Consider the following 144,179-nt stretch of genomic DNA (forward strand, 5'->3'; position numbering starts at 1 on the left):
AGTTACAGCCTGGGCTTCACAGGCAGATGAACCTTGGTTTGATTCAAGGATCTGCCACTTACTACTACAGCAGTCATCTTTGTATCTCCAGGGCCTAGCACAGTTCCTGACACATGGTAAATCTCCAATAAATGTATATTGAACAAAAAAAATTATTTTGCGTCATCAAACCTCAGTTTTCTTCTCTTAAAAATGGTAATAATAAATTCCTGCATAATGTTTAGCAAGAAGTATGTCTTCAATAAATATTAATTCTCTTTCTTATTTTTCCCTTTGTGTGCTTTCAAGCATTATGTTACTTAAGTAGCTAATTATATGAATAGTCAAGGAAACTTGTGCTAACTTGGTGTTATTACTTCAATGCTCCAAATAGAAGAGGGAGGATGATTTTCTCTAGCTGTTATACTCATATAATAATTTCCTGAAGAGTGAATTATGAATGAACCCAAATTACAAAATGCAGCTCAGAGTCTGCATCAGGTTAGAAAATACATTAAAGCTAATGAAATACCTAATTTGAAAGCAGATTTTGGAATTTGCAAAGCTAAAGAATTGGCATGATCTGAAACATAATTCAAAATTTATTTCATTCAATAATTTCAAAATGTTGCCTTTAGAAGGGACACTGATAAAAAATATCAGATGGAAGCTGGGCATGGTGGCTCACACCAGTAATCCCACCATTTTGAGAGGCTGAGGTGGGTGGATCACCTGAGGTCAGGAGTTCGAGACCAGGCTGGCCAACATAGTGAAACCCCATCTCTACTAAAAATACAAAATTAGCTGGGAGTGGTGGCAGGCACCTGTAGTTTCAGCTACTTAGGAGGCTGAGGCAGGAGAATTACTTGAACATGGGAGGTAGAGGTTGCAGTGAGCCAAGATCTAGCCACTGCACTCCAGCCTAGGCAACAGAGTAAGACTCCGTCTCAAAAAAAAAAAAAAAAAAAAAAAGTTGAAATCTGACCCAGTATTATTGTTTGGTTAACTGATTTATTTTGTTTACTTTTTACATCAGTATTGGCTTGGATACTGAGACTTTCCATTCAGGGTACAGCATACAAGAAGGCAAATACTAGAAAAGCTTAAGTTTTGACTTCTTCAAGAGACGTGGTAGTTATTTGAGAGATTTCATTATAATATTCCTTTTTCCTCCCACATGTGCTTTTAAAACAATACAAAGAAAATATAAGATCAAAGCCAGAGTTAAGAGAAGTCCTCCACATCCCTGGTCCAGTTAGACCTTGATTTTCACATTATTGCTTCCAGCTAATTGTAGTGTTTTCAGAAAGACAGTGTAGCAACGTACTTGGTTGCAAGCAAAAGGAATAGATTCTGGTTAACTTACATAAAATGGGAATTTACAAAGGATGCTGAGAAGTATGACTTAGGAGGACTCACAGAATTAAAGGGAAAACTGAGAAATCAGACTGACTGAAGAAAATAGAGGAACCAAATCATTTTAGAATTCTAGTTTCAAGATTTACCTAACTATCTCACCAGGCTCTGCTGCCAGGATGGGCAAGTGCTACTCTCAAGATGTATAGGATGGAGGCTCTTTTGACATAGAGAAGTTTATGAAACTGCCTTTGCAAAAATTACAGCTGAGACAATTAAGACAGTGAAAGACATCTGACCTAACTGACTGCACCTTGCTTCTAACCTCCAAGTTGTCCTTGTTCACTCCTGGGCATAGGCTGAACTAACTTTGGGAGGAACTTAGTTTACATTTTAACTTTGAAACAAAGACATTAACAGCCCTTTCCCAAGACAAATCCACTTCCTACCTGGGGACTGGACTGCCACTAAAGGACTAACAAGTTAGCCACAATATTAAAAAATATGGTTTAGGAGTCATGGAGGTGGAGACAAGAAGATTCTGAACCTCCCCAAAGTGCTCCTCGGGATAAATTACTATTATAACACCTAAAATCAGTGCTTAAGATATTTTGCAGATCCTGTACTCGATGGTTCAGCTGGCACCATCCAGATCAATAAACCAGCTCTTCTGGTTTTGTGACCCCTACCCAGGTAGGAACTGACTCAGTGCAAAAACAGCTTCTACTCCCTATAATTTCATCTCTTACCTGATCAATCAGCATTCCCCATTTTCCAACCCCTTATGCAACAAATTATCCTTAAAAACCCCGATTCCTGAATTTTGGGGGAGATTGATTTGAGCAATAATAAAACTCTGGTCTCCCATACAACCGACTCTGCATGAATTATAATTCTCTATTGAAATTCCCCTGTCTTGATAAATTGGCTCTGCCTAGGCAGGGGGCAAGGAGAACTTGTTGGGTGGTTACATTTCCACCACTTATCAAGGGGATGGGGAGGAGCCTTCATTTATAGTCCTACTCAGACTACACACCTTGTGGGAGATGTATGTCCCCTGAAGGGAATTGGCTTTCTGTTACTGAAAGAAGGGAGGATCATTCTGAATAATCATAAAAAAAAAAGAATAATTATCCACTATACATCATTCCCAAATGCATTTTAAAGCTGGGTATTTTGTCTATCTATCTATCTATCTATCTATCTATCTATCTATCTATCATCTGTTTATTTTTGAGACAGAGTCTCACTCTTTTGCCCAGGCTGGTGGGCAGTGGCACTATCTCAGCTCACTGCAACCTCTACCTCCCCAGTTCAAGCAATTCTTTTGCCTCAGCCTCCATAGTAGCTGGGATTACAGGTGTGGGCCATGATGCTCAGCTAATTTTTGTATTTTTAGTAGAGACAGGGTTCCATTGTATTGGCTAGGCTGGTCTCAAACACCTGACCTCAAGTGACCCACTAGCCTTGGCCTCCCCCAAAGTTCTGGAGTTACAGACATCAGCCACTGTACCTGGCCAAAGCAGGGGTATTTTAAATCAAAAAGCCTCTTACTGAGCCCATGACTAAGTTTAAAAGTCAAATGTTGGCAAATCATGACTTAAAATTTTGTATTTGAATTATTGGGACTAATTTGAGGAAATGCCACCGTTTTTGTAGATTAGATTAAAAATAGGAGTGATTTCCCTGAAGAAAAATATCAGGTAGAGAGAAAGGATAATAGTCGTAATGGTGAACAAGTTGACCTTCTGGGCTTCCATACTAACCTACTTTATAGTCAACACTGAGTAATTAAATTTACCCAGGCTTGCAAATCATTAAAAAATAAATAAATAAAGGGGCTTGCAAAAAATCTGCCTGGCCGGCAAAATGTGTTTGGCTGTCATCCACATTTGTCAATACTACTCTTGATCCTGATGGCTTCATGGACAATGTAAGAACATACAAGTTTTGAGGTATGCAGCAAGCATATGAAAACATCTCTCCAACATGTTTTCCTGAGACCCTACCAACACACACAGAAAACAAGCAGAAAATTCCAGGTGTAGGGAGAAGGAGGTGATTGTTTTCTCATGAGGCTTGACATATTTTTGTTCCACCCACAGCAGGTGGCAGGAGGTGATTTTTGCAAATAAATTAACCTTTGTGCTCTTCAGGGTCAATAACACTTTCTCATTTTACTGGGGAATTTGAATTATTGACTAGCTTGTGACTTTACTCCCTAGAAGGTGAATTAGAGGAATTAATGTTTTTGGAAAAAAACATTTTGGAAAAAAAAAAAACACGAAAACCCACATACATCTTTATACCAAATAGTATTTTGGTATAGTATTATTTTATTAATGCTGGCATCTACTTGCAGAATGAGATAGTGACCAAAATTTCTACTAATCTCATTATTTAGTGAGGCATAGGGAAGGTAAGTGACTTTCAATGTCACAGAGCAAACTGGTTTCAGCTCATTCATAGAATCTTCTAGCACAAGCTGGCCCAGGATAGGACGCATCAAGTGTCCTCTAGTTCAGCATCTATTTTCTCATGATTGCTAATTGCTAAGACTGTGGATGCCAATCTTAGCTTCCAAACTGAGCACATGCCAACTTTTTAGGCCTGTTTTAACTAATTGTGCCTTTAAAATCAAACTTAAATATTTAGAGAACTCTGAAAAGGAGAGAATAAATGATTAGATATTTCAGTACTTTTTGAGAGCTTTTTGAGTTAAATAACTCAAGAAAAATATTTTGGAAGGCCATATTTGAATTCTTCATTAAAACAAACAGCAGCAACAACAAAATACCTCTGCAAGTTGAAAAAAGCCTGGTGACGCAGAATGAAAAGTGGGAGGCTTGGAATTCTCGATGAAAAATTCCAGCTCTGTCTCTTGCTAGCTGTGGACAAATTACATATTTTCTCTTAAAGCTTCACTTTACGCATCTATAAAATGAGGAAAATATATATTGAAGGTTTTGTAGTGAAAATTAAATAATGTTAATGTATGCAAAGGACTTGAGAACTTCCCTGCATATACTATGAATTCAACAAATGTTAGCTATTAGAAAAGAGAATACAAATCTTGCTTACAGACTAAAATGACCTGGGACTTAATATCTGTTTGGTTTTTTACAGGAAGTAGATCTCCAAGTTCTTTTTCTTTTTGTGTGAAAAGGAAATTGGTTCAAAATAAATCTCTGGTTCCTCGTACACTCTAAGACAACCCTGTAGGGAAGAGGTTTTTTCCCTCCTTTCTAAGGTCAGATTATTTTCCTTTTTCCCCCCAAACTCCTCCCCCGATACATACTTCTCTTTCATATATAAAAAATTTTGTTACTTTATAACTTTTCTCTATAGTATGTGTTTTATGCCTTCTTTCCTCCCATGTAAGAAGGATGGTTTATTTGATGATACTTTTCATTCAAAGAAAATGCTAAGTCAAACAGCTAGAGGGTCTGAAGAGGTGACACTCCTCCTATCAGAATAGCCAATGGCTAATAACCATCACTCTAAGTTTAAGTATAGATTATTATTATTATTGAGCGTATTGTACCTTGGCTGTTTGCCCAGCATGTCCTTGCTAACTCAGGGTCACAAAAAAGAGTAATTCTCTGCCACAACTCAATAAGACATGAGATCTGCATGATTAAAATGACCTTAGCATTTGGAATCCTGAAATAATGGCACTCCAAATTAAATTAAAAATGGGTTAGATTGCTTTCAGTGAATAATTGCCATTACCACACACCATTCTTCTTGCTCCCATCCAAAGTCTTTATTGATTTCATTGTTGCTTAGGTGCTGAAGATATCTGTCCTATTGTTTGGAGGAATTTAAGATCCTTAGGAGGACTTACCAAATTAATGGAGAGAGGCTGAAGGAACAAAGAAAATGAGGTGTTTTACACACACACACACACACACACACACACGAGAGGTTGTAGTGATAGACATTTTCTCTGATAAAGCCAGAGCAGAATTCTTTGTTCAACCGCCCCTTTCTGGGTGAATGTGCTTAGTCAAGACATCAGGCCATTGGCCCTTGGACAACTCCCAGTCATTTGCCCAGCAGTGACTGCAGTGCCCACACAGACCACTTTGATAATTAAATTCCAGAAACTCCTGTTCTGAATCACCCAATAATTGACTACATTTGTATTTGGAAGTCGTTGCTGATGAGAATAAAGCAGCATGCAATAATGCTTTCAGTTTCACCATGGTTTTATTACCCTATTGGACCACAAGGGACCTGGTACATCCCCGGAGTGGGTGGGGGGCGGGGGGATGCTTTTCTATTTAATTAACCTGCAGACATTTAGCCTAAACAGCAATAAATAATAGACAAATACTCCCTTTCTCCCTATTTGTCTCTTATGGAGAATTACTACTAATAATAACAAAATAATTGAAATCCAAAATAAAACCACACAGCCAGGGAGGTGGGTAGTTGATGGAGAGGGAAGAGAAGCTTTAGATGTCTAGTTGGGGACAAGTAAATACTAGATATGGTGAAATAGTGTTTTCCTTTCCTTTAAGCTACTAACCTGGAGGCACAGAAGAGAGGGTATTGGATACTTTTGTAGGGAGGATTTCAGGAGTTCCAGGAAGGGACTCTGCCAGGCACAGCCTCCTAACCGGCACACTGAGCCTTTAACCAGAAACAAAGCCATTCTTTCTATTGTTGCATAGAAGGCCTGGAATGTGAAGTCCCCCCAGGCACAAGAAGGAGGGGATGATGTAAACTTAACAATGAGAGGCAAAGGACTGATGTCACATCCTCTCCTGAGAGCCAATTTTGATGATGAAAAGAGGAAAGAAAGTCTTGGGCTTTGAAGAGTCACGGGAAGAAAAACTGTCTGGCATTTTTTCATACTTTCAATTTTACCTAATACTGTTTTGCTTGTAAAACATCAACCCTTCATCCTTTGAAAGGAAGGCTACAAATACATGGATATGTATTAAGCATTTTTTGTATGCTAAATTCTTTCCCACACAGTATCTCAGAACACTACTGCAAGATAGGATTCCTAATCCCTTTTTGCTGAAGAAGAAATTGAGACTAGGATACATAAATTAACTTATCCAAAAGATCAGTTGGCTTCTAGGTGGCAGAACAAGGACTGGAATAAAGGTCAGCCTGATTACAAAACTCAGATGCTTTTTACTCCTACCATGATAGTTCATAGTAGAGCCTGATCTAAAATTTGAGGATGATTATTTTCAAAATGCAAACCAAGTCAAAAATGTGTCATTAGGGCCAGACGTGGTGGCTCATGCCTGTAATTTCAGCACTTTGGGAGGCCAAGGTGGGTGGATCATTTGAGGTCACGAGTTCGAGACCAGCTTAGCCAACATGGTAAAACCCTATCTCTTAAAAAAAAGTGTCATTAACCTTGGAATATTTTGGTGAAAGGAGTCAGAAGGATTAAATTCGTTTTTATAGATGAGACTGGAAAAGGATATGTAGGGACCAACCCAAGTTTCTACTGCAAAGCGGAAAGTATTACTTTCAATGGCAAAAACCTCCATTACTTTTGCAACAACCTAATAAGGATTTAGTGGATCTAAATGTTATGACCAGCTGCCTATTTGACCTCTCCTTTTGGGTTTCTCTTAGGCATTTAAACTCAATCCATGCACAACTGAACTCATTGTCTTTTATCAGCACATTTCCTGTGTGCCTTTCCTGTTCTAATTTATTGCTTGTTGTATTTTTTTTCTTATGTAATAGGCACTGTAATTCATCCTTAGTCACTCAAGATAGGAACCTAGAAACACTTCTACATTTCTCCCTCTACTATACTGCCTGACTCTGCCCACCATGGCTAATCAGTCCTGTTGTATATACCATCAAACTTTCTCACATTTTTCCTCTTCTCCATTACCAATGTCAACTCCTTGGTTGACGTCCTGGTCATTTCTGTCCTGTACTAGTGCTATAATAAACTAAACTGAACTGGCCACTGCATTCCACCCTCCCATGCTTCCCTATTCATTTCAAATTAGTGACAGGTTGGTTTCTCTAAAACCTAAAAAGGATGAATATATGAATGACAAAACAAAAATGAACGATGTAGAAAGAAATCTACTCTCAAACACAAATAGTACAATAGCAACAAGTCAGCTAGAAAGAAATACAAGCCATGTGTACTCCTTTAAACTGAAGTAAAACATATATACAGATATAAATCTTAACTATAAATTTCAGTGAGTTTTGTGAAAATGTACACCAATGTAAATAACACTCTAATCAAGATATAGAACATTTCCATTATACTGGAAATTTCCTTATGCCTTTCCCTAATGACTAATGATTTTGAGCACTTTTCCCCTTGCTTATTGGCTGTTTATATATCTGCTTTTGTGAATTATCTCTTTATGTTTTTCACCTATTTTTAAATTTGGTTAGCTTTTATTTGTGGATTTATAGGGGTTTTTTGTTGTTGTTTATAAATTATGGGTGATAATTTTTCAGATACAATTAATATGGTTATATTTTCCCAGACTTGCCTTTTCACTTCCTTAATTGTGTTTTTTGAGGAGGAGAAAAATTTGAATTTTCTTGGCTACCATTATTGCCAGTTATTTTCTTTTATTATCAGTGCTTTTGAGTCTTGTCTAAATTTTTGCTGACACCTGGATTCAGTGTTTCTCTTCTATTTTCTTCTAGAATATTATGTAATTAAGCCCTTTTGTTTAGTTCTAGAGGCTATTTTAACTGAATTTTGTGGAGTGTGATAGGTAAGGGACACAGTTTATTTTTCTTTCCTATAAATAGCCACCACCATTTGTTGAAATGATTTTCTTTCTCTATTGAATTGCCTTGGTGCCTTTGTTGAAAATCAGTTGACTTTATGTGTGTCTGTTTCTAAATTCTGCTCTGCTCTAGTGATCTATTTGTCTATCCTGATACCAGTTCCACACTATTGATTATTATACCTTCATAGTGAGTTTTGAAAACAGTACAGCTGTTCCAACTTTTCCAAAAGCATTTTGGCTATTTTAAGTTAAAAAAAATTCAAGTAATGAAAAAAAGAAAAATCAGTTGAGATTTTGATTGAGTAGAATCTTTAAATTTGTTTGGGCAGAATTGACATCTTAACAATAGAGATTTTTCCAATCCATGAACATGGTATATTGCTCCATTTTCAAAAGGTTTTATTAATTTTCTTATAGGTAGAAGTCTTGCAGATCTTTAATTAGACTTATTATTACATTTTAAAATGCAATTTTAAATAAATTTTAAAATAAATTTTTTACTTTTAATTGTTGCTAGTATATGGAAATACATCTAGAATATTGTACATAGTCATGTGAATATGTGAATATGTATATTTTCTTTCTAGTCACTGTGCCCTTTATTTCTTTTTCTTGCCTCAAGACTTCTAGTTCATATGAATAGAAGTGGTGAGAATTTACATTGCTTCCAATATTAGGGAAAGGTCCAGCGATTCACCTTTGAGTGTGATAGTAGCTTTAGGCCTTCTGTAGATGCCATTTATCAGGTTGAACAAATTTCCCTCATGTTTTTAGTTTACAGAAAGCTTTTATCATGAATGAGTGTTGAATTCTGTCAAATATGTTACTGCCTCTTTTAAGATGAGCATATAGTTATTCTCTATTATCCTGTTAATGTGATGAATTATGTTGATTGATTCTTAAAATATTAAACCAGCCTTATATACCTGCACAAAATCTTACTTGACCATGATGTATTATTTGTTTTAGGTTCCACAGAATTTAATTTGCTCATATTTTACGAAGATGTTTTATTACTATATTCATTAGAGATATTAGTCTAAAATACTCTGTAGTTGATTTAATGTTATTTGACGAGTTTTGTGTCAGGGATATGTTGGCATTGTAAAATGAGCTGAGAAGTATTTACTCCTATAGACATCTTTATTACTCATTACTCTCTATTGCCTTAGAAAGATATATTTTATACATTTATCTGTTTTTTTTTGTTTGTTTTTTTTTGTTTTTTGAGTGTGTGTGTGTGTGTGTGTGTGTGTGTGTGTGACTCTAAGGCCTAGTGTTTTCCTAACCATCTGGGAAGCTTATTAAAACAAAAATTGGTGGGACCCTTACCCAGAGTTCCTAATTCAGTAAGTCCAAGTAGAGGCCAATAATTTTCATTTTGAACAAGTTCTCAGGTGTTGCTGGCACTTGGTCTGTGAGCCAAACTTTGAGAACCACTTTTCTGGGCATTAAAATATGCATTTTTAATTTATCAATGAGCATGGAAATAGTAGTCTGAAGCAGAATAGCAGTTCCCTTCTTTAGACAGGTTGTGTATTTTCTGATCTTCCCACAGTCTCATGCGAGTTCATTTTACTCAATTATGTTGCATGTCTGATCCCTGTAGCTATTTGTATGTGTGACTCCAGCATGTGGGCAGAAAATTTTACACATACATGATGACGTCGTACATTTTGTGTTGCCATAAAGGAAAACTTAGGCTGTGTAATTTTAAAAGAAAGATTATTTGGCTCACAGTTCTGCAGACTGTAGAAGCATCGCACTGGCATCTGCATCTCGTGAGGACCTCAGCCTACTTCCACTCATGCTGGAAGGTGAGCGGAACCTCTGTGTGCAGAAATCACATTGTGGGAGAGGAAAGAAACAGAGAGAGAGAGAGAGAGAAGTGCCAGGCTCTTCTTTAACAACCAGCTCTCAGAGGACCACATATTCTGGAGGAATCCACCCCCAGGATTCAAACACCTTCCATTAGGCCCCACCTCCACCTCCAACACTGGGGATCAAATTTCAACATGAATCTTAGAGGAGACAAACATTCAAACAATAGCTGGAAGAATGCTCACAATGTCCAAAATGATACACTCCATCGCTACCACATTCCCCATGATAACTTTATTGCATGAAAGCACTCAGTTTTCCTAAACTCCTTCTGGGGATGTAATATCTCAGTTAGGAAATGAAATAAAGGAACATGGAGCAGAGATATAGAATGGAGTTAAATCTGACCAGTGTACCCTGGTCTTCATGCAGGTGGAAGTTCATTAGTAAGTCGTCAGAGGCCTACCATGCTGTCTGCTTCCATTCTGATTCTGAGGTTGAGATGTGCTTATACCTTTCAGCCAACAAATCTTGCTCTTCTTTAAAACTTTCTCAGATACCGCTTTCCTGGAAATCCACTTTGGCCCAGCTCTGAATTTTATACCAGTAGTTTTGCTTGAAAACTCAAAGAAATGAAAAACCACACTTGTTTTGCTTATTACTTACACAATAAGGAAATTGGTCTTTGTGTCTTATACTCAAAACTTTGCTTTTAAAAAATTTATTTAGTATGTGTGTGCATGTGTATTTGAAGGGACAATGATATTAATTAACATGTTTTATTACTAGGCACTCTGCTAAGCATTTGATATGAAAGATATTTTTATCTTCAACAACAGTCCTTGTTGTTATGGACGTTATTCTCTTTTTACAAAAGAATGAACATCATTCTCTTTTTACAGATCAGAAAGGGAAGTGCAGAGAGGTTAAATATCTTGCCCGAGATCAAATGGCAAATAAGTAGTAAAGTTGGAATTTCAATTATCTGCATTAAAAATACCTGAACCAAGTACTAACCAGGTTGTGCCCTCTGACACTCCAACAGTCCTGAGTGGCAGTGTCAAAATCTGCTACAGACTGTGCACCACACCATCCTCCCTGCCCCCCACCATATAGTAGGCCCTCTGGTTGCACAATCCAGAGGTGTCTTTTACACCTGGAGTTGTGCAGCCTGGAGGCCCTGCTCACTCAAGTATTCTCTGTGAAAAGGAATCTCTTAAAGTACATGCCTTTTTAGAGTAGATGTCAGCAAAACATGCGGAATGAACCACAAAATGTCACAATGAAATGTGCAAATCACATGGAAAGTGAATATCATCCGCTGTGCTCTTCTCTGTGTATTGACTTCACATCTGTTAGGCTTAGAAAGCAGGAAGAACCAGGGTTTGAAAGAAAACCCCATTAGTTTTCTCAGGGCCAAAAATCCCTGGAAAGGATTAGCTACAGAGACCAGGTAAACCTTGATGAATGTTGTCTCTTCTCAAGGAAGTTGATAAAACATTCAAGGTGGAAGGGGCCTAGGAAGTATTTTTCTCTATCTCTCTCATTTTACAGATAGGGAGACTGAAAGCCAAAGATAGGATCTGATTCCCAGCCACTAGGTTGGTGATGGCAGAGTCGAGACTTCTAGTCCAGCCCAGGTCTTGCAACTCTCCAATATAGTGTTTTGTGCATAGCACTAGGGTGATTTGGCTGGGAAGAACTGGAAGGTCTGCTTGGAAGGTGACCCCACTCCACCTTCTGGCTGCAGAAAAAGGGAAGAGCAATGCGTACAGAAAGGAGGAACTGGCAGTGGGAGAACAGTGATGATTCAATCACGAGCCAAAATACCAAGTTATTAAAAATAGAGCTAACTTTTTCCCTTCTATTACCACCCAAACTTTCGTAGACATCTCCAAGCTGTCTTTAGGAATTGAAAGTCAAGGGAAACAGAGGATGCTATTTTATTTTATTAGTTACCTCTCATACTAATCTGATGATTAGTGATAGGAAGCAGAGAGATGAACATTGTAGGGATCCTGAGGAGGACCCACTATCTGGTTTGTGTAACACTTCATTGTTTTGGTACTTTGACATTGCACCTGTCACCGGAAGCTCTTTTATGTGTAGCTCCCATTAGTGAAGAAAATGGGTTTGCAAAGGTGAACTGATTTTCCTAAGGTTGTAGAGTTACTGATTTCAGAGGTAAGACCTAGAACTTCTGTGCATTTTATTATTCTTTCTGTGGATATGCAAATCATATATATATATATATATATATATATATATACACACACACACGCACAAATACATACACACACACACACACACACACATTTAAGGGAGACATCAGTGTGGGGAGGCAAATTTTGAGTGGTGGACAGAACTGGGTTATTGCACCCATCGACAGATATAGGCTTACTAGCTGTGTGACTATGACCAGTCATTCAGCTTTCCTGGGCTTTAGTTTTCTCATCTGCAAAATAATAACATAAATATCTGCCTCATGGTACTAATATAAGAGTTAAGTGGTCATCCTTACATTAAATAAAATGATTTACATGTAGCAAATGTTCAAGAAATATTATGATTTGTTCTCTGCATGGATAATCAAAATATTGAAAACTAACAAAAATAAAAGATCTATAATTGGTTAAGTATAATCAAGATATCAACAGAAATACCTAACCATGACTGCAGTATGACCTCTGATCAGACTTCTCTTTGGAATAATTATTTGTTTGCCTCCTTTTATAATTTTTTAGATATTCCTGTTGGCACACAATAGATAGAATATGGCTCTTTATTTTTCCCCAACCTCCTTGTTTATCTAGAATTAGAAATCCTTTGGGTAAAACTTTGCCTATACTAATTTTGATATGCTAAGTGAGTATGCATATGGTTCTAAAGAGAATGGTTGAAAAGAATAAAGATTATAGATAGGACTTTAAGGGTACAGACTTTGGGAAACACTTATGTCAACCATGGTCTTAAGTTTTAGATATGGGACATAGAGATCAAACATAAATTATACTTAAGAATAAGGATATCTCTTATGGCTTGCAACCACAGAAATGATCATAAGTGGAAGAATTTAATGCATTGCCAAGAATGAATGTAATGAATTGGAACAAAGTTAGTAGCAGAAGACCTTTTGGTATGTCTTCCCAGCCCCTTTTCTGGGAACTGTTCACTTACCAAAATGGGTGGACTCTTGTAGCCATTTTTGTACTGACCAGTAGTTACTTCACTGGTCATAGCTGATTGGAGCAGAGATGGACACTTGACCCAATCTGGGCCAATGAGATTCTCTGCTAGGAGTCTGGACCTAGTATGGTCATCAGTTACTTGGGGGTCTTGATGCCAGGAAGCAGTGTGATCCTAGGGCTATGCCAGAGATGTCTCACCATGTGCAAAAGGTATGAAAAGAGAGAAAAATAAAGTAGGCACATGGAGGGAAGTAGAGGCAAGGAGCCCTAGTGCCATAGAAAGATTTGCAAAGCTCCCTTTGTTCTTACTGATTCTCCAGGCTCTGATTTCCTCTTTCCTAGAGACGAAGGGTTGTTGGTTTTCGAGTTCTCTGTGGTACACATGGGTCCTTCCAACAAATTCTCACTTTCACACATCAGAGTCCATTACTTGTATCAAAGATCTCTTTAATGAGATAGGGTTTATGATGATTTAGTGGTCACAGTTATTATTCACCCACTCTGTATTAGAAACGTCTTATTGGGAAGGATGAATTTCTCATGCAGCCATCTGAGGAAGCAGGGCCTCAGCCAGAACAGAGCTATAACAATCTCTTTATTCACCCACTGTGTATTTCTGTTTTTCCCTCCATGTATAATACACATACATTCTCTCCAACTAAACTAGAACCTTCTTCTGGAAGATGACTCTCCCCACTCATCTTGTCATTCCTGTAGCACCTGCACTGTGATTTTATTGAATTTGATGATGGTGTTTATGTAAAAAGAAATTTAAAAAAAAACAACTTTCTACTTCAATAATTTTCCATTTGGACAAAACTTCTTTTGCTTCAATTTAGGAAATAATCACATTTCTTTCTCTTGTTGTTGTAACCAATCTCTCTTCGCAGCTTTGTGTCAATGAGGAGATAGGTTTATTTAGCCAGTAATTTCCACTGCAGAAAATCTTGGGCCCAGATTGCCCTGCAAAAGCAATATGTTCTGTTTTATTTTTATATTACATTATATTTATTTTAATTGCATTCTCCATCTGGTCAAAGATGGCATTAGGCACCGTAAATGGAGAAAAGAAACAAAGAGATATCTAACTATGATAATAACTGGTACTATTATTTTAAAAAATCATCTAGGCGCACTAGAACCTCCAGGCATGAGGCAAATTCCACAGCCCTCATAGGAGAGAGCTCTAGAAGCGTTGTGGAGAGGAAGAAAGATGAAGAGAAATGGACCAGATCAGGACTTGCCATGTCCCTCTGCAGCCCTCAGTGGACTCTTGTACCCAGCCCAGGCCTGGAATCAGTTCTAGGACAGCATAGGGCACAGAATGAAATGATACATGTAACTCCTAAGCTGTCTTGAGCGCTTTCACGATTTCCAAAGTAGTTGCAGAAGGACATTAATGCACAGTTTCAATCAAATGTTTTATTAATAAACTTTCAAAGAGACCCCCACGGGAGAGGTCATTTTCTTCTCATTTCTGGGAGATGTTTCTGCAAAGCTCCGCTAACAATTGGAGGTCTTCCAAATGAAGCTGATGTTATTTCAATGGCTTAGTATACCAGAAACCAGATCCTAAAATCAGATGCCTGCAGTGGAAGGCTAGGCACTCAGCATTCAGGCCAGGATGCTTTATGAAGGGTTATCAGGGATGCTGAATCGTCTGTTCCAGCTTTTAAATCTGAACAAATTATGAGACTTAAGAGGAGAGTTTACACGTGAAAGTTTGCCAAAAACAAGTGGGTGGTGACATTCCCCGACTGTAATCTATTCCTCCTCCCACTTGCTGCAGTCTGTCACTTAGGATAGTTTATGTTTCAAAAAACAAAAACCCATTTAAAACTAGCTTAAGCAAATAATGGAATTTGTTGATTCACATACTGATGGCTTCAAGGTATTTGGCTTCAGGTATGGTTTGAGGTAGAGATTCACCATATTCTCAGGGGCCCCATGGATTTGAGAGGCTTTCATCCACTTTGAGTGTCAGATCTTTTCTTCAGGCTTGTCCCAGGCTGAGGTTCCAGAAATGGTTGTGTGGCTCCAAACATCACACCCTTTCCCATGCTGATCAGAAGACGAGAAAGCATTTTTCCTTAGTCTTTACTAAGAGCTAGGAAGCATTTTCCTCCTGAAACTTCAATGTCTTCCTGCCTTTTATTGGTTCAAATTAGATTATGTGCTCATTGTGAGGCCCGGGAAGGGGTAGATGGACTTTGCAGATCAGCTTTTGTCAATCAGAGCTCACCCCCGGTACAAAGTCAGATCACTCCTATTGGGAGTGGGGCTTTTCCCCACAGGGAATCTGGGGTGCTGTCATGATGAAAGAGGGAGAAATGAACATAGGCAATAAAATCCCAGGTATCCATCACAATATGCAGAACCATGATGGGCACCACCACCCACCCCTGCCCTATTGGGACCCTTTTCATGTAACGGCTTCTACTCTTGATGCTAATTTCTACATATTTTACAGGATAATAGAAAGATAAATATAACAGGAAAGGGTAGAAAAGGACCACTGGGATCCATCAAGTGCATTTTCTCCTGAGTGGTCTGAGAGGACCCCAGTCTTTGCAGTGGCATGCTGGAAGAAGGAAGATAGTTAGAATGAAGAAAGCTGTGGTAGGCCTGACCAGCACCCCACCCTCATTCTTTTCTTCAGGCTACAGGGCCCTTCCCCAGCCGCTGGAAGGCTGCTGGGGAGTTGCTAGTAACTGACCGCACTGCCTTGCCCACCTCCCTCCCTGTCCCCTAGTCAGTTGCTGACTGACAAGACACAAAAATCCAGCCCCCTTTCCTCGAGCTGAGGCTGACCTGTGGTGCATTTGTCCTCCCTCCTGGGCCTCGAGCCAAGTCTAGACTTCACCTGAAACCACCTCCTGTCTCAACCCTTTCCCTTCCTTTTGGTCCCCTCACTTCTGTTCAGCCATTTCCTGAAAAGCACCCCCTCAATAAATTAGATTACCTGAATCTCTGCCTCAGGCTCTGGTTCTAGATAATCCAACGTTAAACACAGGCTCCTTGGTATAAAAAAGGAAAAACAAAACATAAGCTAACAAATAAATGGAATAGATGTCAGAGCCTTCGTTCAAGGTGGGTCTGATGAGTAGCGGATTATAAGCATTGGAAGGACCTTCAATTAATTAGGACTCTGTGGTTTCCCAGTAACAGACAGCCCTCTGAAGTGACTGAATGCAAAAAGATGATGTGTTTCAAAGAATTAGGGTGCAGGCTGTGTGTGGTAGCTCACACCTATAATCCCAGCACTCTGGTAGGCCAAGGCAGGCAGATTGCCTGAGGTTGGGAGTTCAAGACCAGCCTGGCCAACATGGTGAAACCCCATCTCTACTAAAAATACAAAAATTAGCTGGATGTGTTTGTGTATGCCTGTAATCCCAGTTACTCGGGAGGCTGAGGCACAAGAATCGCTTGAACCCAGGAGGTGAAGTTTGCAGTGAGCCTAGATCATGCCACTGCACTCCAGCCTAGACAACAGAATAAGGCTGTCTCAAAAAAAAAAAGAGGTTGCCACAGAGGACCTATGGGCTGTAGGCCAGGCCAGCCACAGTAGAAGGTCATCCACATTCTCCTCCTCTCTGTTACCTCTGCACCTGCTTCACTGTTTTCTTCTCTACCTGCCAGGTCCCATGGAGGAAAAACACAGTCATGATAAAGCTCTGAATATTTCACTCTCTTCTGCTTGGGAGATTGAACTGGACTCCATTGTCCCACTTTTCGGTTCCAGTAGAAGGAATTTTTATTGGTCCCCTGTGTCAAATAAGCCCTGGACCAATCTATTTTAGCTAGTGTAGGGTAAATGCACCTGAGAACAGTGAGTTAATCATGGCCTTAGAATGACCCTGGATAGCAGGCGCATCTGAAAGTGTGCTCCAACCTAGGGATTAGAGACTGGCCAACCTGGAGATCGTTCCCTGTCTGTAAGAAACATCTGAGCCCCAGAACCATACTGGGAACACAGGCTTTATGGGGATTGTGGCCCTGAGTTTTGGGTTAAATGAAGGTTGCCAGTGGAGGTCATTTAGGGGAGGGTGTTAAGTGAAAATGCTACATAAACTGCATGCTGTTTGCAAACGGTTGCCCACTGGGCCATACGGATGTCTTGTCCAGCACCACTGGCTGTAGGTAAGGCAGATATCCTGTCCAGCTCAACCACTGCCACTGGATTCTCTCTGCTGTATGTAAGCCTCTAATAGAAACCTATGTCTTGTTTGCTGGTTCTGAGTCTCTTCTTTATCATCTTGAACCTGGCGCCTTCCTCACTGAGCTAAATAGAGGAGTTTGGCACAGCAGCCAGGAGCAAAGGTTTGGGGCAGATGCAGCATTGCACAAACACACCCCAGAAGCCTACTCTTATGGCCATATGAAAGAGAAAAGACAGTTCTCCAAGAAAGGCTATTGGCAGATAACACTGCGGGTGCCCACTATACTAGTGAAAGTAACATGCCCAGGGGAATGTCAGTTTATGAATTCTACCACCCTGAAAGTGATCTCTATCTTTGCCCTAGTCAAAACAGTTATTGATGAGGGCAGCATACTGATTAGATTCAGGGGACATTTCAAACTGGGAGGAATAGCTAATATGTTAGGTGACAGAAAAAAAACACTGAAAATATGGTAGGCTTTCCTAGTGCCCCAAAACAATAATATTATATACAATGAGATAAAGACTCTTTAATTAGGTTATCAATTGGCTTGGCAATAACAGCAGAGAAGAGCCCTGATTTGACAGTGATTAGTTTTTAAAAATCTAAGAATTTTAGTTTACCATGAACTGGTTGTGGCATGACTTGGCTTTAAATAAAAGATTTGCTATCTCAAGCTGCATTTACAAGTACAGTATCCAGACCGGATCAGAGTAGGAAGCAGGGAGTGTGGGAGAAGGTGGCTCCCTCTGTGCTCTGCGCTTATTAGACCAACGGTGTATTCAGCTCTAGGCTCCATATTAAAGGCCTCAGACATCTGAACTCAGGGGTAAAGGAATGCATATTTGTTTAGCACCTACTAATGACTAGATACTACAGAGAGATTTTAAAACACAACCCCCAGGTTAGATGAGTTGTCTAGAAATTCAATTTTATGAAAAATGAAACTGAAACTATTGTTTTTTTGAGAGGAGAGAAGACCTGTAGAAGGAACAGGATAGCTGTATTCAGATATATGAAAAGTTGTCATGTGGAGGAAAGAGTAAGACTGGTCCATGCTGTTCAAGAATGTAAAAGAAGCACACCAAATGTCTAATAGAGAGAAGCTAAGGCAGATTTATGCTGAATAAGAAAGAGTTTGCTAGCAATTAGAGATGTTCTGTGTGGTGAAACTGGTTTGTTACCAAGTGATGAGTCTATGCTGCCTCTGGAAGTGTCCAAGAAAAGACAGAAGGTTAACAACTATCATACTAGCTTGCTATATGCCATGGTCCGTAATACATCCTTTATATACACTATCTCAAATCCTCACAATAATCTGGCAAGGCAGAAAAAAATACTGGCAGTATTTTACAAATGAGGGACCTGAGGTCTAGAGGGGTTACATCACTTGCTTAAGAGCTCATTACTTGTGAGTGGCACAGCCTGAATTCAAACCCATGTCTGTCTAGTTTCAGAGTAGTGATATAGCCAAGTGAATTCCTGCCTTAGCAGGTGTATTAGTCTGTTCTCATGCTGGTAATAAAGACATACCTGAGACTGGGTAATTTATAAAGGAAAGATGATTAATTGACTCACAGTTCCACGTGGCTGGGAAGGCTTCACAATTGAGGTGGAAGGTGAGGAGGAGCAAAGTTACATCTTACATGGCTGCAGGAAAGAGCATGTGCAGGGGAACTGCCCTTTATAAAACCATCAGATCTCATGAAACTTATTCACTATCATGAGAACAGCACAGGAAAGACCTGCCCCCATGATTCAATTACCTCTCACACGGTCTCTCCCACCACACATAGGAATTATGGGAGCTACAATTCAAGATGAGATTTGGGTGGGGACCCACAGCCAAACCACATAAGAAGGAGGCTGGAGAAGACAAATATTAAGGATTAGTATACTAATTTTACTGGTTTACTGAGCCTCAATTTCTGCCCAGTAAAATCTCTGTGTGGGTATAGTGTACCTATAATTGTATATTTTTGGAAGAACAAACAAGATATTCTCCCTCTATGAGGTCAGAGTAAAGGAAAATAGATACATCAGTAAGGATCTGCTAAATTGCAGAAATAAACAATCCTTAACTCTCAATGGCTTAACTCAATACTTCCTGCAGGGGTTGGCAAGAGAGTCTTCCCATCATAGTCAGGGAGCCTGGCTGGTAGAGGCTTTATCTCACCAAGTACTTACCTGATCATAGCAGCTGCAGACAGAAAGCATCTCAAACTACGTATTGGCTCTTAACACTTCTGCCTGTAGTGATGCACAACCCTTCCACTCACATTTGTTTGGACAACACCTGGTCACACCTAACTTCAAAGAAACTGAAGAAGTACAATCAAATCATGAGGGCAGAAATGGAAAGCCATACAGATTTGAGGCAACTTTAGTGATTTCCACAATCAAATTTTGATAACAGTCAATGTTGAGTTGATATTTAAATTATAACTGTGATCATTAAGAATTTTTGAAGGAACTGTTGGCGGAAAGATAGTGTGGAATGCATGCCCTGAAAATGTGGGGAATAATAAATTAAGTCTCATGATACCAAATATTCTGAAGAGAAGTCAGGTTAGTGGTTTCCATTCTATGTCGTGAAATGTCCCAGACGCTTTTATAACAGGTAAGGGGTGAGGCTTCAGGCTCCTCTTCTTTTATCTCCTCAACTTTGTTCATCTGTTTTATTTGCTGTGTGGGGTGCATGTTAGTATGTGTGGGTGTCTTTGATGACTTTTGATTTCTCAGCACCCATTTCTCTCCTCTAGCAGCTCCCAAATTTCCATTTGAAGAATTACACCCTTCATATTGTATAAAGCTTCAGGATATCCTGACTACCAGCCACACAGGCTACTGGCTTCTATGAGAAGCCATCCAGGTACAGCCAAACATGTGACCCCAGCTTAATCAGACTCTCTCCCCTTAGATTTTTACCCTCAGACCAGCGACTACAATGGCAAAAGAAATGGTGAAAGTTCATTCATTCCCCCTTTGTAGCTCAGTATTAAATTATTTTCCAAGATGTGGCTCATGTTTGAGCCCCAATCTAAGGAATCAAGCATTTGCCTGATGCTCAATTATCTGAATCCACATAGTTCCTATTGACTATCTGGCAGGAATGTTATATCATTAGCTGTGTTTAAACTCATAAATATCAGCAATAAAGATTGAGGAGGTGGTGCCAGGGTGATACAAATTGTTCGTGGAAAATGGTGTCACTGCTGTGCAGAAAGGGCACAACCCTAAAAAGTACCTTATTCAAAGTCAGTGTGTGAGACAATGTTCTTTCTTTATCACAGAGTGAATTACCTGTATATTGAAATTCTCATGCTTACATCCTCCCTTTAAACATGTGCAAGCATTAGTATCTTCCAAGTGAATTTCCTTATGCTTTAGTTAGCTCATTAATTTCTCTTGCGTACAACCAAATAACCCTAAGTGTAGAAAGTTTTATCAAGGTATGTTTTTGTTTTCTTGTTTGTTTTTTTGCAAAGAGTTCCATGCTAAAATATTAAAGTTTGGGCCAAATGATTTTAGATGTTGCTCCTAGTCTTATGCTTTTAAGCTTAAAAAACAACAGAAGAAAATGCTTTTTGCATATCTGGCAGCTGACTCAATGCAAATGCTAACACCAGCAGGAACCACAAAGAAACCTAGGTCAGTAATATGATCATGCAAAAGATGTCTCAATATCTTTCTCACCAATCATCTTGCAGTGGCTTGTGAAGTTTAACTCTTTCTTAATATCTAAACATTTAAGTGCTGCAGGCTTGCTGCACGTTCTGGAGCTGTGTGATATGGGTTTCCCTGGTAAACCTCACTGTGTACTTTTCTTTCTTTTTTTTTATGGTGAAAAGATATACATATGTTTAGAATTAGCCAGCTGGACTCCGTTTAGATGATCCCAATTTTGTTGGCAACATCCAAAGCATCGTAATCAGGAGCCAGTCGAACATATGCCTTCTTCTGTCCATCAGGCCGAATCAGGGTGCTGACCTTGGCCACATCAGTGTCATAGAGCTTCTTCACAGCCTGTTTGATCTGGTGCTTGTTGGCTTTAACATCCACAATGAACACAAGTGTGTTGTCTTCTATCTTCTTCATGGCAGACTCAGTGGTCAGCGGAAACTTGATGATAGCATAGTGATCTAGTTTGTTTCTCCTGGGGGCGCTCTTACGAGGATATTTGGGCTGCCTCCAGAGTCGCAGTGTCTTGGGCTGCTGGAAGGTGGGTGACATGCGGATCTTCTTTTTTTTTGTGGCTGTGGACACCTTTCAACACTGCCTTATTGGCCTTTAAAGCCTTCGCTTTGGCTTTGGCTTTAGGCGGGGCAGGAGCTTCCTTCTTCGCTTTCGGCGCCATCTTGTGAAAAGGGTCCCACTGTGTACTTTTCTCTGTGATGAAGAATAGAAGCATTATGTCCTGTACTTACTGACTTTGAATGAGGTGGTTTTTACTGTTGTGCCCTTTCTGCACAACAATGACACCATTTTCGATCAACAATTTGTTATCATCCTGGTACCACCTCTACAGTCTTTCTAGCTGATATTCTTGAGTTTAAATATGGCTAATGATATAACATTCCTGCCAGATGGTCAATAGGAAATACCTGGATTTAAATATTTGGTCATCAGGCAAACACTTGATTCCTTAGATTGGGACTCAAACAAAAAGCTATCTTTGGAAAACAATTTAATACAGGAATCATAAACATCATAATGAGCTGAGAATAGACCATGCATTCTTCTCACTAGAATGGGTAGTTTGTATCTCATTAGGACTGTTGCATATCTTAGAGTTCTAGCTGTGTGTTCTGTTTGGGATTCCTGTTATTATGTAGGTTGCAGAGAGTTAACATGCATTTTCTCTGTGGTCTATCCAATATCTGCTTATTTTGTTTACATCACCGTAATGTTTACAGGTAATCTTGAAGATTTCATTGCCTCTAGGGAAGGTACTGCATCTCACCTCTTGCACATTACTCTTCTGTGGGAATCTGAACATTCTGTGTCTTGCACTGCCCAGAGGGGTCTACATTCCACTCCTGCCTTCTGCTGAGTCCCCATGCTGAAAGCCCACCTGCTTCAGTAATTCTCCAGTATCCCCCTTCCTGTCCCCCTCCCTTGATTATTGATGAGCTTTCTTGAGCTGCCATCACCCCATTAAATAACGTAGTTCTGCACTTAGCGAATGGTTTCCCACCCTCTGCAAAATAGGCACTTCTCCCTGCTTACCCAGAAAGCAGTCTGGTCTCTGCTAGGAAGGCCTGGCCTCTTGGCAGAGGGCCATTGAAAGAACATCAACCCAGCAGTGAAAACCAGTGTTTTTGTGTGTAAATGTTTTGTTTGTCTGCTTTGTTTTCTAGCTTTAAAAACATCATTTGGCCATTAAAAAAGCAGGCATATTTTGAGTGCTATCAGCAAGGCATAGAAACACTACTTCTGTGCATTCTCAACATGGATCACTCTTAGAATTAGGTAAGAGAGTTGAAAAAAGAGAGTTTTGCAGAAGAAAGGGTTTTCAGAGAATATAGAACAAAGTTCCAGTGGAAGAGGGTAGAGGAAATCAGAAAGCAACTAGTTTTCTAAATTAAAGGGAAACCACATACAGACTCTGGATGAGTTCAAAGGCATTTAAAGGCTGGGCTTTTGTTCTTTAAGTATCATTTTCATTTGCACGGATTTCCCAAGCAATCCACCTGGCTGATTTCACTCTTCTGTTATCCATATGGAGATCTCTGGCTAAGACCAAGGAGCTATAAACAAACAAACAAACAAAAAAATACAAATAAGAACGGTGTAAACAGAAATCAGGCTTCCAAGCCAGGAATGTGTCTAGTAAAAGATGTGACAATACTAAGGGGTCGTTGTAGCGCTTCTTGGTCTGATCTTATTGGGCTCTTTCATTTCTGTAAATGTGCCTATGTAAACCAGCACCCCAGCCAACAGCCTCTTGCAGGGAAACAACACCTGCCTAGCCTCCCTCTTATTCCTGCATTGCTTAGTCTGTCCCGAGATGTCACTGTCAGGTATTGGGAATTACAGAGTTCATCTGCCCTGCCTGTGAATGGACTCCATGTGAATGCATCTCTTACGTGTGTTTCACATGCATGCTCTGGTCAACAGCCAGTGTTCTTTTTTTCTCCCTGCTCCTCCCATCACCATCATCCACACATGGCCATTCCCTCACTACCTGGTATCTGGGGCCAGCCTTACCTCTCAGGGGAGAGACTGATTTGCTTTGCTCTTCACCCTGAACAAGGAGACGTTTCATTTAAAAAGGGAAGATGCTTTAGCTCCCTGTGAATTAGAATGATGAAATATTTCTTGTAAACCTGGGAATTAAAATGCAGACAATACGAGTCCTTCAGTTTCTTTTATTGGTCTTCAGAGGTGAACCTGGGAGCAGTTGTAAATATGCATCAGGGTAGCTCCTGGTCTGATGGTATTGAAACTCCACTCACAGCAATGCTGTGTCGTTGCCTGATTCGTCTCAAAGAGCTCCCTCTCACTTCTCCCCACCCTCTACCTCACTTCCAGCTCCCTACCCTGGTTACAGTGACTTTGAAACTAGTAAGAAGCATTTTGAGGTGACACTTGAGTAGCCGTGTGGTCTGGAATGCGTTATAATGTTATGTCTCAATTACAATATTCTTTGGTTGATACAGAAGGCAGGCACAGCCAGGATCCAGCCTTAGGGCGCACTGCCACCTCCTGGAAAACCCTCTGTGTGCGGCGCCTGCTATCATCCTTCCTCCAATGCCACCAACCAGAAAAAAAGCACTTGCTCATGACCTTCTATCTTTAGAACCCAAGATCTGGGCACACCTAGCCATCTTCTGCCCCTTCAAAGTGTAATGCAGCAATTCCTGAAGGGAACGAAAAGGTATTGCATTGTCTTTTTTTTTTTTTTTTTTGATTTGGAATCTCGCTCTGTAGCCCAGACTGGAGTGCAGTGGCATGATCTCGGCTTATTGCATGTCAGGTGAGATGTTGTCTCACTCTATCGCGAGGCTGCCATCTCAGCTCACTGCAACCTCTGCCTCCCTGGTTCAAGCAATTCTACTGCCTGAGCCTCCTGAGTAGCTGGGATTACAGGCACACACCACTATACCTGGTTAATTTTTTAAATATTTTTGGTAGAGATGGGGTTTCACCATGTTGGCCAGGCTGTTCTCCAATTCCTGACCTCAGGTGATCTGCCCACCTCAGCCTCCCAAAGTGCTGGGAGTACAGGCATGAGCCACCGTGCCTGGTTGCATTGTCATCTTAATTAAAAACAAGTAACTAGGTTGGGGAGGCCACTGGTGCAGAGATCTGTGATCATTACTCTCACCTTCTGCTCCTGAGGCTGGTAACAGATGCTGCTTACTGTAAATGAGTGCCTGGCACCAGTAGGATCCTGCCCTCGGGATCTCTGGAAGAAATGCCAACATTATTTACACCATTATGCCTATTGTTCGATTATTGGAACACTAAGCATATGGAAGTTATTTATATTGCACTGCTCAAGGTCATCACCAAGGTCTGATTGCAAAAATTTAAAAAAAAACAAAACTGCAATCCGAGGCATAATTGGGCTAAGGACTTGGCCAAGGACTTGGGGCAGAGGTCACATGTATGGTCAGAGTGGAGGAATCCTTGAGTTCTTCGGCCCTATTGCTATGTGGTGATTGAGATCCCAACTTACCAGCATGTTGTGATCACTAATGAGATTTTCAGAAAATACGAAAGACGTAGAAAAGCACCTATAGGTTTCCATTTAGACTCTCCGCCTCCCGAAGTGTTGGGATTACAGATGTGAGCCACCACGCCCGCCCCCCTCCCATTTTTCATTTTGTTTCCCAGTGCATTTCCTCCAAATGCATTGTGTAGATTATGTTTTTTGTCTCCATCTCCAATTCAGGTCCCATAAAAAAAAAAAAAATGAAGCAAATGAAGACCAGCGCACACAACTGTATCTTCGAGGCATACCCTACCCTGCTGACTAGAGGAGGTTAGCTGTGAGGTTTTGGCTAGAAAAGCAAAAATACATTTGGGGAGATATCAGGCTCATCATCATGAAAAAGAATGGGATAATAGATTTCTCTATCAACAGCTTTCCTTTAAAATAACAAAAATATGATTATCAGGCAAATAAGAACATAGTCTCACTAACTGAATTGATTGATTTCAATTAATTACCTGAATTGCTTAAGTTCAACTAGTATCCCTCTGAGTCAGTAGTGCTTACCTTTTGAAAAGAGGGGTTACAGACTCTTGAAAAATACTTGAGTCTGTATGCTTCTTCCAGAAAAATGTATACACATTTTTTTTCTATTATCTAATAATGTCTGTGAAACCTCATCACTATTGCCAAAGTAATCTTAACAGCACTTAATTAAAAATGACTTTGTAGCTAGCTTTCTTTGCAAGCCTGGGTTAAAGTTTTGGGCATCCTGGTTAATTGCGGGGAAAGGAGGGGCCACAGGAATATTTGCAATAAACCGATCCCTGGGTTGGGCACAAACAAGAAATGGCCAAGGATATTTCCACTTCTCTTCTGTTCCCTGGCCTTATACTGAAAGTAGATTTAAATGTTCATCCTTTGAAAATCCTGGACCTTCAGAGGCACACATCCGAAAAGCTCAGACAACACTTTGCTTCAGCCCAGGCCCCAGGAAAACAAAGCTGAGTCAGGGTTCTGCTGCAACCGTTTGGACATGCTCTTTGTCTTTACCCCTAGAGAGAAACCCTAATGAAAGTGATTTGGGAACTTAGCCTTCTTTGTGGCAGGAGCACCAGACACCACATTTTCTGATAGTATCATGGTTGTAGCCCCACAGCACTCCCAGGGGAATCTAGATTTAAAAAAATAAAAATATGAGATGGCACAAAGTGAGATGAATTGCAGTAACTGCATTAAAATAGTGGTAAAATACTGACATTCAGCATTGATTCCAGGGTTAAAGATCCTTTACCTTTGGATCCAGATTTTTAACCAAAGGCTCTTGTCTTCAGCTCCTTGTTTCCATCTTAATCAGCAGCTCCTGGAAGGAAGGCTTTTGTCTTCCCTTTCTAATCTGTTGGCAAAGGCCATGAAGTCACATGGATGTTTTCTGATTTGAGTTTCCAAAAAAGTGGTCACTAATCAGCTTCTCTTCTTGTCTGTCTGGGCCACTTCAACAGGGCATTGGGAATTGTTTTTTTTTCCTATCTGAAAATGATGGAAATGACAGTTTCATATGTATATGGTACCTTTTTTCTTTTGAAGTTTCGCTGAAGCATGTGTAGATTAAGAGAATGAGCATAAACTCCTGGCACACAGTGATAGTAATAACAAGTAAGTACAAATTGGTTCTTGTCCAAGCATTTTGCTTTGCACTTCATATGCATTGTCTCACTTGCTCTCCCCCCAAACCCTGTTACATTATGATCCTTTCTTTCAAAGTTAGGAAATTGAAAGAAGATTCAGTTAGCTATTGATGCAATAATGCTGTGTAACAAGCAACTGCAAATTCGCAGTGGCGTACAACTAATTATAAGTGTTTATTTAGGTCACACATCTGTGAATTTATAGGAAGTTGGCCACACTAAGCTGGAGTCAGAGCTGGGGTGGCTCCATTACATTGTTCTTTTATTGTTCTTGGACCAGTGGGCTAGATGGGGCACGTTCTTCCCATGGTGACAGTAGAGATGAAAGCAGCAAAGTAGAACACATGAGACCCACTTAAGTCTTAGGCTCAGAACTAGCACAGGGACACTTCCACCCATACAAAATGAGTCAAACAAGCCACATGGGTGAGCCCAAAGTCAAGGAATGGGGAAATACACCCTGCTTAAGATGCAGCAGTGCCAAAAGTGGATGTAAGGAAGGGAAAAGAACTAGAACCCAGAATAGCTAAAGGGCAGGGTTGGAATTGAAGCAATGCTGCTTGTCTTCAAGATCCAAGTTCTTAACTGCTATGTTATGTCACAGGGATTTAACAAAGGGCCACTATTGTTATCTGAAAAATTCAGCTGGAATAATATAGTCAAAGGAGAGTAGCAGAAGAAAGCTGTAAGAAGACATGATGGAAGAATAAGAATTGGAACACAAGAAGGAGGATGTAATTGTGAATTAGCTCACAATTGCCCAATGTTTGCTATTTACAGAATGTTTGCTTACATTTTATTTCACTATTTCAGAGTAAATATACCATTTCATCTTCCCAGAGTCTCTATTAGCATGTGTCAAATGTTTTGAGACTCAAAGTCAATTTTAAGTAGTGATTTGGGAGATGTGTCCCATTGTAATATTGTGTCTGACTTTAGACACTCCTCTCTTGGAAAGGGCACAGGGGCTAGCTCATCAGGGTCTGACCTCAAGAGGGACAGCTATTGTGCAAAGCCAACCTTCAAGAACCAGAGGAAGACAAACTAAGGAGAGGGGAAATGTCTTAAAATGATCTTTGAGGATTAATGAGATTGAAATAAAACGAGATAAGGCAATAAACAAATAATAACTGAACATATAAGAAACCTTTGCCTACCAGGGGACAGATAATCTACCTTCTGTAACTTTGATCCTTAACCTGGAGCAAGATTGCTGGTGTCAGCCCCATATAATCTCGTGGGATAATAACCGGGCATCCAAATGCCACCCTCCCCCAAGAAGCCAGTGAAAACTTAGAAAAGAAGTCATTGCAAAAGAGGGGGCTGACTCCCCAACTATCCAGTAACTGCCACTGGATTTATGAACTTCCCCCTTCTCTTTTGGAAGTGACTTATTAGGGTAATCTCAGACAATGATCCTTCCCTCCATCTCATTTTTCTCCTAACCTGAAATGCTATTTAAGGAGATCTTGACAACCTGCTCTTTTCTCCTTACTGGACAGGTGAATGACTCTTGACTGTGCTAAAAAATAAAAACAAACAAACAAACAAACAAAACCTGCCTTACACAGGCAAAAGAAGAGAGAGCTCATGGAAGACAGAAGTGACTATGGAAAGCCAAGGAAAAAGGCAATGACAGGGAGAGGGACAATAGAATGTTTTTACAAGAGGAAGGAGATAAGTCCTCTTTTCCTGGTGACATCATTGAGGCTTGGGTCCAAGTGTTAAGTTCAGAGGCCCAGCAGGCAGCCAGGATGTAGGGGACTGCTGTGATGTTTTGGAAAGAGTCATTCATCCATTCCTATTCCACTCTCCTGCCTCAGACTTCCATACCAAGTGTCTTTCTTGAGGAGCGAAGTCCTCTTCCGTGATGCCACTGTGAGACATCTTTACTGATCCCAGAATAACAGACTGCTGTGAAAGTGAAGCTAAAATAGGGAATACTGGAAATATTTGGTCACTGACAATCACATCAGAGTTCCCTTCCTGTATTTGAGAATTTCCCATGAGAGCTGGGGCCGTGGTAATAAGAATAGTCTTAACTTCTAATATTTACTGAGCACTTACATTGTGGTTAGACTAGGTAGTCTAGGGTGGACAAATCACTCTGTCATGGAAAATCAACATCATTCAAAGCACTTTACAAACATTAACCTACTTAATCTCCCCAACAGCGGTGTAAGGCAAGTCTGCTTACTATCTGCATTTTATCAATGAGGCAGTTGAGACACAAACATGTTCTGTGACTTGCCCCAGGTACACAGCCATGAAGTCACTGGGGGAGCTTTACCTGGGCAATATGGCTTCAGAGTTTTGCTGTTAACACTTCCCTATGGTGTCTCTCACTTACGTGAATCCTGGGAATGGTTCATGAAAATAGATTCCTGAAGATTTTGTGTAAGGACACAGAGACATGGTTGCTACAATTAAGTAGACACTGTGAGTAGAATGGACTTTGGCTTGGTCTGGGGGATCATGAACCTAATATTGGATATATGCTCAGCACACAGTTGAGAAATAAATGGTTTTATTTTCTTTTTGAGAATATGACACTCAGAATCTGCTAGGGTGAACTCTGAGACTTGTAGAAAGGTCCTGTGCTTTTTCTGAGATAGGGAACAGCTGTTGCTTTTTATCTGACCAGTGTCTACTCACTCTTCTTCCAACATAAGCAGCCTGATTTTACTTCCTGTCTCAATCTATGTGGTTTGGGAAGCTGGTCTTTGAGTGGACATGTAACCTGGGCTGGGACAATAGTATATTCCAACTCTTGACTCAAGGAGACCTATTCAGTACCTCTTTGGGAATTTTACTGGAACCATTACAAAAGAGAAACACTTTTTTCCAGGGTTGTGGAGGGGCTAGGATCCAGGACTAGAGCTGCAGGGTTGGGTGGGAGAACAACAAGGCCAGGGCTTGCATTTATGCCCCCACATGGAAAGCACCTGCTTCAATAAGACCATCAGAAAAAAGTCTGATGCAAAAATAAAATATGGAAACTCATTAGACTCTAATAACATCTTTGGAATCCCTGGATTCTTGCATTCTTGAACTCCCTTCAGACCTTTTATTTAGATGAACCAATAATTTGGGGACCGGAGCTAACATCAGATGCTTGCCTTTCTGAGAAGTTAGGAGCCAGAGACAACCAGGTATTTCTTTCTTTCTTTTTTTTTTTTTTTTGAGACGGAGTTTCGCTCTTGTTACCCAGGCTGGAGTGCAATGGCGCGATCTCGGCTCACCGCAACCTCCGCCTCCTGGGTTCAGGCAATTCTCCTGTCTCAGCCTCCTGAGTAGCTGGGATTACAGGCACGCACCACCATGCCCAGCTATTTTTTTTTTTTTTTTGAAATGGAGTTTCACTCTTGTTACCCAGGCTGGAGTGCAATGGCGCGATCTCGGCTCACCGCAACCTCCGCCTCCTGGGTTCAGGCAATTCTCCTGCCTCAGCCTCCTGAGTAGCTGGGATTACAGGCACGCACCACCATGCCCAGCTAATTTTTTGTATTTTTAGTAGAGACGGGGTTTCACCATGTTGACCAGGATGGTCTCGATCTCTCGACCTCGTGATCCACCCGCCTCGGCCTCCCAAAGTGCTGGGATTACAGGCTTGAGCCACCGCGCCCGGCCAACCAGGTATTTCTTGACTGTGATTTAATTCCAGCCTCTTCTTCCCCACTCTGAGGGAGGGTGTGTTTAGGTTTAGCCCCTTCTCCATTGCTTCTGCTGCAAACCCCCGATTCTCAACTCTCCTCCCCACCTACCCCATCCTGCCTCACAAAAGATGTTGAGATTATTTTTAATTACAAATGCATAATTAACTGGTAGATCCATGGCTATTATCAGGATCTCAAATTAAAGATTGCATCTTGCACAGAGTGCAGATCATTTGCCATCAGACTACTTCCAAGTTCTTCTCACGTTTCTAAGACAACTAGTGAGCCCTTCCCTAGTTTGCTCCCACGCCCACCCCACTCAGGCTGAGTTAATGGCTCTTCTCAGGTAGTTGCTCGCGCATGGTCTTCATCTTCGTACCTATTTTGTGAGGTGTTTGTTTACGTTTCTATATTTTGGACTAGGTGCTAAGATCCTTAAGGGCAGAGACTTTTGTCTTTTTTGTATTTTACTTCCTTTTACTCAAAAACTAAATCAAGATACCTCTGCTTACCTAGTGGCAGCTTTTCCTAATTACGAGTGGAATGCTCTAGTGCATTCCCCAGAGAAACGGCGTCAACATCGCCTGGGAATTTGTTAAATATGCAGATTCTCCACATTCCCTCCTTCCACCCGACTACTGAATCAGAAACTCTGATGGGGAGATGGGGCCCAGCAGTCCAGGTTTTAACAAGCCTTCCAGATGATTCTGATGCCCACTAACATTGGAGAATCCCCGCTCTAGCTTCTTGCCACTTGATGTGTGGTAGTCTGAGGACCAGCAATATCAGCATCAACTGGGAGCTTGTTAAACATACAGACTCTCATACTCTACCACTGATCTGTCGATGTGGACAAAAATCTGTGTTTTAACAAGCTTTCCAGGTGATGTCTGTACTCTAAAGCTGTGCTACCTAAATTTTCAAGAGCATCAAATGACCTAGGGATTTTGTTAAATGCAAGCACTGATGTAAAAAAATTTGAATTTCTAACAAGCTCTCATCTAAAACTAATGCTGTTGATCATGTATCACAATTTGAGTAGTAAGTGCTTCAGGACTGCACGGAAATTGGGAGGGGGGGGGAAAGCATCTTTAGACCCATTACCCAGCCTTCTCAAATCAGGTAGAGCAGTTCTGTTTTATCTGACTTATATTTTAACCTTCAAGGTAAATTTTTATTTGAAATAAGAATTCTCCTGCAAAACAAATCTTTGAGGCAACAGCCTTTGAGAAAATAGTCAACCTTTAAAGTGATAGACTTGCAAACCTTATTATAAAGTAAATGTCATAGGGTGAATTAGCGTATGTGTAAGAAAAAAACTGATGGAGATTATAGTTTTTAATTTTCTTAAAACTTTTTCGAGTTTCCATACTGAATGAAGTTTGAAATATGAGATTGAAATGAAGGTTACATGTGACTCAACACCTGATTGTAAGATAGAAAACTCACCCTGAATTTCAACTGACACCTCAGCGTGACAATTCTGCATTTCCTACTTCCTATCTGAAACCACATGGCTCCTCATTTTTTCATTCTGCTTCCCTTCTGGCTCCCGTAGATCTATAAGTCAATGTTCAGCATTATTATGCTTTCTCAGGCAGGGATGAAACAAAGATGATTGAAGACAAGTTCTCATGATCTTATAATACTTGAATCCTTCTGAATAGCCTCTCTGATTTCGGTCCCTTTGTGGGGAAAGAATGGAAATTTCTGTGGCCATCAATTCAACTTAGTTGTTACTTAATTCATGTGTGTATGAAATCACCTTTACAAAAATCATAACAGTGAGAAAATTATGACAGTGAAAAGGATTTCATCTAACCAACTTTATCTTGCCTTTAACCTCCGAAATGCCGTTGGTCATTTCTGGGCATAGACCAAGCTAACTTGGGAAAAGTTTAGTTTATAGTTTAAATGATAATATCTCTTCCCCAAACTAAACCACCTTTGTAAAACTAATGGAAGGCCACCATATTAGGAGGATAATATGGGCCTGATTTATGCTAAGATGTAGGTCTGATTAGATTACCAGACATTATTTTGAAGGTTCCAAGATTTGCAACTTCCGCAATTACTCCTGTAAGTAACAATTCTATTGTAAAACTTAAGATTGGCCCTTTGAGCTGTCTTTGCAGGCTTTTGCATTTCTGATGATGCCTCTGGAATAGGACTGACTTTCCCCTTCACCTTCTCAGGATCCTGTATCTAGCGAACTGGGTTTTCATGGGTTCAAATTCACAGTGTGAAGACACATTACTCTTTGTCTCCTTTGTGTCTCTATGGTTGCTTTTGCACCATCTATGTAAATGAAAAGGACACTGTTCATCTTTGGTTGGAAGCATCATTTTAGAGCTGACTTTCACAAATGCATTTTTTTTTTAATTCTCAGCAAATGCATAATAAAAGCTCTGTAAGAAAGGAACATGTTGGCAGGATAAGACTTAATACACTCACCATTAAAGCTCTTTGGAGCTTTATTTTTTAATTATTTTAAATGAATAAATCCTGAGACAGAAATAAAAGTTCTTTTTCAGAGTAGCTGAGAAAAGACTATGCAGTCTTGATTATAGTAGAGTGTGAAACTATAATAAGTGGCTATTATTTTCTTATAAAGTCTTATAACACCAAATACTTTAAAATTTACAAGTCTATAAAGACTAATATTTTTTTTACTGTGACTTCAATAAAAATGCATGTTATCCTGAAATAAAAGCCTTATCTGGAATAAGACTCTTCATGTTCTAGAATGATAAAATATTCAAAATAGAAATATTTCTGTTCATACAACATTTGTAATCTCCAGACATATTCTGAATATTGAATAATAGTAATACTTGTATTAAAGGTTATTTTAGGAAATTAAAAAGTTATGATGTTTTGGTAATAATTCCAAAACTTTGACAATTACATTGGGTTCCCTAGAGACAGGTCCAGATGTGAGGATTCATGTGTAAGTGATTTATTAAGGAGGTCCTCCCAAGAGAAACTAGTAAGAGAAAGAGGAAGCAAGACAAAGAAAAGGAGGAAGCCAAGCAAGGATGCAACCTCAAGGCAAGTTCTTTGGAGAGTAACTTTAACTTTATTCTGCAGTGTCTTTGGAACAAATTACACTTCCCTCTGCAAGAGAACTGGGCTTTCATACCCTTGGACTCGTCAGTTACCCTCTAGGCAGAGACTGGGGGTTTCTGGTCCTTTTTAAATCAAATCAAATTCAGTCTAAAGCTGCCTTCTTACATATTTTAAGTTCATCCTAATGCTTTCTCTGTACATAGTGGACAATAGTCTAAGTGGAGGTGTAAACAGACTGTAACCTACTCTTGTGCCAATCACGGAGTTTTGACCAATCAAAGGGGGCCAACTGTTTAACCTGTGTTCAAATAAGGCAAATGCGAAGCTGTAACCAATCTGACTGTTACTGTACCTCACTTCCATTTTCTATATGTCACTTTCCGTTTTCTGTCTGTAAATCTTCTTCCACCATGTGGCTATGCCAGAGTCTCTCTGAGCCTACTCTAGCTTGGGAGTCTGCCTGATTCGTGAATCATTCCTTGCTCACTTAAAATCTGTTAAATTTAATTTGGCTAAGGATTTCCTTTTAACAGGTGTCACAGTCACACACTTCCAACTCTCTGTGGCTGCAGGCAAAGTATATGCAGTAGCCCAAGAGTGGACACTGGAAAAAGCCACATAAGTATGAGCCACTGAAGGCAAAAATACATCAAAGATGGAGAGGGATGCAGAAGTTACCTGAAGGAGTTTTGGCAAAGCACTGGCAGTATCCATTAGAGAGTGCTTCTGACATCCTAAAACTGGAAAATTCCCATTTCAAAAAAACTAATCAATCATTAAGAACAGTGTTACCAGCCGGGTGCAGTGGCTCACACCTGTAATCCCAGCACTTTGGGAGGCCAAGGTAGGAGGATTGCTTGAGGCCAGGAGTTCAAGACCAGCCTGGGCAGCATAGCTGTCTCTATGAAAAAATAAAAAATTAGCCAGGTGTGGTGGTACGCACCTATAGTTGCAGCTACTCAGGAGGCTGAGGAGAGAGGATCAGTTGAGCCCAACAGTTTGAAGCTGCAGCGGACTATGGCTGTGCTGCTTCACTCTGACCTGGGGCAACAGAGTGAGACCCTGTCTCTGAAAACAAACAAACAAACAAACAAACAAACAAACAGTGTGCCCATGAATGGGCATATTTCTTAACTTCTCTTTGTCTCAGTTTCTTCATCAAATAAATAAAAATATCTAACTCAAGATTCTTATGAGCATTGTCAGAGGTGTGTGAACCAGAGCAACTCCATCTTTAATAGGGTCTGGGTAAAATAAGGCTGAGACCTAGTGGGCTGCATCCCCAGACGGTTAAGGCATTCTAAGTCACAGGATGAGATAGGGGGTTGGCACAAGATACAGGTCATAAAGACCTTGCTGATAAAACAGGTCGCAGTAAAGAATCTGGCCAAAACCCACCAAAACCAAGATGGTGACGAAAGTGATTTCTGGTCCTCACTGCTACACTCTCACCAGCACCATGACAGTTTACAAATGCCATGGCAACATCAGGAAGTTACCCTATATGCTCTAAAAAGGGGAGGCATAAATAATCCACCCCTTGTTTAGCATATAATCAAGAAATAACCATAAAAATGGGCAACCAGCCGTCTTTGGGGCTGCTCTGTCTGTGGAGCAGCCGTTCTTTCATTCCTCCACTTTCCTAGTAAACTTGCTTTCACTATACTCTATGGACTTGCCCTAAATTCTTTCTTGTGCAAGATCCAGAAACCCTCTCTTGGGTTCCGGATTGGGACCCCTTTCCTGTAACATCTTCACACAAGAATACACATAAAATATTTCAATCACTGCACATCATTAAATAAATTAATAATTATTAATTTTAGGTTTTTGTTTTTTTTTTTAAAAAAACTCCTTTGTATTTAGTACTGCAATTTTATAGCCTTGGGCTTTTCTTAGTGCCATAATACATTGATACCAGATTCGAACTGTATACATAAGATATGAATAATACTGGGGTGATATAAAGAATGTATTTTTAATAACATATCAGGAGACTGATAAACTGCATAAGGAAGAGAAATAGGAGTTTGGTCATACATAGTGAAAACAAAAATGTAACTCAATTTCACAGTGCTGTAAAAAAAACCCTAAAGCTCGAAGCTCCATCTGTACTTATTATTTCGCATCATTTTAAACTCTGAATTCACCTATAAGTCAAGAAGATCTAGCTCCTTTGTAGGAATAGTTATGAAAAAAGCACTGATAGAGTTTGGTAAGAAATAGCAAAAGAAAAGGCAGAATAGTCAAACTTGCTAAAAATAAAAGAGAAGGCATTAAAATACTTAGATTAGCACCAAGATAGTCTTAAATTGAACCATGTAAAATCACCAATACTTGAACTTCGTTGACCCAAGAAAGCAGCAATTTCATAGGATTCAACCTGACACATAAAACCTACTGGAAGACAGACGTTTATGAGCCTCTTTTTCTCCTGCATGTCTGGCCAAGGATGCAAGGCCCTGACCACTTTTACCCAGGCCATTTCTCAGTTTTATTTACAGTAAGCAAGCAACTGTGAGTTATGAGGACATGTCTTCTTCTGGGATAAAGATCAGGTCCACTTACTGCTTGCTGTAGAAGCTGTGAATTTCAAAGTTGAGTGTTTCTCTCCAGGTGCATAACTTGCTGCATGTGCACATGGCATCTGAGCTCTTTGCATCATCCTCTTGGAGCTTGGGAGAAGGTGGTGCCCCTGTAAATATGCTGATGCTCATGCTGCTTCATGTGCTGTGGGAATAGTGTTCTTTGACTCTGACTGGGGGTTTCCTGCCTTCTACTAACATACACGAAGCACTAAAAAGCTTTAAACTAGGATAAAATCAAATCTGAGACCTAACCAAGCTACAAACAGGATACTCTCAAGATTGCTTTAGTAGCATCAGCTGTGAAGTTCTCCCAAACAAATATCATTTTCCATGACAAACCTGAAAACATTCCTAAGGAAGATCAGTGTGATCATTCACCATCTTTCTATCCCTGTTATTAGGATCCTTTCACAGGAAGGAAAAAAATTCCAGAAGCAGTAAAAAATGTGTTGTGTTTCCCAGTACCCTATTTCCCCCAGAGACACGTGAAGCCCCTCAAGGAAGCTATGATCATATCCTGGAATCTGGAAAAATCCATGTGGGAGGTTTCAGGCAAGCTGATTGATTGAGTTTCTATCTGTTCACTTCTGTCTTTATTTGCCCATAAGCTTCATCTCTAGACATGAATTAAATTTTGTAGATCAGAGCTCCCGTAGTACTCAGAGGTCTGAATTATTTTAAAAATAACCTTGGAGTCGAAAACACAGGCTGGAGACTAGAACACAGATAACTGATGTCTCTAAGCACAGCTCCCCTGCTTTCTTCTTGAATATAGCATTTGGTGGTCACACTAGTTTTCTTCCCTTCTAGGCTGAGCCTTGATGAAACCAAACCATTTCCTCCTGACAATGCCACAATTGTGGAGTTGGCATTTTTATGTAAATAGCTGTTCTCTGATTCATTAAACCCTATTGCCCCTGACATTTTCCTTTCTGACCCTTATCAGCCGCACACTAGCAAAACATGAAGAAATAAAGAGGACAAAGGAAGGCAATAAAAGGGTTACAAGCAAGAAGTGTATTGTGACTGTGACCAACAAGGAAATTTGGCAATGGGTGACTGAACACCCAAGGATGCCCTGTCAGCCGGTCACAACTACATTTATTCGAAGCCTGACAACGGCTTAGCACCATTTCCAGGTGTCACGTAGAGATACATAGGAAATGACAGTCATGGCTACTACTTTAACAGCACTTACAATTTAGTAGATGAGATAGTACAATTAAATGCCCAGATATCTGTACACGTACAATGTGGGCCTTCCTCTCCTCTCCACTGACTTTTCATTTCTTTCATAGTATGTGTCACAAACGGCAATATTTAGTTTATTTATTTGTGTTCTTGCTTATTGCACTCTCCTAGAGCTGGGATTCACCTGGGATGAAACAGCATGTCCACTCCAAAGATTTATGGCTGTTACTCCTGATCTCACCCACTGGAATATAAATTTCAAATAGACAGGGACTATATTTATCTTATTCACCATTATAACCCCAGAACCTGTCAAAATGCACCTAGTAGATTCTTAAATTTTTTGAATGAATAAATAAGTAAATAAAACCAGCAACAGTCATCTAGAGAGATTGTGTAACTTATCCTCTGAATGCTGCTACTAACTTATTAACACGAAATTAAGAAAGCAAGAACCTGGTTCAAAAGCATAAGCAAAATTTTTGAACAATATAGATGAGAAAAATGTCCCCAGACCCCAGGGCAGAAGAACTATTCCTACCATTTTCCTTAGTGAATATTAAGATCATAAATCACAAAAATTAGTAGAGTACAAAAGGCCCTATAAGAATCTCATCATGTGACTTTTAATTAGATTTCAAGAGCAGTGGGGTTCCGCTGGAACGCACAGGCTTCTCCACATTTAAAGCTGAATAGAATAATAGCCATCTAGTTGCCTCGAATTGTAGCTGAGCTACCGACTATGAAGCTAAACCAGTGAAGCTCAAGCGTGTGATATAAACACCAGATAGAGTCATTTCCCTGATGGCCCCAATTCTTCATTCACCACCTTCTGCTCTGCTCCACCCCTTGATGCAGAGCTCAGCCATGTGACTTCCTTTGGCAAATGGGATGTTAGCAAATAGGATGCAAGCAGAGGTTTGAAAAGTGCCTGCACATTGAGACTTGCTCTCCTGCTGCTTTTGCTCCTTCACTACCACCCTGAGTGCATGGTGCTAATGTGCTGAAGAAGAAATACGTGGAGCACAACCCCGGTTTCTCATTGCAGCTGAGGCTATTCTAGACTAGCCTACAGTAGCCAACCCCCAGCGTGGGTTCATCTGAGATCTACCAGCTGCCCTGAAACTGACCATAGATGTATGCGCAAGCACAACCAAGATCACCAGTTGGTTTTAGAGAGGTTTGGTTTGTAGCATTATTGTAGCAATCGCTAACTAATATCTAACTAGTTCCTTGTATAAGGAGTAAAGCTCAACTAACAGAAAAACAAAGATTAAAATGTGGGCATGAATTTTCCTTATTGAAATAGGAAGTATTTTCAGTTAAATTATTTGGTTACTCTACAACAATAGCACATGGGTCCTCCAGCCATACCCATGCCACTGGGGTTGAGCAGGCCTGGGCGTAAGGCACTTAGAGAAGAGACATGCAGGACATCAGCAGGCCCAGCAGGACCATGGCAGGTGTCACCCTTCCACCACTGTCTGAGGGCCAGTGTTTTGCATACACATCATCCAGGACTGACAGCACAGCCTCCATGGTCTCATCACAGGTGGGCTGGATCTGATCTTCTGGCAGAACAAACCCATATGTTCCTGTGTCCCTCAGCTCAAACGTGTATGAGAAGGGAATCCCAATGTCTCTGGCCCAGTCTCTTGAAGACCCTGATGAGGAATCTACAGGTGAAAACATGAAGGCAGAGGTAGAAGTCGTACTTTGAAAAAACAGATTTCTATAGCCATTCCAAGAACTAAAGGTTCACTTAGTAAAATAAAGAAACTCTTTAGATCAGAGTCTCAGAAATAGCTGTCTTCTCTTTCTCCTTGCTTGTAAGCCCTGTAGGGTGGGAACCACATCTTATTCAGTATCTCTGTCCCCCATCATACCTGGCACTGTGTCTGGCACATAGGGAGATTTGGCTAAAGTTTCTCAGCTGAGTCAATGACTTGGCAACCTAATATTGCCTGGAAAGAGTGAAGTGAGTCATATAAAGAAAAAAACAGAAACAAAATGACCCACAAGAAAAATATTGTACAAGTATTATTTAGAGGGGGGCTCATGAAGGGTGGAGAAGGTAGAGGTTGGGGTCGGGAGAAACAGTGCACTCTCCTTTCAACCAAACTCTTGCCTTTTGATTTTTTTCTCCAGGGCTTTCTTAGCCTTATGGGTCCTCTGGGAACTGAATGGACTGACCAAAGGGCAGTGGACAATGTCCTTCATGTTAACTCCTGTGCCTTCTAGCTTGCCAGCTCTTTTTAACTGAAGCCAGGGGAAGTTCTGGTCTGAGCCAGCACATTAATTCTTTTCCTTTTAGTTCATACCTTATCCCTAGAGAGTATAATTCTGGATTTGTACAGACTCCCTTTTATCCTTGGTCATTTTGATTTGTACAACTCCCTGTTGATCCCAGGAACTCTTCTGTTCCTCTCCTGCCTATCTTACCATCCAAAGTCTACTGACTTCTTTTGTGCCTTAGATACTATTGAAAAGGCAAAAAAAGGTACTTACATAAAATATCTGCACTTGATCCAACTCTATAATTGGTTCCATACTTTGCTTTCAATGCATTTGCTGCCTTCTGTCCAACTTGAATCTGTAGGTGGGAAATGCAGAGACAGATATCTGGTGTTTAAAATAAATCCAACAAGCCAAGCTTTTGCTGTTTTGTCCAGATTCATCTCCAGAGTTTTTGGGCCACCTTTCCAACTTCCCATTGGACGTCTACACCTAGGTAGCTTGCTGGTACCTCAGATATAACACACTCAAATCCAATTTCACCATCTCTCCCACTAATAAGGCTGCTTTGATTTTCATATTTCTGGGCTTACATGCTCTCCCAAACACACACGTAGAATTCTGCAGACATCTCTGATATTCCTTCTCTAAAACAGTTGCCAAGTTGCATTTCCAGTGCCATCATTCTATGTCACACTCGTTATCTCTGAACTAGTCTGTTGCATCTTCTAACAGATTTCCCTTTCTCTTACCAATCCTTCTTCCAAGTGATCCCACCTGGCTTCCAGATGAAATTTTGCAGTGCACAGCTATGATCATGATCCCCTGGAAAAGTCTTCAATAACCTCTGGTTGCTCACTGAACTAAGTACAAACTTCTCAGCCTAGATTTTGAGATCCTCTCTAATATAACTCTAATCCAACTTCCCAACACCGTATTTTATCATCCACTCTAGATGATAGTCAAAAACTCATTTTCCCACCATTCCTCAGCCTTGCCCCACATTCCTCAGCCTCTATCTTTCCTTAGGGTATTTCATCCACATGGGATCCCTACCTCTTATGCCTGCCTGTTGAAATTCTGTCCAGCCCCAAATGACTTTTTCAAGTGCCAACTTCTTCAAGAGGCCTCACCTGATCCCTCCAACTGAATTCTATCTCTCCCCACTTTGAATCCCTATAGCCCTTTTTTCATACCTCTCTCTGACCTCCCCCTTCCTTTTTATTATAGTGTTTGACTCTTATCTCTCATAGAATTTCAGAGCTGGAAGTCATACCCATCCCTACACCTACCACCACTTCACTTCTGCAGCCCCTTTCCTGAGATCAGAGTCACTAACTGAGGCCCAAGTCTACAGGCTGGGCTTATTAACCTTCTGATGCATCTCACCTCGGTTTGCCGACAGACCCTCTAGGTATTCCCCAGCCTAGACGTGTGTTCTACCCAATGGATGGTATATCCCACTGTTTCCCCTGACAGTCTCCCTCCCTGCCTGCACTGTGATCCATCATGGCTTTGTCCCTCAGGTCTGCCTGACTGCGCTCCAGATGCACCAGCTCCCCTGATGACTGACTAGAGAAGGGACAGGTCTTGTTTTAGATTCTGTCTCTTTCTCCCAGCTCTGTGTTGTCCAGCTGAACCCTGAGATGTTGCAGAGTAGTGCTTGTATGGAGAGGGAACTGGCCCAGTGAAATTCAAAAGGAAGAATATTTCTGTTTGTAATAAGGCAATGGCAGTAAAGAGGTTGGGGGGGATCATACTGGACAGTTGTGGGCAGCATTCTTAAGGCACTTGGGGCTTTCTGTGTATGACTAAGATCAAAGAAAAAACACTCAGTCAAACATACTTGCAAGCTGCTTGCCTTCTCTCCACTCACTACTGAGCATTCCATCTTTGTCCATTCACCTTCTCCCTCACTTCCTAAAAAGGGATTCTGTGTCTGCCTCAGTTCCTGGGTTTGTGTTATCCAGAATTGGGATAATTGGTAGGAGAGGCTAAAAAAGCTGGTTTAATCGTTTACACTGGGAAGAGGCACAAGAGCGGTCTGCTGGAGAGAGAAATTCTGGTAAGGAAACGAGAGTGAGGAGTGGGCAGGATTCAGGGTTGCAACTGTATGTGATGAAGTTGAGAGAAGAGGCCTGGAAAAAGTGTTGGGATTCACCAACTACCCTCCCTTCTGAAGTTCTTTAAGGTCTCTAGCAGAGCTTTGAATTGCTTTTAATTATTTTAATTCGTGTGTGTGTGTGTGTGTGTGTGTGTGTGTGTGTGTGTGTGTGTTTTAAATAGAACTCCAGGCTAACTGGGACATGTGGGGCCTTACCTTTCATTTGGAATAGGTGCATCAGACCCACACTACACTTGCTATCAATGGTTCCTTGCTTTTTTTTTCTTTCCTGCAGCTCACCCTACACAACAATTTTTTTTCTCATTGCCAGCCATCATTTATTTTATCTGATATCGTTCCCTTCCCTCAAATCCTGGCTATGGGGTAGGAAACAGTCTTCCCAGTTTATCCTTCTTTGTTGATAAAAGAACTTTTGATTTCTATTTCAATAATTCCATGAGCAATTACTATGGGGAAGCAGACAGGAGTAAGAAATAGATATGAGAGGCATTCAGTTGTGATCCTCAGCTTAGCGATTTGGGCCTTTCTGAGAAGATAAAATGGAAATCCCCTAGACTTCTGAATTCAACTTCTGTCTCTGGAGGCAGAGCTCCTGATTGAACTCCTCTCTTCTTCTGACACTATATTACAAGGCTATAATAGAGCCAGTTTCTCTGCTGCCCTTTTTTTGCAGCTTATGGGTACTTCTTAATAAAAATAATAAGAACTCCTTTGCCAATAGTACATAATATACATTTCTAAAAACCTCTGGCCTGCTTAACAACTCCTTCTCTGGGCCCAGAGAATTTCCTGTAATCATATATTCACAGGCAGGCACACATAATGGTTGAATAAAGCCCTGGCCTGGTGGGGTTGGGGGCAACAGAGCTTGGGATGGAGTACAGAGGTTGATACAAAGAGAGTTCAAATGGAAAGAATGTAAGCATGTAAAACATTAGAATTCTTATAGCTATTCTAATTTCCAGAGCAGTTTAGAAAGAGGCTATATATAGTTATGTTTCTTCTACATAGTGATTGCCAAGCTGTCTATCATGTAGTATAATATTTACCATGATTTCTATAAACTTTTGGTTTTGTAAATAATAGAGATTAATTACTAGTCTCTGCTGCTTGTAAATAGTGCTAGAGATGGAAATCTCCTTAGAGCAGTTGGCTTGATTCTGTGTCTTTGTGTACTCTATCAAAGCTTGCCCCCAAGAACCTGAAAACACTGCTAAGTAGCTTCAATAAGGCAGACACGTGGTGGTAAAATATTCACACTGTCTTTCTACTGAACAGGCTGGGAGATGACTGCTTATGTGAACCCTTTGGCAACTGGACAGTAAGAGATAGAGAACTGAAGCCATCTTTCTCAATTTGATTTACTGGTTTCTGTATATAGTGACACGGAGTTGCCAGTTATTCCCTTCTTAGAGTCACTGTCCAGCAGTGGCGGTGCCATTGCCTGAGGCCCTTCCTGTTGTCTTGTTCCTTCTAGCCTCTGGCCACACAGCACAGGGCTCTAAGCAGACAGCTGATCGGCAGCACAAGACCCTTTAACCTTTTATTACAAACTTTGCAAAATGGTCACATAGTATCTGTTTTCCTGAACTAATTAGAGAATGAAGTACCCAAGAAAAATACTGGAATATACTAGCCTCCTTTTTCTGTTGGTGGAAGACCTCTTTCCATCAAATATCTCTAATTACCTGTCTTTGGAGGTTCATTTGTGTTTTTCACAGATCCCTTTAAACAGAAAGTAGGAATCTACAACAAATATCCCCGAAACTGGGGAAAAGGAGCCTTCTGGGCTTCTTGACTGAGATGTCTGTTTCTGTAGATTTATTGAAGAAATAGAACTTCCAGGGCTCACAAATGAGAAGGAAATAGTGCATAGTTGACTGGGAATCTAGCTGATAATAGTTCCTAGAAGTTGCACACCCTTTCTGAGCAGAGAGGCAGTGTGAGGTAGTGGGATGATGAATGTGGCCTCTGGAGTTTAAAGGCATGAGTTCCTACCTGGGCCCAACCACTTTCTATCTATAGAGTTCTGAAGATAAAGTTAACTCAGGTTTCCATTTCTACACTCCAAGTGAATGTAATATATTATCATGAGGGTCAAATGAGATAACAGCTGCAAATCTCTTTGTAAATTGTAAAGATCTAGGCAGATGTTAGTTATTTCCACATGTTACAAAATGATCATGTAATACAAGTGTTCCTGGACAAAGACAAGAAAAAATAATTGCAAGAAAGATCCTTGGGTCTTACTGTATATTTTTGACTGTTGGGAGACCCTCTGCTGGGGGCTCCCTCCAACAGAGATCTATAGTGGTTTTTCTTTTAGTGTTCGGGCCTTGTATCTTGTGGGTCATGCTCCAGAGGGAGATGTGCAGGAGGTGTAACCTAACCAAGAGGTCATCAGGGCTCTGTGATATTAAGAAAAGAGCAAGCTTAGCCCACTCCTTCTTAGTATTTGCATATAAAGAGGAGCATTTTTTTTAAAAAAGGATAAACAGAAAATAACAAGTGTTGGCAAGAATGTGGAGAAATCCTTATGTCCTGTTGGTGGGAATATCAAGTGGTGCAGGCTCTGTGGAAAACAGTATGGTGGATCCCAAAAAAATTAAAAATAGAATTGCCATGTGAACAGCAAGTACAAGCAGAGTCTTAAGAGAGATTTGCACACCCATGTTCATAGCAGTATTGTCATAATAGCCAAAAGTGTAAGTAACCCACGTGTCCATTGACAGATAAGTCAATGGGATGGACAAAATGTAGTATATACACACGACGGAATATTATTTGGCCTTAGAAAGGAAGAAAATTCAGACACATTCTACAACATGGGGAAACTTAAGGATAATATGCTTAATGAAAGCAAGTCATAAAAAGACAAATACTACATGATTTACTTAGATGAGGTATCTAGAGTAGTCAAATTCATAGAGACAGAAAGTAGAGTGGTGGTTGTGAGGGACTCATGTAGGAAGAAATGGAAAGTTGTTTAATGGGCATAGTTTCAATTTATGCAAGATGAAGAAGTTCTGCTGATTGAATAACAATGTGAATATACTTAACACTACTGAACTGTATACTTTAAAAATGGTTAAGGTAGTAGATTTTGTTTATTTTGCTACAACTAAAAATGGGAAAAAATTAAAAATAAATGGAAAACAAATATTACAATTTGCAATTCTAAATTTACCCTCTCTGACTTGTGTCTGTTGTTCTCTGGTTCACAAAAGAGCAAAGAGCCCAGTCCTTCTCAGTAATTCTGCCCAACAGTGCTTGGGTAAACACAGCTTCAGAGAAGGACCTGGATAAGACAGAATACAGTTTCCCTGCTCCAGCTTGCATTTCGCTGGCACTTCCCCTTACAAATAATCCTAGGCAAATACTGAAGGAAGAGTTTAGAAGAAAATAGAGCATTGTGTTTAGCAGGGAAGAGAGCAGATATTATTTAACTGTGTTATTTTAGATATGCCATATTCCACTAACAGCTGGCAAGTTCTTGAAAGCATGGTTCAAAAGCTGTAGTTGCTGAATGAAGCTTCAAGAGAATTTACAGAAATGAAAGTGCATTCCTGCAGATTATTAACATAATCATCTCATTTATATTATAGATGAATACCTAAGATGTCTCCCAACTTGACACTTTATGAAACAGGTAGTTAATTAATGTAGGTAAAGCAGCATTTAACCTGAAGCCTTCCCAGCAGGCTTCTGGCAAGGTGCAAAAGCAGGAAAAAGAATGTTAAGGATAAGCAGAGAGAACAAAAGGGCGGCTGGAGCCAAAATCTTGGAAATCAGAAAAAAGGAAGGCAGAGGTCTTGCTGAGATTTTTCTGGAGGCCTTGGTGCTGTGGACTCACCATTTCTGGGTGGTTACTTGATTTATTTTTGGTGTAGCCATAAGGTGTGAGAATTAACTGCCCGTAAGAGTGGATAGTCAGGAAGCACAAAATATCATCCTTCTTGCTCTCTACAAAGCTGGCGACAGCTTTAGTCTCTGGTTCAGACAATGGCCCTGTCCCACAGAATGTTTCATCTTGGCAGTTTCTAGATGCGCCAATACCTAGAATATGAAAGAAACCGCAAAGAAGGCTTCATGATCTCAGTTTGGAAATGACCAATGGCGAGGAATCATCCAGACTCAGGGCATCTGTGAGTAGAATCCGTGCTTCCCTTTGGTTGTCTGTGTTAGTCCTGGCTAAATTAGTCAACTTGGATAGTTGCTGAAGGATTACCAATCTAGAAGGAACTCAGAATGGCAGAAGGGATAACATTAGGATTTAGAAACAAACTCCATGCTTCCATGGCCGGCGAAAGAGGATGCAAAATCAAATGGCATTTTAGTAATCTTTAACTTAAAGCTGTGGTGGGCCCTGAAACAAATGTCTGGAAAACAGTTCTTGGGTTCCTAGGTAAGGTTCTGACATAGTCTGTTTGATTTAAATCTCTCCTTCATGTCTTACTAGCTTGAGTCTCATTAGAGCTATTTGGCAAGGACATAAGTTGTCTGTAATCCTCATGAAGAATAATAAGAATGATCAGTTGAGCACCTCTTACCTTCTGGGTGCTGTGCCCAACACTTCCTATGTAGCATCCCATTTAATGCCCACAACAACCTACTGATAAAGTAGGGTTACTGTGACCCACATTTTACATAAAAGAAAACTAAAGCAGAGAGATGAAGCAATTTTTCAAGACCACACAGCTGCCAAGTCTCAATTTTAACCCTTCCCATCTGGTTAATGGCAACGTTCTCAGCCATTCCTCCTTATTTGCTTCCAATTCACTGGGCATATTGAGATTTGGAAAGATGAAAATGCCATAAGGAGAGAAAAATGTTTGCTTTGTTTACTGCCCGCCCCCTGCTATGAAGTCATCTTTAAGGATAAGTCTCTGATATTTCTTTTCTTTGTGATAATTCATATATTTAAAAACAAAGGGATGGATTTGAAACATATTCACACTGGTCTAGCTCTACTGTGTTCTTGTATAGCCAGTCTCACTTGAAGAGAGTCCTGTACTTGAATGTTGATACCTCTTACTATGTAGATAATATTATCTTGTTAGAGGGAATATAACTCATCAGGAAGTCCAGAAAAGCTGTACCAGATTAGGTGTTTATTTTCCAAAATTATATATTTAGTAAGTCACCTCTATTCTTACTTCTAATCTTTATTTATTTTTTCATAATTCTTCTAAACGTGTACTTACTACACCAAGATGCATTGAAATTTCGATTGAGATCCGTCCCAAAACATGTGCCATTGTTATGGGGTGAACGGGATTTCCTCCAAAGACGATCCTGTAGCAGAGGAACATAGGGATGTTGCTGTTCTAAGATTTCATAAATCACAGTGTTAGTGATGATAGGTGGTCCTTGAAAGTGAAAAATGTTTCCTAGGATGATCTGGAAGAACGTCCATTCAACATTAGGCAGCTTGTGTGTGTAATTTTTAGTCTTGCAGATGGGAGAGCAGCCCCCAGTAATAGGAACATCTGTACAACCCAAAGTATGCATACATGTAAACAATTTAATTGGAGGAAGTAGTTTGGCCTTTTCTTCATGAGCAGATTAGCAGTGCCTGTGGACGTGATCTGCTTACTCAGGGAATGTTTGTTTTGGAGTCATTTTTTATGTCCAAGTGACACAGGATGAAAAGGAAATAGCTTGACAGATGGAAAAAGGCTGTTCCAGGTGTGTCAGAGATGGTCTCTGCACATTTCTGGAAGCTGAAGACTGATGAGTGGAGATGCGAATAAAGACAAGTGTCATCAGAGAAGCTCAGAGGGAGGACTCGATTCATACACTGGGCCAGAAAGGCTGTTCCAGAGAAAGGGACCCCTGAGTTCCTTAGGGGAGCAATGGGTAAGGAGAGGCAATGAATACTCTGTAGAAATAGGGGACTCTTATTTGAGGAGTGATAAATCTTTAGAAACATTTTAAAGAGACACTTGTCTGGTGCATAAAAAGCCTTTATGTGATGTTTGCCCCCTGTGTGAATGATTGCATTAAAAAGTGTAGGTCGGTTTGTATTTATACATTATTCATTCCCTTCATGCTTCTAGAACTGATTTGACAAGGATGCAAGTTGGTATGTGAATTTTTATCAATATAATCCTAATTAGGTGGCAGGCAAACATTAAGAAGATAGAAGAGGAGAGTGAAAAACAAAGAAAAAAACCTATAATGGACTTCAACTCTAAGAAGGCTTTAGGCTTCCTCAGGCCTACACTTAATGTAGATGGTTTGATTAAAAATGTTAAGCTGATTTTTATCCCAAATAGGGTTCCTTTCTTTACACAGGCGAAAAATATTTTTAGAGCTGGAATGGCTAACATTGGAAAAATTAACCTGAATTGAGTTTTAGTTCACGAATGCATCCCAAGACCAAACATGGTGTACTCACAGTTGTCCAAGTGTAGATATAACCATCTATGTTAAGAACTGGAAGGACATAGAAGTCCAGGTTTCTAAGAAACTTGTGTATCCTTGAGTTGTCTTTGTAGTTTTGTAGAATCTGGGAATTTAAGAAAGAAACACTTAGAATTATTTTGAGAAGCGATCTTTTCTCTCTTAATTTTCTACCAATTTCAACTTAATTATAAGAGGTGACTGCACATCACACCTCCACCCTCCAACCGCCAAGCCCTCCTAGTTGTCTTATCACGGTAGTTGTTCCCAAGCTTTGTCATGCATGAGAATCACCTCGGACTTGTTAAGACACAGATTGCTGACCTCTAACCTCCCTTATCCCCATTCACCTCCTGCTATCCTTGTCTTCGGACATTTCTAATTCACTATGTTCGAAATGGAGCCCAAGACTTTATATTTCTAGTAAGTTTGCAGTTGGTATTGATGCTGTTGATCTGGGGACAACAATCTGAGAACTACTTTCTATGGGTTTCTCTGTGTTTGGGTTTCTGAAAAGACTGGCCAAGAAAGTATTCTATATTACTTTTAAAAGTTTCTTATTCTCTCAAGGGAGGAGTGTAAGTAATACACAAAAATTCACTGTGCTGGATATTTTCCATATGCTAAATCTCTTAATCCACACTACAGCCCCATGAAGTACTTATTTCATACTCTTTTTATAGATGAAAAACTAGAAAATTTGCCAAATACTATCAGAAAGAGGCACAGCTGGATTCAAACTCATCTCTGACTCTGTAGACATATTGTCTTCCATATTTAGATATGTTTACCCTCCAATAAAAATTATTGTGGATGCAAAAGAGATCAGAATATTAATTCAGTTTTCAATGAAGTTTCTCATTAATTTTATTTCACTTGAGGTTAAGGATTAGCAAAGTAAAGAGTTGCATCACTAACATGTGAAAGAAGTGTGGTTTATAAGTAGCCAAGAAGTGACAGGTATTTTATGGGAGTGATTTAGCAGTATGAGGAAGCTAAAGACACTTACTTCTTTGACAAACCATTGGCAAAAAGCAGGGGCAATCCATTCTCTGGCGTGAATTCCACAGTCCATCCAAATGATCTTTTTGGGATTACCAGATGGTTGGCTGATCTGGAGAAGACATCCATACCCCAATACCAAACAACTGCTTATTATTGTAAGCCAGTGTGCAAAGTTATCAGATTTTTTTACTCCCACACAGGTTCCTTTTTTACTCCACTCTATGGTCTCAAGAGGGAGGCAAGGATGCTAATGAGACACCCATCAATATGATTCTTTCCTTTGACACTCTTGTTCTCCTGCCAGTTACCTTGACGGTTGTTCTCAGGACCACGCACTGACTCCCCATGGTACCCACCCAAAGAATGATCTTCTTTATACCTTAAATTATTCCCTAACTGTAGATAAAGGCATAACCTCTAATCCACAAGCTAAGAGGCTAACTATGTATAAACCTTATAAAACCTTTGCACTTAGAGTTCACTTAGAGTGGTGAAGTGTGCAAGAGGTAATATTCAAGAATCATAGGTGTTTAAAAATGAATCCCAATCTCTGCTCAGAATTTTTGAAATTTCGAATGGATTCAAATACACAAATTCCCCTTCCCCTCAGAGACTCCCTGACTCCCTGCCAGCCTGATCTTCTTTCCTTCTCCCCATTTGCTATTCTTGTATATCAGTGCAGCCTCACTGAGATTCCCCTCTTTCAGAGTGGTGGGTGGGTGGGAATTAATCTGCTAATTGTGGATTCTCTTTGGTGGAGAAGAGGCTGTTAACACTCCCATGCTTGGAACAGTCACATCTGTTTTGGATTTGTAAATAGCTTAGACCAGGGCTATTTGTTGAAAACCATTGGGAGCTGGGCAGATGAAGGCTCTCTTCCTCTCTATGAGAAACTTACAAATTGAGATAAATACATGGCTGGATCTATCATATTCAAGGAATTTTCTCTTTTAGGCCTCACCAATTTTTCAAACTGTCAGGACAATTCCTAATCCACCTCTTACCTTAATGTTCTCTTATAATTAGCCTTTTTATGAGTACATGTATGCCAGTTGCATGTTTATCTTTATCTACTTTATCTACTCTTTACCATGTGCACATTCTATTTTGTATAATATGCCCCAGGGCTGTGCTTTGTAAATTAACATACCTACACTAAGTAATAAGAGCCAAGTAATGCTGATTCTTAATGCCATAATACTTTAATAATGGTTCTTCAAGAGTGGTCCTGGACCAGCGGTATCAGCATCACCTAGGAACTTGTTAGAAATGCACTGTGGTATTGCTACTCAACCTTTTGGCTATGATTAAGTGTAACAATACACTGTGGTTCTGAAACTTGAGTGTGTATCAGAATTGCCTGGAGGAAGATATGTTAAAACAGGTTGTAGGGCTCCAGCCTCCGAGTTTCTGATTCAGTAGACCTTTGCAGTGACCTGAGAATGTGTATTTCTAACGAGCTCTCAGGTGATGCTGCTGCTGATTTAAGTACTGCCCTTTGAAAACCATAGGTTTGGTGCAGAGATTGTCAGCTCTGGCTACACACTAGCATCACCTAGAGAGTGTTTGAAGTGTGTCCTGTCCCATCCTGACACAATTGGATCAAAATGTCTAACCAAATTAGGTAGGGTCTAGGCATAAGGATTATTGGAAGCTCCCAGGTGACTTTACTGTGCAGCCAGAATTGAAAATCACTAGTCTAGAACCAGGAGCCCAGAGGTACTTCCTGTCCCTGTGGAAAAATGGCTTTTTGGTCCCAAATACCTTTAGTCATGTTGTATGCAAAAGGGGTAGGAGACCCTGGAGACCTGGTTAAAGCCCCTTGGCTACACTGACATCTGGCTGCATGGCCTTTCACAAGTTGCTTCACTTCTCTAGATCTTTGTTCCCTTAACCGTAAAAGGAAGAAACTAAAAATCAAGGTTATCTGTGATTTTTAAACATTTTTTTTTTTTTGAGACGGAGTTTCGCTCTTGTTACCCAGGCTGGAGTGCAATGGCGCGATCTCGGCTCACCACAACCTCCACCTCCTGGGTTCAGGCAATTCTCCTGCCTCAGCCTCCTGAGTAGCTGGGATTACAGGCACGCGCCACCACGCCCAGCTAGTTTTTTGTATTTTTGGTAGAGACGGGGTTTCACCATGTTGACCAGGATGGTCTCTATCTCTCGACCTCGTGATCCACCCACCTCGGCCTCCCAAAGTGCTGGGATTACAGGTTTGAGCCATCGCGCCCGGCCCATTTTTGTTTTTTTTTTTTAAAGAACATTTTAAAATTTAGAAATATAAATAAAATAACAACTTAAAATACAGATGAAAAGCGAACTAGCTCTGGTTGAACCGTGAGTGGACATTGTCCACTTCTGGGCCCTGCTGTTTTTCAGCCCTACCCCGTTAGTCCCACCCAGTTCTCCCAGTTTGCAGCCATCCTAATTCTCTTCACTCCTGAACTTGATTTCACCCAGATGATTAAGGCAAGAGCATCTATGAGTTTTGAACTTTTAACAATCCAGTTTGGGGTGGAAAAAGCAAAGTCATTCTTTGTGGCCTCTTTTCCGTAATTCTGATTAGAGTCCCTAAATGGTTAACACATATTCTCAGATTGGATAATTGTCCCAGTAAGGTAAGGTAATTGTCAGCCTTCTCACTCACCTTCAAATAATACATGGGATGGGTCTCATAGGTCACTCCTAGGAAATGCTGTGTCACCACTTCCTTGTACTTCTCACTGATCTCTCTCATCCACTGATAGATCTGAAACAGCCAGGGAGGACTGTTGCTGTCAGTAGGAAGATTGTTTGCATGCCTCTGATTAAGATAACTGCTTCTTTCACTGACACATTGAACTGTGTTATCTTTGCTCTAGATTGCAGCAGCTGTGTGGTAAAAGAAACAGAAAACAAAACCTCCCACCTTTCCTTTTCTTTAACAATCTACTCTGTCACCAAGTCTTAGGATCTACCGTTGCACTTTACAAATAAGTTATTAAGAATTAACAGTTTGAATAAACTTCCAATAACACTTAAGAAACATTGTAAACAGTACATCCTTCAATTGACCAACAGCCTTAGTTTTCAGGTGGGACACAATCATGCCAGAAATTTCAGGTTAGCCATATTTTGTGAAGTTTTCTTTCATCTTTACAGATCCCAGTGATATCTTTTGCTGATGTCCATGTGATATGGTTTGGCTGTGTCCCTATCCAAATCTCATCTTGAATTCTATAATTGCCACATATCATGGGAGGGACCCTGTGGGAGGTAATTGAATCATGGGGGTGGGTTTTCCCTGTGCTGTTCCCATGAGAGTGAATAAGTCTCAGAAGATCTGATGGATTTAGAAGGTGCTTCCTCTAACCCCCTTCACTCTGTACTTCTCCTTGCTGCTGTCCTTTGAAAAAGGACTTGTTTGTTTCTCCTTCCACCATGATTGTAAGTTTCCTGAGGCCTCCCCAGCCCTGCTGAACTGTGAATCAATTAAATCTCTTTCCTTAATGAATTACCCAGTCTCGGATATGTCTTTACAGCATTGTAAAAATGGACTAATACAGTAAATTGGTACCAGTAGAGTAGGGTGCTTCTATACGATACCTGAAAATGTGGATGTGACTTTGAAACTAGGTAACAGGCAGAGGTTGGAACAGTTTGGAGGGCTCAATAGAAGACAGAAAAATGTGGGAAAGTTTGGAACTTCCTAGAGACTTGTTGAATGACTTTGACCAAAATACTGACAGTGATATGAACAATAAAGTCCAGGCTGTAGTGGTCTCAGATATAGATCAGGAACTTGCTGGGAACTGAAGCAAAGGTGACTCTTGTTTTACCTTAGCAACAAAACTGGTGGCATTTTTCCCTGCCCTAGAGATCTGTGGAAATTTGAACTTGAGAGAGATGATTTAGGGCATTTGGAGGAGGAAATTTCTAAGCACCAAAGTGTTCAAGAGGTGAGAGAACATAAAAGTTTGGAAAATTTGCAGCCTGACAATGCCATAGAAAAGAAAAACCCATTTTCTAGGGAGAAATTCCAGCCTGCTGCAGAAATTTGTGTAAGTAATGAGGTGCCAAATGTTAATCACCAAGACAAAGGAGGAAATGTCTCCAGGGCATATGCCAGAGACCTTCACAGCAGCGCCTCCCATCACAGGCCTGGAGGTGTAGGAGGAAAAATTGGTTTCATGGGCCGGGTTCAGGGACCCCCTGCCCTGTGCAGCATAGGGACTTGGTGCTGTATGTCCCAGCTGCTCCAGCCATTGCTAAAAGGGGCTGAGGTACAGCTCAGGCCATGGCTTCAGAAGGGGAAAGACCCAAGCCTTGGCAGCTTCCATATGATGTTGAACCTGCAGGTACACAGAAGTCAAGAACTGAGGTTTGGGAACTTCCACCTAGATTTCAGAGGTTGTATGGAAATGCTTGGATGTCCAGGCAGAAGTATGCTGCAAGGGCAAAGCCCTCATGGAGAACCTCTGCTAGGGCAGTACAGGAGGGAAATGTGGGGTTGGAACCCACACACAGAGTCCCACTGGGGCACTGCCTAGTAGAATTGTGAGAAGAGTAGTATATCCACTGACAGCTTAAACCATACACCTGGAAAAGCTCCGTAGACACTCAATGCCAGCCAATGAAAGCAGCCAGGAGTGGGGCTGTACCTTTCAAATCTACGGGAGCAGAACTGTCAGAGGTTATAGGAGCCCACCTTTTGCATCAGCATGACCTAGATGTGAGACATGGGGTCAAAGAAGATTATTTTGGAGCTTTAAGATTTAATATCTGCCCTATTGGATTTCAAACTTGCATGGAGCCTATGGCCCCTTTGTTTTGGTCAATTTCTTCCATTTGGAATGGGTGTATTTACCCAATACCTCTATCCCCATTGTATCTAGGAAATAACTAATTTGCCTTTGATTTTACAGGCTCATGGGGAAAGGGACTTGCCTTGTCTCAGATGAGACTCTGGACTATGGGCTTTTGTGTTAATGCTGAAATGAATTAAGACTTTGGGGGACTGTTGAGAAGGCATGATTGATTTTGAAATGTGATGACAGGAGATTTGGAAAGGGTCAGCAGCAGAATATATGGTTTGATTGTGTCCCTCAAAAAAAAACAACTCATCTTGAATTGTAGTTTCCATAATTACCACATGTCATGGGAGGAACATGGTGGGAGGTAATTAAATCATGGGGTGGTGGGCAAATTTTCCTGTGCTGTTCTCATGATAGTGAATAAGTCTCAAGAGAGCTGATGGTTTTATAAAGGGCAGTTCTCTTGCACACACTCTCTTGCCTGCTGCCATGTAAGACATACCTTTGCCCCTCCTTCACCTTCCACCATGATGTGAGACCTCCCCAGCCATGTGGAACTGTGAGTCCCTTAAACCTCTTTCCTTTATAAATTACCCAGTCTCAGGTATGTCCTTATGGCAGTGTGAGAACAGACTAATACACCATTAGTTCCAATATTAGGGAACACCTGATTATGGCCTTCTCACAACATGCCAACAGAAGTCTCTGTATCAAGTCCTAAGTTTGTTGTTTTGACTCAACGGAATAGACCTGAATAGCTGCTGATTTAATTACAAGTCTTACGTTGTGCTTAGAAAGAGTCTTATACCTTGGACTAGAAGTCCATAACTTGGGGTTCTGTAACAGTGAATGCAATAAGAAAATTCACAAACACAAGACATATTCAGAAAATCATCAGCATTTCACACCTCTTACAATCAGTTTCTATGTAGTTGATGTCTCTGATAACAACCAAGAGTTATAGTAAATAATAGTTAATTGAGGGATAACAAATATCCTATCTGAAAATTTTTATATCTCAATTGACATTTATTTTAGCATGGGATAGATATAGATAAAATGTATTATAACAGTAATAATAATTAAGTGAGGGTATTTTCATTTCAGTCTATTTACTGCAAAGCATAACAGCTTACTATATGGGTAGTTGTATCTATGATGGGACTAGGTCAAATGCAGAAGCCTTAAGTCTTGAGAGAGCTACAAATAGCAGCCAGTAGCAGCAACAAATATTCTTTATGTATTACTTGTGCAGTACATGGTAGTATTATTTATTTCATTTACTCTCACAACAATGCTACAAGATAGATACTACTATTTCTATTTCACAGATGAGGAAGCTGAAGATTAAAAAGTTTAAGTGTCTTTGTGGAAGTCACACTGCCAGCAAGTGGTCAAGTCAGGTGTGAACGCATCTCTAATACCAGGTCATAAAGTGCCCATGGGCCATACTCGACCTTTTCAAAATTGTAGAACTTTCAGTAATTTGGGGGTGATTTCTGTACAAGAAAGTGTACATCTTTTCTTGTACTTGTTGAAAAAAGTTCTGGAAAATATGAATATATTCCCAAATGCTGAGAGAATAAATTGGTAAAGACCATGTGAAGGTCAAATCACACATTTATATAAAAATGTAGACGTGCATATTCTTTGACCCAGCAAGTCTATTTTTAGAAATTTATACGGCAAAAAAGATTTGCATAATGTCACATACATATACACATACACATACTTAACATAAATAGAAGCTAATTTTTTACTGTATCCAATTTTGGAAACCACCAAACTTAATAGCAATACAAATATTTTTATAAAGAAATAATTTTTCCCTCTTAAGAACTGCTGCTTGTGTCTCATAGATCCTACAATAAATACGTTTTCAGCTACATATGATTCAATCAGAAGACTTCTCCACCTCACACCCATATAAACAGTAATGCTGCCTGGCTTAAACTTGCTAATAACTTGACAAACAAAAATAAGAGTTAATTCTGGTTCATGTTCACAGCAGCAAAACTGGCTCATTGGGATATTCTTGTCCATTTTCTTTTTGTTATTAGTTTTTCAACATTTCATATCACCAGCTTTTACAGCTTCAATGGTGGTGGTGGGTAAGGACATGTTCAAGAATCCCTTGAACTCAATGTACTGTCAGATCTTAACGCCACATTTTCAGCCTGTCCAGTGCATGGATATTAATAGTGAACCATTCTTTGCCCATCCTAAAGTAGATTGTGACAGCCACCAATCTCCCCCGACGGGTCCCTCCTCACCTCTCCCATGGGGTGGTATTTGTTATAGGAATACGTCTCCAGGCTCCGTGTACTCACTGACTTGTCCACAGTCTCTTTTCTGTGTTGTGCTAAGGATCTACAAAGGGAAGAAAGTAAGATGAAAAGCAGTGATGAAACTGGGATATCCTGAGGGTTGGAGGGTTGATTAAAAAGGTAGTAGAATCAGTGTGCACAGGATTTGGAGGACAAAGGCCTGTGTTGGCATCTTTGGCTGTCTGACTTACTAATTGTGAGACCTTGGACATCCATTGAGCCACTCTGAGATGAAGTTTCTTCATTTGTAGAGTGAGGACAATTATTCCAACCTTGCAGGAAGGCTAAGATAATTCAATAAAATATTATAGATAAAAATACTTCTAAGTTTGTAAATGAAATAACAACTAAGATTTTTTGAAGTGAAATTTATGAGACATGCACTGTTCTAAGCAATTTAAATCTCATTTACTTCTCTCTAAAACTCTGAGATAGGTACTCTTATTATCTCCATTTCAGAGATGAAGAAACTGAATCACAGGGAAAGTGTTATTAGAGATTTAAACCCTGACTGAAGTCTGACTGAAGACCCTAGAATATTAAGTACTGTACTGATTTTTTAGTATATCTTGCTAATATAATATCTCGCTAATATAATTAATTAGCGAGAACTAATTTTTTTTGCAATGGCTTATCTTTTTATGCAGTGGTTTTATCTTTTTTAAAATAAACTTTATTATTTAGAGCACTTTTAGATTCACATAAAAATTAAGCAGAAAATACAGATAGTTCCCATATATCCACTATTCTCACACATGCAAAATCTTCTCCACTGTAGACATCCCACACTGCAGTGGTACATGGGTTAGAATCAATGAACTTACTTTGACACATCATTATCACCCAAAGTCCATTGTTTATATTAGAGCTCATTCTTTGTACATTCAATGGATTCTGACAAATGTTTGATGACACATATTTACCATTATAGTAAAATACTAAATAGCTTGTTTTGTTTTGTTTTTGAAACAAGGTCTCACTTTGTCGCCCAAGCTGGACTGCAATAGCATGATCATAGCTGACTGCAGCCTTGGACTCTGGGCTCAGAATACCCTCCTATCAGTCTCTCAAGTTATTGGCACTACAGGTGCAAGCCACTACACTCAGCTATTGTTAATTTTGGTAGAGACAAGGTCTCACTGTGTTGCTCAGGCTGGTCTCAAACTCTTGGCCTCAAGCAATCCTCCTGCCTCAGCCTCCCAAAGTTCTGGGATTATAAATGTGAGTCACTGAGCCAGGCCCAAAATTGTTTTAATGTCTTAGAAATCCTCTATGTTCTTCCAATTTATCCCTCCCTTTCCCTAACCCCTGGCAACTACTGCTCTGTTTACTTCTCCATAGTTTTGCCTTTTCAGAATGTAACATAGTTGGAATCATAAAGTGTGCAGCCTTTTCAGATTAGCTTCTTTCATGGAATAATATGCATTTAAGTTTCCTCCATGTTTTGTCATGGGTTAGTAAGCTAATTTGTTTATTACTGCTGTATAATATTCCATTGTTTGGATATAACACAGTTTATTTATCCATACTTATCTACTGAAGAACATCTTGGTTGCTTCCAAGATATGGCAATTATTAATAAAGCTGCTGTAAACATCCTTGTACAGGTTTTTGGGTTGACATGTTTTCAGTTAATTTGGATAAATACTAAAGAGTGCAATAGTTAGATCACATGGTAAGAGTTTGTTTTATAAGAAATTGTCAAATTGTCTTCCAAAGTGGCTATACCATTTTGAATTCCCACCAGCAACAAATGAGAGTTCCTGTTGCTCCACATCCTTGTAAGCATTTAGTGTTGTCCGTGTTTTGGATTTAGGCCATTCTACTAGGTGTGTAGTGTTACCTTATTGTTGTTTTAATTTGCAATTCCCTAGTGACATATGATGTAGACTGTTTTATGTTTACTTGCTATCTTTGTATTTTCATTGGTGAGGTGTCTGTTCAAGTCTTTTGCCATTTTTAAAATCAAGGTATTCCTTTCCTTGTTGTTGAGTTTTAAGAATTATTTATATATTTTGGATAACAATCCTTTAAGAGATGTGTGCTTTGCCAATATACTCTGTCAGTTTGTGGCTTGTCTTCTTGTTTCTTGACATTGCGTTTTACAGAGTAGAAGTTTCCAATATTAATGAAGTCTAGCTTATCAATTCTTACTTTCATGGGTTGTGCCATGTGTGTTGTATCTAAAAAGTCATCACCATACCCAAAGTCATTTAGGGTTCTCTTACGTTATCTTCTAGAGTTTTATAGTTTTGCATTTTATATTCAGGTCAATGGTATTTTTTGAGTTAATGTTTGTGAATGTGCAATGTCTGTGTCTAGATTCACTTATTTTTGCATTTGTATGTCTAGTTGTTCCAGCACTATTTGCTGAAAAGACTATTTAGTTCCTTTATCAAAGATCTTTTGACTATATTTACATAGGTATATTTATGGAATACCTGTTTTCTCCTTTTGCTTTGTTTATTTTGTTGCCAATAACACCTGTCTTGATTACTGTAGCTTTATATTCAGTCTTGAGGTTGGGTACTGTCTGTCCTTTGACTTTGTTCTTCTCTTTCAATATTGAGTTGAATATTTTGGGTCTTTCACTTTGCCATAAAAACTTTAGAATCAGTTTGTCAATAACCACTAAATAACTTGCTATGAAGTTGGGAAGACCTGACACCTTAACAATATTGAGTCTTCCTGTCTATGAACATAGATGTTCCATTTATTTAGTTCTTCTTTGATCTCTTTCATTAGAGTATTTTAGTTTCCCCCATGTAGATCTTGGACAAATTTTGCTAGCTTTATACCTAAGTATTTTATTTTGAGGAGTGCTAATGAAAATAATAACTTGTTTTTAATTTCATATTTTACTCATCCATTGCAGTTACATAGGAAATCAATTGACTTTCTAATATAAACTTTGTATCCTGCAACTTTGCAGTAATTGCTTTTACCAGGAGATTTTTTTTGTTGTTGAATCTTTCTGATTTCTACATTGACAATCATGTCATCTTCAAAGACAGTTTTGTTTCTTCCCAATCTGTATACCTGTATGTTCTTTTCTTGTCTTATTACATTAGCTAGAACTTTCAGTACAATATTGAAAAAGAGTGGTGAGAGGGAATATCCTTGCCTTAATCTTAGGAGGAACACTTCTAGTTTCTCATCATTAAGTGTAATGTTAACCACAGATTTTTTGGAGAAGCTGTTTATTAAGTTGAGGAAGTTCCCTACCACCTTTTTAATAAAAAATGGGTGTTAGATTTTGTCAAATGCTTTTCCTACATCTATTTATATAATCATGTTATGTTTCTTCTTTAGCCTGTGGATAGGATGGATAGTATTAATTGATTTTTTAATGTTGAACCAGCCTTGCATATCTGGGACAAATTCCACTTGATTGTGGTGTCTAATTCTTTTTATACATTGCTGGATTTGATTTGCTAGTATTTTATTAAGGCTTTTTCTATCTGTGTTCATGAGAGACACTGGTCTGTAACTTTCTTCTCTTTTAATTCTTTGTTAAGATAATACTGAGCTCATAAAGTAGGAAGTATTCTCTTCCTCTATTTCTAGAAGAGATTGCAGAGAATTGGTATAATTTCTTCCTTAAATGTTTGGCAGAATTCACCAGTGAACTTATCTTGGCTTTGTGCCCTCTGTTTTAGAGGGTGATTTACTATCCATTTAACTTGTTAATAGATATGGGCTTATTCCAAATGTCTATTTATGGTTTATTTTTTAACAAACAGCTTACTAAAGCTACTCAGAGTCTCCTCTTTACCAGATATCATGCTCACACCTAAGAGAAACATTCATGCACAGTATATAATTTTATTTTCACTACAACTCTGTAAATTGTTATTCTCTATATGTTACAAATGAGGAAACTGAGACCAAGAGAAATTAAGTAATATGCAAAGAGTCACAGAGCTAGTAAGTCACATAGCTAATATTCTATCTCTAAGCCACACAAATATTTGTTGAATGTCTTAGTTTCCTAGTTTAAATGCTGTATGTAAGCAAGAAATGGGGTTATATTTTTATTGTGAGAGCATATTAAGTGGTAATTCATTTGCCCAGCAAATATGTACAGAATGACTACTATGTTAATGGCATTGGAGTATGAAATTTTGGAGCTGCTGGTGTACAAACTTTTGTATAGTGATTCTGAATTGCAATGAAATGTGTTAGAAATCTAATTTGCTAATATTTCTGTGACTTTTATCTATTCTACATTTTCTTGAGTATTCAAAAGATGCTCAAAATAGTATTGTATCTTCTCTTTCTCTAAGTTTTTATTTCTTTATTTGTAAAATGGGAATAATAATAGTACCTTCCCAAAGTATTTTTTTGAGGATTGAATAAGCTAATCTGTGTTTAACAATGAGCACAATTTCTATCACAGATTCAATTCCTATTAAGTGTTAAAATACAATTCAAACAAAACAAAAGCCCTATTTAGCTGCATAATATTAAAAATAAAAATTGTACAAAGAATAATTTAGCCATTCAACTAGTATTATCCACACAATGCAAAATGTTTTGATAGAATTAATTAAAACTTAAGTTCCAGTCATATCTGTGTAAGTCCTAATTTAATTTTTTTTCTAGTTCACTTAGCATCATGTACCACATTAAGCTGCTCCAATGGAAATCAATTTCTCCACACAATTCCACTTTAAACTTAGACTTACATTTATTATTGTTAATTGTTAGTAATATTAATAATAATTTGAACCTAACAGAAACTCTTTATCCTCAAAATTATAAATGTTTTTATTACATTGTTGAATGAAGTTTGCCCTGTTAGCTTCTCCAAATGAAAAGACAATCTCAATGTCTTCATGAGATAGGATTGTCTAAATAATTGGTTAAAACAATAAAAATGAATTTTAGAAGAAGATGTTATTTACATTGTAATAGTTGAGGAACGATTTTCTTTTTCATGTTATTCACAAATCTATTTCTAATATTTAGCATTCATTTGATATTTTAATAAACAAGGATGCATAAAAGTGAGAAATTTTAATATAAAAATATATACTCGTACAAGTAATATGTTGAGGCTGATTGCTTTACAAGAGATGATCATTTTGTAGAGAAAATACATGTATTTTCTATTGTAGTTAAAATTCATAAAAATTCATTTTTAACATACATTTTCAGAAGCACATCTCATATCTCTACAAAGTAATCAGCAAATATATATATTTTATAATAACAATAGTTAACCCCTACTGAGCACTATATGCTAGGAAATGGTCAAAGCACTTTATATTACTGTCTTATTTAATTCACTCAACAACCCAATGTGTATATACTCTTATTACTCTGTGCAAAAGTAGTAATAGTAGTAATTGAAAAGCAGATTTTTTTTCTTGCAGAATTTAAAATCTACTTAAGACAAGAAGACATAAACACATAGAGCGCAAAATAACTTAGCCATTAAATAACAAAACAGGAGGTGTGATAAACTAGTGCCTGATTAACTGCCAATTAAATGGTGCACAAAGTATATTAAGGGCAGGAGAGGGAGAATTCCAAATTCAAGCATAGCCAATAATAACAACCAGTATTTTACTAGCGATTATGTATGCTAGGAACTGTTCTAAAAACTTGGTATCTATATCATGTCTGTCTGTCTGTTTATCATCTATTTTCATTTAATTGTAACAATAATTCTTAAGGTAAATACTATTTTCCCAATTTTTTTTTTTTCTTCTGAAGACTTTGTTACATAGGTTTAACTATTCTTTTATTATACCCTAGAAAATAAAGATGAAGTATTAAGTAGTTTACTTTTAGGAACTAAAAAATTATCCAAATTGTCTACCTCTGTTTGGGACTATAGAGAATAAAAGTAAGTATTATAAAGTCACTAGAAAATCATTTTAAATACTTTCTCAGAATGGGAAGAGGAGAGGGAATGATGCAAATGAAGAGGATATTCTTTGAACTTCCGGCAACCCCCAACTCCCTATCTCTTATTCCTCATCCTGGCTGTTTGGCCCATCCTATCCTGCCAGGAAATAAGATCATTGACGATGCTTCCCCAGCGGCAGTTGAGAACAAAGATGCTGGCTGCTCTTCCTTTCTTCACATAGTTTAGCAAATGTTTGGGTTTTTCACTCAGTGGTCTAGGAAAGTAAGTATACTAAAAAGCGGGATTTGCCCCTAGTGAATTCCTGTTTCAATTGGGCTGGGATTCCCTGGCAATGCCCTAGCACCGAAGGGAATAAATTAAGTAAAGATAACCTAACACCCTCAGGCATTTGCTTTACTTTTGGCTAATGTCTGCAAAATGTATCTGTTACTTCCTAAAAGCATTGACCAACTGCGTCCATTTCATATGCAAAAATGTGAATGGTCTGGGATTTAAGTGAAAGCCCCTGATATTAAAAGTGCGCATCACTTGTAGATGAAACTAAAACACATTACTTAAACCTCAGAAACTCTAATACTTTGTTCAAATGAATGCTTAAACCATATACTTAGAAAAGGCTATTCTCTGTTTATAGGCAATTTCTTAGGTGATGCATAATATATGCAGAGAGGGGAGGAAAAAACTGGCTAATCTCCCAAATTATCACCAGTCTTATCTCACTGATCAAATGAAAAGATTATTGTACTTTGTGTATTCTTTTTGAACAGGAATTCATAAAATGTTTAATACAGAAAATGATCCTTTGGGGTATATTATTAATAAGGTCTGCAGATCAAAGATGATGGTCTAAGAGTATTTTGACTGGAATGTATAAAGAGGCAAAAAAAAAATCCTAATGAATATTGAGTCAAATTTTGTATTTTAAATACTTGGTGAAGAAATCGTTACATGAATATTTCATGATAGTTCTGTATTTTCAAACTTTATTTTTCTGCTTAGAAAATTAGCATATGTCTAACATGGAAAATTTAGAAAGTACAGAGAGGCAAAAAAAGAGGAAAAAAATAGAAAAGAGAAGAAAGAATTATCAATAAATCCACCTCCCTGCATTAACTACTACTGATATTTTGGCATGTCCAATTTTTCTTAAATACAGGGCAGATTATATCTATATGTAATTTTGTATTTGTTTCTTTGTATTCTATATTCTACCAAAGACATTTCCTCAAACCAATGAAAACTCCTTAATGGTTACACAGTATTTGACAGTAAGTATATGTTACTTTCTATTTATATACAGTAAGTATATACAGTAAGTATATAAAGAGTTTCTTCTATGTTGGATATTAAAGCTATGTCGTTTTCTGTTTTTATACCATTGTAAATAATTCGAGAAATAATAGATTTTTGTATAAATCTTTGTTCTCATTTTCTATTGTTTCCTTGAGCTATGTTCCAGAAAGAAGAATTAGTAGATCAAAGAGGATGAACATATTCAAGCCATTCGAATGATATTGCTATCATTCCCACATGATTATACCAAGTCATACTTTTTTAGGATGTATGCAATGAATAGTATGTCAGAGACCACCTTCCTAAATGCTCAAAAGAAATATTACAAAGCTTGTAATCTTTATTAATTTTAGGTTCTCTAGACTATTATCATATGTAGTGAATAAAGATTATCAAAAATTGCAGCTAACATATGTTTTGAGTTGATGAGAGTTACATAAAAGTGAACATATTTTATATCAATAACTAGTAATTAAAATAAAAACAGCCAGTAAAGACAAGCATGGTCAAGTGCAGTCATGAGGAACCATCCAATGGAAGCCGCCAGTAGATTCCCACTGCCTGAGTCCCACTGCCTGAGCCTAGTCACTTCCATTATTTAACCTGGGCTTGGAATCTAATTTTTTAAATAAAAGTTTTATATCACATTCATTGTACAATATTTGCAAAATGAATAATAGCTGAGGGAAGGGAAAAAATATCATCAACCAGAGATAACAATTACCATTTTAGTACATATTTTTATTTTATTTTTCAAAGTACTCCATTACATTTATATATTGCCTCTTTCTTTTAGCCTAAAACGTACATTTCCTATACTATTAAAATGTTTTGTATTTATTTTTCTATTGTATGAATAATATTACATTGTCTTATATAACACATCAGCATTTACATAATCAAATATAGACATTAATTGTTTCCAAATATTAGAATATATGTAGTATAAATAAAGCTGCATAGAACTCTTTCAGACTTTAGTTTATTTTCTCAGTATAGATATCCAGAGGCAGGGACACTAGGCCAGAAGATTTATGTTTTAAGGCTCTTGATATTTTTAAGCAGCCTAATTTTTTTCATGTTTTCCCTGTAGAATATGTAAGAGTCTTTGTTTCCAATTTATGGGTGAGGAATTTCAGAAAGGAAAATAAATGCACTATCTATAAGAAACCAAGTAAACTAATGGAAAAAATGAGAAAGAAATAGTCAAATTTAAGTTTTTGATGTTACAGAGATCCTGGACTCTGCACATATCTGAAATTGAACTGTCTATAAAGATAAGGAACAAACTGAGGTCACACTATTATTGTGGGACAAAAATTGGAGTGGGTTTCTATGTTATGTGAGAGCAAGTTCTTTGCAAGATTTCTTTTAACCATGAAGCAAAAGAGGAAATACCAATTAAAACCACATAGACTTCACGAGACATGCCAAATAAGCAAAATAATGAGTTATGTATGAACAAGGGAAAAACACACTTTATATGGAAACTACACACACACACACACACACACACAGAGAGAGAGAGAGAGAGAGAAAGAGAGAGAGAGGTTTCAATACAATGTATTCAATGTATTTAGAGAATTTACAATTCATTAAGAATAGGGAGAGATCACAAAAATGGGCAAATTACATTAATGGGCAATTTGTAAAATAATAAAATGAGTAATAAGCAAGGCAAAATATTTACTCTTATTGTACATGAACAAAATACAAAGGAAGTCAACAGTGGGTATTTTTTACTTGTCAATTTGCCAAACACTTAAAAAGTGCTTTCATACACTGTTGCTGGAAGTGTAAACTGATACAGTCTTTCTAGAGGGTAACTGGGCAAGGTATAGCAAGATCCTTACGTTTTTCTCAGCCACTGACCCAGTAATTCCACTTCTTAGAGAAATAATCAAAGATTTGCAAAAAAGAAAAAAGAAAAAAAGAAAAGAAAAAAATTAGCTGGTTGCTCATCACAGCATTATTTATAAAAATGAAAGAGCAGGAATTGGCTAAATGATAGAGTATTATTAGTGATTTCAAGTATGTTTTAAATAAATTGTTAATGCCATAGGAAAATTTCTGTAATACAATTTAACTGAAATATTTCAGAAATAGTACTGCATATATAATTAGCTAGCTATCTGAAAATAATAATAGTACTTATATCTAGGTGAAATTATTTGGTCATTTTAATATTTTTCTTAATAATTAGGATAATTTGATTCACCAATTGAGAAACTATGAAAATGAGGGATATATAATTTTTATTACAATTTTCTTTTTCCAATCACAAAACATGACATGTCTATTGGTATATGTCATGCATTGTGTTAGGAAATGTTTGATATATTTATTCATTTATTCAAGGATTATTAGAGGATTATTACTATTCAATGATAAATTTCAGTGGTCTTTATTATTCTCATCTCATGGTGGTATATATGGGTATCAAGGAAGGAGAAGCCAGCTGCACTGATTCCAAAAAAAAATTCAATTTAGACAATCTGAATCATAATAATGAGTCCCTCTACCCACTTTATACTCACCTATCATATCCCAGCCCTCCAGGGACCAGCATTCCCAAAAGGTAAAGGGTTTTAAGCAGAGGCTTCATTCTTCTACAGAGTAAGTTAGAAAATTCTAGGCCTCTCTGGCAGTGGATCAAGTGTCCTTAAGAATGAATCATCAAGACTGTGGCTCCCACAATCAAGATGAGATAAGTCAGTTAGATGTCTCAGCAGAAAGAGACTCAAGCAACTGCTTTATTAACTCCATCATGTCCTCAAACACCTTTTTCAATGGGGGAAATGCTGTACCATTTAATATTTCATTTCTTCTCTAAAATAAAATTTAGAGGAGCTCTCAACTCCACCAGATCCAGAAATAAATTTCCTCCTATGTAAAATCACTTTGGAGAATTTCTAGGAATCCCCGTCACTTGTACTCAAAAGCAATCATTCCTGCTCTTTCCCTCACACAGGTTGGCTGTGAATAGTAGGCTTGTCATTCTGAATCATGACCCTGTTCATAAGACCAGAAAGAACACTCTGCTTTGGTCACGATGGACATGGTCATTATTCAGAATCTCCACTTCCTGCTTCAATCAAAGGCTTTGAAATGCCTTCTCTTTTTTTGATGAATCACATTATCAGCTTCTTAAACAAACCCAGGTCTCTTCAAATCTAAGCAGTGACAACAGTTTCAATCCTTTCTCAATTGGATTTTACCCCACAACCCTCTTACATGAAGGATAATCCACCATGTTTTCAGACATAGCCAAGTTATGCTTGAGTCTTAATGACAAGTAAAGACTCACGTGAAGACCACTGCTAACAGTCTAACTGAGCAAGGCAAACTTCAGTGCAGCGCGGGTAGAGTATTTATAAACAGAGTCCTTGATATTTGGGGACCCAGTTTAAATCTTTTGCCCTGTATTCATGCATTCATTCTGCAAAAATCTCATGAGCACCACTGCATACCAGGCACTATGCTAGATACTGAGGATACAAACGTGAACAAGGCAGAGTCTGTTCCTTTATGGAACTCACAGTAGAGTTGAGAGAACAATAAACAAGTATACAAACAAATACTACAATTTCAAGGGAAGAGAATGCAGTTAAGGAACAGAGGAGATAGGTGCTTCCATGCTCTCTCCAAGCATGCCATCTGCCCAGTCCGTCCATGTGTTCAGCAACACAGAGGCTCTCCAAACTCCTTTCCCTTGGGTTTTTACGGAAACTTTGTTACATACACATGATTGAGCATATCATTTGTCATTGGTGATTAAATAAATCTCCAGTCTCTCTTTCCTCCCTAGAGATGGGAGGGGATTACTAAAAGTTCCAGCTTTCTAATCACATGGCTGATTCTCCTGGCAACTGCCCCCTGAATCCTTAGAAACTTTCCAAAAGTTACCTGTTAACTTAGACATAGTCAAAAGGGGCATCATGAATAACAAAAAATGGCCCTTTCACCTTTATTGATCTTCTCACTTAGGAAATGTCAAGGGTTTTAGGAGCTCTGTGACAGGAACCAGGGACAAAGATGAAATATGTATGTATTGCCTATTATATCACAGTAACACCAAGGTGTTTAAAGCCACTGGGCTAGAGGAGTTCATCTAGGGTGTGGATATAGACAGAGAAAGACAAAGACTAAGTCTCGGGCTGACCTAACATTTAGAGGACTTGGTAGAATAGAGGAATCCAGTGAGGGAATTATGAAGAACACCCAGTGGGGTAGTTAGAAAACTGGGGGACTATTGTGTCTCAGAAGCCCAGTGAAGAAAGCATTAAGAAAAAATGGGAGTTACCACTGGTTAAACGAGGACGAAGAACAAACCAATGATAACCAGCAGGATAGAGACTCCAAGAGACCTTGAAAAGAGCAATTTCAGTACATACGTGGTGGGGACAAATGCCTGCCTGGAGCTGGTTAAAGAAGGAAAGGGAAGTGAGAAAGTGGAGGCGGTGAGTATAGAAAACTCAGCATAGCTTGCCTACGATAATGGCACCTTAAGGAAAACTGCATTGTTAGGATTTTGCATCCTTCCCTCAGGATATAGCTAATTCAAAAATCATTAATTTGAATTTTGCTGTTCAGAATGAGGGGTAAAATGCAACACCCATGTCACTCTCTTCCTCACCCAAGTGAGGCGACCGGCAAGCAGCTTAGTAGTACTGATTTTGGAGCAAGGGTTCTAATGGAGATGTCAGTTCCACAGAAAGAGAGTGGGACCTGGAAGTTAAGGGTGTCGTCTTTCTGTGCTCTTGCTAATTGGAATGAACTGAGATGGATTCACCACAGAGGGACGCATGGGTAGGCTAAGTAAAACGGAAGACTACAAAAGGCTTTCCTTCTACAAATATGTAGTTCCATACAGTTATTCTGAAGCAAGAGAATGTAAATAAAAGTTTAAAAACACATAAAAATGCAGTGAAATGACACATAAAAATTGTTGGTAAAAACCTGCAAATATTTTTTAAAATGTGTTGTGAGGACATTTGGTATTACTACACAGGATTTTCTTAACTGTCACTGATAATTGGATTTTCCTCAATCCCCATGTCCAATTTCACTGTAATATGTGGTATCCTGCCAACCCCACTGGCCAAAGATTATCTTTCTATAACCTTATGGACTGCAAGCAGTAACCCAGGCAACTCAGGGCCAGTGAACTGGAACCATGGGCTCCTCACTAACAAGGGTGAATTATTATCACATCTTTCCTGGTGATTAGATTATTTCTTATCATTGTGTTTTATAGCTTTCTAGTTAGTCATCTCAACACAATTTATTCACAATAATAGTGTTTTATTATTGCTGTTTTATAGTTCCTATAATAGTAAAATTTATCCTCAACACCATTATTACAATATTCGACTACTAATGGAATTCTTATTTTTATTTGATTGTGTTTTAGAGCCATAACAATAAAATTTACTCCCAAAAATATTACTGCAAGTTTTATGCTCTTTAAACTACTTGATAGAATGCCTGCAAACACATGTGGTTCTTTAAACCACATGAGAGAAAGCCTGCCAAAACATAAACATTGTTCTAGGGAAAAAAGGAATTGGTTTCTATTATGGTGAAACTCGTGTTCTTCGATAGAGTAAGTAATGCGATGAAAGAAATGAAAGGACCTTAGAGATAGCTGATTTCAAAGAGAATTATATTCTAATTGGTAGAATTATTTGTTTAAAAAACCAAGCTCTTTTTATTACCTGCCAAGCCCTACACATTTCCACTGTCTTAATCCTCCAAAATAATGTGCTCTCAAAATGATGCCCATGATTTCTCTGGGCTCAAAATTGCATGGCTTGTTGCCGCATTAGTTGGATAGAGGCTGCTATGAAATATTATTACCAAAAGCCAGAGTCATGTTGAAGGTGAACAGCTTCAGTGACTTAAGAACTGGAAGGCATACAGCCAAGTCAGCTCACTACCTCTGCTGCTCGTCGGTTGCTCTCATTGACCCTGAACCCAAGGACATTGCAATAAACTTCATCACTTGCTTGCTGTGCATTGTTTGTGGCTGGAACACTGAATCAAAGGGACTATAACATGAATTACGATCCATCCAGTGGAGCAAAGTACCAGCAGGATTCAAATAAGTGGTATATCAGACTGGCAGCAATTAAGGTGTGGTTAAGGGCGTGGTATCAGATGGATGATACATTGAGTTACAGTCACAAGGAGAGCTGGAGGCAGGTTGGGTGGAGATATAAACTGGTTGACACTCTGAACTTACAGCTTTATTAGCAGAAGAGTCAAAATCTAGACTTGATTTCTGAGGCAGCACCAAGGAGAGGTTCTTCTTCTGACAGAAGCTTCAGCAATTGCTGCCATCATCTAAAGGAAAAAATGAGTGGATGGATGGATGGAGGGAGGGAGGGAGGGAGAGAGGGAGGGATGGATGGTTGGATACATGTGTCCACAGATGTATGAATGCATAGATGAATCTGTATCTGTGCTCTGGTCAGATGGGATAAATCCACTGACTAGATGTAGCCACTCACATACACAGGTAGGAACTTAGCTTGCTGTGACCATCGTCTTTCATTTGCCCAGCTGTGGAAGTGTGCAACTCAGCTCTACCTTCAAGAGAGAAACCGCCGTCAACTTCTGGCTATGGGTAGCTTCAGAATCTGACTCTGTATTGAACCTGGGACTATGTGCTACCTTGACAACTCCAACCAATGACTGAGAACAGAATTGGCATAAGTGCTCACCATTGAACCAATGCAATGTGCCTCTAGGAGCAATCTTCTTGTGGCTGTACCATAGTCTGAGGCCCTTCCTGGCCAATCTTCCTTTCTTCCCTCTATCTTTTCACAGGTGTCAGATCTGGACTTAAGCCTCCCCTTGCTTTTTCTCCCCTTTATCTTTCATAAGATTACTCCCCTAAAATCTCTTCTACTTTAAACTTCATCTTGGTATCTGCTTTTCAGATGATCCAGCCAATACACCAGCCAGATCCCAAAAAACATGAAAATAAATAAATGTAATTGATCTTGAGTCACATGGATCTTTCTGAAACTTTGTGGATAATTAAATGCAGAAAAAAACCCTCAAGTTTGGAAGTAACAGGGATAATCCTACCTAGCTAGGCCTTAACAGGCTTACAACACACAGCCAGAAAGCTACAGAAAATTACATGGCAGCTTAGTAACATTTCCTTACCAGTTGGCTTTCTGAAAAAAGTGTTTTCTCTCTCACTGCTTGTTCACCCTGGCTAATGTGTGGCAGGCGCAGGGTCCTCAACCTTTCCATGAAGATGATCAACATTGCTCTTTCCCATGTGCTGATGTATTTTCTATTTGGATCATCTGGGGAAGGAAGAGGAGCAAAGATGAAATGCATGCTCTCGAGTGCTGAGAGTGGAGGTGGGAGGGTGAGGAAATGGAGGAGGTTTTAAAGAGGAGTTGGATTTCCTCCAGAAACCCTAGCAATCTGCAGGGCACAAGGTGGGGACAGAACTGAGGTGAGGTAGGGCCATCATCCTGGGAATTAGCCACTGGATACTTTTCCATCTCTTTCTCGGTTGAACAGTATTTCATTCTGCATCAACTACCAACTAGTTTTCAAAGAGAATGCTTCCAAACCATCACCCTGAATCATCACGCTGAAAAACTTGATCAAGAGGGTTACCATTCTGAGTCTCTGCTTCCATCCATTGCTTAGGTACTTAAAAGAAAGACAACCCTATTAGGACAGTTTCCTTTCCTTCTCTGCATTTTGCCCCAGGTTGTCGTCCTACATCTTCTTATTTCTGCTTAATATATTCGGCAAGGACATCACAGATCATCACGTTCGTTGTCAGAAACTCAGTGCAACGTTAGATGGACTGGGTGCAGAGTAATCAAAATTCAGAAGCCTTGGGTTCTGATTCGGGTTCCTCCATTTCTCAGCTATGTGATTTTCAGCAAATCTCACTTGTCTTCCTTTGTAAAAGAAGAAAAAAAATATTATACCTGTTCTGCCTTCCTCTTGGGCTATGGAGCACATTAATTAAAGTAATGTAAGGAAAAGCCCTCTGAAGCCTGTGATGCCATCAGGATGTATGGTATAATTATCATTGACGCTAATAACAATGATCTGTAACTAGATTACAATGCTATCTTTACAGGATTACTCTGACATAAGACCACACAATACAAAAAAGAAAAACCAAATTCCCCATAGAGCGAAATGTCGAGCTTTTTTTTTCTTTTACTGTGAAATATCTTAATGTAAAGTTCATCAGAGGATTTTCCTAAAAAAGGGGGGTGGGTGAAGTTTCTCAGCTTTATATATATTGAAAAAACAGATTTCTGAAATGCATTTCTGAAATACAGCATCTGTTTAAAATAAGCTATATGTTAGCTTCTAAAACCAACTGTATATAATCTACATAATCCTAGCTCCCTGTTTATAAAATAATAACATTTTCCAGCATAATTGGCTTTTAAAATAAAATATACATAATTTAATGCAATTTGTATATTCCTATTCCTGTGGGTTTACCCCATATCTCTAAAATAATTTCTATAAAAGGATAGACATGAGATTTCTACTTTATTTTATACATTGAGATTAATTTTACACTCAGAAAAGTAATTGCTACTAAAATTATTATGGGGTTTAATAAACCCAAATGCTCTACATTCAGAGGTCCAATTCCCTGTGAAATCTGAGACCTCCCAGTTTTCATAAGATTTCTACTTGTTATTGCCATTCCTGGAAATAATATTGTCACTGGATGGTGGATATCCTTTGCATTAACTTTCCTATCTCCTTCTTGCTTCTATCACTGTTTTCTTAACTCCTTAGAAGGATGCCATGCTATTCTACAGGGAAGTCTTTTAAAATTTAAAGTAAGCGATAGAGTTATAAAAAAAAAGTATCTATGTCCAAGATTGTACATATTTCTATGTCCAGGATACTGTACTTTAATGTACCAACATCCTTTATGTAGCAGGATCGATTATTGACCCAATTACAGAAAAGGAGACTGAGCTATTTGCTGTAGCTTATATGTCTGTGTCCTCCCCAGTTCATTCGTGAAAACTTAATCCCCAGTGCAGTTGTGTTGAGAGGCAGGGCATCTGGAAGGTGAGTAGGTTATGAGAATGGGGCCCTCTTGGATGGGGATTCATCCTTTTATAAAAGAAGCCCAGGAGAGCCTGTTTGCACCTTCCTCCATGTGAGGATGTCCATGTGAGGATGCTGCAAGAAGGCACCAGCTGTAAAGCAGAGCCCTTACCAAACACTGGATCTGCTTGCACCTTTCTTGGATTTCCCAGCCTCTGGAATCGTGAGCCATACATTTTTGTTGTTTATGACTTTTTATAGTAGCCTCAGCAGGCTAAGGTATTTCTGTTATAGTAGCCCAAACAGACTAAGACACTATCTAAAACCTAAAATCTAAAATTAAGTTAAATGTGGGCTCAGGACCAATCACATCACCAAGATCCCCAGGTGATTCACATTTTAAAGTTTTGTACTCATTTGTTTATTGTGGGTCCTATTTCCTTAATGCTCTGATGGAATGCCATGCTACCACTTCACTGGCTCTTCTCTCAGCCTGGATCTCCTCTCTGAGGTAGCCAAAAAGCCAGCTTTGTCTCCCATCATCAGGATGAGACTGGAGACCTCGTTCGCCATCACTTTTATTCTGAGTCCTTAGATCGCAGCCTGACACATAGTAGGCACCTAGTAAACATTTACTACATGAATGAATTTTCTTTTCACAATTATACAGTGCAATAGCATCATTAAAAATGTAGTGACGAACAGAAAACCAAACACCACATGTTCTTACTCATAAGTGGGAGTTGAACAATGAGTACACATGGACACAAGGAGGGGAACATCACACATGGGGCCTGCTGGGGGGTGGTGGGCAAGGGGAGGGAGAGCATTATGATAAATACCTAATATATGCAGTGCTTAAAACCTAGATGATGGGTTGATAGGTGCAGCAAACCAGCATGGTACATGTATACTTATGTAATAAACCTGTGTGTTCTGTGCATGTATGCCAGACCCTAAAGTAAAAAAAAAAAAAAAAAAAAAAGAAAAAGAAAAGAAAAAGAAATAAAAAAAGGTAGCCATAAGCCACTCGCCCCTAAATCAGGATTTTTTCTCTTTTGTATTCTCTTACCAGCAAGTCACAGAAACCCCTCTAGGCAAATCACTTAGTCTCTCAGCCTCCTTTTTTCGGTTGTTTTTTCTTCATTTGTAACATAGGGGTTTTCATGCTGCTCTTGTTGGCTTACTGGGAGGACTAAATTAAATCTAAGTGTACACATAAATTGTATAGCCCAGTAGTTTACCAACTTGGTTTCATTTTAGAATCATCTGCGGAACCTCTTCCCTGGCACCTCCTTCCCCAGATCACTTACATTGGAATTTCTAGGAACGAGGCCCTGGAATCAGCATTTTTACACTTTCACACATGATTTTAATAGGCAGTCAGGTTTAACCTCTGGCACCCATTGCCTTCTACATTGTGGATACCAAATAAAACAGCCTTTTTTTTAATTATTATTTTTTGTATCCAGGTCTTGTCAAAGAACAACTGTCTGTGAACAAATCTCTCTGATTTCTACTATCTCTTATTTCTTATCTCAGGTTCCATTTTCCCCTTGTCCCAAGGCAAGTTCTTTCTCCAGCTCCTCTGGGCTTTCTGAAGTCTTAGGCATGAAGTCATACCTTCTCTTTGAAACCTATCTTGGTGAGTCCAACCCTGATCACTCAAATCCACAAACAACCTGAAGTCTCTATTATAAAGTCTAGTCACTGACTCCATTCTTTCATGTGTAGTTTACAACTGTTTCATGGGTGTCCAATTGCCACATTTCCCATGCCTCCAGCCCAGTGCTAGGGATACCCTAAACTAGATACTATTAAAGGATCATCTTCAATTTTTAAATTTTTATTTTTTTGTTATTTGTCCTTTCTTTTTCTTTTTTAAATAATAATTATTTTTTAAGTTCCAGGGTACATGTGCAGGATGTGCAGGTTGTTACATAGGTAACCATGTGTGCCATGGTGGTTTGGTGCACAGATCAACCCATCACCTAGGTATTAAACCCAGCATGCATTAGCTCTCTTCCCTAATGCTCTCCCCTTCCACCCTCTTCTGACAGGCCCCAATAAGTGCTATTCCCTTCTCTGTAGAGTGGGGTATTAAAGTCTTCTACTATTATTGTGTGGGGGTCTAAGTCTCTTTGTAGGTTTCTAAGAACTTGTTTTATGAATCTGGTGCTCCTGTATTGGGTGCATACATATTTAGGCAGTTAACTCTTCTTGATGTATTGAACCCTTTAGCAATGTGTAATGCCCTTCTTTGTCTTTATTTGACATTTGCTGGTTTAAAGTCTATTTTGTCAGAAACCAGGATTGCAACCCCTGTTTTTTTCTGCTTTCTATTTGCTTACTAAATTTTCCTCCATCCCTTTATTTTGAGTCTATGTGTGTCTTTGCACATGAGATGTGCTTCTTGAATACAGCACCATAATAGGTCTTGTTTTTTTTTAATTGTACTTTAGATTCTGGGGTACATGTGCAGATCATGCAAGATTGTTGCATAGGTACATTCATGGCAAGGTGGTTTGCTGCCTCCATCCCCCCATCTGCTATACGTGACATTTCTCCACATATTATCCTTCCCCACTCTCCCTCCCGCAGTCCATCCCTCCAACTGTCCCTCCCCTTGTGGCCCCCAATGGACCCCAGTGTGTGATGCTCCCCTCCCTGTATCCATGTGTTCTCATGGTTCAACACCCGCCTGTAAGTGAGAACATGTGATGTCTGGTGTTCTGTTCTTGTGTCAGTTTCCTGACAGTGATGGTTTTCAGGTTCATCCGTGTCCCTACAAAGGACACAAACTCATTATTTTTTGTGGCTGCACAGTATTCTGTGTTGTATATGTGCCACATTTTCTTTGTCCAGTCTATCATTGATGGGCATTTGGGTTGGTTCCAGGTCTTTGCTATTGTAAACAGTGCTATTGTGAACATACATGTGCATGTCTTTATAATGGAACGATTTATGGGGTCTTGTCTTTGTATCCAGCTTGTCATTCTGCATTTTGAAATTGGAGCATTTAGTCCATGTACATCTAAGGTTAATATTGTTATGTGTGAATTTGATCCTGTCATCATGATCTGGCTGGTTAATTTTGCAGACTTGTTAATGTAGTTGCTTCACAGTGTCATTGGTCTGTGTAGTTCAATGTGTTTTTGTAGTGGTTTTCCTATCCATGTGTACTGCTTCTTTCAGGAGCTCTTGGAAGGCAGGCCTGGTGTTGATAAAATCCCTCAGCATTTGCTTGTCTCAAAAATATTTTATTTTTCTTTTGCTTATGAAGCTTAGTTTGGCCAGATATGAAATTCTGGGTTGGAATTTCTTTTCTTTAAGAATGTTGAATATTGGCCCCCAATGTCTTCTGGGTTTCTGCTGAGATGTCTGCTGTTAGTCTGCTGGGCTTCCCTTTGTAGGTAACCTGGCCTTTCTCTCTGGTTGCCTTTAACATTTTTTCCTTCATTTTTACCTTGGGGAATCTGATGATTATGTGTCTCATGGTAGATCTTTTCATGGAGTATCTTATTGAGAGTCTTTGGATTTTTTGAATTTGAGTATTGGCCTATGTTGCTAGGTTGGAGAGGTTCTCCTGGATGATATCCTGCTGTGTGTTTTCCAACTTGGTTCCATTCTCCCCATCTCTTTCAGGTATTCTAACATAGGTTTGGTCTTTTTACATAGTCCCATAGTTCCTGGAGGTTTTGCTCATTGCTTTTCATTCTTCTTTCTCTAATCTTGTCTGCTTGCCTTATTTCACCAAGACAGTCTTCAAGCTCTGATGTTCTTTCTTCCATTTGGTTAATTCAGCTATGGATACTTGTCTTTGCATCACAAAGTTCTAGTACTGTGTTTTTAAGCTCCATCGGGTCGTTCTCTAAACTTGTTATTCCAGTTAACAGCTCCCATAATCTTTTATCATGGTTCTTAGCTTCTTTGCATTGGGTTAGAACATAATCCTTTAGCTCAGCAAAATTTGTTATTACCCACCTCCTGAAACCTACTTCTGTCAGGTCATCCATCTCAGCTTCAGCCCTATTCTATGCCCTTGCTAGAAAAGTGTTGTGATCATTTGGAGGAGAAGAGGCATTCTGGATTTTGGAATTTTCAGCATTTTTGCTTTGGCTTTTGCTCATCTTCGTGGATTTATCTACCTTTGTTCTTTGAGGCTGATGACCTTTGGATGGGGTTTTGGTGTGGGGGGTCTTTTTGTTGATGTTTTTGTTGCTTTCTGTTTGTTAGTTTTTCTTTAAGAGTCAGGTCCCTCTTCTACAGGTCTGCTGCAGTTTGTTGGGGGTCCACTCCAGACCCTGTTTAACTGGGTATGACCAGTGGGGGCTGCAGAGCAGCAAATATTGCAGCCTGCTTCTTCCTCTGGAAGCTTTGTCGCAGAGGGGCACTGGTCTGATGCCAACCAGAGCTCTTGGGTGTCTGTTGACTGCTGTTGGGAGGTCTCACCCAGTCAGGAGGCACAGGGTCAGTGATTCACTTGAGGAGGCAGTCTGACCCTTAACAGAGCTGGTGCGCTGTGCTGGGAGAATGCTCCTTGTCAGGATCAGCCACAGAGCTGGTGTATTGTGTTGGGAGAATCCCCTTTGTCAGGATTAGCCACTCTCAAAGGATCATTTTTTAATGTAAAATCAAGACTCTCATATAAAATGAACATGGGTCAAAGCCTTTATTTAGTGCATTAATTAATGAGATCCAGTAAGATGTTACTATCAGTTCAAAGGAGAATTCGGAGAATCACATATATACTTAGGTAACACAAAATGTTGAAATACACTTACAAATACCTACAAAATTAGTCCATTGCATTCCACTGAACATTGTTCATTTGCATTTTTATGGAACAGAATCATTTGAATTATCAGTCATTTTCTACGATGGTCAGAGTTGAAAAACAGATCAAAGACAATGAAAGACAGAGATCATTTTCTACGATGTTTAGAGTTGAAAAATAGATGAAAGACAATGAAAGACAGAGATAACCACAAACAATGCTCTAGACAATGTTTAGGTTTTCCATGGCAGATGCCCATAATCTTGGTGGTGCCTTGCACAGTTTTTCCTGACAGCACTCAGTGTGATTTTGAGGTCTAGCAACAGACTCTTGTTGGGATAGATAGAATGGCTAGATGAAAACCACATAAGAAGTCTTACTTAGGAATTTGTGCAAGATTAGTTCAGCTAATTACATCCTCAAATACCTGCAGCCACAGTAAAGCCAAAATCCAAGCTTTGTATGGGGTAGCCTGACTCCAGAGATGTCTATACACCTTTTTCTGATAAGGAGGTCAAATATCCCTTGTTACTTGGAAAACTGTTACTTTTATTATCAAGCTGGCCAAGCTGGGAAAGAGGAAAAAAATGCACCAAGAAACCCATTCAACTCCTACAAATCCTGAAAGATAGTTACTTTTATCCCTGTTTTTCCTACAAGGAAGCCTCAATTTCAAAGAGCAATGTGATTTTCTCAACTAAGGGAAGGAATTTGAACCAGACCCATCTTTTCAAGGTCCATATTCTTTTCTATAGTTTAATTTTGCAGATTAGGTTAGTTTATTTATCTGTCATTTTTAGGAACCTCCAAATTTTTCTTATGGAAGCTATAGTTTTCACTCTGAAAGAGGAAACAATTACATGTCAATGCAGTCTAGGTTTATTCTAGGAGATTCAGCGGCAACTTGAAAATTCATTTTTAGGAACAAACTTCACTAATATTTAAAAAATTGCTTTCCAGATGTCTAAATGTTTCTCAGATCTACCTTTAACGTCTTATTTTTTTTAATTAAGCTGAGATATTTAAAATACAGTCACTTCTCACAGGCACTTTACAATAATAGAAGAAAAGGTGCTGTAAAGTACCAGAAACTTGGAATGTACAGTTATGACTGTGAAGATGCTGAAATTGAGAGTCAGGATTGAAGATCTGTGTATTTACTTATTTGTAAGAATCTGTGATCCACTGTGACTAGTGGATCAAGCTACAATTACATGGTGTGGGAAGCATAGTCTCTCAACCTTCTTTGGGAAGCAATATGATTGAACTCCTTCAATGATGAATACGTAGACTCCACTCCCAACACTACTGTTAAACTCAAGTGTTACTCTTGAGTCTTTTTAAACCAAGTACCCAAGCTGGGGAAATATTTCAGTCTGTCTTCTGAACTTTGCTCAGTTTGCTCATGAGCTTTTCATAATAATCAGTGTGCTGCTAATAATTTGTATTCGGCTTGTTTAACACTTAACATCTGCTTTACATTATCTATACTTTCTTGCTGTACTTTGTATCTCTGCAGGATCTCTTCATATTGAAATATCAAACCCACTTAATATTTCTCCCTGAAATGTGACACTAGGGTAGGGGCAACCTGGCTAAGTACATAGATTTTAAAAATCGGTAATGATAAAATAAATATGACCCTATTGGTTCTTAATGACCAACACACACAGATTTTCATAATAATTTAGCTAACACCTATTTAATCAATAATTTCATACTAAAATGTACAATTTGTGGTCTAATGTTAGTCACTGATCATTTCTGATCAATGTACAAGTATTTGGGGTATATTTCCTTAGAGTGTATGCTTCCCAAAGTAGAATTAACACATCTACCATTACTTTATTTTTAAAAAATGAAAATAATCAATGAATTGTAATTTCAAGAATCTTCCAATAGTCTGGTAACTTAGCTGAATCCACTTCTTCCCTGTGCTTATCTGTCCTCCAACCTGATCCCGGAGAAAGCTTTCCAAATCTCAACTTTGCTCATCTCTTTCCTTCCATGAGTTCCCATTGCTTTAAGGGTTAAGATAATCTCCTTGTCATTCCCTACAGAGGCTACATGGCTGGGCCCCTTCTTATAACACCACTGTAGTCTAGATGAAATAGTTACTGTCCCCTTCATACCTCAACTCACTCATCCATTTATCAAGGAGACTCGACCTGGCCCCCTCCTACCCTTAATTGGGTCACATATTCCAATTATATGCTCTCCAACTAAAACTAACCAAGGGTGTTGTACAGTACTAATTAATGTGATCATTTGGTTATTGTCTGTTTTTGACATTAACTTCTAAGCTTCATGAGGGTAGGAATCTGCCCCCTTCTGTTTGCCACTGTATTCCCAATGCCTAGCACAGTGTCAAGTCCAGCAGAGGCGCTCAATAATTGCTGGGTGAATTAACAGAATGAACAGTCACCAGTTAAACACAAAAATTGAAGTTTCTTCTTGGTCTCTATAGTTTTTTCTATTTATTGGCTAGTTTATTTTGTCTGGGCTTTTCTGATTTTGCTTTATTTTGTAGCTGGTTTCACAAAATTGCATCAAAAAGGAGAAAAGGAGGTAAGAAATGAATAGGTATCAGGACCTTCAAAGAATGTTTTCACATGATCTCACTTAGTCCTCATAATCTGTGAGGTAGGTATTATTGCTCTCATTTTACAGAGGTGAAATTGAGTCTTAGAAATGTTATACAAAGTTATACTACTTATACTAAGACATGACAGAGCCAGAGTATGAAATGTTATACAAAGTTATACTACTTATACTAAGACATGACAGAGCCAGAGTATGAACCGAGACTTGCCTTTGGCTGCTGAACTTGGAGCTAGGGATCTTGGTTGGTCTGCAGGCTGGGTAGGTATCTACCCAACATCTTAGCAAGGCTTTCAGCCTCCAATTTTCTCTTCTGCAAAATGAGGACTAGAAGCCCACATTAATGAATATTTCTTTAATCACTAGTAATAATAAAATATTTCCTGCTATAACCTACAGTGAATGTGTGATTGTGATGCCCTACGGTGATGACCTTCTATTTGTTGTGTAACCTACTATCTGTCTCCTTTATCAATTAGTAAGGAGTGGTAGATTACAAAACTGGGTAAAATCTACCCCTTCCCTGATTCCACACACTGTAGCAGCGCTCTCTTGCACTGACTCTGAGACTGGTTCTGTGACTTGTTTGGCTAATGGAATAGTAGCCAATGTGACACAAGCAGAGGTGTGAAAAAGTACATGTGCATTGGGGTTTGCCCTCGGGATGTGCTTATGCCACATAGGAGCAACCATGGACTCGAGTTTCAGATAATGAGAGCAAGTATCCCCATTGCACCAACCAATAGCTGGCCACCTTTTAGAGGCAGAACCACTCAACTGACCCCAGACGCCTGAAGAAACCAGCACAGACCAGAAGGATCACTGAGTCCAACCTGTGGATTCATGTGCCAAATAAATGCTTATTGTTTTAAACCATGACATTTTGAGTACTGATTACACTTGTACATTATTTATTATTTTATTTTTAAAGACCAAAAACATCTAAAACCACGGTTTCTGGAAGAAGTGCTCGTTCTTGCCCATCGTATGCCTCTCTTTGGACTTGGCCTTGGCCTCCCATTGGCCTTACATTTAAGAGCAGGGACTCTGAAGACGTTCTTGTTTATGACAGTTTCTGTCCAAGGGAATATCCACAGAGCACCTTGTGGGCATGAGGTGATTGTGATTATAAATTTTCACGAAAGACTTGATCCTTCACCTCTTGAAGATTTTCTTCTTACCCAAGACAGTTGTCCTTCTGTCTCTTCCACAATTCTGCTTTTTTTTTGTAGTCACTTATATCATTCTAATTCTTCTCTGATTGCAAACTACTTGACAGCAGGAACAAGTATATATTTTCCGTTTTTTTCAGTGTCTTTCACAGAGTACATGTTCAGTACCTATTTGTTTGAGTTTAGTTATCCCAGAAAAAATATTAGTTCTTAATGCAGGCTTCCTGAACCTGTGAGTGTTCCCTACTCATAAAATTTTCAAATCCATGCAAATCTTATCTTGTTTCCCTGCCTGGTATTATCTAAACAGAGTATCTGCAAAGTGGAAAGCAGAAGTCTTTGGTAGCTCAAAAAAAGACCATAAAACAGACATGTAAATTTAATTGACTGACATGTCAGTTGAAGTAGGTTTTAGTTACCAGTAAAATAAGAAACTCAAGACTTGGAGACTGTTTCCAGATTTGTGCCAGCCAGCTGGGCCATACCTCCATGTGCTCGGTTCAGGGTCCACAAAGATGATTTGCGTATGGTCTCTGCTTTGAAAACAAGGCTAATCTTAGTGACCAAAAGCTATGACAGTTGTGAAGTTTAACCACATGTTTATGCAAATTTCATTGTAACTACTTTGAAGAAAAATTATCTGTACAAATTTAATGTCAATATTGTGGTTTAGAAGTAAAGTTCTAATATCTGTTTTCTTTGCTCACTCACAAATCTATTTTCAACTAGAATCTATTTGTTGTTTAAATGCCTTTCCCTTCCTTACCCTTGGTGATGGGAGGTTCCCACTGGCTCGTGAGGAATTCACTGAGAAATGGAGCTTAGAGACCAAGAGACATTTGGACTGCCAAGGAAATATCCCAGCCCTGCTTCAACCCTCATTTTTCTCATAAGCACTCCACTCCTATGGCCTCACCCCAAACCTTTCCTTCATCTGGACATGTGCCACCTCTCAAATCCTACCCAACCCAGCCTTCATGGTGCACTTTCAGCAAGACTCTCTCCAGCACCCTTAACATCTTCACCCTGTGCTGTGTCCACCCTGCAAACCTTCTAATCACCTTGGTTCAATTACACCAACTGCCTCCTTTGCTTCTCTACCCAGGCTTCTGAGAGCAATTGGAGAAATCTCACAATGACCACGTTGCTAATCCTTATTCAGGCAGCATTTATTGAGCATCCACCATGCACTGGAGACAGTAGAAGAAACTGCTAGACTCAGAACAATACACAGAAAATAAGAGGGAGATTCTCTTCCTTCTCAGAGCATGAAGTCTGGTGGGGTGGTGTGGTGGAGTGGAGTTCAACATTTACCCCACAGTGTGATAAGCATTATCAGGATGGAAGAACAGAGTTCCCTGGAAGCCCAAAGGAGGCCTTCTAAATCAAAGACTTAGGGGGACAGAGAAATCTTTGCCACTTCAAATTCATGCCTTCAACTTCACTGGCACCATTGGTACCATTCAGCAATCCTTTTATTGTTATCTAGTCAGCTCCACCTCAATTCCCCCAATGGATGGTCAAACAGTCATTGTTCTGAAAAGCCCCATCCATTCCTCAGATGACACAGCCTCTGACTATACTGAGGAAGTCCAGCCCATATTTAAAAATCAAACTTTACTTCAACTCCTCCCCTCCTGGCTCAGAAGAGAAGGTGCTCAGCTTTTGACCCTATTTCTCTACCATCACCCTCCAATTCATCTTGAGATTAGGACGCTGATAAGTTTATTTTCTTCCTTGCTTCTATTTCCTTATATTCAAGCTCTCCCTTTTAACTACTCAACCCCCAGCTAATAAACATATATAAAACTCTCGTATACAAAAAGTAAACCATAAATAAATAGAACAACCCAAATATTTTCAGTTTTCACCAGCTTCCAGATTAAATCTAAATTATAACCAGGTAAGAAAAATTTACCGTTTTATAAATGTTCTCTAGCACCTTGCAGATTCTTCTAACCTAACCTCAACCCATGCCTGCCTCCAGGTATGCCTAGGATTCCCAAAGGAAAGGGAGAGTTCACACATGTGCATGAAAAAGCTGTGTTCATTTGTTGCTGTGCTGTTTTGCTAGAGATCTGCCTCTCCCAGACCACCCTTAGCTCGCCCATGCTGAGGTTCCATCACACACCACCAGAGAGCTACTGGCACCGCTGCCTCCAGCTCAGCAGCTCTGAAGGTTCCAGCTGAGTCAGCCATATGCCTAAGTGCTGGCCTCATCCTCAGCTGAGGTATGGTTTTAAGCTAGTGTGCAGAGTCTGCTGATGGCTGTGGCTACCAATGTTCTCAATGTAATGATGTGAGCATCCACTGATCTGTCCCCTCATGGTGCCTGGACAACTGGAATTTGCAGACAGAAGGGAAGGTAATGATTCCTACCACTGTGCCTTCATCTTTGTTAGGAAGACCAGTAACAAACATGCCCTCAACAGGCCCAATACCTTGCCACAGGGAGTTCTGTGCCGTTATTTCCTATGTGAACAATACAACTCCATAGTTCTCTCAGGAGCATTCCTGTCTAATAATCTAGTCTCTGCTTACCTACCTCAAACTAAACCCCACCTCGCAGACATGTCTACCTATGTCAAAATGTCCATCACAGATACAGCTCAAGGTTTCTAAGCAAGATCCTCAGCATCCTGTGAATCCCAGCACTTTGGGAGGCCAAGGCATGCAGATGATTTGAGGTCTGGAGTTTGAGACTAGCCTGGCCAACATGGTGAAATCCCGTCTCTACTAAAAATACAAAACTTAACTGGGCATGGTGGTTTACACCTGTAATCCCAGCTACTTGGGAGGCTGAGGCAGGAGAATCACTTGAACCTGAAAGATGGAGGTTACAGTGAACTGAGATCGCACCACTGCACTCCAGCCTGGGTGACAAAGCGAGATTCCATCTAAAAAAAAAACACACACACACACACACACACACAAAACAAAATAAAACAACAAAAAGCAAAAAAAACACAACTGATTATCTAGGGGGAAGAAGGATGTCACAAGTTAGTATAATAGTCTTATGCAAATCATGCAATAGCCACGACCCTGCTACAGAAAATGAGCTCTGGTCTCCTCACATTTTCCCTTCACAGCTGAGCCCCTTGCTTGAAAATCAGCTATAATTTTTATTTCCTTGCTGTACACTCATTTTTAAATTTAATATTATCTTCTTTTAAAATATAGTTGTATATTCACTTGGTTTAAAATTCACAAAGTACAAAAAGCTATTCCTGGCTACCAAATGTCCCTCCTCAGACGCAACCAGTTTCCTGTGTATCCTATCAGGGATGTCTTATTAAACACAAGCAAAACCCTTTTTAAAAATAGCAATACCATCCTGTATGTACACACCACACTCTTCCTTTTTTCCCTTAACACTATAGGGATCATTTTATATCAACAGATGAAGAGTATCCTCATCCTTTTGGGGTGGGGGGAGCTGTGGAATATTCTCTTGCATGGTTGTACCATAAGTTATTTAACTAGTCCCATATTGCTGGACTTTAGTTGTTTTTAATTTTTTTGTGATTGCAAATAGAACTGGATTCTTTTCCTGAGATGGACCTACATGGTTCACAGATTTTTTAAAATGCAGTTTCCATTGAGACACCAAGATGTTACATTCCAAAGTAAGGTGGAACATAAAATTTCGAAAGATAAAAAACCGATTTTGTGACTCTTAAGTTTCTCACTTATAGAGTCTAGAGGCTGTGCGGTTGTTAGAGGTTAGGAAACATTATGAAGAGTAGGTCTATAGGTTGTGACTCCTATCTCCCTATGATGGAGCACTGGACATTCTTAACCTGCATTTCATGACAAAGGAAAAAGCTTCAAGATGATTGCCCAGGAAGTTTCATATGCGGCCCTGGAATTATGAGATCATGTACAAAATCCACCTAGAAAAGCTAAAGGGTAAGGGATATCTGGCTATTTACTTGGGAAGTAAAGAGAGGCAGCTGCAGGGAGCCTGTGCTCTCAGAGTTGATTGGGACAAAGGATGTATAAGTATTTCTTTGGGACTAGACGAGGATCCCAGGCAAGGGCAGTGTGCAATGTCTTGGGTTTTGTTTCAAAGGAATACCTGGGAGAAAAAAGTCTCAGCAGAACTGAAGCTGAAGTCACCAGCCAGTGCATAAGGACTGGGGAAGTATAAAAGTCTAGTTGTCATGGAGATGGATGTATCTTCATGAAGGGAATGTCAGGTGACAGATTCCCCAGCAGTGGGGGGAGAGGGATCTAAATCTTTAAGAAACCATGAAAGATCTCAAAGAGGAGATGGGCTTAAAAAATATAGAATCGACCACAGCCAGAATAGGTGTTGGCCACTGAGGTATTTTCTGCTTCCTTGCCTCTTCTCTTTCCCAGTGTTTCCCCTAGAGGGATCTGGAAGCAGGTTAGAAAGACAGGAGGACAGAGAAAAGCACTGGAGGGGAGAGGGGGAGCCAGTGTTTCCCTCCTTCCCCACTACTCGTGTCCAGCCTGCAATAGCTTGAACCTGAGAAAAGAGAGAAAGTTAAATGAAACGTAAAGTATTCATGATGGCATTGGAGCAAACATTTGAACTGCTGACAATAAGAACTTTTCATTAAACTGAAAATGATGAGAAAAGCCATAGGACTTACATTAACTTTCATTGAGGGACCGAGTTTCACAAATAAATTGAGAGAGACATTGGGGTACTTCCACTTTTTAAAAAGATGTAGACAGTCACAAGAAACTTGCTTTCATCTTAGCAACAAGGACCCTCCAAAGAAGTTATGAAATCATAGCTGTGGATGTTTTTTATTTTGTAAATCTGTCTGAGGGCTGAGGACACAAAGAAACCTAAGTGAATTAAGTGACAAGCCCTTTCAAGGAGAAAAGAGATTCATAGTTGTGTTCATTCCTGGCAGAGTGGTGAGAGAAGGAAAATCGGATGTAGACTGGGGTATGGGAAAACCGGGCAAAATCTAAACGAACTTTTAATGGTCACATGTAGACTGGCATAGTACATTTGAAACCCCAGGGTCTCCAGTCACAGAGCAAGTCTACACCAATTTGGAAACTCTTTCCCACAGTCCTTCACTAAGTTCATGGAATTAATACTCAGAAGACTGAGGACAGAGCAGGAGAAGCGAGAAAAATTCAACTCTGAAGGTTTGCAGGGAAGAATGAGGAGCAGCTGAAATGATAAATATATATTTACAAACACACACACACAGACACACAGCCACATATATATATCTAGAGAGAGAGATTGTCTAAAGCAAAAGGTAGCAATGTGTTTTGGGTCTTATAGTGTACATAGAAGTAAAATTTATAACCACCAGAAAACAAAGGCTAAGATGTGAGGTGATAAGCCTCTTTATACCCTTGTAGGGTTCTATATACTGTGTGTAACATTTAAAAAATATTGTTGAAGGTAGACTATGTTAAGTTAAAGAGGCATATTGTACTATCTGAAGCAAACATTCGAAAAAGTACAACTAAAAAGTAAATAGAGGAGAGGAGGAGAAAAATTTAAGTAAAAAAGCATATTCAATCACCCAACGAAAGTCATCAAAGAAGGAACAAAAAAAAATCCAAAGACTAGAATCAGAAACAATAGCAACATGGTAGACTTAGACCCCACCGTATTGTTAATTATATTAATTTTAAATTAACTAAATACTACCTTAAATGTCAAAATTACTAGATTTGATTAAAAATTTAAGATCCAACTCTATGCTGTTTGCAAGAAAACTACTTCAAATATAAAGACAGGTAAAAAGTTAGAATGTACCGTAAGATAAAACATGCAAATCCTAAGCCTAAGAAGGGTTGCGTGGCTACAGTAATATCAGATAAAGTAGATTTCATAATAAATAATGCTACCAGAATTAAACAGCAGCATTACTTAATGATAAAAAACATAAGTCTTCAAGAAGACGTAACACTTCTCTAAGTGTGCATGTGCCTGATAACAGAGTTTCAAATACATGGAACAAAAGCTAAGAGAATAAAAGAAAGAGATAGAAAAACCCACAAAGCCGTAAATTTTAACACCCCCTTTCAGTAATTGATAAAATAAATAGACCAAATCAATAAGACTACAGAAGTTGTGAAAACTGCTATTAGCCCCATTACTATTTGATATTTTAGAAAAATATCCAACACTTACATCCAAAAAGATACATTTTTTTTTCAAATGTGCAAGGAGCATGCGCTAGGGTAAATGTACAGCATATGTCCTCTGTCCAAAATAATATTAAATTAGCAATTGTTCATCATAAGACATCTAAACAATCTTCAAATATTTGGAAAGTTAACTAGACATATCTAAATAGCCCCTGGGTAAAAGAAGAAGTCAAAAGGGCAATTAGAAAGTGTTTTCAAGCGAATGGTATTAAAAATTCAACATATCAAAATTTGGAGATGCATTAAAGCAATTTTAGAGAGCAATTTACTACTTCAAATGCCTATATTAGAAAATAAAAATGGTATAATCAAATTAATAATCTAAGTTTGCCACTTAAGCTAGAACAAAAAGAGAAAATTAAACCCAAGATAAATACAAGAAAGGAAATATTAGAGCAGCAATTAATGATATAAAAAACAGACAAAAAATAGAGAAAGTTAATTAAAAAGTTGTCATGAAAAATAAAATAAAATTGATGGCTGGGTCTGTTGGCTCACACCTGTAATCTCAGCACTTTGGAGGCCAAGATGGGCAGATTATTTGAGGCCAGGAGTTCAAGACCGGCCTGGCCAACACGGTAAAACCCTGAAACCCTATCTCTACTGAAAATACAAAAATTAGCCAGGTATGGTGGCACACACCTGTAATCCCACCTACTTGGGAGACTGAGGCAAGAGAATCCCTTGAACCCAGAAGGCAGAGGTTGTAATGAGCCAGGATTGCACCACTGCATTGCAGCCTGGGCAACAGAGTGAGACTCTTGTCAAAAATAATAATAACTTAAAAATAAATAAAATTGATAAACCTCTAGCAAGACTGATCAAAGGACTCACATGCACACAGAGAGAAAGAGAGAAAAAACCCAATCAACAATAACATAAATGAAAACAGCAATTTCACTACATAGCAGTAGACATCCAAAAGAGAATGAAGCATATGATAATCAACATATGCCAACTATCAGGAACTGTGAAGGATCTTAAATGGTCAAAAACTATGATGTTTTCGCTCTATTTGCAAGCTTGCAAGTTAGCATGCCAGGCTTATGTATGCTGGCAGAAGATCTGAGACACCTGGGTCACAGACTAAGGCCTTTATTACTCATGGCACAGCAAGCAACCTAAGTTTCATGCTTGAGTCACTTCCTCTTCAATCCTCAAGTTCCATAGGGTGACACAAGCAGTTCAGGTGAGTGTTGTGTACACAGCTGGTTTGTGACAGAGCTGAGAAATCTCAAGGCTTAGATTAGATGAGAAGCTGTAAGTAAAACTGACTGAACTTTGCCCCAGAAGGAGACATTATCTTTATTTTACTGGACAGCAAATAAACCTGCCTTCTACTCTAGAGAGAGAAACTATCTATGTCTTTCTAGAGTACTCGCCATAGAAACATCTTGGAAAGCGAGTGAACCAAAAGCTATTGGTGGTGTTTCCACTCAAGATGTGCAGAAATAACAACAGACCCATAGAGAATTGTCTCCTAATATCAATTGGTGGATTGGACAGGCTCCTTGAAGAAAAGCAACTTATGCAAACGGACACAAAATACATAAAGTTAAATAACTAAATATCTGGTAAATTGCATTTACAACCAAAATATTCCCACAAAGAAATTTCAAATTTTCTGGGTTTATTTAATCAAAAATAGAAGAAAAAATCTTTCAGAAAATAGAAGGGGAGTAAAATTGGCCATTTTTTATGATGTTAGCATAACTCCAATAACAATACTTAACAAAAAGATTTTTTTAAGTTACAGACAAAGAACCCATATGGATGGAGATTTAAATAAACTTAAACATTTTTTTTTAATTTTTGAGGGTACATAGTAGGTGTATATATTTATGGGGTACATGAGATGTTTTGGTACAGGCTTGCAAGGCATAAAAATCACTTTTTAGAGAATGGGGTCTCCATTCCCTCAAGCATTTATCCTTTGTGTTACAAATAATTCAATTATGCTCGTTTAGTTATTTTTAAATCTACAAATAAGTTGTTATTGACTATAGTCACCCTGTTGTGCTACCAAATAATAGATGTTAATCATTCTTTAACTATTTTTTTGTACCCATGAACCGTCCCCACCACCCCTCACCCCTAACTACCTTTCGCAGCCTCTGATAATAATCCTTCTACTCTCTGTGTCCATGAGTTACACTGTTTTGATTTTTAGATCTCACAAATAAGTGAGAACATGCAATGTTTATCTTTCTGTGCCTGGCTTAATTTTACTAAACATAATGATCTCCAGTTTTATCCATGTTATTGCAAAGGGCAGAATCTCATTCTTTTTTAGTAGTTGAATAGTACTCCATTGTGTATATGAACCACATTTCCTTTATCCACTCATCTACTAATGGACATTTAGGTTGCTTCCAAATCTTGGCTATTGTGAACAGTGCTCCCACAAATATGGGAGGGCAAATATCTCTTTGATGTACTGAGTTCTTTTCTTTTGTGTATATGCCCTACAGGGGGATTGCTGGGTCATATGGTAGTTCTATTTTTAATTTCTTGAGAAACCTCCAAATTGTACTCCATAATGGTTGCACTAAAACTTTAAAAAAGTTAGCAAGTTGAATACAGAAATACATAAAAAGCATGACCAAGTTCATTTTATTCCCAGAATATAAAGTTAGTTTATTATTTGAAAAATCAATCAGTAATTGGCAATAACAGAATAATTTAAAAATAGGAATATTGAATAAATCCAAAAAAAAGTATTTGACAAAATTCCATGTCTATTTGTGATAAAAATTCTCAGCAAATTAGAATAGAAGGGTACTTTTTCAGTGTGATAAAGGTCATATACAGGAAAACCAATAGCCATTATTATAGATCACAAAATGATAGATACATTTCCTCTATGATCTGGAAAAATGTACACTTTGATCACTTCTATTAAATATTGTATTCAAATCTAGTCTAGTGCAATAAGAAAAGAAAAAGAAACAATTTGGAGAGGAAAATGTAAAACTGTCACTATTTGCAAACTACAGGATTGCAGGCATGGTTGTGCATTTAAAACACTCATTATAATTTACCAAAAACTATTAGAACTGACAAGTAAATTTGTAAGGTAGTATGAAACATGTTCAGTGTGCAAATCTATTGTATTTCTATATACTATTGCTAAACAATTGGAAAATTAAATTATTTTAAAATACTATTTATAGTAGCATTTAAAAACTAAACAACTAGAAATTAAACTAAAGGAAAACATACAAGACCTATGCATTGAAAATTACAAAAATTGTTTAAAACTATTAAACACAAATACATGAGAGATATATGAGCTACACATTAAAAATTACAAAAGGTTGATGAAAAATATTAAAGAAAACACAAATAAATTGGGAGATACATATGGCATTCATTAATTCAATGGTTTAATGTTAAGATGTTCATTCTCCCCAAATTTATCTACAGATTTAATATACAAACAAATTTAGCCAAGTTATTTGAAGACATTTAAGCTGATTCTAAAAATTTTCTGAAAAAGCTAACGATCTACAAGAGCAAAAATGATTTTGGAAATGAACAAGTTCAATAATTGGGAGGACTTACACTACACAATATTAACAATTATTATAAAACTATGGTTATCAAGACTGTTTGATATTACCATAAGAATAGATAAATAAATTAATATACCATAATATAGATTAGAGGTATTGACTCACATAATTGACTTTTGACCAGGGCACCAAGTCAGTTCAAGGTCTTTTCAAGAAATGATGGGAGGGAAACTAAATATCCATATGGAAAAATAAAACAAGGAATCTTGTAATGAGTTCTATAGTGCATCATCCCTACATCCCTCCAACACTATACCTACCCCAGTCATTTCACTCCTCCTCCTGCACTGTGACTCATTTTCTCTTTCCCTAGCATGTTGGTGGCTGCTAACAGCTCACAACTGAGTACCTGTCTACTCAGAAATTGTTCTGGTCAACCAATATCACAATCTTTCCTTGGTGGCAGCTTAAATCACATAACTGGTTGATGTTGAGGTTCAAATGCCCAGCTCTTTTGCCTCATTTGGAATAATGCTAAGGAGCAAAGATCAGGCTCCTCATAGGATTCACTGAAGCCCCTGTTGCATCACAGCATCACAGTTCAACTTATTCCTCTGCCCAATTCTGCTTTCTTCAACCCTCCCAAGTATATTAGCTGTGAATACTCCTGCATATGTCTGTTTCATGGAGAACTACCTTTCACAGCCTCTGATAATAATCCTTCTACTCTCTGTGTCCATGAGATTTGCACACCCCTCCCCCAATCCCAGGTGGCACAGCTTGCACCTCCAGGAAAGACTCCTTCTTTCTGCTTGAGAGGAGAAGGGAGAGTAAAGTGGACTTTCTCTTGTAACTTGGGTACCAGCTCAGCCACAGTAAAATAGAGCACCAGAAAGAATCCTGAGGCCCTAGCTCACAGTTGGCATTCTTAGACATACCCTGGGTCAGAAGGGAACCTGCTTGCTTAAAGGGAAGGACTTAGTCCTGGCAGGATCCATCACCTGCTGACTAAAGAGCCTTTGGGTCTTGAATGAAACTCATTGACACCCAGGCATTTATCACCATGGACCTTGAATGAGACCTAGGGCTATATTCTCTTTAGGTGAGACCCAGCACATTTCCAGTTGTGGTAGTGACAGACAGAGACTCCTCTGCCTGAGGAAAAGATAAGGAAGAGTAGAGGGGACTTTTTCTTGCAGCTTGGGCACTAGCTCAGTCACAGTGGGATAGAGCACCAAGTGGGCTCCTGTGGTCCTTGATTCCAGGCATTGACTCCTGGATAGCATTTATGGATCCATCCTGGGCCAGAGAGGAACCCACTGCCCTGAAGGGAGAGACCCAGTCCTGACAGCATTGACCACAACTGAGTGAAAAGCTCTTGGGCCTTGAGTGACCATCAGTGGTAGCCAGGAAGTAATCACCTTGATCCTGGGGTTTGGGTGGCCATGGAGAGAGACTCATTAATATGAAGAAAGGAGAAGGAAGATCAGGAAGGACTTTGTCTTGGGGCTTGGGTGCCAGTTCAGCTGCAGTGGAATAGAGCACCAAGTAGGCTGAATGTGGCGACTCATGCCTGTAATCCCAGCACTTCGGGAGGCCGAGGTGGGGAGATCACTTGAGGTCAGGAGTTCGAGACCAGCCTGGCTAACATGGTGAAATCCTGTCTCTACTAAAAATACAAAAATCACCTGGGTGTGGTGGTGGTGGTGGCGGTGTAATCCCAGCTACTTGGAAGGCTGAAGCAGCAGAATCACTTGAACCTGGGAGGCGGAAGTTGCAGTGAGCTGAGATCACACCACTGCACTCCAGCCTGCGCGACAGAGTGAGAATCTGTCTCAAACATATATAATAATAATAAAAACAACAACAACAATAATGATAAAGCACCAAGTAGATTCCTAAGATTCCCAACTCCAGGTCCTGGTTCCCAGACATCATTCTGGGAACCACCTTAGTAAGGTGAGAGTTCACTGCCCTGAAGGATAGGACACAGGCCTGGCTGGATTCACCACTTGCCTACTGAAGAGTCCCTGGACCTTGAGTGAAAGTTGATAGTAACCAGGCAGTGGTTGCCAGAGTCCTTGGATAAGACCCAATGCTGTGCTGGCTTTGGGTCTGACTCAGCATAGTCCTATTGGTGGTGGGCACAGTGTTGCTTGTTTCACCCCTCCCCCAGCTCCAAATGTCTCAGTATGGAGAGAGGGACTCTGTGTTTTGGGGCTAGAGTAAAGGAAGAGAATGAGAGCCTCTGCCTGGCAATTCAGGGAATTCTCCCATATCTTACCCAAGGACCCTCTATGATTCTACGAGAGTCACAGCATTACAGGGCTTGGGGCATCTCCTAATGCAGATACAACTGCAGTCACCAAAGATTTAAATTATAGTAGTCAATTCCCTTTGAATATTTGGAAAACCTTCTCAAGAAGGCTGGATATACAAACAAGGCCAGATTGTGAAGACCACAATAAATACCTAATTCTTCAATACTTACACATTGGCAAGCATCCACAAACATCAAGACCATCCAGGAAAACATGACATCACCAAACAAATTAAATAAGGCACCAATGACCAATCCTGGAGAAACCTTTCAGACAGTGAATTCAAAATAGCTGTTTTGAGGAAGCTCAATAAAATCCAAGATAACACAGAGAAGGAATCCAGAATCCTATTAGATGAATTTAACAAAGAAATTAAAATAATTTTTTTAAATGAAGCAGAAATCTTAGAGCTGAAAAATTCAATTGACATGCTAAAGAATTCATCAGAGTCTTTCAACAGTAGAATTGATCAAGCAGAAGAAAAAATTAGTGAGCTTGAATACAGTGTATTTGAAAATATGCAGGCCAAGGAGATAAAAAGAATAAATAAAAAAGAATGCAGTACACCTACAAGATTTAGAAAATAGCCTAGTTATTGGCCTTATAAAGGAGGTAGAGGGAGAGATCAGGGTAGAATATTTATTCCAAGGGATAGTAACAAAGAACTTTCCAAACCTAGAGAAACATGCCAATATTCAAGTAAGAGAGTTATAGAAGAACAGCAATCTGATTTAACATAAAGAAGACCTTCTTGAGGCATTTAATAAACTCCCAAACATCAAGGATAAAGAATCTTAAAAGAAGGCAGTAACAGAAAAGAAACAAATAACATACAAATGAACTCCAACACATCTGGTAGCAGGTTTCTCAGGGAAACCTTACATGCCAGAAGAAAGTAACATGACCTATTTAAAGTATTGAAGGAAAAAAACCTTTCATCCTAGAATAGAATATCCAGTAAAAATAGACTTCAAACATGAAAGAGAAATAAAGATTTTCCCAGACAAACAAAAAGCTGAGAGAGTTCATCAACACCAGACATGTGCTACGAGAAATGTTAAAGGGAGTTCTTCATTCTGAAAGAAAAGGGAGCAATAAGAAATTATCTGAAGGTATAAAACTCACTGGAAATAGTAAGTACACAGACAAACACAGAATATTATGACACTGCAATTGTGGTGTATAAACTACTCTTATCTTGTGTAGAAAGACTAAAAGATAAACCTATTAAAAATAATAACTACAACAACTTTTCAAGACATAGACAGCACAATAATATATAAATAAAAACAATAAAATGTTTAAAAGGAAGAAAAATTAAAATTTAGTATTTTTATTATTTCTCTCTTTATTTATTAATTTGTTTGTTTTCACAATCAGTGTTAAGTTGTCATCACTTTAACATAATGGGTTATAAGATGTTATTTGCAAACTTAATGGTAATGATCTCAAATCAAAAAACCTACATAACAGATACACAAAAAATCAAAAAACAAGAAATTAAAACATGCCACCAGAAAAAAACACCTTCACAAAAAGGAAGAGAGAAAGGAAAGAAGGAATAGAAGACCACAAAACAACCAGAAAACAAATAGCAAAATGACAGAAGGAAGTCTTTACTTATTAATAATAATATTGAATGTAAATAAACTAAACTCTCCAATTAAAAAAATAAAGTGGCTAAATGTATAAAAAAATTTTAAAAAATAAACAAGACCCAACTGTCTGTTTTTACAAGAAACATACTTCACCTATGAAGACACACATAAACTGAAAATAAATGGATGGAAAAAGATATTCCATGCAAATGGAAACCAAAAGAGAGCAGGAGTAGTTATACTTACATCAGATAAAATAAATTTAAAGACAAAAACTATAAAAAGAGGCCAAGAGAGTCATTATATAATGAAAAAGGGATCACTTCAGCAAGAGGATATAATAATTGTAAATATATGTGCACCCAAGACTCAAGCACCTAGATATATAAAGCAAATATTATTAGAGTGAAAGAGAGAGATAGACTCCAATACAATAATAGCTGATGACTTTGACACCTCACTTTCAGGATTGGAAAGATGATCTAGACAGAAATCAGCAAAGAAACATCAGACTTAATGTGTACTATAGAACAAATGGACCTAATAGATATTTATGTTTCAACCAATGGCTGCAAAATATACATTCTTCTCCTTATCATTTGGCTTATTCTCAAGGATAGACCATCTGTCAAGCCACAGAACAAATCTTAAGCACTTCAAAAAAGAAAAAATTAAACCATATCAGTATCTTCTCTGACCACAATGGGAAAAACTGGAAATCAATAACAAGAGGAACTTTGGAAACTATACAAACATATGAAATTTAAACAATATGCTCCTAATGACCAGTGGGTCAATGAAGAAATTAAAAAGGAAGTTTAAAAAATGTCTTCAAATAAATGAAAATGAAAATACAACATACCAAAACCTATGGGGTACAGCAAAAGCTGTACTAAGAGGAAAGTTCATAGCAATAAGCACCTAGATCAAAAAGTAGAAAAACTTCAAATAAACAACTTACTGATGCATCTTAAAGAACTAAAGCAAATCATCCCAAAATTAGCTTAAGAAAAGAAGTGATAAAAGTCAGAGCAGAAATAAGTGACATTGAAAGAAAAAGTACAAAACATAAATGAAACAAAAAGTTGGTTTTCTGAAAAGTTAAGCATTGGAGAGAAGACTCAGATAAAATCAGAGATAAAAAAGGAGCCATTATGACTGACACTGCAGAAAATCAAAGGACCATTAGAGGCTAATATAAGCAACTATATGACCATAAATTGGAAAACCTACACAAAATAGAGAAACTCCTAGACACATACAACCTATCAAGATTGAACCACGACAAAATACAAAGCCTAGATATACCAATAACAAGTAATGAGATTGAAGCTGTAATGAAAAGTCTCCTAGCAAAGAAAAGCCCAGGACTCAATGGCTTCGCTGCTGAATTTTACCAAACATTTAAAGAAGAACTAATACCAGTTCTAGTCAAACTACTTCAAAAAAATAAAGGAAGGAACACTTCCAAACTTATTCTATAAGGACAGTGCTATCCTCCAAAACCAGAAAAAGACACATCAAAAAATAAAAAGAAAACTAAAGGTGAATATCCCTGTTGAATATTGATGTAAAAATTCTCAATAAAATACAAGGAAACAATTCAACAACACATTGTAAACAACATTCATTATGATCATGTGGGATTTATCTCAAGATTGCAAATATAGTTCAATATACACAAATAAATCAATGTGATGCATCAAATCAGCAGAATAAAGGCCAAAACCATATGATCATTTCAACTGGTGCTGAAAAAGCATTTGATAAAATTCAACATCTCTTGATTATAAAATGCCCCCTAAAAACTGGGTATAGAAGGAGCATACCTCAACACAATACAAGCCATATACAAAGATCCACAGCTAGTATCATACCGAATGGGCAAAACTGAAGGCCTTTCCTCTAAGATCTGGACCAAGACAAGGATGCCCACTTTTACAACTGTTATTTGACATACACTGGAACTCCTAACTAGAGCAATCAGGCAAGAGAAAGAAAGAAAGGGCATCCAGACTGGAAAAGAAGAAGTCAAATTTTGCCTGTTTGCAGATGATATGATCTTATATTTGGAAAAAACTAAAGACTCCACTGAAAAACTATTAGAATGGATAAACAAATCCAGTAAAGTTTCAGGACACAAAATCAACATACAAAGCGTATTAACATTTCTATATGATAACAGTGAACAATTAGAAAAAAGAAATCAAGAAAGTAATCCTATGTATGGTAGCTACAAATAAAACAAGATACCTAAGAATAAACTTAACCAAAGAAGTGAAAAATCTCTACAATGAAAATATAAAACATGATGCAAGAAATTTAAGAGGACACACACACAAAAATGGAAAGATATTCCATGGGCATGCATTGGAAGAATCAATATTGTTAAAATGTCTATATACTAACCAAAAAAATCTACAGATTCAGTGCTATCCCTTTCAAAATAACAATGACATTCTTCACAGAAATAGATAAGGTAATCCTAAGGTTTATATGGAACCACAAAAGGCTCATAATAGCCAAAGCCAACCTGAACAAAAAGAACAAAACTGAAAGAATTACATTATCTAACTTCAAATTATACAACAGAGCCGTAGCAACCAAAACAGCATAATACTGGCATAGGAACAGTCACACAGAACAATGAAACAGCATAAAGAACCCAAAAATAAATTCATTCATCTACAGTGAACTCATTTTTTACAAAGGTGCCAAGAACATACACTGGTGAAAGTACAGTGTTTTCAATAAATATTGCTGGGAAAACTGGATATCCATATGCAGAGGAATGAAACTGGACTGTTATTGCTCGCTATATACTAAAATCAAATCAAAATTGATTAAAGGCCTCAAACAATGAAACTACTAAAAGAAAACGTTGGAGAAACTCTCTGGGACATTGGTGTGGGAAAAGGCTTTTTGAGTAATACCTCCAAAGCACAGGCAACCAAAGCAAAAATGGAAAAATGAGATCACATCAAATTAAAAAGTTTCTGCACAGTAACGGAAGCAATCAATGAAGTGAAGAGACAACCCACAGAATGGGAGAAAATATTTTCAAGCTATCTATATGGCAAGGGATTAAGAACCAAAATATATAAGAAGTTCATACAACTCTACAGGAAAAAATCTAATCCAATTTAAAAATGGGCAAAAGTTCTGAATAGATATGTCTCAAAAGACATACAAATGGCAAAAGTGTGTATTAAAAGGTACTCAACATCACTGATCATCAGAGAAATGCAAATCAAAACTACAATAAGGTATCATCTCACCCCAGTTAAAATGACTTACATCCAAAGACAAGCAATGACAAATGCTGGTGAAGATATGGAGAAAAGGTAACCCTCATATACAGTTGGTGTGGATGAAGATTTGTATAGCCATTATGAAGAACAGTATGAAAGTTCCTCAAAAAAACACAACAAACAAAAAACAAAGATAGAACTACCACGTGATCCAGCAATTCTACTGTTGGATAGTCATCCAAAAGAAGTGAAATCAGTATGTCAAAAAAGACATCGGCACTCCCATGTTTATTGCAGCACTACTCACAATAGTCAAGATATGGATGTAACCTAAGTGCCCATCAACAGATGAATGGATAAAGAAAATGTGGTACATATACACAATGGAGTACTATTCAGCCATATAAAAGAATGAGATCCTGTCATTTGCAACAACATGAGTGGAACTGAAGGACATTGTGTTAAATGGATTAAACCAGGCACAAAAAGACAAATGTTCTCACTCATTTGTGGAATCTAAAAATTAAAACAATTGAACTTATGGAGATAAAGAGTTGATGATGGTTACCAGAGGCTGGGAAGAGTGGTGGGACATGGAGAGGTTGGAGATGGTTAAGAGGTACAAAAATATAGTTAGCCAGAATCTAGCATTTGATAGCGTAATAGTGTAACTACAGTCAGCAATATCATACATTTTAAACAACTAATAGTATACTTAGAATGTTTGTTACACAAGAAATGATAAATGCTTGAGGTGATGGGTACCTCATTTACCCTGATGTGACTTTTATGTACTACAAGCCTGTATCAAAACATTTCATGTATCCTATAAATGTATACACCTATTGTGTACCCATATTTGTTTAATTATTAAAAAAAAAAAAAAGAAATGGAAGACAAGCCACAAACTGGGAGAAAAAAAAAAAACCTTACAAGGCAAAATATATGTGAAAAAAGAACTCATATTCAGAAATATAAAATACTCCTTACAAATAAACAAGATAAAGACAAATGACTCCATTACAAATGAACAAAAGACTTAAACAAAAATAAATCTATGAAAAGCCAATAAGAACACAAAAAAATACTTAACATAATTGTTATGAAAATGCAAATTAAAAGCACAAAGTAACACTGTTTTGCAATTACTTAGAAAGTGTAAAATTTAAAAAGATCAACAATATAAGGCAAGGATGTGGAACACCTGGACTCCTCATCTACTGTTGATGGAATGTAAAATTCTATAAAAACTTCAAAAAACTGTTTCCGGTCTCTTACAAAGTTAAACATACATGTACCCTATGTCTCAATATAATTTCACTCCTAGGTAAGAAATGAAAGTATATATCCACAAAAAACTTGTAATGCTCCGAGAAGCTTTGATCATATTAGCCCAAAACTGGAGACAACCCACGTATCTGTCAACAGAAGAACATGTAAACAAATTGTGTTATATACATTCATTGGAATAGTCCTCAGCAATTAAAAAAATGAACAAAATAAAAAGGTCCCCAAAACATGTCAAACAAGAAAAGCTAGACACAAAATAATCATGGTGTTTGATTCCATGTAAATGAAATTTGAGAAGAATAAAATATATCTGTGGTGATATAAATCAGAAAATAATTGCCTCTAATAGATTATAATGGAGCATGATGAAATTTCTGTTGCAGTTGAAATGTTCTAAAGTATTTTTACTTGCAGGGTTTTAGAAAGTATTTAGAACAGGCGTCACCAAACTACGGCCCGCGGACTGCATGCGGCCCCCTGAGGCCATTTATCCGGCCCCCCGCCGCACTTCAGGAAGGGGCACCTCTTTCACTGGTGGTCAGTGAGAGGAGCACAGTATGTGGCGGCCCTCCAACGGTCTGAGGGACAGTGAACTGGCTCCCTGTATAAAAAGTTTGGGGACGCCTGGTTTAGAACAAACCCCACAAGCTTACCAAGGTTAAATGTAGTATTTTTTAGGATGAGCTAGATAGCAGTTTCTTCACACAGTTGTATCTTCAAGGTCATCACACACTTGCCAAATTTAGTATTGTGAAAATCAGGAATTACTTTTTCCTAAAGAGTTAGGAACTTAATAGAAATAATTCAAGGTTTTATTTACTTTGAAGACTAGTGTTAGAGTGCCCTTTTATTGTTTTCCCTTTGTTTTGTTTTTTCTTATCTCAGGATGCAAAATGCTTGTTTTTGTTTTCCTTTTTTCACTGTGATATATCAATACGTTAGTCATTTGGTACTAAGACAAGGTATCACCTTTGCTTTCTCAAAATAAAAGACTCTATTTGAACACCAGAGATTCTTAGGACTATCAAGGTTATTGTTGTCATTGTATTTTGCTGTTATACCATATGCCTTACTCTTAATAAGTAAAAGTCCTTCCTCTGGCCTCTAGGAGATCAGGAAGGAATATAATAAATCTTATTTTAATTGTATTAGTCTTCTTACAGGCTTCCTTTTGTGATTTTCTGCCAGAAGCAGTAAGTACTGTTGCCCCCGAAGAGGCATTTGGAGATGTGTAGGAGCATTTTTGTTGTCATAGTGACAGAGTAGCACTACTAGTATTTCATGGTTGGAGACCAGAGATACTACATATTCTGTAACGTATGGGATAGTCCTGAATAATGAAGGATTGTTCAACCAAATGCCAGTAGTACTCTGCCTTAATCCATTAGAACAACCATAACAAAATACCACTGACTGGGTGGCATTAAAAAAAATGGTAATTTATTTTCTCACAGGTCTGGAGCTTTAAAGTCCAAGGACAAGGTTCTGGCATAATTCAATTTCAGGTGAGGACACTTTTCCTAGCTTGCTAATGACATCCTTCTCACTATGTCCTCATGTGGTAGAGAGATGGATCTCTGGTGTCTCTTCTTGTAAAGACATTCATCTTATCAGATTGGGCCTCAGCCTTTTGACCACATTTAACCTTGTTCTAAAATATTGTCACATTGAGGGTTGGGGCTTCAATATATGAATGTTGGGGGAGAGGAGACACAATTCAGGCCATAGGACATCCCTATTGAGACAGTAGAGATTAGTCTGTTCCAATTTAGGATTATACCAAAAGATTAAAACTAACAGTCAACTGATATAGTTTGGCTCAGTGTCCCCACCCAAATCTCATCTTAAATTGTAATCCCCATAATCCCCACATGTCCAGGGAGGGACTTGGTGGGGGGTGATTGTATCGGGGGGTGGTTTCTCCCATTCTGTTCTTGTGATAGTAAATGAGCTCTTATGCATTTATGTGTTTGATAGTTTCTCCTTCACACTCACACTCTCTCTTGCCTGCTGCCAGGTAAGACATGCCTGCTTCCCCTTGTGCCATGATTGTAAGTTTCCTGAGGCCTTCCTAGTCATGTGGAACTGTGAGTCAATTAAACTTATTTTCTTTATAAATTACCCAGTCTCATCAGTTCTTTATAGCAGTGTGAGAAGGGACTAACACATCGACCGCTGTGGAAAGAAGTTTGGCAACTTCTCAAAGAACTCAAAGCAGAATTATCATTTGACCTACCAATCTTGTTACTGAATATATACCCAAAGAAATATAAATTGTTCTACCGTAAAGACACATACACATGTATAGCAACACTATTCACAACAGCAAATACATGGAATTAATCTAATTGCCTGTTATGGTAAAGTGGATAAAGAAAATGTGGTACATACACCCCATGGAATACTACAAAACCATAAAAAAGAACAAGGTCACATCCTTTGCAACAACATGGATGGAGTTGGAGGCTGCTACCTAACTGAACTAACAGGAACAGAAAACCAAATACAGCATGTTCTCACTTATGAGTGGAAACTAAACACTGAGTATACATGGACACAAAGAAGGATGGTACTGGGGCCTTCTTGTGGGTAGAGGGAAGGAAGAAAGTTAGAATCAAAAAACTACCTACTGGGGCCAGGTAAGGTGGCTCAAACTTGTAATCTTAGCACTTTCAGAGGCTGAGGTGGGTGGATCTCTTGAGGTCAGGAGTTTGAGACCAGCCTGGTCAACATGGGGAAACCTTATCTCTACTGAAAATACAAAAATTAGCTGGGCATGGTGTTGCACACCTGTAGTCCCAGTTGCTTGGGAGGCTGTGGTGGGAAGTTGGCTTAAGCCCAGAAGGCAGAGATTGCAGTGAGTTAAGATCACACCACTGTACTCCAGCCGGGTGACAGAGTGAGACTCTGTCTCAAAAACAAACAAACAACAATGTTTTAAAACTACCTACCACGTACTATGCTTATTTCCTGGGTGGTAAAGTAATATGAATGCTTAATCCCCATGACAGGCAATTTAACTATAAACAAACCTGCACAAATACTCCTGAACCTAAAATAAAAGTTTAAAAAAATAGTAGAATCTATTATTACTTCCTTAGGAAAAACGAAAATAATGCCTTTATAATAAATCTAAATTTCTGATCATCACATTCAAGACCTTTTATATCCCATCCCCACACTATTTTTCCAGGCTTACTTCAAACCAGTTCTCCAAATTACTCACTAGTTCCCTAACTCCATTCTCACTTTCAGGGCCGTTTGCCTTTACCCATGTTATTCCCTCACCCTGGAATGCACTTCTCTTTTCAGTCTGCCTAAAAATATCTATTCATCCTTAGAAGGCATAGTTTCCAGGACCTCCTCTTTGCAATTTTTTTCCTCACCACCATCACCACTGTCAGAATCAATTCATTTCTTCTTTGGATTGTGTTTAAATTACTTACAGCCTGTCTCCTCTGACAGTTTCATCTTTGTATCTCTAGCATCTAACAGTACAAGGTATATGCTCAACAAATATTTCTTGAGTTGCATTAAAATTTAATTAATGTCCATTGTTACATCATTTGTTTTTACTTCTTATTTTTATGTTTTTAAGACAAAGTCTCTGTCTGTCACCCATGCTGAAGTGCAGTGACACATCATGGCTCACTGTAGCCTCGATCACCCAGGCTCAAGGGGTCCTCCCACCTCAGACTGCAGGTGCATGTCACCATGTCCGGCTAATTTTTAAAAATTTTGTAATTATTTTGTAGAGATAGGGTCTTGCTGTGTTTCCCAGGTTGGGGCTTCCTGTTATAGAAAATTATGATTTAGCACCAACATCACCCTATGCCTTCATTTCTTCCTTCCCTATTCTGATACTATATCAAAACTTTCATAAAGTGTTCATTGTTTACTTTATAATAACTGTATATGTTTAGTAATGGATAATTATATTTTATTTCTTAGTTTTTATTTTATCAATTTTACTATAAAATATTCTAATTCATATGTTCTTGTCTTGGACAAGCATTTCATGTTCCTCAAACATCCCCATCACCACCATTTCAACAATGCTGGTAAAACCTCTCTAATACAAATTTTGAGTTCTTCTAAATCTACAATGATCATTTTGTTGGAGGATGAAATTTTTAACATCCCAAATACCTGTATGTGAAACAAAGTGGCTAAATTTATTGCTTCCTAAGCAATGGAGAGCTACTCTTATAAATCTCTCTGAACAGAGCAACACTTGCTATCATAAAGGGTTTTAGGAACGGGGAGCTCAGGGTTTGGCAGACTTTCTGAAGCAAGAGTGTTTAGGGATTGGCTGATTTTCAGATGTGGTGTTTAGGGATGAGCTGACTTTCAGAAGCAGATCCTGGAGTGATGCTGTAGCTGATTGGCTGACCTTCAAGAGCATGACACTATAAACAATTGATTAGGATGGAGTTACTACTTGTTCTGTGGCTAGTTGTTCACTACTCTGGAACAACTAGGGCACTAGTTGGGCACTACTAGGTTCACTACTAGGGCAAATGGCAGTCTTTTGATCCTTCTTTTCAAATTAGGAGGCAAACCTTTTCAGTCAGGGCATACGTCAGAATCACTTACAGTGCCTTTTAAAATACAGGCTGCTGGGCATCACCACAAACTTTATTATTCAGTAGGTCTTGAGTTTCACCTAAGAATGTTCCTATCTAACCAGTTTCCAGGGCTGCTGGTGTGGGAACCACACTTTGAGAACCTCCAACTGAGAGAATGGAAATGTCGCAAGGGTAAATGGTAATAGAGTTGCCCAGGCTTAAAGAGCCCTTTGGTGGCAGTAATCTACAAGATGAACTGGGCTATAGTTGGATAGAGGAATGCAAACAGGCATTACACAAGGATGAAGGGTAACCATGCAATTTTTTTCAGGGGCTGATGATGGCAGGGCTGTGGAACTATTGGTGTGGAATATCTGCCAGAGAGCCATAAAAAAATTTTGCTTGCCTCCTTCTGCAAAATGCATGCATGCTTTTCATCTCTAAATTGTCGGCTAGACAAAACAGGTCAGTTTACCTTATGTTTTTTCCTTTTTGTAAACATAAAATACATAAATGAAATAGGACTTTAATTTCTTCTTCCTTCTCAATGCAGCATACATAAATTTTACCATTGCTAATTAGCACATCCATTCAAGGTGGTACATCTTTTATACATCTGAGCAAGCAATTTAATGCCTTAAGAAAAGGAAAATCCCCAGGGGAGAAAATGTGCAGCATCAGTTCCTAACACATGAAAGATGCATGTTGAAAAATCAAGGTCCGTGCCCAAATGTGCAATATATTTTTTTGTCTTAAATCCATTCCAGCACAAGAAATATGGTTTCAACTAGATTAAAGATTTTTCTTCTCTTAAGAAATGTGATAGTTGCCAACTAGTGATGGAGTTTCCAGAATTCTTCTCCCAATGCTTAACAGATGAATTTATTGGATGGAAAAGTAAGAGCAAATCTGAGCTCTCTGGAAGTGTGCCCAAACTCAGCAACAGTGATATCAATAAGTGTCAAGTGGAGGCATGTATAAAATATAGGAAAAAAGGGAAGTAAACACAAAACTACTGAAAAGGCAGCAAAGTCGAGCATATCTAACCTTGATGGAGTGTTGGAGTCAGGATGTAAGCCTTACCAATCCATCAGCATTGCTTGGTGGCTCATCAGGCTAACCAAAAGGAATAAGGGTGTCCTTGTTGAAATAATGAAAACCCAGGAACACAGCATGTCAGCCTTCTAGTTCACTACAAAGATTATGACAGCTCCAGCCCTCCCCGGTATAGCTCTTCCCTACAAAGTGTTACAGACTACCCATTTTTGGAAGCACCAATAACTTCAAAAAGAAGGTCCCTGAAAGTCCAAGACTGCACATATCTTCATTTTGAAATGATAGCATCTTTCTTAATGTTGGGAGAATATAAGGAATTGAGCACAGAAATTCATTCTTCTCCATGTTTTTTAATTCCAAGCCAATGATAGTTGGTGGCTCTTCCAAAGTAAGTTCTCTGTGCTTATTTCTGCCTGTCTCATAGAGCAAATCACTTATCAAGGGTGCAGACTTTCAGCCAGAATAGTATTCATTTTAACAGTATTTTATTTTCAGGGTTTTCTTTTCCATGGGGAGTGAGCAAATACTATCAAGGTAGGATGTGTTCTTTTAAGTTTTTCTAATGAGTCTGATGGACAATTTCAGAAGGCTTAAGATGGCATAGAATCTCTGTGCACATACAACTTATGTACTTTCTTCTCACTGAGGGATGTGCTAGACCAGTGTGACTTTATTGATTCAACATTCACATCTGTGCACCCATCCTGTGATGGACGCTTCCCTGCACTGAGCTTCCTATGTGGGTCGAGTCTTCAGTCAACTATGAGTGTAGTCTCCTGCTTTGCTACTGGCTTCTTAAACTTGATATTGCACAGTTTGAATTCCATCCTTTGGTTCAAAACCAATAGGGGCCTTTCTTCTTGTGAAAAGTAAAAGCAATCTTGAACAAGTAACACTGTCATTTACTTGTTTCTGCCATTTAAGCCAAGAATGTGAATGTTTTCCCAGAAATAGACTTTGTTTGGGGAAGGATGCAAAGTCCAGCACCGAAAAGGTGAGGAGAAAAGCTTACAGCATCAATCATGGCAACACTTAAGCTTCGTTTCACTTCTGTCCTACTCAGGACCTGAGCCCTGGTGCTCCATTTTCTGCGCATTTTCCAAATGTCTAGCTTTGCTTCTCAAAATGTGGTTTCTTAGCAAATGCTATCAAAATCACCTGGGAGCACTGGTCTAGACACACAGGATGCAAAATATAGCAGATGAGTTGAAAATCTACATTATTAACTCTCACCACTACCACCCCATAAAACATAGCACCTTATTGGTAACTAAATCAAATATTTGTAGTCAAATGTCTATGTGCCAGTGACTGTGCCAGGCACAGTGGAATAAAACACTCATGTAACTCCCTCAGAGTTTACGTTTTAGTTATGGAGACAGATGTGGAAAGAAGTCATTTCAATATTTTGTAATGAGTGCAATAAAAAAAATGAGAATATGCCTATATAGCAGGACATAGTTGGGGCACCTAACCTAGATGAGGGAGGGCTGTGAGAGAAGACAAGCAGGAATGAGGTGGGGGAAAGAGTTTAAGGTTGAAAGTGGTAATATTACTTGCAGCAGAGGCAACAACATATGTGAAGTTCTGAAGTGAGAGTAGGCCATGCCTCAACCCACGTGGAATGTAGCTACTGTATACAGAAAGATATGTTTAGAACCTGATGATCCTAATGGACCCACTTTTCCAAAAATATGCTTACCTTATAATTTTGAGGTCTCCAAGGAGAAATGGAAAGTTTTATCTTATGTTGGAAGGAAAACTGTTATCTTTCTGTTCTCTAACCCACAATGCTTTCCAGTCTGCTTGAGCATCTAAAAGGTCTTTACCTTTTCTAATGGAAGCTAATCTCTATTTCCAGCAATAAAAACCCAGCTGACCTCTGCTAGCCTGGCCCCAGTTATGACTACATTTCCCCCTGCATTGTCTCTTCTTTCTGGCAATGAGTATCTTTCCCAAAGATGAAGCAGAACCTTATTAGGTAAAAGTAGCCTATAAAACTAAATTTCTCCTGGTATTTGTAAGAGTCCAGTTAGGAGACAGCAATCTCATCGTTTGTCCCAAAAGAGGGAATTTAATATTAATTAAATATTAAATCTATAGAAGCCCTTGCTAATGGAGGGAGATGACCACATTCACTAGCTAAAGCATCTGGACCCCAGCTCCCACCCAAACAAGTCACCCCACTTTGCTCATGGTTTGAGCTAAAGGGAATCTTATTAGATATTATTATTATTTTGAGACAGAGTCTTACACTCTGTCACCCAGGCTGGAGTGCAGTGGTGCAATCTTGGCTCATTGCAACCTCTACCTCCCAGGTTAAAGTGATTGTCATGCCTCAGCCTCCTGAGAGTAACTGGGATTACAGGCCTGTGCTACCATGCTCAGCTAATTTTTCATTTGTTAGTAGAGACGGGGCTTCACTATGTTGACCAGGCTGGTCTCAAACTCCTGACCTCAAGTTATCCACCCACCTCAGCCTCCCAAAGTGCTGGGATTATAAGTGTGAGCTACCATATCCAGTCTAAAGAGAATCTTAGAGGTTTAATTTTAAGTTTAATTTTAAGTTTGAGAAAACTGAAATTGCAAAACATAAAATGATTTGCCCAAGGCACAAAGTTAGCTAGTAAGATGTTTAAGTAGCCCAAATAGATGCAAACTAAGGGAGAGTCCATGGCAGGCAGGATGGGATTCATGGAATGCTGGGAGAGAAAATAGTAGAACCAGGGAGAGAACAGCTTAAAGAATAAAGTCAGTACTGTATTTGAGCAGTGGTGCAAGAGCTCCATTTTCTTCAAGAGCCATACCGTGTCTTAATTCTCTTCTTACTTTGTAGAATTACAACTCAGTTCACTAAATAAAAATCTTTCAGTGTATATGGAGCCAGTAACAATGACTAAGAATCCACTATGTTCAGTAGCATCTAACACAAAGCAAGAGAGACAGGCTGGCCTCCTCTATCTGGAATGAGATAGAGTCATCGTAGTGGCTCCTCCGCTATCTAGAGATGTGGTCTCACCTTGGGCAAGTCATCTCGCCTCCCTATGTCTGTTTTCCCATCTATAGAACATGGCTAACTCTGTGAGCCCCATCCCCCTCATAGAATTGCTGCTAGAATTGCACTGACATGATACGGCTTTTAACTCCTGTATCTCTTACGATTGATGTGAGAATACCTAAGGAGAAAAAAAAATGAGTTATGAAAATATAGATGATTATTGTTTTATATATGTTTAATTTTAATAATCAGAAAATTAAAAGGAACTAGCACATGGTCTTATTGGAGTTTGAGATGGTAATAGCTCTCCCTCTTTTCTCTGAGTCCCAAACTAGCTAATAGAGACAGGGGTTTAAAAAAATCTGTATAGAGCAAACAAAACTATATTGAAGAACCTTGGACTTGAGATGAGTGTAGGCATCCTAATACAGCTAGTGCTCGACTGACGACCACAAATGGTTCCGTGTCGTAACACGATTTGGTCGTAAGTTGAGTAGGCTATATGTACAGTGAAATCATGTGCATTTCACTGTACATATTTCACATAATACTGTGAAATGATGTCGTATGCTGGGCAACGTTTGCGCTGCCAGATGCGGAGCAGTCGTGGCTAGCGATTGTGGTCGTAAAGTCGAATGGTCTTAAGTTGCATAGGTCGTAAGTCGATCGATACCTGTACTTTTTCTTCATTTGCCCCCACCACACACACACAAGGACATCAGATGTGCAAAGCAGATACTCACTCCACTTGCTGCATAGAGGACCTGGGGCTGCCTCATTTGTGCAGAGACAAAGCAAATGATGCCACAAATGTATGCAGCCTTTTATACATTGACTTCCTGCACCAACAGCAGACCACTGAATGCCTGACCCTCACCACCACACCAAACAGATACATGCCACTCTTCTTTTGTGGAAAATGGTCAGAAAGAGGAAAAACACTTTTTCCTCTTACTTCAGACAGGCTGGAATTTCTACTTTATTGGCCAAGAGAATAAGAAGTGAGAGAGAGAAGATTTCCCTCACAGGTGCCCACGCTACAAGGATGTCTTGCCAATGACTCTAGTCACAAGAAGGATACGGTTGCAGGCTGACCGTGTGCTGCTTCTAATTGCGCCCACTGCAGCAGCCTGGACAAGACACCAGAATGAACAGTGGAATGGAGGCAGGGGAAGTAATGTGAGTGCCTGCCTGAGGCTAGGCTGCCCGAGGAAAGTTGGGGTGTGAAAGTCAAGAGGGAAAAGACCAGTTGATCAAACAGTAGGTGTCTTGAGACTCCATCATTTCCTATATGGTTAGCTCGAAGTTAGGGTTTGGAAATAAAGTCTTTTTTTAAAAAAACTTTTGATAGATAAAGAAGGCAGATCTTCACAATATTGAGGAGGAAGCAGCTGCATATTTTGGCAACCATTTAGAGGAAAAGAGTGAATACATGAAATATTGCTGCAAGAATATAAAGGAGGAATCTAAATAGACAGCCAAGAAAAAAGTGAAGAGTAGAGAACGGTAAATTTAGGAGATCTCCATATGATGTTGGTTTCTCAAAGATGGTGTATAAAAAAATAACAGCCAGGGAGTGAAGAGAGAGGGATAGAAGCAAAAGGCGTGGAACAGTGAGCACCAAATCGAGGGAAAACTTTCCCGAGACACTTAAAAGATAATCAGAGAAACAGACTAAAGACTCAGAAAGGACAGTTTGTCTGGAGCTAGAAATGGAAAGAATCACAGGCAGACGCCTCCTACTATGTCAAACTCTTAATGGACCGAGAAATCTGCTGCACTAATAGCTCTGAACCAATTGTTTTGCATGAGATCCTGGGCTAGTACAAATGACTTTGCCAAATTTCAATTTTTTACTTTAAACACAGAATAAATAATAATTTCAAAGTGTGTGTAGCATTAGAGCTATCAAGTTGACTCATTGTGAAGAAGCCAAGGAGTTTTATCCTCAAGACTTTTCTGATACGATGCAGAGAAAGGCTTGATCGGCCACTTCTGTAACACGCCTTTCCCTCTCTGCTCCTCTCACCTTCAGGGTGTGCTTTGCCTCATCAACTTGCTCATTCCTTTAGAGAATGCTGTGCCACCACTTCACTGTGTTCCTGGTCTGGCATATCCGCCGATAGACCTGACGTGGCCACAGAGAATTAATTGTTTATATAAATGTAAGAGTTTCGGTGACTTTAGATGGCTCTCTGTTCTTAGGCTAGCTACTTATCTTACTTGGATAAAAGGTGTGCTATTTGTGGATAATCAAATGGTAGATTTTGCTGAAAGCAACCCTAAAAACTGTCCTCGGGATCTGAAATTAAAATAAAATCAAAGCCCAGCTTATAAAAGCAGCAATTGTCAAAGGGTGTTATTAACTCAGAACTATCACTAAGTAAGGGATCATTTAGTCGAGATTTAAATACCTGAATTTCTAAATGATATCATTTGGAATAGATCCTTTTCTGCTAGTCAGCCAGGTGAAGGAATAAAGAGAAAGTTGATCAAAACATTCTTGACGATCTGTTGGAAAGAATGGAAGGAAACTAAAAGTGGGACGATTTTAAAGGCTTTAAACTTTGCTAGCTGATTTTATATACTTTAATCTCATTATGGCATCGATATCACTATCTGCATTTTAAAGGTACATAAACCTATATTCTGAAGTTAAGTCACTCATTCACATTCATGCAACTGTTAAGTGACAAAACTCAGAATGCCCCAAACTGAAAGCTTTTCTACAAAGATTCAGTACAAAGCAAGCATGCCTACTTTTACCACTACTATTCAGTAGTACTAAAAGTACTAACAAAAACAATTAAACAAGAGAAAAAAATAATAGACATCTAGATCACAAAGGAAGAAGTAAAATTATCTTTATTTGCAAATATGATCCTACATTTAAAAACCCCAAAGATTCTACACACACACACACAGACACACACACACACACACACACACACACACACACACACACACACAAAAGAAAAACTGGTAGAACTAATAAATGAATTCAGCAAAGTTGCAGGATATGAAGTCAACATATAAAAATTAATAGCATTTTATGTACCAATGAAAACCTAACTAAGAAAGAAATTAAGAAAGCAATCCCATTTATGATAGCATCAAAAAATGCTTAGGAATAAGTTTAATTAAGGAAGTAAAAGATTTGTATACTGAAAACTATAAAATATTGATGAAAGAAATTGTACGAAAGACATTGTACAAAAGAATAATAATGGAAAGATTTCTTATGCTCATGGATCAGAGAAATAATATTGTTAAAATGTTCATACTACCCAAAGCAATATATAGATTCAACTCAATCCCTATAAAAATCCCAGTGGCTTTCTTCATGGAAATAGAGAAAATAATCCTGAAATTTGTATGGAAACATAAAGGACCCTGAATAGTCAAAACAATTCTGAGAAAGGAAAACAAAGTTGGAGGCCTCACATTTCCTGATTTAAAGTGATATTACAAAGTGATAGTAATTAGTACAGCAGGGGAATAAAAACAGACACATGGAGCAATGGAACAGAATACAGAGCCCAGGAATAAATCCAAACATATATGGTCAACTGATTTTTTGATAAGGGTGGTAAGAAGGCACGATAGGGAAAGCATGGTCTCTAAACGAAATGTTAGTAGGAAAACTGGGTTTTCACAAGTAAAATAAATAAAATTGGGCTCTTATACCATATATAAAAATCACTTCAATATGGGTAAAAGACTGGAAACCAGAAAACTCTTAGAAGAGAACATGGGAGAAAGCTCCCGGGCATTGGCCTTGGCAATGATTTTTTTTTTTTTTTTTTAGATATTTCATGAAAAGTTCAGTTCACGAAAGCAAAAATAAATGGGAATCTATCAAAAATCTTCTGCACAGCAAAGCAAACAATTATCAAAATGAATAAATGGCCCATGTATTGGGAAAAATATTTGTAAATCATATATCTGATAAACTGTTAATACTGAAATTTATGAAGAACACATACAATAAATAACCTTATTTTAAAAATGGGCAATGAATAGACATTTCTCCAAAGAAATAAACATTGCTCACAGGTATATGAGAGGATGTTCAACATCATTAATCATCAGGGAAATGCATACCAAAGCCACTATGAGATACCACCTCACACTCATTAGGATGGCTATTAACAAAAAGTCAAAAGGCAGTAAGTGTTAGCGAGGTTATGGTGAAAAAGGAACTTGTATTCTGTTGGTAAAAATGTAGATTCGTACAGCCACATCACATAGTATGTGATTTCTAAAGAAACTGACAATAAAACTACCATATGACCTAGTAATCCTTTTTCTGGGCATATCCAAAGGAAATAAAACGGCCATACCCAAAGGAAATAAAACTAGCATCTCATAAAGATATTTGCACTCTCATGATCATGGCAGCATTATTCACAATAGCCAAGATATGGAAACATCCTAGTATCTGTCAACTGATGAATGGATAAAGAAACTGTGACTGATACACACACACACACACACACACACACACACACACACACACACACATACACGGGAATATTATTCAGCCCTAAAAAAAAAAAAACACCAAGATCTTACCATCTGGCACAATGTGGATGAGCCTGAAGGACATTATGTTAAGTCAAATCAGCCAGACAAAGAAAAGGAAAACGTTTCATGATCTCACTTATATGTGGAATCCTAAAAACAAACAAACAAACAAAAAACCAAATATACAGAAAGAACAAAACAGTGGTTTCAGGGGAGAAGGAAATGAGGAGATGTAGGTCAGAGGTTACAAAGTAGCAGATATCTAGGATGACTAAGTCTAGAGAGCTAATGTACAACATGAGGACTACAGGTAATAAAGTGGTGCTGTATTTGGGATTCATGCAAAATGAGTAGATTTTAGCCAAAAAAAAAAAAAAAAAAAGAGAGAGAGAGATAATAACTACATGAGATGATGAATACATCCATCTGATTCACTATTGTAACCTTATTTTACTTCTATATGTATCCCACAACGAAACATATTCAGTTAGCAGTGACCATAGTTTTAAGTATCTCTGTTGTTCACATGCTCCTCCCTAAGAAGTAATAATCACTGTGCCCGGCACTGTGGCTCATGCCTGTAATCCCAGCACTTTGGGGGGTCTTGAAGTCCTGAGGTCAGGAGTTCAAGACCAGCTTGGACAACAGGGACAAACCCCGTCTCTACTAAAAATGCAAAAATTAGCCAGATGTGATAGCATGGTAGCTTGGTGGCATGCACCTGTAATCCTAGCTGCTAGGGAGGCTGAGGCACAAAAATCGCTTGAACCCAGGAGGCAGAGGTTGCAGTGAGCTGAGATCACAGCCTTGCACCCCCGCCTGGGTGACAGAGTGAGACCCTGTCTCAAAACAAACAAAAAAAAAGGAATAATAACAATAATGACAATATCTCTTGATGTTTAATGAATGATACTTACGTAGACATCCTACTAATCATATTACCAGGATGTTTGATTTGTGTTTTTATTTCCACCCTGTAATGCTGGCTTTCTTGATACCTCTATCTAACAAATAAAGATACTGAATGAAGCTTAGATTTAATGACTTGAACATAGTCACAAAGCTAGTAAGTGGTCAAGTACGGTTCTACCATGGAAAGTCAGATTTTGGTCTTTAACTACAGCATCTATAAACAAAGATATGCTTTTATGTTATCAACCAACACTTCTTACAGGGGCAAGTGATTTGAAGTATGTTTCCTGTGGTAAAAATATTCTTAATATGGCTGATTTTTAGCTATCAGTGTGAAATCACTGGCTTATAGTATACCTGAAAATTTAATTATCAGTGCTTGTGATCCTGTACTGATCAGCTCTACACAACATCAGACATGCACTTTGATGTATTAGGGAAATTTGTTTAATGATTCAATATGTCAAAAAGGCTGAAATGCTCACCTAAAATGTCTCAGAACCACCTGGTTGGAGTTGGGTAACATTGGTGTGAACTAATGTGGTTAGTTTTGAAGTAAAAGTGGGACTTGAACTCAGGGTCTCGAACAATGGGAGACACTCAGGGTGTTAGAAGGGTGTCCCAGGTGCAGAGTCATGAGCAAACAGGGAATGTCTGGGAGACAGTGAGATCAGACTGGCCCAGAGTAGCTTAGGAGGAGGAGTTGAGAAAGGAACTCATTTGACAGAGGAACATTTCATTTAAGGCAGGCGTCCCCAAACTGCGGCCCTAGGGCCACAAGCGGCCCCCCGAGGCCATTTATCCAGCCCCACGACGCACTTCAGGAAGGGGCACCTCTTTCATTGATGGTCAGTGAGAGGAGCACAGTATGTGGCGGCCCTCCAATGGTCTGAGGGACAGTGAACTGGGCCCTTGTGTAAAAAGTTTGGGGACGCTTGATTTAAGGTCTTAAATGAGTGGGGGATGGGAGCTGAGATCTTCAGCTTTCTTGGTTTGGACTGTGGGGAAGGCAGTGGTACCCATCCAGACGGCAACACCTCTGGGTGCTGGCATTTTATATTTTTCTGTGGATCACTCCAGGTGTTCAGATTTGTAATTTCACTTTCAATCAAAATTCTCATTCCACTGGAATTGTTTTACATGCAGATATGAATGATAAATATTTGAAATTAACTTGAACCAAATATTTTTAAGACTTTCAGTGCCCCAAATTTGAGATAAAATAAATAAATAAACTCCTTTTCATTTCATTTTTCAAATATTAGTCCTTGGTAATCTAAGGACTAAACAAAAATGATAAAAAACAAAACAGTTTGTGTTATTTCATGTTCTTTTCTGGAATTCTGTTGCATACTCAGAGATGAAAACCCCCGAAGGTGGAATCTAAGCTCAGCAGTCTTAGAAGTATTTGCAAGAAAGACTTGGAACTAACCCAAATGCCCATCAATGATAGACTGGATAAAGAAAACGTGGCACATATACACCATCGAATACTATGCTGCCATAAAAAGGGATGAGTTCATGTCCTTTGCAGGGACATAGATGAAACTGGAAACCATCATTCTCAGCAAACTAACACAACAACAGAAAACCAAACACTGCATGTTCTCACTCATAAGTGGGAGTTCAACAGTGAGAACACATGGACACAGGGAGGGGAACATCACACACTGGGGCCTGTCGGTGGGTAGAGGGCTAGGGGAGGGATAGCATTAGGAGAAATACTTAACATAGATGACAGGATGATGGATATAGCCAACCACCATGGCACGTGTATACCTATGTAACAAAACTGCATGTTCTGCTCATGTACCCCAGAACTTAAAGTGTTAAAAAAAAAGTATTTTGCAAGAAACAGGGGATTTCAAACACCATTTGAGATCTTCATTCCCAGAGAAAAAGGACCCCTCATGATAGTGGGTCATGCTGCTCTAAGACACCCTTATGTAGTGAAGCTGCCACTCTGACATGCAATTCCAGCCCAATTCAGCTGCCTTCTGGAAAACTGACTGTCCATAGATACAGCTGGAGATGAAGACGAAGCTGAAATGGACTCCCACTTTGTTTTTCTGGGTTATTTTCTGTGTCAGAGAAGCTGGTCTTAACATATTTTGCACTAGCAACATAATAGGAGACACTGAATTCACAATCGTCTCAGGAGAAAATCTCCTCCCTCCCTTGCAGTTGCAAATCCTTTGCCCAAATGCAGGCATGTAAATAACTGGAATAACTAGAGTCAAACTCAGAGCCTCTAGGGGGGGAATTCATAAACACTGTGCAAAGTGGTTTATAAATGTCATGTTATTATTTCTTAAAATGGGTTAGGCAGGTGTTTATCCATGCTTTTTTATAGAACAAAATGATTTTGTATTCTCGAGTCTTTCTCCTATAGACTGGAAATGGTCACAGGCTGTCTCCAACACATAAGAGTGCACCGCATGTCAGAGCTAGAAGGGGCCTCAGCGTTCAGCTTGCCCAGCCAGCTCCTTGTGCTGAGGTCTGGAGAGCCAAAGTGACTTGCCTCAGGTCACATCCTGGACGAATTACTAGATGCACTCAGCCTGAAACCCAGAGACCTGCTCTCAATCCAGGGTGATTTTTGTAACATCCCAGGGGAAGGAATGTTAATTCAGGCAAGCAAGTGACAGAGTGTCATGTAGCCACTTGGAATGCTAAATCCATGTTAATAATGCCAACATATTTTAAAAACATAAATATGGAGGTTACTACACAAACAATACAGACTATTGATCTTTTAAAGAAAATAAAAAAAATAGATAAGAAAAATAATGAATGGAAAATAAAATAATCATCTTACCACCCAGAGAGAGTCACTAATTGAACCTTGGTATCCACATCTCTAGATGTTTCCATCCTTACCTGTGCTTATAAATTGATTCTTATACACCTGAGACCACACTATACACACTATTTAATAATCAGCTTTGCAGCAGATTTTGAACATCTTTCCAAGTGGATATATCTTCATCCATGTTATTTTTTGTGACTGAACAGCATTCCATGGCAATGATTGCTTCATGATTTATTAAGCCAGATCCCTAATGTGAAACCTCTATGATCTTTTGATTTTTCATCACTAGAAGCAACAGGGACATGGTGCGATCACTAAATGGGCTCAGCCTCTTTCTCATTGTGCTTCCTTAGAGCTATATCAGCATGGACATTTCTAACCTCTTTGAGCCATTTTTTCAGCTAGCAATCATGCCTCCCTCCTAGGGCCATTTGGTGTCTTAAGGCAGGTAAATTAGGAAGTGCTCAACACAGGTGAATTTCTTTAGTTATTATTTAGTTATATATTTTGTTATTAACAACTCTTCCACAAAAATCTGTATAGCCAAATTTTGGGGTACATCCTTATTTCCTGAGATTGTCTTAGAAATTGTGTTATTAAATCAGAAAATATGTATGCATTTTTCACATTAATTGCCAAGTTGCCCCCTTAAAAGACTGTACCAGGTTATTTTCCCATGAAAAGAAACAAGAGGGCTCATTTCCTCACACATTGTGCACACTGGCATTAGAATTTTTTTTTTACAAGCTTTGCTAAATTTAGCTGTTAAAAAGATATGTCATTATTATTTTAATGTTATTTTTCTATGTTTTGGAGACATTAAACTGTTCTTATCTACATTTTGTCCATTTACATTTCTTCTTCTTCCTTTTGATTTTTCAACTTGTCTCTGACACAGTTTGATCTCTCCAGAATTGGTCATGAAGTCCACTAAGCAGCTGCTTTAGTCCTTTGGATCAAGGGGGATAAAAATAGTCCAAAGACTATAAGCACCCTAAGGGCAGGAACCTGGACTGTTTTCCTCATTGTGATCACTCTCTATAATGCCTGCTTGCAAAATGTATCCAGTAGACATTGGTGGAATGGCTGATTGATCACATGAATAGGTGGATGGATGAATGATGAATACAGGACCAAGGTGGGTGGATCACAAAGTCAGGAGTTCGAGACCAGCCTGGCCAATAAGGTAAAAACCTGTTTCTACTAAAAATATAAAAAATTAGCCGGGTGTGGTGGTGGGTGCCTGTGATGCCAGCTGCTTGGGAGGCTGAGGCAGGAGAATTGCTTCAATTGGGAGGTGGAGGTTGCAGTGAGCCAAGATCACGCCATTGCACTCCAGCCTTGGTGACAGAGCGAGATTTTGCCCCCCACCCAAAAAAAAGAACGATTTCCTACAGTAGTCCTGTGGCAATCGCCATGATGTTGATCTCCAGGTTTGCCCAGTCTTCCCTTCCTTCCATTTAAAGAAAGATCCCTAGCCAGGGACCACACAGATAGTGAAACTCTCACTACTAGAAACTCCATCCCACTGCAAAGGATTTCTCAGTATTCAAGCACACAGGCAGCTCAGCTTTGTAAATAAAGGGTTAGAGGAGGAGTCTAAGTAAGCAATAAGTGTTCATCAAATAAATGAAATTATCTTTAATTTTAATTGATAAATCAAATCTATATCATGCACCAACCAGGAAAAGGAACCAGGCTCTAGAGGAAGCAAGTCTATTAGGAACATAGAGGGAGGAACAGTGCATGGTGCTGTCCCTATCCTCAAGTTCTTTCAGGCCTTTCAGATGCCACAGGAGCCAGGCAGGTAAGTCATTGTGGTAATGCAGCCAAGTGAAGGAGCACAACCTTGATTTAAAGGGACCAGTCACTCCTCAGCTCTAGACAAGTGCCGACTTACCAAGAACATGGGTCTAGAGTTGTCAGACTTGGCAATGTTATGTGAAGTCTTCTGACGGGATGTTGGTTCAGTTTTTCAAAACACTGTGTCAGGCAAACAAAAGGTTAGATCTGGCCCATGGGGGTAGTTTATAACCAGGAAAATAAAAATAAAAATAAAGCAACTAACCTACACATGAGCATGAGGAGGACAGGTGGTAAAGTGCTGGGGATGCTAGGGATGAAGAAGTGATTGTGGGGTAAGACAGTTGTAGACAGAGGAAAGGCATGAACTCAATTGTAAGGCAATGTTCAGGTAGGCTGGAAGGATGATGAAAACACTCAACGAATTCCTCAATCTTTAAAAACCTGTGACCAACTAAGAAATGATATTCAGAGCATGGAGGCAGAGTCAGGACAAAGCACATGAAGCAAGTGGTTAGATAATCCATTGTGAATGCTAGGACTTGGTGAATTCAGCAAGACATTAGAGAGCTACGGTTTGGTGAAAATAGCAAACCCAAGTCTCAGGAGAACAGAGACTCCTGTCCACCCTCCTCAGCATCATGGATGCAGCTCTTACCCTTGCTCCCCTGAAAGTTACTCACTAGACCTCCAATTTTGGACATCCACTGATAGGTATCATGTGGTACCCTCAATTAACCTCACAAAAATCAGAAGACTCACAAGCCTTACATTGCAGAATTTGAACTGGCAGACTCCCATGATACCATTTTCCAAGCTGCTTCCCATCCTCTTTCTCTTTAAACAGAGACTCATATATGATGTTATATTTTTCTATTTGAAAATGCTCCAGCTGAACACTCGCATGGTTACCATGGCAACTATCAGGTAGCATCATCTTGTGCCTGAAGCTGAGACTGCCAGCAAGAAAGTCAATACAGCGGTATATTGTTTCTTCCTGGACTAATCTTTTAAACTGTAGCCTATAGTGTTCTCATAATATATTTGATCAGAAGCTTGAGTGGTTCATTGAATTTAATGTGCCATAGCTCTCCTTTGACTGAGCAATCCATTCAGTAGCAAACCTTTATTTTGAATCTCTCTTTTGCAATGATAAGTGCAGTGCCTACTTTGGGGAATGTTATGTGATTTCTAAGATTCTAGGAAAGAAAATAGATTGATACATACAAAGAGACTATTTTAAATCTCGTATTAGTTGAAGAATTATTCATCTGATTTTGACTGGATTCAGGTGGGCTGTTTGCCAAACATCTGATTTCTAGATAGTGAACATATCATCAGAAGAGAGCTAATGTATTTCCGTGCCTGGCAAACACTACAAGAAGCAGGGAGTAAAAGTCGGCTGGTTCAGCCACATAGTGGATATCAATTCCAAGTCCTGCAAAGTGCCCTCCTCCACCTAGGTCCTAATAAAATGTCCATGGCTCCCAGCCTCTCTGAATGAGGGGGGAAGTGAAGAAGGCAGAGTATAGAGGTACATTTACTGCATAAATGGCATAAACACAGTGGGCTGCCATGGATGGAAGTGTTCTTTGGGGACAATAAGATGAAACGCTTAATTGTTTCAGAAAATTTCAGAGAAGACTGGAGACTAGAGAAGAACAAGCCTTTTGTTTTTGTTTTTTGTTTCTTTTTTTTTTTTTGACAGAGTTTTGCTCATGTTGGCCAGGCTGGAGACAAATGGCACAATCTCGGCTCACCACAACCTCCGCCTCCTGGGTTCAAGTGATTCTCCTGCCTCAGCCTCCCTAGTAGCTGGGATTTCAGGCATGCACCACCACTCCTAGCCAATTTTGTATTTTTAGTAGAGACAGAGGAGGTTTCATTATGCTGGTCAGGCTGGTCTCTAACTCCCTACCTTAGGTGATCTGCCTGCCTCAGCCTCCCAAAGTGGAAGGGTTATAGAAGTGAGCCACCATGCCCAGCTGAGAACAGAGCATTTTGTTAAGAGTTGTTGGAAAGCGAAGATGGCCAAATAGGAACGGCTCTTGAGTGCATTTCCCAGAAAGAACAATACAGAGGGTGAGTGATCACCGCACTTCCAAATGAGTTATTACTGCCTGCAGACCAGGAGATTCCCAGTCTGAAACATGCCACAAGTTTCCAGAATGGCTGTTTCAGCCAGCACAGCAGGTCTCCTCACAAAAAATCATACAAATCTGGGCAGCCATTTCAACTGGTGGCTGGAACACCTGAGATACAGAGCTGCCCATTCAACTGAAAAAAAGGGAGCTGAAACAGGGAGCCAGGTGATCTGGCTTGGCGGGTCCCACCCCCACAAAGACCAGCAATCTGAAACACTCTGGATTGAGAGTTTTGCAGCAAGCACAGCTGAACCTGAGACAGTCCCACTGTGTTGGGAGAAGGGCGTCCGCCACTACCAAGGCAGTCCACCATTACAGAGGCAGTTCACCATTACTGAGGCAGATCACCATTACCAAGGCAGTTTCTAACTATACCTATATAAACAAAACCTCAAGAAAGTTCACACAGCAGGTGGGCAGAGCCCACGGCAACTCAGCAATACCTCTGCTGGCAGACTGTGACTAGGCTATCTCCTTGCTGGGCAGGGCATCTCTGAAAAAAGGCAGCAGCACACCAGGGGCTTATAAATAAAACTCCACCTTCCCAGGACAGAGCACCTGGGGAAAAAGGCAGTTATGAGTTCTGCTGCAGCAGACTTAAATGTACCTGCCAGCAACTCTGAACAGAACAGTGGAGCTCACAGCTCAGCACTTGAGCTCCTATAAGGGATAGACTGTCTCCTCAAGCAACTTTCTGACCCCCATATATCCAAAGAGACACCTCATAAAAGAGAACTCAGGCTGATATCTGGCAGATATCCTTCTGAGATAAAGATAATAGAAGAAGAATAAAGAACATATTCTAACCCAATGAAAAGAAACTAAGAACCTTGAAAAAAGGTTTGATGAAATGCTAATGAGAATACATGGCTTAGAGAAGAATATAAATGACTTGATGGAGCTGAAAAACACAACATGAGAACTTCACAAAGCATTCACAAGCTTCAATAGCTGAATCGACCAAGCAGAAGAAAGGATATCAGAGATTGAAGTTCAACTCAATGAAACGAAATGAGAAAGCAAGATTAGAGAAAAAAGAATGAAAAGAAATGAACAAAGCCTCCAAGAAGTATGGGATTATGTGAAAAGACATAATCTGCATTTGATAGGTATTTCTGAATGTGACAGAGAAAATGAATCCAAGCTGGAAAGCACTCTTAAGGGTATTATCCAAGAGAACTTCCCCAACCTAGCAAGGCAGACCAATGTTCAAGTTCCAGAAATACAGAGAACACCACAAAGATATTCCTCCAGAAGAGCAATCCCAGGGTACATAATTGTCAGATTCACCAGGGTTGAAATGAAGGAAAAAATGCTAAGGGCAGCCAGAGAGAAAGGTCAGGTTACCCACAAAGGGAAGCCCATCAGACTCACAGCAAATCTCTCAGCAGAAACCCTACAAGCCAGAAGAGAGTGGGGTCAATATTCAACATCCTTAAAGAAAATAACTTTCAATCTAAAATTTCATATCCAGCCAAACTAAGCTTCACAAGCAAAGGAGAAATAAAATTCTTTAGTTTTAGACAGAGAAATCAGACAAGAAAAAGAAATAAAGCGTATTCAATTAGGAAAGGAGGAAGTCAAATTGTCTCTATTTGCAGATGGCATGATTGTATATTTAGAAGACCCCATCATCTCAGCCCAAATCTCTTTAAACTGATAAGCAACTTCAGCAAAGTCTCAGAATACAAAATCAATGTGCAGAGCATTCCTATACACCAATAACAGATGTAAAGTGAGCCAAATTAAGAATGAACTGCCATCCACAATTGCTACAAAGAAAATAAAATACCTAGGAATACAACTAACAAAGGATGTAAAGGACCTCTTCAAGGAGAACTACAAACCACTGCTCAAGGAAATAAGAGAGAACACAAACAGATGGAGAAATATTCCATGCTTATGGTTAGGAATAAGCAGTATCATGAAAATGGCCATATTGCCCAAAGTAATTTATAGATTCAACACTATCCCCATCAAGCTACCTATGACCCTCTTCACAGAACTGGAAAAAACCACCTTAAACTTCATATGGAATCAAAAGAGAGCCTGCATAGCCAAGACAATTTTAAGCAAAAAGAACAAAGTTGGAGGCATCAGGCTACCTGACTTCAAACTATACTACAAGACTACAGTAATCAAAACAGCATGGTAATGGTACCAAAACAGAGATATAGACCAATGGAACAGAACAGAGGTCTCAGAGGCAAGGCCACACATCTACAACCATCTGATCTTTGACAAACCTGACAAAAACAAGCAATGGAGAAAGGATTCCCTGTTTAAAAATGGTGTTGGGAAAACTGGCTAGCCATGTGCAGAAAGCAGAAACTGGACCCCTTTCTGACACCTTACACTAAAATTAACTCCAGATGGATTAAAGACTTAAACCTAAGACCTAAAACCATAAAAATCCTAGAAGAAAACCTAGGCAAAACCATTCAGGACGTAGCCATAGGCAAGGACTTCATGACTAAAACACCAAAAACATTGGCAACAAAAGCCAAACTAGACAAATGGACCTAATTAAACTCCAGAGCTTCTGTACAGCAAAAGAAACATCATTAGAGTGAACCTGCAGCCAACAGAATGGGAAAAAATTTTTGCAGTCTACCCATCTGATAAAGGGCTGATATCCAGAATCTACAAAGAACTAAAACAGATTTACAAGAAAAAACCAAACAAACGCATTCAAAAGTGGGCAAAGGACATGAACAGACACTTTTCAAAAGAAGACATGTATGAGGCCAACAAACATATGAAAAAATGCTCATCATCACTGGTCATTAGAGAAATGCAAATCAAAACCACATTGAGATACCTTCTCACGCCAGTTAGAACATCGATCATTAAAAAATCTGGAGATGACAGATGCTGGAGAGGATGTAGAGAAATAACACTTTTAAACTGTTAGTGGGAGTGTAAATTAGTTCAACCATTGTGGAAGAGAATGTGGCAATTCCTCAAAGACCTAGAAATAGAAATTTCATTTGACCCAGCAATCCCATTACTGGGTATATATCCAATGGATTATAAATTGTTCTATTATAAAGACACATGCACACATATGTTCATTTCGGCACTGTTTATAATAGCAAAGACCTGGAACCAACCCAAAGGCCCATCAATGATAGACTGGACAAGGAAAATGTGGCACATATATTCCATGGAATACTATGCAGCCATAAAAAACGATGAATTTGTGTCCTTTGTAGGGACATGGATGAATCAGGAAACCATCATTCTCAGCAAATTGACACAAGAACAGAAAATCAAACATCACACATTCTCACTCATAGGTGGGTGTTGAACAATGAGAACACGTGGACACAGGGAGGGGAGCATCACACACGGGGTCTTTTGGGGGCAAATAGGGGAGGGACAGCAGAGGGAAGGGAGGTTGAGAATGGATGACATAAGGAGAAATGCCAGATATAGGTGACAGAGAAATGGAGGCAGCAAACCACATTGCCATGTGTGTACCTGTGCAACAATCCTGCATGTTCTGCACATGTACCCCAGAACCTGAAGTGCAATTATATATATATATATATAAATTTTTTTTTTTTGAGACAGAGTTTCACTCTTGTTACCCAGGCTGGAGTACAATGGCGCGATCTCGGCTCACCACAACCTCCGCCTCCTGTGTTCAAGCAATTCTCCTGCCTCAGCCTCCCAAGTAGCTCGGATTACAGGCATGTGCCACCACGTCCGGCTAATTTTTTTTGTATTTTTAGTAGAGACGGGGTTTCACCATGTTGGCCAAGATGGTCTTGATCTCTTGACCTCGTGATCCACCCTCCTCGGCCTCCCAAAGTGCTGGGATTACAGGCGTGAGCCACCGCATCCGGCCCTAAAATATATATTTTAAACAAAAAGAGTTGTTACACTTGTGCTTGGACCTTTAAATGTTTACGAGGAAGGTGGGTAAACACTGGAATCCCTCAGGGCTATGCTTTTTTGAGTGTGAAACTATTCAGGACAGGACTGAACCCCATAAGTAATAGTTTGATATACAATACAATTTTTTAAGTAGAATTTTTCTAACAATTTATTGATATATGAAACTATTAACTAATTACAAAACATTTAAGGTTATGCTTTTCATTCAATGGATGTAACCTGGACACCTCCTCTGCTTTGATTTTGTTAAGATCAGTTTTTAGCCACACACAGTCTCATCATTGGCCCAAGAATGAACTTTTAATTTACTTAAGGCTATTATTATTAAAAATAATAATGTTGGCCGGGCGCGGTGGCTCAAGCCTGTAATCCCAGCACTTTGGGAGGCCGAGGTGGGTGGATCACAAGGTCAAGAGATCGAGACCGTCCTGGTCAACATGGTGAAACCCCGTCTCTACTAAAAATACAAAAAAAAAAATTAGCTGGGCATGGTAGCACATGCCTGTAATCCCAGCTACTCAGGAAGCTGAGGCAGGAGAATTGCCTGAACCCAGGAGGCGGAGGTTGCTGTGAGCCGAGATCGCGCCATTGCACTCCAGCCTGGGTAACAAGAGCGAAACTCCGCCTCAAAAAAAAAAAATAATAATGTTATCATTATTTTTAATAATTTAATGAACACCCATAAACCCATCATCTTTTAGACACAACGGTCTTGTGGGGGGCACAAACATGAAGGAAATGGATCATTCCTTTCAAGAATCTTGTGATAGGCTGATAATGGCTCCTAGAACCGAGGAATTTATAAAGAAAGGGACTTTATTACATGTAGTTCTGGAGGCTGAGAAGTCCAGTGTTGAGGGATCACATCTCTGAGGGCCTTCTTGCTCATGGAGACTCTGCAGAGTCTCCAGGCAGCACAGGGTGTCACATGACAAGGAGGCTGAGCATGCTGGCTCAGGTCTCTCTCCCCTTGCTTATAAAGCCACAAGTTCCACTTCCATTATGCCCTACTAATCTATTAACCTATTAATTCATGAATGCAATAACCCATGGGAATTCATGGGCTCTGCCCTTGTGACATACTCACCTTTTACAGGCCCCACTTCTCAACGTTGTCACATTGGGGATGAAGTTTCAACACAAGTTTCAAGGGGGACAAATATTCAAACCATAGTAGTAGAATAATGAGCAGCTGTAATGGAAGTAGCTCTAACTAGCACTTACTCAACATGTCTGTGCTCAGCATTTTACATATAATATTTTAATCCCCTCAAACAATACCAACAAACAGGCATTACAATTATCTCCACTTTATAAATGAGAAAATTGAGGCTCAATGTGTTAGAAAAATTCCCCCAAATTCTGTAAGTAATTAGTGGCATTCAAGAGATTCAAGTAACTAAGTACTAAAAAGATCATGGCTCACCCTCTACCGTATCTCTTCTATAATTTAAGAAATATGCGATGCTGGGAAGATGGCCGCCTAAGAACAGCGCAGGACTTCAGCTCCCAGTGAAAGTGCAGAGGGTGAGTGGACGCTGCATTTCCAGACGAACTCTTGTTGCCCACAGACCAGGAAACACCCAGGCAGAGGGGTCGCCAGCGTCGCAGTCCCAGCCGGTGCGGCTGTTTTGGCCCCCGCGGGGCTAATTCCGCCTGGGCGGCTGCTGTGACCACTCCCTGTTGCTGCGGTTCTCCGTACAAAAGCCACTGGTCTGAGAGCCCTCTTAGCTGGCGAGCAGAGCCCTGAGACGGCAGAGTTCCCCACTCATCTAAAATAGCGAGAGTCAGGCCAGGAGATTCGTAGGCAAAAAGTCCGCCAGGAGCCGGCACCGCAGTTCGAGCCGACTCCGTGAGTCGCAGCACGGGAGATCCCGGCGCCTTTTCAACAAGCGACTGGAACACGGGGTCGTTCAACTTAAAAGAAAAGACTCTGAGTCAGGGAGCCAGGTGATCAGGCTCGGTTGGTCCCACCCCTCCACCCCCAACAACAAGGAAAACAAAAACAGTAATTGGAAACCCTCTGGGTTGAGTCCTTCAAACCAAGCACAGCTGAATCGGGATGGTCCTGCTCGGTGGGGGAGGGGCTTCCGCCATTACTGAGACTCTCCACTGCTACCGAGGCAGGCTGCCGTTGCCGAGGCAACCTGCCACAACAGAGAGAGTCCGCCATAACAGAGGCGGGGCCACCATTGCCGAGACAGTTCTAACTACGCCCATATAAAAAGGACTACAGGGAAGAGCTCAGGGCAGCTGGGCGGAGCCCACAGCAGCTCAGCAAAGCCCCTGTAGGCAGGCAGTGGCTAGGCGTGCTGCTAGCTGGGTGGGTCAGACCTGAAAGAAAAATTTAAAAAAAGGCAGTAGTGCAACGGAATCTCATAAAGCTCCAACTCCCTGGGACAGAGACAGACAACAGGTGGATAAACCCACAAAAATGGGAAGAAACCAGCGCAAAAAGGATGAAAACTCCCGAAACCAGAACACCTCTCCTCCTAAAAGGGATCACAACTCCTCACCAGCAAGGGCACCAGACTGGATGGAGAAGGAGGGTGATGAAATGACAGAATCAGACTTCAGAAGGTGGGTAGTAAGAAACTACAGTGAGCTAAAAGAACATGTTCTAACCGAACGCAAAGAAAAGAGGAACCTTGAAAAAAGATTGGACGAACTGCTGACGAGAATGGACAGCATAGAGAGGAGTATAAATGAATTGATGGAGCTGAAAAACGCAACACGAGAACTTCGTGAAGCATGCACAAGCTTCAACAGCCGAATTGACCAAGCAGAAGAAAGGATATCAGAGGTCGAAGATCAACTCAATGAAATAAAAAGAGAAGGCAAGAACAGAGAAAAAAGCACAAAAAGGAATGAACAAAATCTTCAAGAAATGTGGGACTATGTGAAAAGACGTAATCTACGTCTGATAGGTGTACCTGAATGTGATGAAGAGAATGAATCCAAGCTGGAAAATACTCTTCAGGATATTATCCAGGAAAACTTCCCCAACCTAACAAGGCAGACCAATATTCAAATCCAGGAAATACAGAGAACACCACAAAGATATTCCTCAAGAAGAGCAACCCCAAGGCACATAATCGTCAGATTCACCAGGGTTGAAATGAAAGAGAAAATGCTAAGGGCAGCCAGAGAGAAAGGTCGGGTTACCCACAAAGGGAAGCCCATTAGACTCACAGCAGATCTCTCAGCAGAAACCCTACAAGCCAGAAGAGACTGGGGGCCAATATTCAACATCCTTAAAGAAAAGAACTTTCAACCCAGAATCTCCTATCCAGCCAAACTAAGCTTCATAAGTGAAGGAAAAATAAAATCCTTTGTGAACAAGCAAGCACTCAGAGATTTCATCACCACCAAACCTACCCTACAAGAACTCCTGAAAGAGGCTCTACACATATAAAGGAACAATCAGTACCAGCCACTCCAAAAACACACCAAATGGTAAAAGAGCATGAACACAATCAAGAATCTGCATCAACTAACCAACAAAACAGCCAGGTAGCATCAAAATGACAATATCAAATTCACACATAACAATACTATCCCTAAATGTCAATGGACTAAATGCCCCAATCAAAAGACACAGACTGGCAAATTGGATAAAAAGCCAAAACCCATCAGTGTGCTGTATCCAGGAAACCCATCTTACATGCAAGGATACACAAAGGCTCAAAATAAAGGCATGGAGGAAGATCTACCAAGCAAATGGAGAGCAAAAAAAGGCAGGAGTTGCAATTCTCATCTCTGATAAAATAGACTTTCAAGCAACAAAGATCAAAAGAGACAAAGAAGGACATTACATAATGGTAAAAGGATCACTGCAACAAGAAGAGCTAACGATCCTAAATATATACGCACCCAATACAGGAGCACCCAGATACATAAGGCAAGTTCTTAATGACTTACAAAGAGACTTAGACTCCCACACAATAATAGTGGGACACTTTAACACCCCATTGTCAATATTAGACAGATCAACCAGACAGAAAATCAACAAGGATATCCAGGACCTGAATACAGACCTGGAACAAGCAAACCTAATAGACATTTACAGAACTCTCCACCCCATATCCACAGAATATACATTCTTCTCAGCACCACATCACACCTACTCTAAAATTGACCACATAATTGGCAATAAATCACTCCTCAGCAAATGCAAAAGAACAGAAATCATAACAAACAGTCTCTCAGACCACAGTGCAATCGAGTTAGAACTCAGAATGCAGAAACTAACTCAGAACCGCACGGCTTCATGGAAACTGAATAACTTGCTCTTGAATGTTGACTGGATAAACAATGAAATGAAGGCAGAAATAATGATGTTCTTCAAAACCAATGAGAACAAAGACACAACATACCAGAATCTCTGGGACACATTTAAAGCAGTCTCTAGAGGAAAATATATAGCAATGAGTGCCCACACGAGAAGAAAGGAGAGATCTAAAATTGACACCCTATCATCAAAATTGAAAGAACTAGAGGAGCAAGTTCAAAAAAACTCAAAACCTAGCAGGAGACAGGAAATAACTAAGATCAGAGCAGAACTGAAGGAAATAGAGACACAAAAAACTCTTCAAAAAATCAATACATCCAGGAGCTGGTTCTTTGAAAAGATCAACAAAATAGACAGACCACTAGCCAGATTAATAAAAAAGAAAAGAGAGAATAACCAAATTGATGCAATAAAAAACGATAAAGGGGATATCACCCCAGATTCCACAGAAATCCAAACCATCATCAGAGATTATTACAAACAACTCTATGCACATAAACTAGTAAACCTGGAAGAAATGGATAAATTCCTGGACACCTGCAACCTCCCAAGCCTAAACCTGGAAGAAGCCGAAACCCTGAATAGACCAATAACATGGTCTGAAGTCGAGGCAGCAATAAAGAGCCTACCACCCAAAAAAAGCCCAGGTCCAGATGGGTTCACAGCTGAATTCTACCAGACATACAAAGAGGAGCTGATACCATTCCTTCTGAAACTATTCCAGACAATCCAAAAAGAGGGAATTCTTCCCAAATCATTTTACGAGACAAACATCATCCTGATACCAAAACCCGGCAGAGACTCAACAAGAAAAGAAAATTTCAGGCCAATATCCATGATGAACATAGATGCAAAAATCTTCAATAAAATACTGGCAAACCAATTGCAAAAGCATATCAAAAAGCTCATCCACCATGATCAAGTAGGATTCATCCCGGGGATGCAAGGCTGGTTCAACATACGCAAGTCCATAAACGTAATTCACCACATAAACAGAACAAAAGACAAAAACCACATGATTATCTCGATTGATGCAGAGAAGGCTTTTGACAAAATTCAACAACCCTTTATGCTAAAAACCCTCAATAAACTAGGTATTGACGGAACGTATCTCAAAACAATAAAAGCTATTTACGACAAACCAACAGCCAATATCATACTGAATGGGCAAAAACTGGAAGCATTCCCTTTGAAATCTGGCACTAGACAAGGATGCCCTCTCTCACCACTCCTATTCAATATAGTACTGGAAGTTCTAGCCAGAGCAATCAGGCAAGAAAAAGAAATAAAGGGTATCCAAATTGGAAAGGAGGAAATCAAATTGTCTCTATATGCAGATGACATGATTGTATATCTGGAAGACCCCATCATCTCAGCCCAAAATCTCCTGAAACTGATAAACAACTTCAGCAAAGTCTCAGGATACAAAATCAACGTGCAAAAATCACAAGCATTCCTATACACCAGTAATAGACTTCAAGAGAGCCAAATCAAGAACGAACTGCCATTCACAATTGCTACAAAGAGAATAAAGTACCTAGGAATACAACTAACAAGGAACGTAAAGGACCTCTTCAAGGAGAACTACAAGCCATTGCTCAACGAAATAAGAGAGGATACAAACAGATGGAGAAACATTCCATGTTCATGGTTAGGAAGAATCAACATCGTGAAAATGGCCATACTGCCCAAAGTAATTTACAGATTCAACGCTATCCCCATCAAGCTACCAACGACCTTCTTCACAGAACTGGAAAAAAACACCTTAAACTTCATATGGAACCAAAAGAGAGCCCGCATAGCCAAGTCAATTCTAAGCAAAAAGAACAAAGCCGGAGGCATCACACTACCGGACTTCAAACTATACTACAAGGCTACAGTAATCAAAACAGCATGGTACTGGTACCCAAACAGAGATATAGACCAATGGAACAGAACAGAGGCCTCAGAGGAAATACAACATACCCACAACCATCTGATCTTCGACAAACCTGACAAAAACAAGCAATGGGGAAAGGACTCCCTGTTTAATAAATGGTGTTGGGAAAACTGGCTAGCCATGTGCAGAAAGCAGAAACAGGACCCCTTCCTGACACCTTACACCAAAATTAACTCCAGATGGATTAAAGACTTAAACATCAGACCTAATACCATAAAAACCTTAGAAGAAAATCTAGGCAAAACTATTCAGGACATAGGTGTAGGCAAGGACTTCATGACCAAAACGCCAAAAGCAATGGCAACAAAAGCCAAAATAGACAAATGGGACCTAATCAAACTCCACAGCTTCTGCACGGCAAAGGAAACAGTCAGTAGAGTGAATCGGCAACCAACAGAATGGGAAAAAATTTTTGCAGTCTACCCATCTGACAAGGGGCTGATATCCAGAATTTACAAAGAACTAAAGCAGATCTACAAGAAAAAAACAAGCCCATTCAAAAATGGGCGAAGGATATGAACAGATACTTTACAAAAGAAGACATACAGGAGGCCAACAAACATATGAAAAAATGCTCATCATCACTGGTCATCAGAGAAATGCAAATCAAACCACATTGAGATACCATCTCACACCAGTTAGAATGGCGATCATTAAAAAATTGGGAAACAACAGATGCTGGAGAGGATGCGGAGAAACAGGAACACTTTTACACTGTTGGTGGGAATGTAAATTAATTCAACCATTGTGGAAGACAGTGTGGCGATTCCTCAAGGACCTAAAAATAGAAATCCCATTTGATCCAGCAATCCCATTACTGGGTATATATCCAAAGGATTATAAATCATTCTACTACAAGGACACGTGCACACGAATGTTCATTGCAGCACTGTTTACAATAGCAAAGACCTGGAACCAACCCAAATGCCCAACGATGATAGACTGGATAGGGAAAATGTGGTACATATACACCATGGAATATTACGCAGCCATCAAAAACGATGAGTTCACGTCCTTTGTGAACTCATGGATGAACCTGGAAACCATCATTCTCAGCAAACTGACACAAGAGCAGAAAATCAAACACCGTATATTCTCACTCATAGGCGGGTGTTGAACAATGAGAACATATGGACACAGGGAGGGGAGCACTACACACTGGGGTCCGTTGGGGAGAAATGGGGGAGGGGCGGGGGGGTGGGGAGGTGGGAAGAGATAGCATGGGGAGAAATGACAGATACAGGTGAGGGGATGGAAGGCAGCAAACCACACTGCTATGTGTGTACCTATGCAACAATCTTGCATGTTCATCACATGTACCCCAAAACCTAAAATGCAATAAAATAAAAAATTAAAAAAAAGAAATATGCACACACATGCTGAATTCTAAAGTACAGATCATTCATATATGCTGAAATTAAAATATCTTCTTTATAGATTTTCTAATAGGAAAACTCTGCATAATTTAGTTAAACTTTCAGCTTTCTGTATCCTCAAAGCCATACTTCTTTTGCTTAATAAGAAAACTGCTATATGTGCCTGGCGCAAGAATGTGTAAAATATATTCCGGAAACAGGGAGTAGAGCAGTTCTGTGATCCACAGACATTTGCATCAGAGGGTCATGGAAGGAGGATGGGAAACGAGAACTTTCATTCAAGCCAGATTGTGAAGACCACTGAAAATCCAATCTAAGGGGCCTGAACTTGATCCTGTAGTTAGAAATTGGTGGAGGTAACTAAGAAAAGATAACCAGACTGATAATTAAATAGTGAAGCTAGTATCTAGAATTTGAGGTGCAGATAGCGGGAGATTACCGGGATCCAAGGAAAAACTAGGCAGGTGGAAATGGAAGCAGAGGGAATGACGCCCTCATTAGAGGTGACTGGCAGTGGAAGAAAGGAGACGAATAGAATGATAGCTGGGGTGGGCAGCAGCAGGTCAACTCAAGCTCTTCCCAATAGGAGAGACCTGGCAGATGCGAGGCAAAAGAAAACGGGAAAGAAAGCTAATGTTGAACAGCCCCAGGGTGAAAGCAGAGGCTCTGCCTAGATTTAAAAGCAAATGGATTAAATTGAGTTCAGTAATTCTTGAAGAGTATTCTAGGAGGTTCTGGAGTATGCACATGTCCTTTGGGGAGACTAAAGTCTAATTTCAGAGAAACAAATGCTGTGACAATGTTTGTTCTTTAGTTTCTGAACAAGTCAACACCTTCATTCACAAAATATTTCAGTAATATTTAAAGTACTGAGAATAGGAAGTATGTGTTTCCTTCTCACCCTAGCCTAACTCTGGCTCCTGGGATGCCCAGCATGGAGGCTGTGCTTGAGACAAGGTGAGCCAACAGAATGAAACATGACTAATGGCCTGACTCTGCCACCTAGGAGTCCTATGATGGTGGGCAAGTCACCTAAATCTGTTCCTGGTCTGTAAAGGATAATAATATCCTATTCACAGGATTCTTGTGAACATTACCAGATAATGAATGTCAAGCATATAGCTGACACACAATACATAGAGGTCCAATCAAGTTGTTGAGACAGACAATGGTTTATTTTATTTTATTAACCTTTGGGGTGCATGTGCAGATTGTGCAGGTTTGTTACATCGATAAACAAGACAATGTTTAGAGAAGCTTGTAGCAGAGTATTTGTGTTGAACAATGAGAACACATGGACACAGGGAGGGGAGCACTACACACTGGGGTCCGTTGGGGGGAAATGGGGGAGGTATGAGGGGGTGGGGAGGTGGGAAGAGATAGCATGGGGAGAAATGACAGATACAGGTGAGGGGACGGAAGGCAGCAAACCACACTGCCATGTGTGTACCTATGCAACAATCTTGCATGTTCTTTACATGTACCCCAAAACCTAAAATGCAATAAAAAATAATAATAAAAATAAAATAAAATAAAATAAAAACTGTGAGTCAGTCACGTTTGATTTCCAATCCATTTCAGCTATTTATAATCTACATGACCATGAGCAATTTATGTAGCCTCCCTAAAACTAGTCTTCCATGTATGAATTGTGGCTAATAATATTTATATTTTAGGGATATTGTGAAGAGTAAATGCGATATTTATGTAGGGCTGCCTGTTCTCTCCTTTTAAATTAATATGCAATTTAAATGAATATTCTACTTTTTTTTTTTTTTTTTTTGAGACGGAGTTTTGCCCTTGTTACCCAGGCTGGAGTGCAATGGCACGATCTCGGCTCACCGCAACCTCCGCCTCCTGGGCTCAGGCAATTCTCCTGCCTCAGCCTCCTGAGTAGCTGGGATTACAGGCATGTGCCACCATGCCCAGCTAATTTTTTGCACTTTTAGTAGAGACGGGGTTTCACCATGTTGACCAGGATGGTCTCGATCTCTCGACCTCGTGATCCACCTGCCTCGGCCTCCCAAAGTGCTGGGATTACAGGCTTGAGCCACCGCGCCCGGCTGAATATTCTACTTTTTAATGGAAAAATAAAATTGAAATCTCCAATTAAAATTGTTTGGATATGTTCTCTTATTTTTTAAAATTGACATTGCCTTGATTTCTTCTGTACTTTTCCAAGTTCAGAAAACAAATAGTGATAGACTGACAATTTTACTGTCACCCCTTTTCTAGATTAAAAAAAAAAAAGTAGTTTCTACTTCTCAGTTCTGAACTGGGCAGAACTTTACAAATACACATGTAAACATAATAACATACAACTCCATAATGTTCCTTATTATAGTCACTCTCTGGTTGGTTTCAATTCTTCAAGGTATATAAAACTAAAAAGTTTCACACTTTCTATACCCCAGATGATGTGAGACAAATGGGAAGGATAGCAAAAAAGATTTGAGAAGATTTTAGAATGTAGATTCTCACAGTTCACACCGCCTCTGAGTGCCAGTCCATAATATCACTTCTAGATGATTACTGAAGACATGAACATGAAAAGATAACAATTAGATATGACACTTCAGGGTCTAAAATCCCATGAGATGCTGCTTAAAAATGGTCCATGTGGAAACTTTCAAAACCTGAAATTAGTTTGAATATATTAGAAACTCTTCTCACACATACTAATAACAGACAAATGAACTTGACGGCAGCCCATGGAGACAGTTAAAGGAAGTATTATGGTCCAATGCTCTCGGTAGCAAATTGGGAGTATCTGTGTGTTCTAACCTCTACTCTATACACATGTAGCATGCAAAATGATTGAGTGTTTATGAGGCTCAGAAATTATTGAAACAAAGTTCCTGGCATATAGGGGCTCAAGGCCTAATGAAGAAGGCAGATACTTAACATAAGTGTTATAATAGAGAGAAGAATGATAGGTTTTGGTGGAGTACACTGTTTATGGGGAATGAAACTCTTAAACCAAATTGGCAGATTTAGCAAAAGATACAGTAACTTGGTTCTCAATTCACTAGCTATAGATTGAGAGACAGTCAGTCTAAGAAACCCAATCTTTAGCTATTAATCTCTTCTAATTTCACATTCTTTCCTTTTAAGACTTCCATCTCTTCTGCCTCTGATTGGACATTGAGGTTATGATGCTATAATGCATCAAAAAGTCTATTGGAAGATAGATTTGAAAAATAAATCCAATAATAGTGGGAGACTTTAACACCCCATTGTCAATATTAGACAGATCAACCAGACAGAAAATCAACAAGGATATCCAGGACCTGAACACAGACCTGGAATGAGCAAACCTAATAGACATTTACAGAACTCTCCACCCCAAATCCACAGAATATACATTCTTCTCAGCACCACATCACACCTACTCTAAAATTGACCACATAATTGGCAATAAATCACTCCTCAGAAAATGCAAAAGAACAGAAATCATAACAAACAGTCTCTCAGACCACAGTGCAATCGAGTTAGAACTCAGAATGCAGAAACTAACTCAGAACCGCACGGCTTCATGGAAACTGAATAACTTGCTCTTGAATGTTGACTGGATAAACAATGAAATGAAGGCAGAAATAAAGATGTTCTTCGAAACCAATGAGAACGAAGACACAACATACCAGAATCTCTGGGACACATTTAAAGCAGTCTCTAGAGGAAAATATATAGCAATGAGTGCCCACATGAGAAGAAAGGAGAGATCTAAAATTGACACCCTATCATCAAAATTGAAAGAGCTAGAGGAGCAAGATCAAAAAAACTCAAAACCTAGCAGAAGACAGGAAATAACTAAGATCAGAGCAGAACTGAAGGAAATAGAGACACAAAAAACTCTTCAAAAAATCAATAAATCCAGGAGCTGGTTTTTTGAAAAGATCAACAAAATAGACAGACCACTAGCCAGATTAATAAAAAAGAAAAGAGAGAATAACCAAATTGATGCAATAAAAAACGATAAAGGGGATATCACCCCAGATTCCACAGAAATCCAAACCATCATCAGAGATTATTACAAACAACTCTATGCACATAAACTAGTAAACCTGGAAGAAATGGATAAATTCCTGGACACCTGCAACCTCCCAAGCCTAAACCTGGAAGAAGCCGAAACCCTGAATAGACCAATAACATGGTCTGAAGTCGAGGCAGCAATAAAGAGCCTACCACCCAAAAAAAGCCCAGGTCCAGATGGGTTCACAGCTGAATTCTACCAGACATACAAGGAGGAGCTGATACCATTCCTTCTGAAACTATTCCAGACAATCCAAAAAGAGGGAAATCTTCCCAAATCATTTTACGAGACAAACATCATCCTGATACCAAAACCCGGCAGAGACTCAACAAGAAAAGAAAATTTCAGGCCAATATCCATGATGAACATAGATGCAAAAATCTTCAATAAAATACTGGCAAACCGATTGCAACAGCATATCAAAAAGCTCATCCACCATGATCAAGTAGGATTCATCCCGGGGATGCAAGGCTGGTTCAACATACGCAAGTCCATAAACGTAATTCACCACATAAACAGAACAAAAGACAAAAACCACATGATTATCTCGATTGATGCAGAGAAGGCTTTTGACAAAATTCAACAACCCTTTATGCTAAAAACCCTCAATAAACTAGGTATTGACGGAACGTATCTCAAAACAATAAAAGCTATTTACGACAAACCAACAGCCAATATCATACTGAATGGGCAAAAACTGGAAGCATTCCCTTTGAAATCTGGCACTAGACAAGGATGCCCTCTCTCACCACTCCTATTCAATATAGTACTGGAAGTTCTAGCCAGAGCAATCAGGCAAGAAAAAGAAATAAAGGGTATCCAAATTGGAAAGGAGGAAATCAAATTGTCTCTATTTGCAGATGACATGATTGTATATCTGGAAGACCCCATCATCTCAGCCCAAAATCTCCTGAAACTGATAAACAACTTCAGCAAAGTCTCAGGATACAAAATCAACGTGCAAAAATCACAAGCATTCCTATACACCAGTAATAGACTTCAAGAGAGCCAAATCAAGAACGAACTGCCATTCACAATTGCTACAAAGAGAATAAAGTACCTAGGAATACAACTAACAAGGAACGTAAAGGACCTCTTCAAGGAGAACTACAAGCCATTGCTCAACGAAATAAGAGAGGATACAAACAGATGGAGAAACATTCCATGTTCATGGTTAGGAAGAATCAACATCGTGAAAATGGCCATACTGCACAAAGTAATTTACAGATTCAACGCTATCCCCATCAAGCTACCAACGACCTTCTTCACAGAACTGGAAAAAAACACCTTAAACTTCATATGGAACCAAAAGAGAGCCCGCATAGCCAAGTCAATTCTAAGCAAAAAGAACAAAGCCGGAGGCATCACACTACCGGACTTCAAACTATACTACAAGGCTACAGTAATCAAAACAGCATGGTACTGGTACCCAAACAGAGATATAGACCAATGGAACAGAACAGAGGCCTCAGAGGAAATACAACATACCCACAACCATCTGATCTTCGACAAACCTGACAAAAACAAGCAATGGGGAAAGGACTCCCTGTTTAATAAATGGTGTTGGGAAAACTGGCTAGCCATGTGCAGAAAGCAGAAACAGGACCCCTTCCTGACACCTTACACCAAAATTAACTCCAGATGGATTAAAGACTTAAACATCAGACCTAATACCATAAAAACCTTAGAAGAAAACCTAGGCAAAACCATTCAGGACATAGGTGTAGGCAAGGACTTCATGACCAAAACGCCAAAAGCAATGGCAACAAAAGCCAAAATAGACAAATGGGACCTAATCAAACTCCACAGCTTCTGCACGGCAAAAGAAACAGTCAGTAGAGTGAATCGGCAACCAACAGAATGGGAAAAAATTTTTGCAGTCTACCCATCTGACAAGGGGCTGATATCCAGAATTTACAAAGAACTAAAGCAGATCTACAAGAAAAAAACAAACAAGCCCATTCAAAAATGGGCAAAGGATATGAACAGATACTTTACAAAAGAAGACATACAGGAGGCCAACAAACATATGAAAAAATGCTCATCATCACTGGTCATCAGAGAAATGCAAATCAAAACCACACTGAGATACCATCTCACACCAGTTAGAATGGCGATCATTAAAAAATCGGGAAACAACAGATGCTGGAGAGGATGTGGAGAAATAGGAACACTTTTACACTGTTGGTGGGAATGTAAATTAATTCAACCATTGTGGAAGACAGTGTGGCGATTCCTCAAGGACCTAAAAATAGAAATCCTATTTGACCCAGCAATCCCATTACTGGGTATATATCCAAAGGATTATAAATCATTCTACTACAAGGACACATGCACACGAATGTTCATTGCAGCACTGTTTACAATAGCAAAGACCTGGAACCAACCCAAATGCCCAACGATGATAGACTGGATAGGGAAAATGTGGTACATATACACCATGGAATATTATGCAGCCATCAAAAACGATGAGTTCACGTCCTTTATAGGGACATGGATGAACCTGGAAACCATCATTCTCAGCAAACTGACACAAGAGCAGAAAATCAAACACCGTATATTCTCGCTCATAGGCGGGTGTTGAACAATGAGAACACATGGACACAGGGAGGGGAGCACTACACACTGGGGTCTGTTGGGGGGAAATGGGGGAGGGGCGGGGGGGTGGGGAGGTGGGAAGAGATAGCATGGGGAGAAATGACAGATACAGGTGAGGGGACGGAAGGCAGCAAAGCACACTGCCATGTGTGTACCTATGCAACAATCTTGCATGTTCATCACATGTACCCCAAAACCTAAAATGCAATAAAAAAAAAAAAGAAAAAAAAAAAAAAGAAAAATAAATCCATTGGAAAAAATTTCTTAAAGACAGCCTATTGTTTATTTGATCTGCACTACACCAAAATATTAATTTGAGTGGCGAATTGTTGCTGTATTTGTTTCTAACTTGGTTGGTAGGTACACTAGTTACAAAATAAGTGAATTCAGAAACAGCAAAAGGCTGCAGGAAAATAAATCTGTCAAGAATTATAAGAAGATTGATGTTATTGCCAAGAAGGAAAGAGTCAGTTAAGTGGAAATTTCAAAGATGTTAGTACCTTAATACTGTAAAATTCAACAATTAGATGTATCCTGAAAGTCTCTGAACTGAAAAGCTCAAGAGCTGGTTCTAGTTCTGCTCTGACTTTATCGAGGTCTAGACAAGTCATCATCCTTGGTGTCAGTTTTCTAAGTCTATTAAATGAGAGCTTTGTATGAATCAGAACTCTTTTGGACATAAGTGAAAGAAATCCAGTTTAAACTAGCTTACTTTTAAAAAGGGGTTTTGTTAATTTTTTTTTAATAACTGAAAAGGGTATATCAACTTCAGACATGGCTGGATCTTGGTGCTTTAAATGACATCACCAGAACACTATTTCTCTTCATCTATTGGATTCTGCTTTTTATTGTGTTGGCTGCATCCTCGGGCACATTCTCCCACTATGATAAGATTCTTCCTCACATTTCCAGGTTTACATCCTAAAAATTTTGAGTCCCCCCAAAAGAGTTTGTCCTTACCATAATTCCAGAAGAAGTTCCAGAATTGAGTTTTGCTGGGCTCAGCTTGACTTCAGCCCATTGTTTATTTGATCTGCACTACACCAAAATATTCAGTCACATCCCAAAACACCCACCGTGTAATGGCAAACACAGTGTTTCAATTGGCCAGACCTAGGTAAGATGATCTCCTCCAGAACCAAAGGTGGAGTCAGAACAAAGAGTGAGGAGAGACTGATTTCCAAACAAAAACCAAGAGTCAGCTACAGAATGGAGGGGAAATGGATTTTGGAAGCCCAGAAACAGCAGGTGATCACTATAGAGTGAAACACATTGTCTATAAGGCCCCTTCCAACCCCTGTATGTCTAAATTTGTCTCTTGGAATCTCTCCTTTATTACAGAAGGAAATTGTTGCCAAGAAAGTTCTAGTGCAGACGTCCCCAAACTACGGCCCACGGGCTGCATGTGGCCCCCTGAGGCCATTTATCCGGCCCCCCGCCGCACTTCAGGAAGGGGCACCTCTTTCATTGGTGGTCCGTGAGAGGAGCACAGTATGTGGCGGCCCTCCAGTGGTCTGAGGGACAGTGAACTGGCCCCCTGTGCAAAAAGTTTGGGGACGCCTGTTCTAGTGATTTGCCCAAGTCTCACAGCTAGTTAATAACAGAAACAGAACCTTGGTCTCTCAACTTGCAATTCTGTGTTCTTCATCTTTTCAATAGCTCTATCTCTAGGGATCATAGCAGACTCAACATAAAATGGTTCCTAAACTGTGAATCCTACCATTTCAAACAAGTCCCATAAAAAGACTATTTTTCTTATTTCTCCTGAAGATGACATGAGGAACCTCTGATAACCTCTGCATTGCCTAATTTGGTTGGCTGACTTTTCTTTGAATATGCTATACATGGCATCTGTTTCCAGTCCAGCTGAAGATGCTTTGAGTTCTCATTTTTAGTGTCTAAGACAAACACACTCATGGTTACCATAGCAACTGTCTAGAGGTGACTCCTTATGTGTGGAGATGAGGATGCCAACAACAATGTTGTTTCTTTTTCTTGATCTAGACTAGCCCTGTGGGTGGGGCCCACGGCCTGGGCGATTTTCTTTTTTAAGCTTTTCAGATGATAATGTGCAGCCCTGGGATAGCCCTGTAAATTCTTATTAAGACAGATTTGACTGACAGTTCAAATAGTTCGTGCAATTCCATACCCCCTGTTTCACTTCAGAACTTCCCATAGCACATACCTGGTAACTTACTTTAAATTGCATCTCTCTCTCTCTCTCTCTCTCTCTCTCTCTCTCTCTCTCTCTTCTCAAAGGATCTTGTCCATTCTGGCACATCATGTAACCACTGGCTTTTCAAGGTGCAAACTCATGAATATTCTTAATGAAAACTGTGGTTTCTCAATCCCTTTCAAATTGGGCTATGTTGGAACTTAATTGCAGCTAGGGACTGGGAACATCTGGCAGGTCTAACAGCCGTGATCTGTGCTTCTGAATAAGCCATATGAATTACCAGCAGAGTGGCGCGTCACCATGATTGCTGATATGCTGTGGATATGTGGAGGAAGAAGGAAGCAAAGCAAATGACCTCTCAATTAAGTTTTCCAAAAGGCTCAAATGATTGACAGGCTACAGGCAAAGTTTACTCTTCAACTGAAAGCATAAGCAACAACATAAAACAGGCACACCTGCCATCCAAATAATTTAGAGATGGTGAAAAGAAACATCCCATTTTTTTACATTAGCAGGCTGTCCAATGTTTGGCAGCTCCTTCCCAGATGATTTTATTTTCCTTCCTTCATTAGTGGGAAGCTCAAAATAAGTTCTATTCAATTTCATATTATGGACTTGACTTATGTCAAAACGTTGTACTGGTTATGACCTATGCAGTGATAATCTTCAAGGGAATGTGGCTTGATATTTAAAATGTAGTCTTTGAAAACTGAGTGGAAAATATTTAGTAGAGAAATCCTGTCTTATTTTTGAGACTTCAATAGAATAAATTTAAATTTGAATCTTCATAATTGAAAATCATGTGGCATGTTTTGGTAAACAACAATGGAGAATTTACTCAGTAAATATTTATAGAGCATAAACAATTTTAAACTCTTTAGGTAGGTGCTCTAAGAAATATAAAGGTGAATGTTCCTAGGGTGTTTGCAATCTGCTGGAAGAGATGAGAGAGGTGCTAATAACTAGAATGCTAGGCAATATGTGATAAAGTATGATAGGAGTCAAAGTACTTAGACTTTGAATTTGGCAGGGGCAAGGTAAAAGGACCAGTAGGAGCAAAATTTCATAAGAAACAAATGGAAAAGGAGGGTTTGAAGTGAGACTCATTGAGTGTATACAGAGTGAGAAGCAGGTTACAGATTGTTTTGCACACTATCAAATTTAATTCTTGAAAAAATCCTATGAGATTGTTCCCAATTTATAGATAATAAACTGGAAATCAAAGATGCTAAATAATTTCTCCATGATCACTCAGGCAGTTACTAGTGGCACTGGAATTTAATATGCACATTCAGGGGAAATGTGCAAAAGCACAGTTTTGTTCATTTATAAGGAGGTTTGGAAAAGGAAGCTGGAATGTAGTCAATCAAGGAAAGATTATACAGAGCTGCAATGGCAGGCTGATCAATTCAAAGTCAACTCCATAGGTAATAGGACTCATTCATGGTCTAACCTAAAACAGCTAGGGAACCCATTCCCGAAGAGCTCTGAGTGAAGCCTAATGCCACAACCTGTGCCTGTTAAAAGCTCTCCCCACATTGTCCAGGCTTTCTTGCTTTATTTCCTCTCATTTCCCGACATCTCCATGCTCCTGTTGCACATCTGTGTAGATACCATGCACAACTGAATCCCAGGTGTCCACAGAAATCCACGAGCTTCAAATATGTTATGAGTTTGGGAACCTTTCTAAAGATGAATGGAAGTAAAGGGGCAAGATTACATCAATGAGTGAGATGTCTTTTTCCATCACTTGGACCTATTCCTCTGTCACTGATTTTGGTTTCTCTCCTCTCTTCCCTTCTGACACAGACAAGAAGTTGTTCTTATTTGTCCCTAGCAGTGCAGTTCCACCCATGCACTTAGGTGGATCCTTGTGGTGCTTACTCTCCTAATACCTTGAGGTATTTCTTTTAAATAAATGCATGATTTTCCTTGGAAGGACTTCTAGTAGGACAGATATAGGATTGGTAAGAGGCTGCTGGCCATTGCCCTTGTGCAAAATGAGCCAATAAGGACTTTCCCAAGATGTTGGCAGTAAGGATAGAAGAATAAAGGATGGGCAAGAGATAGTGGAATTAATAGACTATTTTTGAATGATGGAAAGGAGAGTTTTTATATTTTGCAGATTTCTTTGTACCATGAAAACTACCCAACTTTTTAAAAATAAGGTTTATGGTATTTTTTTTCTTTCTGGTCAAAAAGCTTTCATTCTATCTAAGTTTGGAGCATAAGGCAGTATTCTCTCCAGTTATAAAACAGAATGTCAGCAGGTGGTCTCAGAAAAGAATTTTCCTTAACATGCTTTATACTTTTATCAAGGAAATTTTTCATGCCACTAGACTTTTTTAAAGTCATGATTTAGTTTCCAGATACTTAAACCTTTGTTTCCGTTCAGTTTGCTTTGAAAAGCAGCAGATTAGCTAGAGCACAAGATTGTCTATGATCAGCTGAGCGGCAGAGATCACTGACACAGCGAGAGAGCATGGAAGGCGAGTCATTTGTCTTTTCAGCAGGCACACACAAATGATCCTTTCCTGCCATATGTTCCAGAGAATTCTTTTCTTTCCCTTCAGGTATTTGACCCCCTATTGGATAGAGGTATTGATCAAAGTTGAAGCTGTAGAGTGACTGATAGAATAGCTTTAGTTTTCAGTAAATCAAATCCTAAAAAGAATTAAAAGTAAAATTCTTGATATTTAATTCCTACTCCCATGTCTCTGGCTTATGTGAACATGGAGATGTTGGTTAACTCTCCTGAACTTCTGGCTTCTTTTAAAAATACATACAACCCAAACATTCTACAATGAGAAAGAATTTTTTTTTTTTTAATTTGTACTGACCTTAGAGATGGAACCTCTTAAGTAAAGAATGGTAATTTGAAATACAGCTCCTTGTGTCTATTTCCAAAGAATTATGACTTGGAAGGTTCATGTGAGGTGAAGGAGAACAAGAAGAAATAGACATCAAGTTGAGATGCTGTGCCAAACATCTGGAAGAGGGAATGAGAGCATTATGGGAAAACAGATGGAGGGAAGCTTGGCCAGATAAAATTAAAGGCAACGCCGCTCAGCATCTGATTAGCTAAGAGAATTCTATTTAAAAGGAAAGTATCTATAAAACCTGTACTTTAAATAGTCTCTTGACAGGAGAACACTTTAAAAAATTAGGGCTCTTATCAGGCCTTGAGGTTTACTTTGAAGGTTTTAATTTACTAATTACTGAGTACATTGTTGCTTTTTTCTTTTTATTAGAAATAAGACTCTAATTGATAACCAAAAGGCTTACAGATAAAGACCTACACTAAAAATTATTTCTGTGCTTTTTTAATTAGCCTGCTGAAATTCCATTTGAAAAATTAGGGTCCAAATCAAGCATTTGCCAGTGTGAGTTAATTATCTGTGTTTGTCAAGAGACACTGATAAGGCCTCTTTGGGAATTGATAAGGCCTCTGCAAGAAAGAGCTTACTCTGGTGTATGCACATTTTATCCATTAGCTATATTGAGCACAGGGCTGAAGACTCACAAGCTCTGCAAAGGTACAATAAAAATTTTAAGATCTGATCTTAAAAAATTTATTGGGTCCAAAAGAAATTAAACTCTAAAATGGACATTGATAATAATATTAAGAATATGTAAGAATATCAAAAGCAAAATTACAAAGATGTTTTCACATTTTTACACCAAAATACTGTATTGTATTTAATGTATCAAGTGTGATTTAGCCCTCTAAAATCAATATGCCCAAGTAGTAAAATAGCCTTGCCAGAGTGTGGAAAAGCATCCTTTTGAGAGAGCACACACATTCTTCTGCTATATATTCCTTTTGTAACCCAAATTTCCCCAAGTCCCCCAGCTTCCTGGGGCCACTCTTTACTATTCAAATAAAATGATCAGTTCCCAGTCCATGAACTGGGAGGTGTAGAGCATTGGCCTAATGATTCTGCTGTATTCCCTGGAAGTCTATTGATGTTCTAATGACCTCTTGCCAAGATTTTTTGCTTCTTGTGAATTTTTGATCCTTGCTTACTTTCCCACCTCCTGAAGCTGCTCGCTCTCTCCTCTCCCTGCTGTGTGCAGCCACCTTCTCCTCCATGCTTCTGTAATTCGCCACCAACTAAAAGCCATTG

General features: G+C 39.1%; 2 protein-coding genes across 2 annotated transcripts; both read right to left on the bottom strand.

Moving 5' to 3' along the window:
- Window positions 1-21,141: 21,141 nt before the first annotated feature.
- LOC101035753 (large ribosomal subunit protein uL23-like) lies at window positions 21,142-21,601 on the bottom strand. The gene has a single exon (XM_074398673.1). It carries the CDS (start codon window positions 21,484-21,486, stop codon window positions 21,142-21,144), a length of 345 nt encoding a protein of 114 aa, XP_074254774.1. The 5' UTR covers window positions 21,487-21,601.
- A 16,879-nt stretch (window positions 21,602-38,480) lies between these two features.
- Window positions 38,481-65,855, bottom strand: CPO (carboxypeptidase O). Its single transcript, XM_003925612.3, has 9 exons — window positions 65,707-65,855; window positions 55,945-56,041; window positions 51,526-51,627; window positions 48,880-48,984; window positions 47,866-47,976; window positions 46,670-46,760; window positions 45,319-45,521; window positions 39,614-39,698; window positions 38,481-38,781 (listed from the first exon to the last, which is right to left on the bottom strand). The coding sequence occupies exons 1-9, from the start codon at window positions 65,772-65,774 to the stop codon at window positions 38,519-38,521; spliced, it is 1,125 nt and encodes a 374-aa protein (XP_003925661.3). The 5' UTR covers window positions 65,775-65,855; the 3' UTR covers window positions 38,481-38,518.
- Window positions 65,856-144,179: the final 78,324 nt, after the last annotated feature.

This window comes from Saimiri boliviensis, chromosome 5 (genome assembly GCF_048565385.1).
Source record: "Saimiri boliviensis isolate mSaiBol1 chromosome 5, mSaiBol1.pri, whole genome shotgun sequence".
NCBI classification, from domain to species: Eukaryota; Metazoa; Chordata; class Mammalia; order Primates; family Cebidae; genus Saimiri; species Saimiri boliviensis.

Coding starts and splice junctions, on each gene's coding strand:
- CPO (XM_003925612.3), bottom strand. CDS start 65,774: ATGAAGCCTCTGCTTAAAACCCTTTACCTTTTGGGAATGCTGGTCCCT. Junction 46,761..47,865: donor ATATCTACACTTGGACAACT/GTGAGTACACCA, acceptor CCTCTGCTACAG/GATCGTCTTTGGAGGAAATC. Junction 38,782..39,613: donor ATCAAGTGCAGATATTTTAT/GTAAGTACCTTT, acceptor TTTCACCTGTAG/ATTCCTCATCAGGGTCTTCA.
- LOC101035753 (XM_074398673.1), bottom strand. CDS start 21,486: ATGTCACCCACCTTCCAGCAGCCCAAGACACTGCGACTCTGGAGGCAG.